This window comes from Sebastes umbrosus, chromosome 6, assembly GCF_015220745.1.
Source record: "Sebastes umbrosus isolate fSebUmb1 chromosome 6, fSebUmb1.pri, whole genome shotgun sequence".
Classification (NCBI taxonomy): Eukaryota; Metazoa; Chordata; class Actinopteri; order Perciformes; family Sebastidae; genus Sebastes; species Sebastes umbrosus.
The window spans coordinates 6,147,683-6,254,409 of NC_051274.1; the positions used below are offsets into that span (position 1 = coordinate 6,147,683).

The 106,727-nt window shown below is 42.0% G+C and overlaps 2 protein-coding genes and 2 long non-coding RNA genes across 6 annotated transcripts; 3 read left to right on the plus strand and 1 right to left on the minus strand.

Moving 5' to 3' along the window:
• Positions 1-641: 641 nt before the first annotated feature.
• On the plus strand, positions 642-10,475 carry tmem106c (transmembrane protein 106C). Its single transcript, XM_037773953.1, has 8 exons — positions 642-803; positions 1,065-1,354; positions 2,920-2,983; positions 3,204-3,363; positions 5,074-5,214; positions 6,381-6,430; positions 6,565-6,618; positions 8,535-10,475. Exons 2-8 carry the CDS (start codon positions 1,138-1,140, stop codon positions 8,701-8,703), a joined length of 855 nt encoding a protein of 284 aa, XP_037629881.1. The 5' UTR covers positions 642-803; positions 1,065-1,137; the 3' UTR covers positions 8,704-10,475.
• A 2,439-nt stretch (positions 10,476-12,914) lies between these two features.
• tns2a (tensin 2a) lies at positions 12,915-79,398 on the minus strand. 3 transcript variants are annotated; one of them, XM_037773950.1, is made up of 28 exons: positions 78,677-79,398; positions 56,477-56,582; positions 55,867-55,904; positions 35,431-35,469; positions 34,986-35,024; positions 33,824-33,873; positions 33,137-33,320; positions 32,924-32,974; positions 32,674-32,796; positions 30,612-30,676; positions 30,043-30,126; positions 28,397-28,509; positions 27,597-27,657; positions 26,531-26,606; positions 26,059-26,188; positions 23,647-23,712; positions 22,796-22,912; positions 21,012-22,589; positions 20,557-20,722; positions 18,277-19,508; positions 18,034-18,165; positions 17,782-17,877; positions 16,578-16,655; positions 16,195-16,272; positions 15,916-16,084; positions 15,015-15,083; positions 14,669-14,698; positions 12,915-13,647 (listed from the first exon to the last, which is right to left on the minus strand). In XM_037773950.1, the coding sequence occupies exons 1-28, from the start codon at positions 78,803-78,805 to the stop codon at positions 13,509-13,511; spliced, it is 5,238 nt and encodes a 1,745-aa protein (XP_037629878.1). In that variant the 5' UTR covers positions 78,806-79,398; the 3' UTR covers positions 12,915-13,508. The 3 variants fall into 3 exon arrangements, with proteins under 3 accessions (XP_037629878.1, XP_037629880.1, XP_037629879.1); XM_037773952.1 differs by lacking the exon at positions 78,677-79,398 and adding an exon at positions 66,910-67,056; XM_037773951.1 differs by lacking the exon at positions 14,669-14,698.
• LOC119490508 lies at positions 57,105-58,157 on the plus strand. The gene is made up of 2 exons (XR_005207421.1): positions 57,105-57,617; positions 57,793-58,157. It is a non-coding gene; the product is annotated as an uncharacterized LOC119490508 (long non-coding RNA).
• Positions 66,268-67,437, plus strand: LOC119490509. Its single transcript, XR_005207422.1, has 2 exons — positions 66,268-66,886; positions 67,040-67,437. It is a non-coding gene; the product is annotated as an uncharacterized LOC119490509 (long non-coding RNA).
• Positions 79,399-106,727: the final 27,329 nt, after the last annotated feature.

Here is a 106,727-nt window from a genome sequence, read left to right on the forward strand (position 1 = left end):
ATTGGGGAACACTGTGGTGTTTTTATGGGTCCCAGCTCATGTAGGAGTACAGGGGAATGAGGAGGCTGACGAGGCAGCAAAAAGAGCAGTCAACAGAAGGACAGTAGATGTGGAAGTTCTGTGTGGAAGGGCAGAGTGTAAGAGTTTATTACAGCAAGGAATAGCTAAACTATGGCAAAAGGAATGGAGAGAGGGAAACAAAGGTAGGTTTTACTTCTCAATACAGCCAACACTGAGGAGCACATTATTTACAAGAATGGGCAGAAGGGATAGCACAGTAATAACCAGGTTGAGGCTGGGTCACTACGGACTAAATCATGGGCTGGCACTGGTTGGTAATCACCCAGATGGAAAGTGCATCTGTGGAGAGGCAGAGACTGTGAGTCATGTTCTGATGGACTGTACCAGATATCATGATACCAGATATCATGATACCAGATATCCTGCAGAAAGAAGCCTCATGCAGGCAGAGCTGTCAGAAACTGGCGTCACAGACCACTCGTTAAAATCAATACTCAGCACAGAGAACAGCTGTAATCGACTATCTTCGTCGCACAGGACTCTACATGAGGATTTAATCCAACCAATGACGATCTACAAATGACCTGTGGAGGGCAGCAATGCGCCTCTGATGCGTCTAGTCTGCCGCATATTACAAAAGAAGAAGAAGGAGGAGGCGGAGGCGGTACGCAGGACATAAAGGCAACACAATATGAAACGTTGGTGTGACAGGAGGCAGAGAGAGCGTGCGCTGATGTAAGTCCGACTTTGGGATGGAAACGCTGAGTTGTTCGGTCTAAACGGTAAGTCCAGTGTGTGTCATTAAGCTAACTAATGTTATAGATGGCTTCAGTCACTGGAAGCTCACAGCTAACCTGCAGAGCACCTCTGTTAGATAACTAGCTAGCTTAGCGACGCCGCTAACCTTACATTGTGACTGTCAGCAGATTGAATAGAGATTATTACCGGCGGACACACAACAGGGACATTCTCTGTAAATCACAGCTGACCTGTCGCTTCTGAGTCAGCTCAGTGGCTGAATGGCTCCTTGTATCCACCTGCAGACCCGGCCGGGCGGTAGTCGGTAGTCGGTGTGAAACTCTGGCGTTAGACCGTCATTAGTTGAGCTGAGCCGGCATGGGGACACGGTGGTCCCGTAGCGGCAGCAGTCTGTCGCTCCTCCCGGAGGGACAGAGCTCTGGACAGCGGGGGACAGAGGACAGGGACTCTGATAACGACTCTCTGGACGGGCTCGTCCGACGCGAGGACATCGCTCAGTTCCCCTACGTGGAGTTCACCGGCAGGGACAGCATAACGTGTCCGACCTGCCAAGGCACTGGACGGATCCCCTCAGGTGAGGAGAGACCACGTGCAGACATATACAAGTTACACAACAGCGTGAATACATAACCTCACTGCAGATCACTCACACTCTTGCCTGGGGAAAAAAAGTTTAGTAAATACACTTTAGACCAAGGCCTAAAATGTGAGTGACTGTTAACGTTATCACAGTTACCTTTTAAATATACAAAATATGTAGTTTTTACAGTCCATGCAGTTATTGTGCAAACGGCTCATAGAGCAGCTCAGGTTTACAGTCCTCTGCATGTTCTGTTCATGTTTCCTGTAACGTTAAACCTGCAGTAGGCAGCACATTTTTGGCATAATTGGACAAAAATTCCATAATAACCTTTCAGCATATTGTAATTCAAGTGCTCTGAGAGATAACTAGACTTCTGCACCTCCTCATGGCTCTGTTTACAGGCTTTATAAAATCTAGCCCATGACGGGAGACTTTGGCCAATCACAGGTCATTTCAGAGAGAGAGAGCGTTCCTATTGGCTGGTGGACGGTGCTTGGAATATCTTCCAACAGATCTCAGCTGGACGGCAGACTCCAGATCAGCTCTGACTGCTTGTTTTCCTCCGGTCTGTGAAATCTTGCAGATGCTGTTAGGAGCAACGGAGGACACAAAGGCACTGAAGCTTTAGTGCTCTTTCATTCAAACTGGTTTTAAAGAGCCTTAAGCAAATGTAACTTGATCCAACAGACACTTTGATAAGCAGGCGAGAACTTTTCTAATAACATTGCATGTGTTGTGTTTCTAATTGAATGCAATTCTATTTTAAAGCTGCAGTAGGCGAGATTGGCGCAAAATTTGATTTAAGAAAAAGTACTTTTTATAAAACGGTCACTATATCCTGACAGTAGTGCATGAGACAAGTAATCTGAAAAAAATTCATGTGCCTCTGTGTCCTCCGGTGCTCCTAACGGCATCTGCAAGATTTCACAGACCGGAGGAAAACAACCAATCAGAGCTGATCTGGAGCCTTGCCGTCTCTGAGCAGCTGTCAATCACTCGCAATCTCCTATCAAACGGTCAAACTAGGCAGCAACTGTTTAGCTGTAAAATGAGAAACTTTGTTACCTGGCTGCCATGTTGAGATCAGTTGAGGAAATAACAAGCACCGCCCACCAGCAGGAGCAAACTTTCTCATTTTACAGTTTAACAGTACACTACAAGATGTTTCTGAAAACATTTTACGCGAGAAATAGGCATTACAGTATCAGAATATTAATTCATATTTGATCAGAGCGGCCTAGTTTGACCGTTTGATTGGAGTTCTCGAGTGATTGCCTCCGTTGTATGAACAGCCAATAGGAACGCTCTCTCTTTCTCTGAAATGACCTGTGATTGGTCAAAGTCTCCCGTCACGGGGTAGATTTTTTTAAAGCCTGAAAACAGAGCCATGAGGAGGTGCAGAAGTCTAGTTTTCTCTCAGAAAACTTGAATTACAATATGCTGAAAGGTTATTATGGAATTTTTGCCCAATGATGCCAAAAACAGTCTGCCTACCCCCGCTTTAAGGGGAGACTCTAATCAATATGTTGCATGACCTGTTATCTCTCGCCTGATAGAACAAGTGAATGAACTGGTTGCATTGATCCCGTACAGCGACCAAAGGCTGCGGCCCCAAAGAACGTAAGTAACCAAAACTCACTTATGCGTTACCTGGCTTTCTTGGTGCTGAATAAGATTTTATTATTCCTGTGCCCACTGTACATTTTATTTCTGTAGTGCTCAAAGTCAAATGGTATTTATATGTCATTCAAAAAAATGTTATCCAGGTGTGTAAAAGCTTTGATCTATTTGTATGGTGCACGAGTTGGAGAGAGAACCTACAATTTCTTTCGTGTCGTAGGAAGCTGTATGTGGTCCTGTCGGTCGTGTTGTGCCTCCTGGCTTCTTCGCTCGTGGCCTTCTTCCTCTTCCCTCGATCCGTGGTCGTGGTGGATGATGGGATACACTCAGTGGCCGTGCGCTTTGACCACACCAACATGAAGGTCATAATGAACATGACGGTAGGTTTTCTCTCATACTTGCAGCTTATCAGAACTTCAGTTGCCAGTTTATTAGGTACGCAATAGCTACAACTAATGCAGTCTTAGTTCAACAGGCCTGCAATAAATTCTACATTCATGAAAGTTGTAATGTTTATGTTGGAAGAGTTAGAGGTGTTGATTCAACTGTTGAACTATATTGCATAGAGAGGTGCTTTTTTAGCCTTCCCTCATTGATATAAATGCATTGGACATAATTTTAGAAACACCTGTCAGCTAGGTGTACCTAATAAACTGGCAACTAAGTTGATCTATATCCTGAAACACTCACTGAAATTTAGATTTCTGTGGTATGTATAATAAATGTTATTTGATTGCATCCTCACTTTTGACAGACGTGGCAAGTAAGTCATCCAGTTTAACGGGGTTCTCGTTTTATTTTATGCATCCAAATTAGACCTGGCGTGACAACTCGATGAATTGTTTGATTAGATGATTGGCAGAAAATTAATCAACAATTATATTGATAAGCGATGACAGTCGTTTTTCAAGCTAAAATGCTAAACGTGTGCAAATGGGTTCTCTTTCAACGTGCAGATTGGATACTTTTCTTTGTCATAATGACAGTAAACTGAATATCTTTGGGATGCCATTTTCACAATTTATTTGACAGAACAATAAACCCATTAATCTAGAAAATACTTAAACCTGCAGTAGGCAGAATGCTTTTGGCATCATTGGGCACAAATTCCATAATAACCTTTCAGCATATTGTAATTCAAGTGCTTCTGCACCTCCTCATGGCTCTGTTTTCAGGCTTTAATAAATCTAGCCCGTGACAGGAGACTTTGACCAATCACAGGTCATTTCAGAGAGAGCGTTTCTATTGAGCGTTCCTATTGGCTGTGCTCCGGCTGGTGGGCGGTGCTTAGCATTTCCTCAGCAGATCTCAACATGGCTGCCGGTTCTCATTTTACAGCTAAACAGTACACTACAAGATGTTTCTGAAAACATTTGAGGCGAGACATAGGCATCACAGTAACAGAATATTGATTCATATTTGATCAGCGCTGCCTAGTTTGACGTTTCACAGGAGTTCGCGAGTGATTGACAGCTGCTCAGAGATGGCAGCTGGACGGCAGACTCCAGATCAGCTCTTACTGCTTGTTTTCCTCCGGTCTGGGAAATCTTGCAGATGCCATTAGGAGTACCGGAGGGCACAGAGGCACATGTTGTTTTTTTTCAGATTACCTGTCTCATGCACTACTGTCTGATTTTATAAAAATAACTTTTTAAAATCATATTTGCTCCATTTCTATCCACTGCAGCTTTAATAGTGGTGAAAATGATTGTTAGTTGCAGCTGTAATGCAGAGAAAATCTTCCTGTTATTATTAATTATTATTTTCATTGTCTTATATTTTCTGCACTGTCACCACTTTGCTCCGTGTTGATGATGTGCAAGTCAAGTCTTTCAGCAAGGGCTACTACTTAATACATGATTGAGACTGAAAAATGTCTGTTTCGGAGATGCAGAACAATCTCAAAGTGTGAACCTGAAGTGTCTCATTGGAGCTGTTCTCTGTGCCTCTGTTATTGTACATTAGTCTAATTTTTAACCTGTTATCCAATACAGTATCGCTGCAAGACATGTCTCCTTTCGTGAAGCTACTCTCTGTTTTATTTAGCTGTGTATTTTTGTTGTAAATACTTATTTCTTTATTTTTCTCAGAGCACTCTGAACCTCAGCAACCCAAACTTCTTCTCGGTGCTGGTGCAGAGTCTGAGCAGCCAGGTCCTTTACATGAAGACGGTGATCGGAACTCGGCAGCTAGACAATGTCACCACCATCCTGCCGCTCAGTCAGAGTCAGGTAAAGTAGACATTCAAAATGTCGTTTATATAACAGGTTTTGTTACATATTTTAAAACAAGACATTTATTACATTTCTTAGTAAATATTGTTATTTGTACATAGTAAACATCGTCACCGGTTGGTTCAGACATGCCTTCCCAGTACAAAGTTCATCGCTGTAGGTGTGCCTGCTACAGGATGCAGTCTCTGTTCGATAGACTGTTTTTGAACACTAGCTCCTGTAACTCAGCCGGGCCTACCGTGCTCGTGATGTCACAGGCTAGAGTACTGCAACGTGGTGGCGCTCTTGCCACGAAAGCTGCAGGAAAGATGAAACGGAGCTGCTTTTTTTTCTTCTTTTAAATGCTTACATTTGTCATGTTTGTTATATAATCGTTCATTAGAGTGGAAATCCGTTTAGTAAACCAGCTTAAAACTTGGTTGAACGCTTCACTTCCACTTTAAAATAAGACATTTATTACATTTCTTGTGTTCATAATAAACATCATCACGGGTTTGGTTCAGACACACCTTCTCAGTGCAAAGTACAGTATGCAAACAAACCTGTCATCATCACTGTAAAGCGTGCTGTAGGCGTGTTCCTGCTACAGGATGTGGTCTCTCTCTGTGTTTTGAACAAAAGCTCCATGCTCCACTGCTCAAACTCTTCTGCTAAAGGGTTAAATGCTTGAAGACATTAATGCAAGAACAACACACACTGTCACTGACTTTAAACAGAAGGAATAAGGCTGATGTTATTCTACATTACTCTCACGGTCAACAACACCAACACTGAATTTGATCCTACTAACAAGTATTTTCTGTGTAGCCAAAGCCTGATATATACAGTATATCTTGTTCCTCCACACTGTTGACTACCATAAAGATGGGCACTGTAGTTTATTTTTAATTGATCCAACAGACACCATCCTGCTGCCACAAATACTCACTAGTATTAGTATAAGTTTCCCCCAGCTGCTCCATACTTTGCACTTCAGCAGTGTTACTTTGGGTACATTACCGTGCAAGCTCAATTAAATATCTTGAGGTTGAGCAAAGAGTTAGCTTCTCCATTGTCTCACTGCTGATATCTGTACATCTGCCATTAAGTTATGTCCTCATAAGCTCTAGATAACAACACATTGGGCTTTATGTTGTTGTGTAACGTGTTTGTCTTCTGCGCAGGTGAACTACACCGTCAGGGTGGAGATTGGTAGCAGTGCACCCTACGTCTAGTAAGTGTGTCTGCTTAAAGGTCCCATAATATTTGAGGTTTATTTTTTTCTCCTTCAGAGCCACAGAGGACGTAACAACAAACAGTATTCCAGTTTAACAATCTAAAGCTTTTGTGTTTTGTTTCTTTTTTCAGTACCTTCTGCACCATGCCCAGCATTAAGGTCCACAACATTGTCGTATATATGCAGTGAGTATCTCTTTACCTTCATCACCATCACCTTCACCTCATCATCACTGACCCAATCGAAAAAAAACCCAGCCCAGTGTTTTGCCGACTCTTTTCCAATGAAAGTAGCTAGCAGCACTAGCTGCTCCTAGCCTCCCTCCAAAGCCACCCCCCCCAAAATTATCATTATGAACGTAAACATATATCATAATGAACATCAACAACGAACATGGCTATTGTTAGTACTCACAGCTGTCAAGCTAGCAGCTTGTGGAAAACTCCGGTGACGCACAATGAGTGCATTGGCAGACTGCACACAGGCAGGCAGGTAGGTAGCACGTCCAATCATTTCATTCTTATTACAATCCTGTGACAGCCACAAGTTTTCTTTGTCAGCACATTTGATTATTGATTGCAGTCAGAATCTAATGAGAATTTCAACAAATATTACAAAGCATGTTTTTGAAGAAGACTACCAACTCTAGCTCTAAGTAAAAGTGCTGATACAACTGTGTAAAAATCCTAACACTTACAAATAAAAGTCATGTCTTCAAATTGTTAGTCGCGTAAAAGTACAGAAGTAAGAACACAGTACTTGTTGCATGTATAATATGCAGGAATTGTCTAAAAACGATGTATAAACTGATACAAAAATAGTCCCTCTCAATCATCACTTATGACCCACTAGAAGTGTGAGGTGGTGTCTGTATCTACAGAGACACAAGGGGCCCTCTGCTTTTATTTCCTCTTTTCTTCTTATTTTGCTGTGTTCGTGTTTCTGGTCTTCAGCAGTAATGTTTTATTTCTCCGATTCACTGCTTTGTTCTCACTAACGCCGCTCCCTCTCTTCATTCACTCTATATCTCACTTGACCATCGCTGCGCTCTCTCTCTCTCTCTCTCTCTCTCTGTTCCTCGCTTGTTGAGCTGAGGAGGAGGGCCCAACTTAAACCTGTTTTTAATTTAAATGAACTTATTTAAAAATGTTCTAGACAAGAGTATTTATCTCTAAACTTGAAACCTGAAAGGACGTGGCAGGTTGCAGCACCAGAATGATGGTCTGATGAAAAGTTGTCTTTTAGACAATTATTGAAACAAGTTGATTTTCTATCAACTAAACTTTTTTTTTACTTTTTATAAGAAAATAAAACTCGAAGGACTCAATTCCAGACTAAAATATATATATTTTTTATAATTATTAAAGAAAACTAATTTGCAAAACCTGCAAAGTAACTAGCTGTTAGATAAATGTAGTGGAGTAAAAAGTACAATATTTCCCTCTGAGATGAAGTAGAGTAGAGGTATAAAGTAGCATACAATAGAAATACTCAAGTAAAGTACAAGTACTTCAAAACTGTGTTTAAGTACAATACTTGAGTATTGTAACTTACCACTGCGGCACCATCATAACCTGGGCTTATCAGCATACAGTCAAGATAGCTGTGCACTTGTTGGTGTCATCTTAAGTAACACTAAGAGACAATGTTACCATATGAGACACTTCCTCAAATTTATTGCTTGTATGAAGTTGTGGTGAACCATTACTCGCTCTATAATTGTTGCTTTGTAGTTTAGACAACCGGAAATGACTGGAACCATTCTTTCTGCAGGTGCAATTTGTCCTTACTAGTTGTTATTAAATATCATAGCTGGGGCTGTCATTCAATTAAAATATTGAATCGCATGATTTTCCATAGTTAATCGCAATTAATCACACTTTTTTTATCTGTTCAAAATGTACCTTAAAGGGAGATTCATCAAGCATTTATTTGTGTTAACGTTGACATCACTAATTCTAGCATATAGAGGGGCTGTGAGAAAGCGTCCATTGAGGTAATTTCTGTGGCCACATCATGTATTTTGTCTGTAGTTAATCTATTGTGTTACATATAAATATATATTGGTCTTGATCTCTGTTATCGTCTTGCTTGTTTTAAGAACCTCGGTGAAAACCTCATACATGGTGCGAACATCCCAGAACAGCCTGGAGGCCTATCGCTACATAGACTGTGGTTCCAACACCACACGCTTCCTGACGACCAAGCAGCACAGGCACCTCTCCTCTGTCCGCTCACCATCCACATCCTTCAGCCCCCCTCTGCTGTGAGCTGATCAGTCCTGGAAACGGATGGATCCCTGTCCCATGTCAGCCATCGCACACTCCAAGATTGGTTTTGCAGACATAACCACCACCACCAGCAAAATACCAAAGGCCAAACTCACTCAGAAATGGGTAACATTAAGCAGCTGCTAACTTGTGCCATTGAATGATGAGGCTGGAAAACAGGGCTGTGGCAAGTGAATGTTGTAAAAGGCTATTTCTTTTTTTTTATCGGTTTTCATTGGACAGCCCAGAAGGCGACAGGATTAGTTGCAGTTGTTGTTAGGCATGGATATTTCTTATATTTTCCTAGTAGCCCCTTTTGGTTTTAACTTATTAGTGGGGCTTGATAATTGCCTGAACTCATCATGTCTAAAAATACAGGTTGAAACTGGCAGTTTTGCTATTTCAACAGACCGGATGAGTCACATGTTCTACTGGTGGAAAGGAGTCATCGCCAACAAGTGCTCTGTGTCCCTGTTTTGGAAGCAGGGCAAACGGCACAGAAAGCTCTTTTTTTCTTTTTTTTTTTTTAAGTGGAATGGCCTGACATTCCGAGCCGACAATGGCGTGCCAGTGGATGGCATTGTTTGCTATTAGCTTTAATTAACGCTGCAGTGCTCTGTCTGTGTCTGCTGCTGTCAGGAGGAGGAGAGCATTCTTCAGCGTAACTTGAATGATGTCTTGGTATCGTAACACTGTGTTGGACTGAAGGCTTGTGACTTTTCTTTTTTTTTTTTTTTTTTTTTTTTTTTTTAAGAAAAGGGAGAAGTGAAGGAGCTGGCCTGCTGTTTTCTAGTTTTGATTTGATGCGATCACGGGAGGGATAATTTAATGACTGTTTTTTTTGCACCTTGAAACTGGGACGTGTTGTTGAACATAATTGCTTTTGCTGTGTTATTTAACTGTTTCTGAAGCTGAAGATGACGGCATTTACACATTTAACATATCACAGATGTTTTTAAATGAATTGATAAGTTATTTTTTTGGGACCTCATCACAGCAAGTCTAAGCACACTGATTTTTTTTTTTAGATTCAGGGTATGCGTCCATATAAGTGTCACAGAGAGGAATACTGCACTCAAGACTAGATTTTCTTTAAGGGATCAGTGAAGCTCATGTTTATATTAATTAGGGTGAATTACAGGGTCAGCAAGGTCTTAAGTTCTTTATCTTTTACACTCCCGGCTAAGCTACTGAAAGAGGAATATAATATGTGCTGTTGAACATCTGTATAAAGTATCTTCTTCTCCACTGTGGCCTTAAAAATCCAGATGTGCAACAGCAAAACAGCATTTAAACATCATGGCCGAAAGTGTGTTTGTATAATTAAGTATACTAACAGTGGGTTGTTACCTGCCTTATCCTTCATCAGTGTGTTTTAATCACCTCCTCTGTGTTTTGTATCTTATCTCTCATCTCTGCGGAGCATTTCAAACCAGAAAGTACATTTATCGCAGTTTGACACGGAGGTTGACTGAAACTTCATCAACTACAAACTACACCTACAGCTAGTGTCATCAAACTACATCACACAATATTTTCAAATGACTTCTGCTACAGTATAGTAGCTCTAGACGCGTCTGTCATAAAGTCAACTTCACTATGGAAACAAAGTGACTGAAGGCAATTGTAATAGGACTTTTTTTTTTTTTTTTTTTTTAAAGGGATCGTAAATTTGTGAATGAAAGATTTTACCAGGGTTTTTTAAAAAATAGTCATGCTAAAAAAGCTATTAAAGGGACGTGTGAATAAATAAAATTAATAATGAACCCCAATACTTTCTTGTTTCAGAATCATTTTTTCTTTGCCGACCATTTAGCAGTAAGCAACAATTCGTTGATTAATCGATGCACAGGAAATTAATCGGCAACTATATAGTAGATAATGGATGAATCGTTTTGAGTCATTTTTTTTCAAGCAAAAATGCCAAACCTGTCCTGCATCCAGCTTCTGAATTGTGAGCATTTGCTGCTTTTCTAAAGAGAAAACAATTGCCTTGTGGGAAAATTAGCCACCTTTTAATGTGGATGTCCGATCAGTGTTGATGGTAAATGAGGTCAACTGAAGCAATAAATTCCTCCGTGCATATTGCTGTATTGACTGAGAAAGCGGAGTTCTCCTGCTCATGGAGTCGGGACAGCAGGCCTGCTTGTACCAAGCTTCTGATGTCCTCTTGCACGGCTGATGTAGCCTCGGCCTCTCTCTGCTAGGGCTGTGTAAAGCGAATGCAATACCGCACCCCGCTGCTCCGATTCTCACGTTCCATCGTCCCCTAACTCGCGAAACAAGACCCCGAGGTACTTGAACTCCTTCACTTGGGGTAAGGACTCATTCCCTACACACCTCCACAGAAAAGGTGTCAAATGTTTGTGAAGCGCCTTGGTAGCCGAATGGTTACAGTCATATAACAGCAATGTGCCGGTTCGTTCTCTCTCTCTCTCTCTCTCTCTCTCTCTCTCTCTCTCTCTCTCTCTCTCTCTCCCTCCCCCACACCCCCATTTCTATACTGTCCTCTGTCAAATGAAGGCAAAAATACAAAAAAAAAATCATCTTTAAAAAAAAATACAAAAAGTGGCAAATGTTCCCTTTAACCCCAAATAACAACAGACTCAAAAGCACTTCAGGTACCACATCATTTCAGTTTAATTCTATTCTTCATTTTTTTTTTTTTTGCATACAAATAGCATAATGTCCTTTTCAAAACAAACACATTTCCTTTTTTTATGTCTCATAAGCTGTCCTATAGCTGCATGTGAAAATATATTACTACATAATATAGAGATCAATAAGAAAACAGACCACAATATATTATTGCTGTAATACAAGTAGTGTTTTTCTAGGTTTTTTTTACCAAACAAGGCAACATAGTAAATAAATGCATAGTAGAAAAACACAAGAAGCAATAAGTACAAAAATATAGCTGGATAAAAAGCTTATTAATACAAGAGTGCTTCGTCTTTGGTTAAGTACGTCTGTCTTTAGGCTGCTGCCTTGCTCGTGTGTGTGTGTTTATCTGCCTTCTCTTTGTCAACTTCATATATGTGTGTTTTATAATGAATTTGGTCATGTGAAGCAGTGAATGATCACCAAACATTTCACGGCAAAAGGTGTGGTTGAACACTGCGTGTCTTTCCCCGTCTAGCTTTGTCCCCATTTCACATACATCTCTTTAAAAATGGACGTTAACAACAACCTTACCCAACGCATTTACCGAAAATACCCTCGACAATACCGAAAAACCCTCAACACACACACATACACACACGCCACTAGAAAAAAAGTTAAAAACCTCACATTCATGTTTACTTTCATCAGAGAGTTATGTCTCTCGCTCGCTCCGATTATTAAGTGTACGTGAGTGAAAAAACAACAACAACATGATTGTCGATTATGATTAAATGTGTCACACATATAAAGGTGCTGTCGTAGGGTTGAAGGCAAGTAAATATGCTGAATACCTAAAACACCTCTAGATACAGGAACTAAATTACAACCTCAGGGCTTTGGCCACTTCTTTAAACAAAGAAAAATAAGGGATCTTTTTGTAACAAAATATAAACACCTAAAGGCAGTTATGTGGAAGTGTTGAACATTATAGGGCTTTGTTGCCCCCAAAACAGTGCAAGGAAAAGGTCCTCTTTTGGGATCGTCGCTCCACACTGTCTGCTTTGTGTGTCCTTAAGCTGCTTTTAGCACTTCTATCGTTGTTACACTGAACACCAGTCGTCTGACCCAGATGATAAAAGAAGAAGTATTTAACCAGGGGCCTGTCTCACCAAGTGGTTTCAACTTAGTCTGACACTCTAGATAACCGGCATCATGAAGCTGTAACATCATCAGAACCGTGAGTGGAGTACTCAAAGCACACAGGAACTTGGCTTCAATTCACGAGTATTTTCTGTGTAACTTTAAAGTAGGATCTTTAGTAGCGGCAAATTTGTTTTAACGCCGCTAATATCTTTCATAACACGTGTAGCGGGCTCAGTTTTAAAGCTAGAGTGAAGATACTGATATCATATGAAACTATAAAACCTAAGGAATCCGTTGTTACCAACCACCACACTAGCTTAATGATGCTCTTAAGTTACGTAAAATATTGGCGAGGAAAAACTAGAATGGTCATTTTCAAAGGGGTCCCTTGACCTCTGACCTCAAGATATGTGAATGAAAATGGGTTCTATGGGTACCCACAAGTCTCCCCTTTACAGACATGCCCACTTTATGATAATCACATGCAGTTTCGGGCAAATCATAGTCAAGCTAGGATCCCGTGGGAATGATGACTCCATGTTTTGATCTGATTCTGGTTCAGCTCTGTTCAGTTAAAAGTGAGCCAGCTTCATGACCCCAGTGAGTTATGCCCAAAGATGGCTGGAAAACCCTCTAATCTTCCTTCATGGTACAGTACAGGCCCCTGGTAGATGTTTGTGGATTGTGGAAGTTTCACTCTGAAGCCTCCCTGTCCTCGGAGGGGTTGTAACACTATACATCATGGCTTTGCTTGAACACTGTTTTGTTTTCTTTTATCCAACAATACTTTACAATATTAGAAAAAATGAAATATAGTGTTTGAGTGGGAAATGACCAAATGAAAACCATCATTAGGGATCATGGACTAAGATTTTCAATTGCCTTCATAATGTCCTTTACACTAACTGATGGACAAAGATAGCGTTAAGTGTCACGGCCCAAACTCAGAAAACACAAGCGCTGGCACTCATTACTGTACAATATAAGCCTTGTCAGTTCTATATGCTGCATGCCACTGTTTGTCTGCTCTGAGTCTGGTCTCCTCTCTTTTTCTCCCTCTATCGGCGCTGTGACAACATGACCTTGTTGATAAAGTTGACGATGGCAGAGGCCGGTTGTTCGGGGTCCAACTCGGCAAACAGGTGGCAAACGTTCTCCGCCAAGCTGCCCGGCTTCTTGGCCACGAAACCAAACACCCTGAGAGGGGAAAGGGTTGAGGAGGAGAAAGAGGATTTGAGGAAACAAGTTATTGAGTATGAGAGGAGGCGAGACAGGAAGGTAATTACACAGACATTTAGAGTTTGTCTAGTAAGTCTCTTTGTAACAGCCTACAGGGTTATACGGAAGCCCTGAGAAGCAAGTGAAAAAGAAAAAAATCTGGTGATCCAGTTTCTACGTCTGATCTAAATTGTTTTCTCTCCTGTGTGTATGACTTAAAGCCCCCCCTCCAGCCAGTTTTACTTCCTGTTTTTTGGTTCTTTCTCAAACAGAGAATGGGGGTGTGGTTAATAGTCAGACGTAATTCATTACCATGGCATATTAAACATGCTCAATATTTACGATTTGAGATCGGTGCGGCAAGGATGGACTTATGAGCCGATCGGGGGATGTAAAAACCACTCTTAACATACCTCACACCAACAGGAATATCTGCAAAGATAACCTTTAGAACCATCAAAAAATTGTCGGGAGGGGGGGAATCGGGCCCAAAATCGGCTTGATTCTTGTGTAGTGTGTGAGAAAAATGATCTTGGCAAAACCTTTTCTTTCACTTTGCAAAACTTTTTTCCCACCTGTTTCACAGATGAAAAAAAAAAATGAAGGAACTTGGAAAGATTATCCTGGCAAAACCTTTTTTTCCACCTGTTCTTAAGTCATAAACGCAGGAGAGAAAACTATTTAGATCAGACTTAGAAAAATGGATCACCAGATTATTTTTTCTCACTTACCTCTCAAGGCCTCCGTAGGGTTAACTACAATGAAAGAATTAGTATTATGTAATATGGGGTCCCGTGAGACTTGATTTTCATTGTTAAATCATGTTTGCTGGAATGATTTTGCCGAGGCTCACGTGCAATCTGATGCCATGCAGAGGCTCTAATATCGCTGACTTCTCAGCCACGTGGGTGAACCTACACACCCTTTTTAAAAATACCCACAACGCACATGCACTCACTCTTACTTTCTCTCCGTCATCAGACACAAACAGAGCACTTACTTAACAACGGCGTTGTCTGAGTTAGTCCACCTAAAGCCAAGAGAGAAGAGAGAAACCAGGCTCAGACATACGCAGACAGGCGGAGCTGCCTGACAAGCCGATGCAGCTGCAGCCTGACCCGCAGTCGGCAAGCTCGCAAACATACAACGGCTCCGCTCTCATGCACACTAAAAAAATGCACTCACTAAACAGACTTACAGATCCATGCAAGGGCTCACAGCAACAAATGCAGTGAATGATCATGGGTGCAACGAATGATTGATTGTGGGTGATTTTAGGTTAGTTATGGTTCAAACTACAGCTTCAAGAATCAAACGAAGATCCTTATTGTCTTTTAATTGCCTACCTCCTGTCCTTAGGGTCGATGCTGCTGAAGGTCACGCTGTTCACTGGGTAATGTCTCCTGAAGAAAACCCTGGAAGAAGAAAGATACAAATAGAGCGAGACAGGAGAGAAGAGTTTAAGTTGCATCACTAAAATGTAATGAAAGCACAGTGCATTAGCCGTAGAGTTGCAGCTACAGTGTTGTCCATCATTGTTTATTAGGTAATAATGACTAGTGTATGAAGGGTGGAAGTAACACAAATGAATTCATAAAAATGGAGGTGATGAAAATGCGCATGGATTAATAATGGTAGTGATGAAAATGTATGTGAAAAAAATAGAGTTCGATAATTCGATAAACTTGATTGACATTTTATTTGGAACAGCGTTGCTCTGATAATCAACAGTAGACCGTTCATCATCACAACACCCAACTGACATTTATCGTTTACAGCAAGCAATTTTTGTTAACTTCCACCCTATCAAAAAAATAAATTAAAAAAGAACACGTCCACTCAGCGTACCGCTCTACTCTCGACTTTTTCTGTCAGTGGGCGTGTTTTTTGACCGACATTTTGGGCATAAGCAATAAAAATTGCGTGCTATAAACGATAAATATCAGTTGGGTGTTGTGAATGATGAATTGTCAGGATATAGTGACCGTTTCATAACGATCACTTTTTTTAATCATATTTGCTCCAATTCTACCTACTTCAGCTTTAAGTGTCTGAGTGTCTGTATTTTGGGTACCACAGTTTATTATGGACTCATTTTAGGAGCTGAGGTTGTAATTCCAGAAAAAAAAAAAATGTATGCCATATGCATTAACACAGCAAATATGATAAAAAATTTCAAATTCAAATGCCAAAAATGTCCCTAGTGATAGATAAGGGTTAAGTACTAATCCATTGGGAATCTCTTACCTGCGCTGGCTGTCGGTCAGTGTGATGCCCTGCGATGTCACCTTGAACTGGACCACAGTGGCAGCGGGACGAGGGTTACGACCCATGGAAGCATCTGTTGCCTTGGCGATGGCCTGGGGGCCGGTTAGAGACTCTGTTTCCACGGAGTTCAGGTAAAGGACGTTGCAGGCTGTGGAGGGAGAAGGACAGACAGAGAGAGAGAGAGAGAGAGAGGTGAGCATAACGACCACACCTCAGAGGTTTCTCTGTGTTTTAGGGAAGAGAGGATGGAGACGTCACCTGCTCCTTGTTTCAGCAGGTCAGCAGCCGTGCTGATGTTATTCTCTGGTTGAACCTCCGGCACCTCTCCTATCAGATCTGAGATCAATAAAATCGTAATCAGATATATCAGACAAAAGTGCATTCCCTGTAAAATACTTCAAAGTTCATCTCATAACACGTATAGCTAATCACTGAGAGGTTTAAAGGAGCATTCCTTGCCTTGTTCGATCTGTTGAAAATGGATTACTCTCAAACAATTAGTAGATAAACAGAAAAAGAATCACCTACTATTTTGACATTCCACTAATTGGTTTTTAAGCAAAAACATATATATTTATAGACAAAAACGATTTGAGAAAATAATCGACCCTCTAAGCCCCTAAAAACTAAAGAGTACCAACCTTTTTCGGGGATCTTAAGAGCGCAGGGCAAAGAGATGGGCGTGATGGAGTGTTGGTAGACCAATGCAGACAGACTCCCTGTTGATAACAGATTACAGTAAAAAATCTAACAAGATGTATATACAATTAATGATCTTCCCTTAAGGTGCCCCATTCGTTGTACTAAAAATATTTTCTTGGAACACAGTAGGGGTAGAAAAAAAATCGATTCACCTTAGTATCGTGATTTTTTAAAAACGATTTTGAAATAGATTTTTTTATTGCCAGAATCGATATATTTGCTTCATTTGAGTCTATGCCGCGGAAAAAGGAAGTTACCGCTTTTATTGTTGTAGCCTGAGTAACGTGATGTCATATCCGCTCCGTATCCTTCAACCAAAACAAACCGTAGCCGGCCACCGCGAGCCGAAACCAAAAAGTAGAAATCGGCGGAGGATCCACATGGATACGACCTGCAGCCTCACATTTTAAATCCAACACCACACATCCAGTAAAGGATGGAAACACTTTGGGTTTCACACATTGCAACGAAAAGCAGAGCTAGACATCAGGGCTAAAGCTGCATGCTAACTCTGTCATGGACAGGAAACATTATTGTACGTTATTGTAAAGTGCGGTCAAGCCATACGCCATTCTCATCTCCGTGGTCAAATGGGCCGACGCTACAACTGTAGAGCACCCATATACTGACATTTATGTTAAATGCATTCAAACGGCCCCCGATGGAGCTGACCATGCATGTATACCAGAAGTATAAAACATTACATGTCCCTTATAAATTCAAAATAAAATACCAAAAATTTGTGAGGGAAATGTCTTTATTCTTTGATTTTTGGGTTGCTGGGAAAATGTTTTTAATAAATAATGCCTGACAATGACTGATATATTTGACTTTGATTTGACATCTCTGACTACGTACATGCTAAAAATCAAGTATTCTTATTGTATTAATTTAGATATTTTCCAAAGTAAAAGTCCCCAGAAGTTTATGATTCAACTTTTTCCCATGGTCTAGTGTTAAAAAAGTTAACAAAAATTGCAATAAATCGCAACACTTGTAGAATCGCAATACTTAGAAATTTCAATACATATGGATTCGGCACCCAAGTATCATGATAGTATCGAATCGGTAGATAGGTGAATCGTCCCAGCCCTAGAACACATGACATGAAAAGCATCCAAAAGCTGGAGAAGGAACATTTACCAAAGTAAGGCTCATTCTGACATCCTTTAATCTTGACTCCTCGAGGGCCTGTTTCTATTAGGAAGTGTCTGACCAGCTGTTCCAGAGGGTCGCTCACTGTAACAGCAAAGATTTACTTTTCATTATTAGATTTTAAACAAGCATCATCGGCTACCAAGGACAAAGCAAACTGCTGAATACGTAAAAGGTTACATAAAATAGCCTGAATGGATGGATTGTGCTGCTGGAACAACAATCTAAAATGTTTTTTACCCTTGCTGCTGTGGTTGCTGACATTGGGAGGAGGTGTAGCCACCTTCAGGGCCAGGCCATAGGCCCCCTGGAAAGAGTTACTGTCCCTGAACAGGAAGGTTCCTGGCTCTCTCTCCTTCAGAGCTGCGATTGCTACGGCCAAACACAACCAAAATGTTAGGAATTGTATTTATTGAAATGTGTTTGGTCATAGCCAACAAGATTTTTCGTAGAAATTAGGAAAAAGAACATCAGTGGATTTACCTTGCTCTCTGGAGATGCCGGGCTTGTACCAGAACCTTGAACTGTCCTGGACAAACTTCACACTGACCCGATTATCAATCTCCACAGAGGCCACTCCATCGTTTTTGCCTGCAGGGGGCGCAATCTCCCCCACGGTGGGAGAGAACGTGACATGGAGCTGATGCTGGGCGGTGCCGGTGGTGGAGGGAGGCACGTGGCCCGCGGTCGGCCTCAGAGTTCCCATCCCATCGTTGGGTGAACCTGACTGGACGGGCGGGTGGCGCTTCTCTGGCAGAGGCGGCTGGGGGTGAGGAAGGGGGATGGAGATGGTGGAATAGTTGGAGTAGGAGGATGGATAGAGCTGAGGAGTGTGAGCGGAGTAACAGGGCCTCTTGTTAGTGTCCAGAGCAGAGGCATGCCCGGCGGCGCTGTGCTCCATGCCTGGGTAGTGGTGGTGTGGGGGTCCGTGATGCTGGATGTGGCTCGGATGGTGGGGGTCAGACCCGCTCAACATCAACCTCCTACCCAGAGTGGCAAAGCCAGGAACTGGGGTGTCCGACACCGGGGAGCCCTCCATACTACTGGAGGACGGCTGGGGGGGTAATGATGACGCTGTAGTGGGAGATGCAGGGGCAGATGTGGCGTTGGGGGTAGCGGTGGGGGTGATCATGGGTTTTGCAGTTTCTGGGTGAGGTTCCCTGTTTGGAGAAGATCCACTGACCTGTGCTGGGTTTGGTCTCGTCATTCCAGCGGTTTGGCTCTGGCTCTGAGGCTGGGGCTCCGCCTGTGCCACATTGGAAGGCAGAGCAGCAGCCTCTGAGGGATGGGGGGTCTGGAGGGTGAGAGAGCCAGGTTGGGAGTGTGTATCTGGTGCGGACGATGCACGGGTAGGGGATGAAGGAGACTGGCAGAGTCCCTGGTTTGATGCGGTTGGTATTGCAGAATCAAAAGGATGAGCGTTCTGCGTTGTCGAAGCTGACGGTGTATTTGGGCAACAGTGCTGCTGTTGGGGAGCAGCAGGAGACGGGTCTGTCGGTGCAGTGCAGTGGTTGTGGGGTTCTGTTTGTAGGTGTGGTGTGACCGTGTGTGCTTGGGGCAGGGATGGCGGCTCTGTGCCGCGGCTTTGGCTTTCCAGGGATTCCTGGGCGATAATATCAGCACGATAGTGTTCGTCCTGGGGCAGGGAAGCCTCGTAGTCACTGCTGAGGATGTCCGTGGTCCGGATCTCATACTCTCTCCCTCCTGGACTGGGGCTTGAATGGACAGAGAGGAGTATTACTTTCACAGACCTGCTTGTGATCTAGTGAAATGTTTCTAAATGTTCTACTCTGACCTCCTTATTGAATCTCTATTATCACCAATACCCCATTTTCACCTCGCTGTAACATGCAAGCTGTTTCTGGATCTGGATAAGGAACATGCGATGATGCAAGGTGTAAATGCAGAATGCCATGTGACTGGATTGTGATCACATCTGGAAGCCTTTGTGGTGAAAATGTGGCCCAAGTCACCACGAATTCTATGCTATTCTATGTTGTCGACATAGAAATCTATGTTGTCAACATTGAATAGCTAACTCTATTAAATAACTAGCGCTGTGTATTGGCAAGAATCTGGCGGAGTTGGAGATATATTGCAATTAAATTAAATTTAAATCTAAGTTTAGGAAAACTGTCACAGTATAAAGAACACCAGAAATACACCATTTTAGAATAGGCAAAAATAACATGTATACTGCATGCAAAATGTTTTTTGCTGCATGTGATTATCATAAAGTGGGCATGTGTCTGTAAAGGGGAGATTCGTGGGTACCCATAGAACCCATTTACATTCAAATATCTGGAGGTCAAAGGTCAAAGGTCAAGGGACCCCTTTGAAAATGGCCATATCAGTGTTTCCTCGACACAATTTAGCGCAAGTTTGGAGCGTTATTTAGCCTCCTGCAGGACAAGCTAGTATGACATGGTTGGTACCGATGGATTCCTCAGGTTTACTAGTTTCATATGATGCCAGTTACTAACTTTAAAATGGATCCCACTACAACCTCCGAAATACAGAACAGCAGCCGGGACCGCCGGCGGGGTCGTCTTTAAGAGGTTAATTAAAAACTGATACAGTATTTTTGAGAATCGATACAGTATCACATGACATAATATCGTGATACTCATGTGTATCACTATTTTCTTACACCCCTATAAATAACCGTAATTTATGTTGGCTTCAGCTGGAATGTTAAGTTTCACATTATTTCATGTTTCTTTCCGCAACACTCCTGTCCTTCATAGTGAAAGCGTGGAATACCTTTCCTGTGTGCGTAGTGGGCTGCTGGTGTGGACAGGAGTTGGCGGTCCAGACATGTCAGATGGCGTGGAGCATGCAGCGTGGACGTCTCTGTGGACCCTCTTAAAGGAACCGTGGGTAATGTGATCCCTCCAGCCCACACTTTCACCAGAGCTCCGAAGGCCATCTGGAAAGGAAGTGGAACAATGGTTTACATTTACCAAAACGTTCAGCTCAGTCGAGACATCATCAGCTGGGGTTGTATTATTTTGTTGCCAATGTTTATTTAAAATTCGATGCTTTTTGGGTGTTATGTCATGTAAACATCAAGAAAAGGTGGTGAGACAATTTGTGAGTAATGTGTAAGACGTCTGTCTAGTTAAGCGTTAATGATTCAGTGCATGCTGTTTTTGATTATGGATAAGTTATACGCGTTGTTAGGGGAAAACACATGTCTCTGTTTTAACGTGACTCACCAGTGTGAGAGTCAGAGCTGTATGACTGCTGTGAGTCTGGATGGTGATGGTTATGGTTGTGCTCTGCCTGCCCGTTGCTATGGCTGCAGGGCCCCGTCATGGAGGAAGGCGGGGGCAGCGGGGACGTGGACTCGGACTGGTAGCCCGAGGCGTAGCCCCTGCTTTCAGACGGCGAGGGCTGGTAAGGCGAGCAGGGGCAAACCTGGCGGGGCGTTTGGTAACCGCTGCTGCTGCTGCTGTACTTCAGGTCCATGTGGGAATGAGCGTGGGACCTCGACGCCTCTGGATAAGCCGGGTGACCCGACGGCAAGGGGTCAAACGTGAAGGCCGGGAGATTGTGACCCTGTGGGCCGTAGGAGGCTACGGTGGCCCTCCTGTGCCAATATTCAGCCTCTCTGTCCCTCTCCCACTGCAGCTCGACCTCCCTGTCTCTCTCCCACTGGAGGGACAACTCTCGGCCTCGTCTCAGCCCTGGATCCCTCTCCCAGTGCAGCTCTGACCCTCTGGGTAACTCTGCCTCCCTGGCTCTCCTGAGCCCCACCTCCCTCTGCTGGAGCTCCGCCTCTCTGTCCCAGTGGAAGCCGTCTCCTTGGTCCAGCCTCAGGCTGTGATAGGCCGCCGAGTCTTCTCTCCTGATGCTGCAGTCTCTGCAGGGGCAGCCAGGGGGTGGAAGACCATCCATTAGTATTACATCATGGTAGGTAGGGCTGGTGGAGGGTTTGGGGTGGTGTGGGTGGGGATGGTGGTGGCTGTGAGGAGGAGGAGGAGGGTGGTGATAGGGACCGTAGTCATCTTCTCGACAGCAGAGGCGACCCGGGGCAGACAGAGGGTGGTGATGCGGGTGGTTGTGTGAGTGAGGGGTGAGGTCTGGCGACGGGTACGGGCAGATGTGTCGAGATGAGGGAGCCTCCGAGCAGGAGCGGTGCAGGTAGTGCGGCGGGCCACTCTGGCGGTCCCACACTAGATCCGGAGGTGGGAGGGACTGGTGGGAGTGGGGGCTGTAGTGCTGGCACAGATCCATGTGTGATGGAGGAGCAGCTGGGTTGGGGCTGGCAGAAGGGGTCGCCCCGTGGTGCCCGTTGGTGCCGGGAGCCCGGTCGAGGCAGTAACCGTTAGGCATGAGGAGCGTGCGGTCACAGCCGGGCTCGGCACAGCGCTGGGACCGATAACCGTCCCGGCAGGAACAGGACCGACTGAGCCTCAGCGTCCCGGTTCTCTCAGAGGGCAACGAATCTCCATCGTCCAAGATGGCGGTCTCTCGCTCTCCGTCCCGGTTTCCCTCTATGCCTCCGAGGAGACGGTCGAGCTCCTCTCTCTCCTGTCTGGTTGGAGGCAGCGGGCGAACAGACTCCTCCTGGCACTCAGGATGGACAGATGATTGGTTTAGGTGGACGGAATGTGCTGAGAGGGCGGAGTCAGAACCGTGAGCGATGAGATGGTCCGGCCTATCTTCTGCGAGGCCTGCCACCGGGCTGCTGCCATTGGTTGAGGTGAGAGAACCAGAGCCGGGACCTCGGCGCTTCTTTATCTGAGCGTAGAGACTGCCGTCTACGGGACCTCTGGTGTGGGCTATATCTACTACAGGAGGAAAAAGACAAGTACGATCAGCTCTCAAACCGACAGCACTCATTGGGTATGCATATAGATGAGCCAGTCTAAACTTTAATCAACAGCTGTTGTGTTTTGAAATCTAGTTGCTGTTTTTACTAACTTTTGGTAATTATCACTCAGTAATTACTTAAAATCACTCTGAGACTGGATTCAAAGAGAACAGTTAGTGTTACCCTCAAGGCTGTCCTGGTATCGCTGGTTAAAGTTCTCATAGGAATCCCAGCGAACCACCGGGTCAGCAGTGTTGTAGTCGACGGTGACAGCCGGGTCGTTCTTCTGGTACTCACGGCCTGAGGACAGACACATCCAATTTACATACATTTGCATTTGTTTGAGTATCTTTGATATTTGAACAAGCCTTATTAACCCTAAAACTACCATAGACTCATTTTTTGCTTTTGCCAAATTTAACAAATCTTAACTCGAGAATTGATAAAAATGATCAATAATCCCTCCAAAATACCACATCAAGACACCAAGACCTTGAAGAACACTGTAGAAAAAGCTATGCTGTGATTTGTTATCAAAACTTTTGACATTTAGAGATTTCAGCAAGAATTGCATTTTCCAGTGATCGGATGGCGAGCACTTCTGTTCTGGAAACTTTTCAAAACCCCCTTATTGCTAATATACCTAGGACAGCTATCCATCCTCTGAATGCTCTAGGTCTCTAGATTGTGGCTGTAAAGTTTCATGAGGCTGTGATTATCCTAGAGGTCACCACAGGTCATTTTATACAGTGAGGTCATGTTTCAAAATATGGTCTCACTATGTGAAATGGCTACTTTGGGGACTAACATCATCACACGTGAATACAGTTGGGCTCATTGGATCCACAAGAGCTTTTTATTTAAGCAAGGCTGTTTAGGGACCTCAGTATGCAGAAATATTCAAACACAGAGCTATCCCACGGGTCTCAGGGGGTTAGTCCAGTTGAGCATTTACATCCATTTATCTTTTACCCATTTGACAAATACGAACTAAACTTTTGAAGTAGAACAGATCCAAAGAAGAGTGAACCAACCTTTGATTTTCTCAGGCCCAGAGGAGAAGACAAACTCCACTGTGGCATCAGACGGAAAGCGCTCATCTGGGGAGAAGAAAAAACAAAACACAGATGAAACAAGGCAAACATAACCCCGCTCACTGCTCTACCCCTACTAAAGTAGGACCAACGGTTTTGCCCTTTAGGAACTGAAGGAACGAGTTTGGAACAAAATTGAAGTCGAAAATAATCTAAGTTTTTGGCCGAAAATTTCAAGAATTTTGGGCACCCTGGACTTCTACCCCCCAAAAGGCACAACTAGACCATACTGTCAACCATCATACCAAATTTGAAGTTCCTAAGTGAAATAGTTTCCGAGTTCTGCTCTGGAAACAAAATTGAAGTCGAAAAAGTCGAAGTTTTTGGCCAAAATTTCAACATTTTTGGGCACCCTGGACTTCTAGCCCCCAAAAGGCACAACTAAACCACACTGTCAACCATCATTCCAAATTTGAAGTTGTCAAGGGGGTATTATAATATGTTAGAATTCTCATCAAATCATGGGAAATAGCTATTTTTCGAACATATAAATATACTTTTTAAATTCTCTCTACATCACAGTCTTCTCTCCTCATGAGACTGAGATTTATGAGAGGATGCCAGAGCTTCACTGATGATGTGGGGAACCCCCCTGAAAGGACTCAAACAGTGTTTCTGCTCCAATATATCAAATACACTAATACCTTCCACAGATGTGTTCTGAGCTGCATGAACCCACAGTGGTGTTTATTTACAATTACAAATGAATAGTGTGATGGATTGAGGGCCACATACACAACAGACATGTTTTTCAGCTACACATATTCTTTCATTTCCAGAAAGTGAAACCGAGGAGGAAATGAGGTAATGAGCATATTCAAACAGACCAGTGCTCACTAAGCCTCCTTTACTCTCTCTGAGGGATAGCTGGAGACACTCCCTCCCTACAGTACAACTCATTCTCCGTATATACTCACCTCCAGGGAGCTGTTATTATGTCAAGGATGGGGGATTAAGCTGCTACTATTAAAGGATTTATTCAACCACAGTATTATGAGGACATTCTAGGTAGCAAACCACTGTGGACACATTCCCACAATAGTAATTTCCAAATATTATGTCAATTAGTTGTATGTGATGATTACCCTTGTCATTCAGGATGCAAAATCAGGCAAAATCCACTCTGGCACTATATTCTGGTACATTTGAAGGGAGACTGCGTAACATTTGAAAGAAGATATAACACAATCTTAATTGTATAAATCAAAAGTTGAACTCATAAGCAACTAGAATTACTGCCGTGCCGTTGTATGCCTCCGCCAACCAGTGAAGTTTAGTTTACATCCATGTCTGTCCAAATTATCATCTCTTCATCATTTTTATCCTGTTAGACATTTTGTGTAAAATTGTAATATGTAGCATATGAGTTCTTTGAGTTATGTGCCAAAACTGTGTTTTGTGAGGTCACATTGACCTTGGCCTTTTGACCACCAAAATCGAATCTGTTCATGGACGTTTTATGCCAAAGTTGAAGAAATTCGCTCAAGGCGTTCCTGCAATATCTCTTTCACAACAATGGGACGGACGTAAGGTCTTGACCTTTGACCACCAAAATCTAATCAGCTCATCCTTGAGTCCACGTTAACGTTTGTGCTAAATTTGAAATAATTTGCTCAAGACGTTTCCGAGATATCACGAGAATGGAGTATGGGAGAGAAGTAAGGTCACAATGACCTTGACCTTTGACCACCAAAATCTAATCAGTTCATCCTTGAGTCCAAGGCTGTATTCGAAACCGTTAAAGTGATGTATTTTGCAATATGCTGACCAGGCTTTAGCCTTTAAACCAGCTCTTAAAGCACTGGACAAAAAAACAAACTCAAACCACTATTTCAATATTATCAAAAAATACAACTTAATTTTTTTGTTTATGTTCTGTTTGTTTACTTTATAAGATACTGCAGGTTTAAACTATTTATTCTAACAGCTCATAGTGAAATAAGACAAACAGGATCATCAACGAGGGGAGACGGGAAATATAAAAAATTGCTCAACAAAATTTACTTAAACTGCTTTTTCAGTTACAGCAACTAAACGGTGGACTGATCTCCCTACAAAGAGTAATGTTAAAATGGTCATGTTGTCTCAGCAGGTATCTCCCTTGACCCGTCAGAGGCAGCTCTTTCCCTCTTCTCTATAGTGACCGTTTTATAAAATAACTTTTTTCTACCCACTGCTGCTTTAAGGGGATGCTGATACTAATGTAGCCATTGTACATGTCCCATACTACCCAGGATATCTGTACACCTTGACTGCCCATAAAAGGAAATGTTAATCAAATACTGCAGTACCAATGTGGAATAGCTACAGGATTAAAAAAAGAAATACTCTATACCACCTAAATAAACTTACCAGTACAAGCTTCGTCCAACTCCCCTTTGCCAAACCAGAGCTGGGATCCGTGGATGGTGCAGGTGTGGAACTGCAACCTGAACACAGTGTCTCTGTCAGCACTCTGGGCTCGCCTGTGGTAGCATTTGACCTGCAGAGGGCGGCAGAGAGGGCAGAAGAGACGCAGCTCAAAATGAATGTGTGATAATGAGGGGTTTGAGCAGTAAATTTAAGGCTTTGTATTCCAAACCGAGTGACAGCTACACTTTCGAAATGACTGACTGCACAAAACGGACAAATTGTGATTCCTTGTTAACAAAGTGACAAAACCTTCTTCCAGACCAAAGTGTATATTTCAGAGACGAGATATGGCAATTGTCAGCATATGTACTGTTTGTTTGTAAAGTATTTCTTCTTTTTAAGTCAGGATGATTACGACCTCACCCATATCAAGTGTCCTCTGTTTGTCATTTTCCTTCCCATGTGAACTCACCATGATGTCACCTTTCAGCAGCAGTGCTGGTTCGATGGTGACACACAGCCGCCTGCCTCCGGTGCCCTGAAGGTCACTGTAGACAACACAGCACACACAAACAAGCCTATTAAATAACTACAAGGAATGCAAGTAGATACAGTATGTGACCAAACATGGACAATGTGACACACTGTGAAAGATTGATTGGATGTTTAGATCATGTCCCAGACTACTATTTAAATGATTGATTTTAGCACCATTTTGATCATGTTGTCATTATACAATGACTATATTCACATTTATTAACCTGGAAAGGCCTCGAGGTGTAAACAATAAAGTTACAAGATATGAGTTAAAGGACCAGTGTGTAACAATTAGGGGTCTCATTCCCATGAACGGAGGAAGAGATATAACCCTGGATTCAAGCTATTAGTGCCTATTTCAACTTTTCAGGATCTAACGATATTCTATATTGATATAGTGTTCATACTGGGAAGTTGATTTGCCTCAAAAGAAATTGTCTGCTGATTTACAGACGTCTCTTTCCCAATGTAAGTCTATGGGAAAAAGTATTTTAGGTTCCAATGACATCACGTATCGGACACGGACGTTGTAGTACCGCTGTTTGGGCACTATGAAAATTTGCTTCAAAGCCCGGCGCTCATCCTGGGGCTTTGGCGGATCCCCTCTCCACGAAGTCCGCCATGTCGCATCGCCATGTTTCAACAGTAGCCCAGAACGAACAATCCTAACACTGTTATCTTCCCTGCTTGGACCAGTCTAGAACGTTACTCGCTCCCGTAGCTGCCGCCGCCGCAGTCCTACACGCTGGCACATGGGAGAAGTTGTAATCTGCAACCTCACCGCTAGATACCGCCAGATCCTACACACTGTTCCTTTAAAAGCTGGATTGAGAAGAAAGATGCCCTGGCTTTGTGTAATTTCCCACACTCCTATCTCTTTAATTACTCTGTGACGGTTTTGAAACCGATCAGCTCACGAGCGAAAACACCCCAGAGCCAACAAATATGCCCCAGTTTATCTGTGCTACCAAGTCGGCCATATGACAGCAAGACAGACTCACTATATGCCTGAAGTGTAGACCAACTGCATGGACTGGTAGATCTTCAAGAAGGGGTAGTAACCTAGGAGGAGAAGGAGGAGGAGGAGGAAGAAAAGTCAGACATAGCGAGCATTATCAGCATGAAGATAGAGGAATGTGTTGTCTGCCACCCTCTCCTTCTGGACTTGATCAGCAGATTAAAGATAAACAGAGTAGTTTGTGTGGGTGGAGGGTGAATGTGACCACTTATGAGAGCGCTGCAGTCTGCAACATTGCTGTGATTCAGTAGGGAAAGCTTGTCAGCTGCCAGAGCTGCCAGCACCACGCTAAAACAAACATCCCATCACATATAGGCTATAGGCTATGCATTTTATCTGCTAGTCGGATCAGACAGGAGAACAGAGATAGAGGGTACATCTCAGTTCACTTAATTGTGTTCATGTTTCCCACCATCATATCTTATTCTTTTTCACCGAGAGAGAGAGAGAGAGATGTGGGAAAAGATGCAAAGAAAAAGGAATAGATGGAACACAAGACGTCTTTCCTGCTTAGGTGTCATCTGACGGTGGCACAGCTGGATCAGCTGCCAGTCAGCTTCAGTAGCTCTGTGTTTCCATGCCTTACAGTTTGTATTTGCAGATAATGTGATGTAAAGTCCAAATAATAACTCTCTGCCCACAAAATATGTCATCATGATGGCTAACAGAAAAGGGGTCTATAAGGGAATAGAGATGCTCCCATAACGACACATATACATTAGGAACTGGTAGATGTCTGTTCTGTGCTTTGATGATTTGGCTAAAAAGACTAAATAAACACACCTCCATCACCCTGGAAGTTGGGGAGTGACGGGATGAGAACTTGATGGAGGAAGAGAGGGCTGCTATTCATCTTGATCGCCCCGGACAGAAGGCCCCCAAAGTAATAGATATACCTGAAAGAGAGAGGGAGTGAGAGAAATCGTTGTGATATAGGCTAAGTGAGATAAAGATGGAGAATAACAATAACAGATGGAGACTTGAGATAAAATGAACAAGTATCTTTAAAAGAGAGAAGAAAAAATGCAAACAGCCCCGGAGCAGACGATGCTGTTGACAGATAGCCAGCCAACAGTGGTTTCTTCAAAGGAGATAGTGAGGCAGGTCAAAAGACAAGAAAACACATCCTCTAAGCCTAAATATTTCACATTTCCTAAAACAATTTGCCCATTGGTTGAGAAAATATTTCTTTTGTCTGTCACAGCTGAACTTGAGTCAATCACTTGTCCTTTTCTTGACACAAGTTTTATGCCTTTAATATGAGTATGCAGACCAGTCACCAGGAAAAAATGTTGGCATTGTACATTTCTGCAAACCACGGATACATTGAACAGAGAACAAGTGATGTAATGGGGCGGACGTTTTTAAGTGGTGTAATAACGAGAATAAAGAAAGTCCACAGAGGGCGGTGGATGGGTCAAAGAAACAGGACTTTCACCCAGGAGGCTGCTGTTTGTGTCCCATGTGAAACCAAAAGTAAACATTGTGTTTACGCTTATTACGTAACGTTATTACGCTTGATGCTACGTTGTCACGCTACGTTGTCACGCTACGTTGTCACGCTACGTTGTCACGCTACGTTGTCACGCTACGTTGTCACGTTACGTTGTTACGTCACGTTGTTACGTCACGTTGTTACGTCACGTTGTTACATCACGTTGTTACGTTTTATTTTAACACAAACTATGATAATTTTCTAACCTTAACCAAGTAATTCTGTTGCCTAAACTTAAACAATTGTTTTACAACGTTAATCACGTGGCATTGTGGGTTGCTGCAAGCGTGATACGAGGCTGATACGAAGCGTATTTGTGAAAGATATATTTGGTTCAGGAATGTCAACATTCAACGTATCCCGTGGTTTACAGAAACGTACGATGCCAACATTTTTTCTGGCGACTGGGTTGGAGTATATGAGATTACTGTAAATGTATGAGTGTGTCTGAAATGTCAGACAGCTAGAGCCAGGCTGGCTGTTTCCTTCTGCTTCCTGTATAAGCATATTCCCCAAAAGGTCAAATCTATTCCCTTAACTATAAACTGTGAGGATGTAAATGTACTGTCGTGATTCATTCTCCCTAGTCTACGTCAACTTGACATTTTTTAAAGTCAATGAAACAATGATGGGAAAGCAGAAAGGAGCAGCCAGTGAGCTGTGACAGTGATAGTGAGGCAGCTTCAGCCATCTTATTATTTACACCTACATGTCAAAAATGTCTGATGTGAAAAAGGCCTAAACCTGAGGTTCAAGATGAATCAAATCCAGCAGTACACATGAAAAGCTTGAGGCTAAAAGCTGTTTTAAATAGGATGCTAAAAGAGGATGCATATAAGCTCTGCTGTGATGTGGGATACCCTCAACCACCGCCCCCCCCAACCTTCATCACCCCATTGCCAATTTCCCCCTCATTCCATCCCGTGGCCTCTACCTGTTTTGGGACGGCTGGAGGGAAGAGGACACCTTATCTTCACAGAACTTCCTCATGGCGAGAGTACTGAGAGCCTGGTCCGCCCTGCACAGAAATGCACGCAAACAGACACAGACACAGACACAGACACACACACACACACACACACACACACACACACATGCTTTAGCCAATCATTTCTATCATGGGACTTGCACCAGACCCTCTAGATGCCAGAAAGTACATGGAGAGGATACAGCTGGCAGTGGCCACAGGATAAACCAGTTTCCACTGATTCCTGCACAAAAATCCGCTGGGCTTAATTTATCAAATGACTTATCAACAGAGTCTGAATGGAAATCATTGTGCTGCGTACACTTGAATTAGAAGACACTATATATACTGTTGCGATACATTTTTAAACATATTTGGCATGCACATGTGAACAGTTGAATTTAAATCCAATATGTTTTTTGCACGTCAGTACAAAGATCGTTAATATGTTCCATGTGTGGATATTCTGATGAACAAGAAAATGTCAAAATGTGGTTTTGGATGTCTCCAACACACACACACACACACACACTCACCCTGCGGAGATCTTGCTGTAGTGCATGTAGGCTGCAATAATCACACCTGTTTTACCTTTGTTGCCCTGTAGGAAGAGAGAGGGGCAAAGTCATGATAAGTACAGACAGCTGATCTTCACAGCTTGTAATGTGTGACATTTTGTTTTTTACTGCAGGGTTGATTTTTGATAGACACAGTTAGGCAGAGAGAAGGGACGACAGGGACAAGCAAGGGACATAGAAAAATGTGGACAAGCAGTTTGAATTCAAATTAAAAAGTTCCCTGCTGTGTTTTTTTTTTTTTACACCGGGTGCCCCGTACTTCCTGACACATTCCAAAGACATTCCAGCCTCAAATTCCTAATGCGACCCCTCCAGATACCAATAAGAAGGCTGCACCTCCACACTGAGCACAAATTAAAGCTTGTTTTGCTTCCTTGAGCCTCTCACTGGAGGAGTCTTCATTGACAAAAATGCTGTTTATTCCAGTCCCCCTGGCGTGATCTGCAGCTGGGAAAGAGTTGCCTATAAGCTGGAATGTTCTGGAAAAGTCAGCAGACCACAGAAGTAGTCTGGTTTTAGTATTTAAATTCTCCTAACCAAAACCAATAAAGAAAACATCCAGACAAGCCGTGGGAGCTCGGTCGCCCTCTGTGTTAGCTGGTCGCTGTTTGGTAACGGTGGAAAAGTTCAAGTCACCACTACTTTCATGAAATGAGGACGTAAAACGAATCGCCGAATGATGTGGAGGTCGAGTTTGACAGAGTCTGATGCAGATTGTAGGGTTAATTTTCTGGCTCACTGAATTATAAGGTGCACTCTGCAATTTTGGTTTTAGTCAAGTTATATTTTAACTGCAATATCGAACTTAATTTATTGCACTTTACATCAGAAGCAGTGAATGAAGAGATTAAGGCTGATTAGAAGTACAAGCAAGTGAAAGAAATTGTCGTACATGTTCATATCCATGATGGCAGTTGCAGCGTGTAATCATAAAGAAGCATTCCGGTGGTTAGTTGTTTATTTCTGTAACATTCCTCCATACTATGTTACTAACCTCTCCAGGTGGTGGAATGCAACTTTACATTTAGTGTATTTAAATATAATTATATTAATATTTAATTATAATTAATAATAATAAAAGTATTTCCATTTTATGCTACTTTATACTTCTAGCCCACTCCATTTCAAAGGGAAATGTTATATTCCATTACATTCATCTGGCAGTTATTTAGTTGCTAGTCACTTTACAGATTAAGATTTTACATGCATGACATAATTTATCTATAAACATGATGCATTGTTCGTAGGGCTGTCAAAGTTATCGCGATAATAATAACGCATTAACGCAAATTTGTTTTAACGCCCGTAATTTCTTTAATGCATTAACGCAATTGATCTTTCGGAGGTTGTAGCGGGCTCAGTTTTAAAGCTAGAGTGAAGATACTGGCATCTTATGAAATTAGAAAAACCTAAGGAATCCGTTGGTGCCAACCATGTCATACTAGCTTGTTGTGAAGGAGGTTAAATAATGCTAACGCAAACTTGCGCAAAAGTTTGGGAAGGAAAAACTGGCATGGCCATTTTCAAAGGGGTCCCTTGACCTCTGACCTCAAGTTATGCGAATGAAAATGGGTTCTATGGGTACCCACGAGTCTCCCCTTAACAGACATGCCCACTTAATGGTAATCACATGCAGTTTGGGGAAAGTCATAGTCAAGTCAGCACACTGACACACTGACAGCTGTTGTTGCCTGTTGGGCTGCAGTTTGCCATGTTATGATTTGAGCATATTTTTTATGCTAAATGCAGTACCTGTGAGGGTTTCTGGACAACATTTGTCGTTGTTTTGTGTTGGTAATTGATTTATATTAATAAATATATACAAACATTAGCATAAAGCAAGCATATTTGCCCCCTATCGCCAGTAAAAACTAGCAAATCATCACTATTTACAATTCAATATATGTTGCTACAAAACTTTACTCAATGCATTTCGATACATCTGCCCGTTTCAGAGCCCGGGAAACAGCTGGACGTCCGTCTAGAAAAAAAAAACACGGCGGCCCCCCTGAACTCTGACCTTGCAGTGCAGGACCACCACGTGCTGGGGGTCGGAGGTCAGCCACGTCTCCATGGCCTTACATATGGCACAGATCTTATCCAGCGGTGGGGCGTGGAGGTCGGGCCAGCCGAAGTCTTGGACCTGGTGGTTGAGATGGAGAGAGAGAGAGAGAGAGAGGGAGATCGTGTGGTTGGAGGTAATTAAACTAAAGGTTGTGAACTGAATTCTCAACATAGAGTTACGAGAAATACAAGAATAAAATCTCCACTTTTGTATTTAGTCGGGTGATATCGTGGCGCCTCTCGGAGAGGTTCAGGAGCTGAAACAGAAGAGATGTTTGTAGCCAGTTATCATTTTATCATGGTTGTGGCAGACAAAAAAAACAATAGACTGCCAATTTGCGGGTTGCTCGGTGTATTTTGCAGCTTCCTGTGGCTATGTGTCAAAACATATTGTCTCTATTGTGCAACAAGTCCCTCACCAGAAACTTGTCCTGGTGTTTGGACTTGAGCATGGCAGCCACCTCCTTCAGGTTAACACGGTATCTCTGCTCCTCCAGCTTCGGGGGGAAGAACACGGAGATGATCCTCTCGGTGATGTAGGTCAGGTCGAAGTCGTAGTGGCGCTCCATCACTCTCTCCATCACGCGGTCCACGCTGAAGCTCCTGGAGGAACAGAGAAGGGAAAATGGAGAGGGAAGGGGAAAGAGGAGGAAGGAGAGAGAGCATGGGGTCGGGTGCAGAGAGACACAGAGAGAAAGGTGGACATGGGTCAGAAAATGTGAGCGTAACAACAGGTTGTCTGTGGCGGCTCAACACGAATGTGCTCCATCACACACAGTTTGACGAAACTCGTGGCTGAATGAATGGAGAGAAAGAGAAAATAGGGGATTTTTGTGACATATAGGTCAGATCAAGAGCCAACTTGTTTCACCACATGATTGACGCTAAATCTTCCTGAAAGAATAAAGGATGTGGCCATTAGTCTGAGGAGCAAGTGAAGGACAGCGGAAACAAAAAAGACACTGATTAGAGCACAGTGGTGCAGATGTGGAAACCCATAGACATGGTTTGCATTGAATGGTTTCTGTAGAAAATCCCTCTGTGGATGCAGAGCAACAGGCACTTCAACAGCATGTATTATACGAAATGCATGAGATGACCTTTACCTTGGCAGGGTGCTTCTCTGTTTGGTATAGGTCAGAGACTTGGTGGAACCCTGTGGAAAAAAACACAAAGATACGGTTGGTTAATGAGGCCATCCCACAACCCACATACATGGTTCAGTCAAGCTCAGATGCCTGGTTGGTTTTATTCTTTTATCAGACTCAATAAGAAGAATTGATTTTTTTTTTATTTTAAACCTTCAGTAGGCAGAAATAATAACCTTACAGCATGTTATAATTCAAGTGTTCTGAGAGAAAACTAGACTTCTGCACCTCCTCATGGCTCTGTTCTAAGGCTTTAGAAAATCTAGCCTGTGACGGGAGACTTTGGCCAATCACAGGTCATTTCAGAGAGAGAGCGTTCCTATTGGCTGTTCATTTAACAGAGGCAGCTGTCAATCACTCCAGAACTCCGATCAAATGGTCAAACTAGGCGGCGCTGATCGAATACGAATCAATATTCTGTTACTTTAATGTCTATTTCTCACCTTAAATGTTTTCGGAAACATCTTGTAGTGTACTGTTTAGCTGTAAAATGAGAAAATTTGTGACCCGGCAGCCATGTCCATGAGATCAGTTGAGGAAATACCAAGCACCGCCCACCAGCCGGAGCAGGTGCCTCCGTTGAATGACCAGCCAATAGGAACGCTCTCTCTCTGAAATTACCTGTGATTGGCCAAAGTCTCCCGTCACGGTCTAGATTTTTTAAAGCCTGAAAACAGAGCCATGAGGAGGTGCAGAAGTCTAGTTTTCTCTCAGAACACTTGAATTATAATATGCTGAAAGGTTATTAGGGAATTTTTGCCCAATGATGCCAAAAATATTCTGCCTACTGCTGCTTTAAACAATGATGTCAATATTCATGTCCCCAGGTAGTGAATTCTAACACAATTCTCACACAAAACATCAGATCTGATGGGCTGATTGCTATGAAATTCACTGAACCCGTTCATGCTCCCCTAATGATGCAACATTTCCTTTTGGCTAAGATATGAGCTCTGAGATATCTCATCATCTAGTAGACAAACGTGTTTTCCTTGACAGGTTTGGACATTTCCAAGATAGAGAGCATGACAACTGGGGACATGAGGAAAGACAGGAAAAGGGAAGATGTAGAGAAAAAGTATGAGGGTATGAGGAGGACGGGAGGTTAAAGTGCGCTCACCAGGTGCTGGATGTGTCGAGAAGGAGCGGTCCCTCTTCGCTGAAAGGAGAAGAGAGGAGAAGGATGGTGAGAAGGAAGTAGGGCAAAGGGAGGAGGTCGGAAGGAGGTGAGTGAGAGGAAGAAAGAGGGGAGGAGGGAGAGAGGAGGAGGGGGACACAGAGGAAATAGGAGAGAGTTAATTAAACAAACAGACTCTCTAATGGATAAACATTACTACTTCCTGTAGCAACATCGACTACTTTTTTCTTGCAGACTGGAATCCTGCAGTGCTCCAGGAATGAACCGGTTTCAAACTGGGTTGAGGGCTCGGCTTCCCAAAAGGAATTCAGCAGGAGGAAACCATACAGTGGTTTTGGGAAACCATACCTTGTAACTAAGGCCAGACAAAGAGGGAAAACTCTTCTAGACAGAACGTTATTGAGGAAAAGAAATGAAGGGGACTTACCAAATCATTGGTGGGAGCTGGGATGCATGCCGAGGTCACCTGGAACATACAAAGAGAGACACATGTGAATACAACATTCACACATAGACTATGGGACAAAGACTTTGTATTGTCTCTCTTAAATGTGCTGCAGTAGCATATCACACAACATTGTAAAGCTATGAAGAAAAAATGGCACGAAATGTTATAAATGAAGTTGCGATAACAGTTTTTTCCACTTATATCTTAATGATTGATTGAAAGACAACTCATAATGAAGCAAATAAAGTAATAGTAAATGGTATAACATTTATTCAGTATATATTATACATGTTATACATGGTGAAGAGGTATTAGCATGACACACAGTACAAGGTTGAAAGTATTTCAAAGCTGAATCTCAACAGTCAACCAAGTTAAGCTGGTTCACTAAATGGATTTCCACTCCATTATACAACAAACATGACAAATGAAAGTATTTAAAAGAAAAAAAGAAGCTTCGTTTCATCTTTCGTGGCAAGAACGTTGCATGTTGCTAATTCAGACCGTTCAAAGACAGGGTCACAGATCAAATAAACACCCAAAGCACTACTTTATTCTGAATCCCACGTTATAGCATTTGTTAACTTGCTGGTAGCTTCTGCTAGCTAGCTAGCTACTGGCTCAACATTAGCATACCAAAATGTAAAACTTATCACCAAAGCAAACACTAGAGACATTATCTGCCTAACCTGTGTTCTCCTTTAACTAACTAACCACGGTGCGACAACTGAGTCGATCCGTGTGTGCATCGGTTTGGGAGTAGGTAGGCCTATAACCGAGTTAGATAGTTAGTTATTTAGTTAGTTAGTTGAAGGAGAACACAGGCAACATTAGGCCAATAAAGTCTCTAGTGTTTGCTTTGGAGATAAGTTTTACTTTGTGATGGTAGTTTTTGGTATGCTAATGTTGAGCCGGTAGCTAGCTGGCAGAAGCTATCAGAAAGTTATGTATAACAACCGCTATAACGTGGGCTTCAGAATAACGTAGTGTTTTCGGATTTTATTTTATAAGCGACCATGTCTTTGAACGGTCAGAGGAGGAGACACAGGTGGTCAGAGAGGGGAGAGGACGGGAGATGGTGAGACAGCCAGCTGGACTCAGTGCCTGTCGGAGGGCTCTTTCTGTGCCATTAGCCAGCGTTGCAGTAACGTTACTGTTCTCCGTTTCAGCGGCAGTTTATGAAATGGACTGTGTTGTCCTTGGTTTTAACATTGTAAAACTCAAATTTACATCCAGGAACAATACAATAGTGCCCCTATTTTGTTTTCTTTTTATCCTGTGTCTCCTCAGTCTCCGTCTTTCACGGTCTCTACCGTTATATCTGTGTAACTCAGCCGAGCCAACCAACCTCGTGATGTCACAGGCTAGAGTATACTGTAACATGGCGGCGCTCTTGCCACAATCAATTTTTTTTTAAATGCTGACATTTGTCATGTTTGGTATATAATTGTTCATTGGAATGGAAATCCATTTAGTAAACCAGCTTTTAAAACTCGGTTGACTGTTTCACTTCAACTTTAAGAGCTACATGATGATGAATAGAGCACAAACACTGTCTGTGAAACTACTTAGATGCACTCATGTGCCACGTAAATACAAGTACAGCTGATGTTTGAGAGCATGTTTATAAGATGTAAAGTATGTGCAAATGTGAAGCCAAGAACACAGCTGGAGGAGCACTGGGACAGAAACACACACACATACAGAGTAACACATCCAACTCCCATGTTTGTTATGGGCCTACAGGTCAATGAACTGTGACCAAAGGAAGCCGGAGCAGAACAGCAGTCCTAATGAAGGGGGGGGGCTGAGAGCCACAGTCATGCTTACGTAACACACGCAACACATGGACACACACACACACACACACACACACACACACATAAAGCAGTGTTCCCGCTACACAGCCCTTTTTTGACTGTTTATTTGGATACAGGAAAAGGGCAAGGGCTGTGTATTTCTCATTGTGCACAAAAGGGAAGTTACACAGGCCCTGAACCTGTGGGTGTGTCACCACTGTGTGAGTGTGTGCGTGTTGTACAGTTTGTGTTAATCTTCCTTTCTCCCCTTCTTTCTTAAGCATCAAGCTCAGTCTCTTGCTGTTGCTTAACTACGGACATCAACAGGAAGCCAGAGGAACAGATAATGAGCTAAATTGAGACTTGACAGAAGTCGAAGGAAACAGGTTTATGTCGGCTATCAAATGACAAACTGGACAATGTTCCTGTGTGACTCACTCTGAGAATTAATGTTTTTTTTCTCTATCTCCGCAGGGAAATGAATCTCAAATCTTATCCTGTGTTGTGGTTCTTTTTTTATATCTTTTTTTTATACCCAGCCTGAACCCAATTCATGACTAGATAGGTTTGAGCTTGGTCGGGGGCTCTAATTTCTCTCAGTTCCTTCTGGCTGACGCAGATCCGTTTCATTCTATTTTTCTGTTTTCAGTTTTTTTTTTTCTTAAATCAGAGCATGACAGTGTGAAACAATGCATTGTATTTAGACAGAACATCTAAAAGTCCCTGTTTAAAAAGACAGCCAGTTTGACTCTGCAGCAACATATGAAACTCATCTGTCATGATTCAGATGTGGCTTTCAATCAGCTCCATCCTCTTTACATATTGCAGGGCTGGGCTTGATTTTTTGGGCCCTTTACATGCTCTACCATCATTCTTCTAAACTCAATTTCAACTACCATGGCAAGCAAGCAATTACCTTCTTCCTGTCCCGGTCAAATATCTCTTTCCCTCTATTTACTCGTTGACTCTTATTAAAAGGAAAGACGCCTCTCTCTCTGTCCTCTACTGTCCAAATCTTGTGGGCAGAGCAGCTTGCAATAGTGAGCAGATAGGTGTTTAGTGTCTTAGTGAAGGACCCTGTTATTTTACATAATGTTGCACATCTACTGTACAGTAGGGGTGTAAGACAGTATTGAAAATATCGAGGATCGCGATATTATGTTTTGTGATACTGTATAGATTCTAAAAAACACTGCATTTAATTAATAGTTTGCGTGTAAAGATGAGCTCAAAAGTAAACTGTTTTACTCAGATTTTATGCATATGGTGGTGTGTTCTTTATACTAAGACAGTTTTCCTAAAATTAGATTTAAAAAATCGCAATATATTGAATCGTAACTCCTGTATCATGCATGATACGTATCGTATCGCCAGATTCTTGCCAATACACAGCCTAAATCTACAGTTGGGCGTAGGGTTGAACACAGGCATTTCAGACGTGGTATCTCCCAAAATCTGCTCCCCTTTCCTGGCATAAATACCTGTGGGATCTTGGGATTTTACAATGTATGTGCTTGTTTGTTCGCGTCTGCCTGCATTCACATACTGAAAATTATTGTACGTACTGAAACACAGGCGCCTTCTCCAACCTCAATGATGCTTTCATGCAACTGTGATACATTAAGTGTGACCTTAAAATGCAGATATTTCCGTAATAAACCTGGATCAACTTTTCAGCTGCAGCTTCCTGTTATTTTTAGTACAGCTGTGTAGCAAAATATTTTTAGATGAAGTGAAGGAAGTGGAATGCATGTCTGTATTTATCAGCCTACATTTCTCTGTCTCTCAGAACTTTACTTTCACTTTATCCATCAGAATGGGTAAAGCTGCATGTGTACTTTCAACACGTTCTCCCAACTCCTAGCTAGTCTAATATGGCCGCTTGGTCAGAAGCCCTACGCTTCAGCTTTTGGACCCAACCATCTGCCCCGACCTCCTCTATACGTGAACTTTATCGTCTTCCATGGCCACGTAGAGCCATAGTCATACTGTAGTTTGATGCATACACACCCACTGACCAAGCTGTCGTATTTGACGAGTTGGAAATGACTCCCGGGACTGACTGGGCACGTTAGCAGCGCATGGTGGCTGCCTCGCTGAACTATCGCGTACGGTGTCCACATTGACAGCGTTTCTGCTGCCAGCCTTTTCTTTCTACATTGAGTTTGCCTTTCATAATGGCCATTTCATTTCATTATAAATGTGATCTATATTTATTTTAGACAGAAAAAGGTTAAGAAGCGTGTGCTCATTTGTAAATAATAATAATAATCATCTACAATTAAAACCCTGTACTTTATTCATTCATGGAGCCCTGCAAGTCACTGCATTTTCTACAACACTGTCCTGTAAATATTTCAGAATAAAAGCCTCTTGTTAAGAAATTAAGGAATACAGTCCACAGAAAAAAAAAACATGACATATTCTACAGATGTCTAGACATTGAAACTGTAGTAATGTTGCTGGTATGATGTCAATATACGGTCAAAAGAACATTTTCACTGCTTGTTTTTACGGACGCCTGAGCTGCGCTGCTCACACGGGCAGTGTGGCTGCTCTAACCTGTTAACATGGGTGCCGAAATAAAAAAAACAACAGCTGCTGATGTTCCCTGTGTGGCCCGGCCGTGAGAACGAGCTGGTACCTTGGGGCATTATGAAACTGATGATGGTGAAATATATTTTGAGAGAATCATCTATCCCAGGAGGATACCAAGAGAGAACAAAGTCAATTGGGAAAACTGGGAGGTTTGGCAAGTACTGTATGTCACCGGTTCTCCTCATTCTTGCTTTGTGGGGCTTGATGTGCCGAACATTCAGTGACAGCCATGCCACAAAACTTGTAATGAAATCTGGTGGAAAATTGAAGCAATTCAACTAACCGCTAACAAGACAAATGAAAACCTTCAAGAAGCATCCACTGGTTCCAGTTACTCTTTAACCCTGGAAGTAGTCCATATTGTTTCAAATTTCCAGTTTTTATGACTTTACAGTTACCCAGTTTTTATTTTTTTATTTATGAATGCATCGTGAATCAGGCTTTACCTGGGCTGACACTTTCACACTGCTCATTGAGCCATTCCTTCTTCTTCTTCTTTCTAATCGTTCCCTCTTCTCCTCCATTTATTCCTCTACATCCCTCTCTCCCAGTGCCCAGTGAAGGGGCCTGCTCAGGGTGGCCGCTAAGCCAGAACAAACACACCACACCAGATTCCATCTCCCCAGGCCAACACTTACGCATAAACTTCCGGCTAATGGACCTCCACCCATCTCCTCTCCCTCCAATTTTTCATCCCTGTCCACATCCCTCTTTACTTTTACTTTTGCTATTTTGTGTTTCTGCTACTTTTCTCTTCAGTTATGTCATATTTCTTCCAAATGTTTTACTTTGATTTTGTGTCTCTTCCTCTATGCTTTTTCTGCCGTTTTTTTTTTTTTTTTTACCTCTTTCTTTTCTTATCATCTTTTTTTCTTGCTCAAGTCTCTCACTCCAGTTTCTCCTCTCTCTTCCTTTGTTTATCCTCTCCCCCTCCTCTTCTCTCGACCTCAATACTTCCTTCCTCTTTCTTCCCTTTCTTTTCTTTTCTTATCGATTTCTAACAAACACCTTCCTGTTTGTCTTCGTCTCACCTTTCGACTTCCTACCTAGATTTCTTGAAATCTTTTCATTCACTGCACCTTCCTTTTGAGCCTCCACTGTTGTTCTTGTGTCTTTATAGTCCCCGGTCTTAAAGCGTTTTAAAACTAGAAGGTCACAGCATGTTTGATCCCCAGTAACCAAATATCCTTGAAAAGGACAAAGACCCAAGTCTAGCTTGTCCGAACTAGCTCCGGATTCAAGTGCCGGTTACATGCCTGAAATGTTTCTTAGTAAATTGAAAAGTAAACACTGAAGTAGCTCAAGAAAGAGTAACGTGACTTGCAGACATGACATGACATGACATGCATATTACTAGGGATGCACCGATACCGATACCGGATCAGATATCAGGCCGATACTGACTCAAGACTTTTTACCAAGTTGCTGGTGTGAAATGTATTATTTTAATAATGAATAAAAGTCAGTTAATTTTGAATATTGTTTTTACCAAGTTATTGGTATACAATTTATTATTTAAATAATAAATAAAAACTAAATTTGTATAAATAAAATAAAAAATTGAGTTTATTTGTTCCATTTTGTTTTACAAAGTTACTAAAGCAACGTTTAAGTCAAGCCTGTATCGGTTTCGGGACTTAAAAAGTTGGATCGGTGCACCTCTACATATTACTTACTTTATTATTGTTATAGTATTATCATCTTTCTGTAAGTAAAACACTGCTCTCAGCTGCCTCCTCTCAGGTGGGTCCAGCTGGCGACGCTCAGAGAGCCCTGACCCCCATAACCCTCCCCTTCCTCCATCCCTTTCCCTGCCCTCTTCACTCCATCTCCATCTGCCAGCCCTCTTTCTCTCTTTCTCTCTGTCCGTTTTGTTTTGCAGCAGTGGCCCTGGCTCTTCCAGCTCTTTACATGCTCTTTGATCCATCAAAGCCAGAAGAAGCATAGCTAATGGATAATGCACAGCTTTCTACTCTCAACGCATGGCTTAAGAGCTGTGGGCTCCAAGAGGGATAACTAGGGGGTGAGGTAGCAGCCTTGGTATGTTATTAGTGTGAGAAAAAAGGGTGTGTTTGTGAGAGCCTGCGACAGTGAGATTCATAGTGATTCAGTGTGTGTGTGTGTGAATACAGTATATGATAAAAAAATAACATATATTTATTATGTTATTTATGATATATTTATTGTAGAAGTTGCAGTTTGAATATATTCACTCCCCAGATTAGAACATGTCCAGCGACTAGAGCTGTCACTACCATACAAAGAAATGTTCAATCTGTTATGATTTCGAAATTCACATAGCGCAAGCAGGTCGTGCCTTGTGCTCCAGCATGGAGTGTTCCTAAAATACACTGTCCACATGACCCGTTGCATCTTTAAAGTCCGGGTAAAGCAAAAATAAATATGCGTTTGTCACACCACAGCCTCAGACAAATTTGAATGATAAAAAAATCGCTAAGTATACAAAATTAGGTTTCAAAATCATGAAAAAATAAGCAGTATTGTCTGCTCTGAAACGCTTGGGGCTTGTCCGCTGATGGCTCTGAAACCATGGCCAATCGCAGGTGAGGGTTGATTACATATGTACAGTGTACATCAAAGTGGCAATATGTCATCCAGAGTAGGCTCGCATGACCACGCCCCCTCTTGGGGGAAAACAATCCCATGTCCCTCATAGACGGTAACAGAGTAAAGAGAGGAAGTTGAAACATGTCTCCAAACTTTAAACAAACCGGTAATAGTAACAACGCTATGCCCAAGAACCACCAACAATAATTTCAAAAACGCTGATATCCGATTTGTTCCCCTGCCGTGTCCTAAAAACGATATAATAGAGTGGTTTTATGGCTCCGAATCACAGTGTAACATAAGGAGTGCTGTGGTTATCAATTGGGCTAACCCACTGCATGCCCTGTTGCCATGACCACTGGCCAAAACATCAGTAATGTGAGATTCGACATCATGGATGTAAAAAGCACAAATAAAGGTAAGGCTAATTGCTGACTTTAAAACACCACTGCCTTATAGGAATATTTGTTTATCACTAAGAGAGGCAGCCAAGGTACCATGAATGGACAAAACATTAATTCCACAAAGTATTTTAGGATAAATCTAGTGTGTGTTTTTTAAAGTGGCAGCTACACGTATCTAGGCTACTTCTTCTGTGGTTCTGTCAAATGAGTAGTATGTGTGAGTAAGTACAAAGCAGTGGGTCCCTTTTTACCTACTTAACAAAGAGGTTGTGCAATGAGCAAAATGGGGGGAAAAACAGCAAAAACACAATCAAACACAGTCCAGTCGCAAGAATTCATAGCTCACCGAGCAGTAAGATGTGACAGTCACTACATCTGTGACCAAAGTAAACTGTTGCAACTAGTCTAGATCCTGATCAAACCATATCTGCTCCTTAGTAGTTACATGTGAATGCAGAACTCATGCAGCATTTCCTTTGATGGTTAGCCTTAGGCTTAATAGTGTCCCCATTCCTTAAGCTCTCTTGGGAGAGCCAATCAGAGAGCACTGATGAAAGCCTCAACGAATCAGCGGTGAAATACGATGCTGGTCACGACCTTGTGTGCTTTCGTCGTCACCATCATCAGTGAGTGAGCTACAAGAATGAGTCCTAAAACACAGAAATTAGTTTTAGCACTTCCATCTCCCTCGTCTGGAAGTCGATAGGTTTTTTTTTAACGGGTTTTTAGTTAGATGCCTGAAATAAGGTCTGTGGTCAACACAAGCTGTAGAGAGTTTAACGTTTTTTTTCTACAACATAATAAATACATCAATAAATACCCCACTCGTGAATTAATACTCACTTTTTACTTCTGGCGATTGCATTCACGCTTCAAAAATCCTTTTGGTGTTCATTTGTGAAGATTATCTCGCTGAACAAAACGTGTAGGTATCATAAACGTTTGTTTGCCACAGAGCTTATTTTATGCAATAATCCAAATCCCAATGGAAAAATCCCATTGGTGATGCTAACTTGCTGGTTGTCCTACCAAAATACGTCGTCCCTGGAGCACTCTACTGTATATTACTCAAGCTTGTCAAGAGTTTGAGCGATATGGTATACCTATATGTCTTACATCTGTTTTCTGTCATAGTTCAAATTCCAAACAGATGAAAGGAATGCATGTTCGTGTCCCGTGTGAAACCAGAAGTCAACTTTGATTTATTTGTCACGTAACTTACATACTTAAGTGAAGCCACTTGCGGTGTTATTTTAAGCCACGCCACAATCTTTTCCTAAAACTAACTAAGTCGTTTTCTTGCCTAAACCTAAGGAAGTTGTTTCCTGTGAAAACGGAAGTTTATTTTTAAAAAGACCGGATAAATGTAACAAGCGGAAATTGACACGTGTTGTTGGAAAATGAACGAAAAACGAGGAATAACTTTTTCGTAAGATATCATACAAACTGTTGTATGAGAATATGTGTGTGTGTGTGTGTGTGTTGTGACTGGGCTGGGGGTTGGCAATTACATGCTCTATTTTTGGACAATTTCACATGTATCCACCTATTAACTAAAGCCTTATGGTTAACATGGGTGGAAAATATTACCTTTGCTCTTGCCTACTCTGTATAACAATCTGTGTTGCAAAGCTTTGAGGGGTTAGGGAAGCAATTTGGTTCTCATAAGATGATAGAAATCACACTTACACACTGACTTACTGCAGTTGTACTGGGATGTCACCCAAAGGGAAATGGTTTGGAAAGTTGTTTGTCACGTGGGTTACATGCATTCTTGGGGAAGACTGCACATGGTCTCTGTTCTGCACAAACCTGCAGGAGTCATTTTATGGCAGGGTTGAGAGTTACCTGGCTTAGCTTTATGACGATCCTTCAAACGCACCCCACATGTCTAATGCCTCTTAATCATGACAAGGTGGACATCACGAGAAAAGCAGAAAGCACCCGGCCTAACACGAGGGGACTTCAAGGCCACGGCTAAGCAAAAACAACACCTATAGGTGAAACACTTCTATCCTCCGGACTCAAGTGTCCCGTATCACACTTTTAGTGCTTTTTCTGTATGTGAGGCCAGCTAACAAAGCGTTTATCTGTGTTTTCTTTCTTTCTTTTTTTTTAAATTTTTCTCCCTGTTCAGCATGTTTTCCCTCTCTCACTCTTTGTCTCTTGTTCCCACACTTTCTTTTTGACCCCAAAAGGGAAAGAAAGGGGTCTCTGTCTCTATACTGTAGCTGTTTCATTTTCGCTCCGAGCAGCTGAGAGGAAGGCCGAAGATATCGCAGGTCACATGGGTCCCTGTGGTGGAGCTTTAATGACCAAGTGGGATGCAATTCCCTGGTATGGAGCTGGGGGGTCAACACTTTGGACTAACACGGACTGCACACACGTGCACAGATATACTCATAGAGCTACGCAGATGGAAAGCAAAAACAGGAGAACACACATGTTGCTTGTACGGAGAGTTTTTAGGTACATTTAGAAGGCCAAAGCACATACACACCACAGCTGTGTTTTGTGGAGATTATGTGACGTAACAAAACGTGTAAGTATCATAAACATTTGTTCGCCACAGAGCTTATTTTTTTCAATAATCCAAACCCCAATGGAAAAATCTCGTTGGCTTTTGTTGAGGGAACCCGTCCAATTCTACCTTCCGGGTTGGAAAAACACGTCTTTTTTATCAAAATCACTATTTTAAAATCACAAGAGCGACAAAATAACTTAGAATTTACATAAATAACAGAGTTGTAAAGCGAGGTTAGATGAAAGATTTTGCCATCATTGGGCAAAAATTCCATAATAACATTTCAACATATTGTTGAGAAACTTAGACTTCCTAAGCACATACATACCACAGCGGTGTTCTCATCCACCCATCTTTAACCTCCTCCCCGGCCAAACATGGGCTGAAAGCTCTCAGCTGGACAAAAATAAACACGGGTAAATAAACAACGTGGGAAGACATTGGTCGGGATGAGACTGGGAGAGGTCAACAATTGAAAAATGAAAATCAACTTCATCCCTGTCATTCATCCTGTTGATACGTAGGCACAGATACAATTCCCCAAAAAAAGCAACAACTTCACCTCCTCTTCAGCCTCGACAGTGTTTACTATCTGCACAAAAACGCATTCTCATCATTCAGACAGACATCGTGTATTGTCAACAGTTGCTTCCGGGGTCATCACCCTCTGCAGAGCACCACCACAGCTCACAAACAAGACGTCTCTGTGGTGAAAGTCTCAGGGTGTTTTCATACTTTGTCCCTCCGAAAGAACTCAGAGCGATTAGTTAGCATTTTTTGCGTACATGGGAACTGTACTCAGATCTCCTCAGGAGGTGGTCTGAGTATGGTTCGATTCAAGTCCACGTTAATCTGTGTATTGTGGACACAAAGCGCTCCAGGTTCGCTTTGCCTTTTGCCATTGTATTTTAGCCCTCTAGAGTTGCCGCCGTAGACCGAGGACCGAGGAGCGAGGAGCGAGGAGCGAGGAGCGAGGAGGGATCTATGAGGAGCGACGAACGAGGATACACGAGAGAAGACTTCACAGAAGTCTTTAACCGACCGACACTCCCTTTTAGTGTTACTGATTGGACGCTGCTGCCGACCGGACTGATCTGATAACGCTACGTGTCAACATCACTGGAGATTCATACCGGAGTAAAGACATATCACAGATTTAAAGGACTCAGTCCACAGTATAAATACAGACTGCAGCTGTTATTCATGTGCAAGTATTTGTCAGGTCTGCCAGTGATAACTGTCTGTCTTTATTAGTATTATTAGTACAGTTCAGACACAAAAGTCAAAAGTCTTGAGCTGTTAAAATCGACTGACAGCTGATCCAGCGGTGATCAGCTGCTGCTGTCATCAGAAACGAACGTCACTTCACGTGACGCTTCAGAGGAAAGGACATTTCATGTTTCCTTGGAAAAAATGCAAGTGAGGGAAACGTGGATGCAATTAAGAGACTTGGGATGTACCCACGGAGCCATGGCCGCTAGTGGACGAGGAGTAGTTTGGACCGTAGAAGAAACTACTGCACTTCTCCAGATGTGGAACGAAGAACAAATCCAACGGCAGCTGTCTATAACGCACAGAAACGTTGAGGTTTTCCTCCAGTTTTCCATTCATATGAAAACGATGGGCTTCATTAGGACCACACTGCAGTGCTGTGTCAAAGTAAAAAAACTACGTCAAAAGTACCCGCAATAAAATGAGAAAAAGCGGGAAATCCGCTGACTTTAAAAGACACATGCCCCTTTTACGACGAACTGGACAGTATTCTGTCCCTAAAAATGTCATTGAAGGGGGAAAGCATTGACCAGCAGTGATGAAGGAAGGAACTATAGTGTGAACAGAGAGAAGATTGAGGCCCCATCAGAGCTGAAGTGGACCAGAAACAAAACTGAGTCCCTTTTCTGTTGGTTCACTTTTTGGTCCACTTTAAAAGGACTGAGATTGGTTCGTTTGAAAAGGACTAGATGTGAAAACACCCTCATTACGTCCCTCTGATTTTTTTTTTCTTTCATCATCTGAGGAGGTAAATTTAGACAGTACGGGACACGAGACAAGAAGACAGGAATTTAAAAGCCGGCACAAATCGTTACAGTGGATATCACTAACATCTGTGACTCATGTCCTGCACCAGTGTGGGTGTCAATATTTAAGATCCCTGGTAACAGAGATATCCAAACGGTCTCTTCCTGTTAGATTCAAGACTGGCCAAACCCACTGGCCAATTAGTGCGGCTTACGCCCCTGCTGGTACACACACACACACACACACACACACACACACACACACGCACGCACTGTGGACTGGCGGGGTCCCAACTTGGCTAACTTAGCTGTCATGCTTATGGTTTTAACTCTCATCAACATCGCTCCCTCACTTGTTCATTCCCTTGCCCCCCAACACACACACACACACACACACAGCTTTAACTCAAAACACGCCAGCCTATCTCGGCAATTACCAGAGCTGTCTGTGATAAAGCGGTGACTCCTTTAGTCCGGGGAGACAGTCCCCGTCTCTGTAATGTTAAAGTGTTGGATCGTGTTATCCTGAATGACTCACACTGATGAGTATTTGGTGAAGTGCAGAGCCTGCAGGGGGGGATCCAGAGGTCCGGGCTCAAGGCCACAAAACTTTAACCACAGATTACTCACTTATTGATGTTACTCAGATTCCCCCCGAACTACAATTCTGTGATTAGTTCCAGCACCTATTGAAATGATTCAGAAGGCTGTTTACAGTAAACTGTTTGAATGAATATTTCAATGTTTTTTTTTTTGCCTTGTTGTAAATATTTCAGCCATGGCCCACAAAATCGTTAAACACTATATGCTGTGGCTGACATGTTTTGACAGCAATGAGTGACATCTTCCTATAGTAACATCACTGTAACAACCAGGAAGAGATTTGACCATTTGACAGGAAGTCTGTAGGGTGAGGGGGATGTTGGGTCAGCTGTGATGTGTGAGCTGCATGTTGGGAAAACATGGACTATACGGTGCACTTTTTCTAACCATTATTCCATCATTCCATCTCCTCATCACTTCCTTTGTTCCGTGTCTGTTAGCCGGACCAAAATATAAGTGACATGGACCATGGAGGAAAATGTGATTCTAGCAAAGAGAGAACAGGGCTTAAAGTGGCAGTAGGCAGAATATTTTTGGCATCATTGGGGCAAATATTCTATAATAACCTTTCAGCATATTGTAATTCAAGTGTTCTGAGAGAAACTTCTGCACCTCCTCATGGCTCTGTTTTCAGGCTTTAGATAATCTAGCCCGTGACGGGAGACTTTGACCAATCACAGGTCATTTCAGAGAGAGAGAGTGTTCCTATTGGCTGTACTCTGGCTGGTGGGTGGTGCTTGGTATTTCTTCGACAGAACTCAACATGGCTGCTAAACAGTACAAGATGATTCTAAAAACATTTGAAAAATAGGCATTATAGTAACAGAATATTGATTCATATTTGATCAGCGCTGCCTAGTTTGACCGTTTGCTCAAAGTTCACAAGTGATTGATTCGTGGCTCTCATAGACGGCAGCTGGATGGCAGACTCCAGATCAGCTCTGACTGCTTGTTTTCCTCCAGTCTGTGAAACCTTGCAGATGCCGTTAGGAGCACCGGAGGACACAGAGACACATGATTTTTTTGCAGATTAGTCAGGATATAGGGACTTTTTTAACTTTCTTAAATCATATTTGCTCCATTTCTACCCACTGCAGCTTTAAACAGGATCACAGACAGAAAAAAGTAGTTTGCAGACTGTTTCCTCTGCTGTCGCCCTTTCATCTAGAATGCATTTTCTTTACTCAAAATAAAGAGGGGATGGGGAGCAGGACTCTAACCACAACTGTCCTGATGAAAGGCTTTTAGGTCTGAGAAACATCAGCCCCCCCCCGGCCCCCCACACTTCCGCTCTATCTATCTGTACTTTGATTGTACATCCTCTTCTTGTAAAGAGGAGCAGGCAGTGCAAACAGTTCACAGCTTGGTCTCGTGTAAAACGTATTTTGACATGTGCGGCGGATAAGGACCAGAGACGAGGGCAAACCCTGATACACAGAGGGGAAGCAGGGATTGTAATTACTGTGATACACAGCTCTGCTCTGCCAACATACACCATCTGTAGGATGGCTTATCACTCAACCGTTTTTCCAGTCAGGACTATTAGAGTTTATGTTATAGTGTGCTCATCAGACAAACAGACAGTGAGGAAATGATAAATTCAAGCAAATGGTAAGCCAACAAAAAGAAGGAACATAGTTAGAACATAGTTGGGCGGCTATGGCTGAGAGGGTAGAGCAGGTTGTCCACCAATCGGAAGGTCGGTGGTTCGATCCTCGGCTGCTCCGGGTCACATGTCGATGTGTCCTTGAGCAAGACACTTAACCCCAAATTGCTCCCGAAGGCATAGCCATCGGTGTGTGAATGAGTATTTAGATTAGATCCTGATGGGCAAAGTTGGCACCTTAGCAGCCTCTGCCATCAGTGTATGAATGTGTGTGTGAATGGGTGAATACTGACATGTAGTGTAAAGTGCTTTGAGTGGTCGGAAGACTACCTCCAAATAGTTGTAATTTGTTTATGGATTTGGGCTCTGTACAGTATAGATATTAGTGTGGTGCAGGAATGAGCCCTAAAACCTTAAATTGTTGTTTTTTTTAATGGGATTTTGGTTGAAATAAGGTCTGTCTAAGATAATAAGTTTAAGAGATTATAACGTTTTGTTCTACAAATACGTCAGTACATAACCCATTTGTGAATTTTGAAGCCTTTAAGTGTTTTAAAAAAGGCGGTTGGGTTGCTAACAAGTGGTTAAATAAGACTACTAAACGTCATTGCGTCGACTCGTCTGCCTTTACAGCCTCGTTGTGTAAACTCGTGTTCATGCGTCTGCAGTGTAGTTTGTTTACAGCCTAATATTAGCTCTTAAGCTACATTAGCTAATGGCATTGCCAATTACGTTTCGAGGGAGCGCATTGTCTCCCGGATTACGTTTGTTTTTGACGTATTACACGCGTAAGTCTGCCTAGAGAGAAGGTCAGGGTGGATGGATGAAACCAAAAGTAACATACTTATTTGAACCCAAACCACGCTCTTTTACTAAACCTAAACAAGTAGTTTTTTTTGCCTAAACCTTAACAAAATTGAGAAAACGGCAAAAGCGCCACTATAACGGTGATATACGCGTATGTAGAAATGTTGATATGAAATGTATTTTTCAGTTCAGGAACGTTGTGATTCAACATATCCGTGGATTGCAGAAACGTACAATGTCAACACTTTAATCTGGCGACTGGGTTGCACACTTGGTCTGGTGGTAACAGTCAGCCAATCACCACATAACATTGAGTCAGTCCACTCCATGTCCATCTCTAGTCTAATCTACTTGTCAGCCAGACAATAATAGTCAAAGGGTTTCAGCCATACAGTCATTGAGTGAACCATTTCTCCTGTATCAGTCATGGAGTGTTTTTCCCTGACCAGCGGAAATGCCTCTTCTTGCCTAATTAGACAGACGGGCCAGTTAACTCGTCACAGGCTGTATTTCACTAATTTTAATCCTTCCTCCTCCCACTGTTCCCCTCCTCCCTCCCCTCCCCATCTCTGTGTCTTTCCCCAACTTTCCCTCCATCTCTTTGCCCCCGGGCCCCAGTCTCTCTCTCTCTCTCCCCACAATTCCCTGTGGACTACATTTTCCACTTGGGATCAAAGATAAGGAACTGTTCTCTGAGAGAACATGCTGAAATAAACTTGTTTATGGCCAACACATTCTCACGGCAGTTCGTGAAATAGTCACGAAATTTAATCTATTTGATTTGTGTACATATACGACTTTCAACAACACGTGACGCACGTTTCAATTACCGCTCCAGTATTTTCAAAATAAAACTACGTAGTTAGGTTTAGGAATAGATCGACTTGGATAGGCTTAGGCAACAAACTACTTAATTAGGCTTAGGAAAAGGTCGGCTTGGTTAGGATTAGGCAACAAAACTACTTAGTTAGGTTTAGGAAAAGAACGCGGTTGGAGGTTTAAATCATTCTGGAAGTGCTGTAACTTAAATACGGAAGTTACGCAACAAATAAATCAACTTTGACTTCTGGTTTCACACGGGACACAAACACCGGTCTCCTGGGTGAAAGTTCTGTGTTTTTTGACCCATCCATCCACCACGACCTCCTCCTTACGTGGCGTTCACCACTCTTTATACTTCCCGGTTCACAAATACATGGATTACATACGAATTGATTTCGTGCTGACCATCACAAAATTTGTTTTTAATTCGTGTCTATGTAGAGGAATCAATACATTCGATTTTGTGACTATTTCAACAACTGCTGTGCGACTGGGCTGTTATGGCCTTCTGTTTGTGCGTGTGTGTTTGTGTCTCAGTGTGTTTTTAATAGAATAGAGATGGGTCAGCTGGAGGCAAAGAGTAGAGAACAGGAAAACATACTGTACTTTACAAGACTACTTATCATCACCAATCATTCTCTCTTTAGGAGGGGAGTTTGAGAACGAGGGTTTTTCCAGAGAACTGGAGCAAAAGCACTGACGGGATCCTGGACGGTGTGGTAATGAGTTGATTTGTCACAGAGCTTACGGCAACACCAGACGGGTGGAGATGCAAATAGAAGCCTTGGGGGAGAACAGGATGGCTTATAGATGACAAAGGGCAGATCTCCAGATGTGTGAGTGCACATAAACACGGTAAATATGCTCACGGAGGAGGGTGAAGGTGGTCGATTCATGCACAAGGTTCTAGGTAATAACTGCCAAATGTGAATGAGGTGCAAGTGAGGAAACACCTTGAACTAATACGACTTGTAACACCAGTAAGAACAGCTGTTTAGCACAAGTCACTCCCTATAAGGCTAAAGCTCATCAGCTATAGGCGGGCAGACAGCTGGGATCTGCTATTTAGATCTTTACGTCTCTATCGTCACAAAATAATTATTACAGATTGATGCCATCCCAGCTCCATCCCGACTTAGATTTCCCCCTACATGCATGGTTAGATAACAGCTGAGATGAACACAGCAGCCAGTTCATCCCCCCCCACCCCTTATCTGACCTCTCCCTTCCTGGGCAACAGCGATGGATATCGCTCTCAAACAACCAGTCAACAACCACACATCAGGCAGTCACAGTAAGGCTAATAAACAACATCCTGCTTCTTTCTGTAATCAATCCTAACAATTAAGTTTACCCAGAATTTATGTAGAACAAAGATAAATCAATTTTTTTGCAATGATTTGCTGTTTTATCTGCTCTCTTGCAACATTTCTAGATTTACTTTCCAAAAGGAGATAACAGTATGAAAAATTAGATATTCTAATATCATGATTGTAGCCTTTTAGTGACCCAACATTGCTCGTGCCATTTAAAATAAATAACATTGATAGAGTTTCTCTTCAGCCCCCTTTTTCTCCTCCAGAAATAGTTAGGGAAACAGCTAGCCTGACTCTGTCCAAAGCAAAGGTGTAGTAATGTCAACTTGTGAATTGAGTAACATGCAAGAAACCATTCCACCTTAAAATTTGCCGGAGGCTGCCGGCAGCCTTTGAGCAGCAGTGCCGCATAATATTCTCAACATGATGAAACTATTCATAAAGTCTGTCTAACATTTGATCGTGTTGTCAGTTATAGTTGACTGATGTATGTAAACTTGCCACTAAGGCTGTCAAAGTTAATGGGATAATGACGCAGCAAAGCAAATATGTTTTAACGCCAATAATTTCCTTAAGGCAATTCTTCGGAAGTTGTAACGGACGCAGTTTTAAAGCTAGAGTGAAGATACTGGTATCATATGAAAAAAAAAAATGTAAGGAATCCATTGGTACCAACCATGTCATACTAGCTTGTCGCGAAGGAGGTTAAATAACGCTCCAAACGTGCGCTAAATGTTGGCAAAGAAAAAGTGTCATGGTCAAGGGATTCCATTGACCTCTGACCTCAAGATATTTGAATGAAAATGGGTTCTATGGGTACCCACGAGACATGCCCACTTTATGATAATCACATGCAGTTTATGGCAAGTCATAGTCAAGTCAGCACACTGACACACTGACAGCTGTTGTTGCCTGTTGGGCTGCTACACCTTCTACGTTGTAAAAGTGAAAGTGAAACTTAAAAGCAACACATTCTAACATGTTGTAAAACTGAATGAAACGTCACGTTTTGAACACAAACAAAAAGGGTTTTTTAGGCAACGAAACTACAACTTCTTTAGGTTTAGACAACAAAACTACAACTTCTTACTTCTTTAGGTTTAGGCAACAAAACTACAACTTCTTTAGGTTTAGGCAACAAAAAACAAACATTGTGTTTTGGGTTAAATAACTCCAAACAAGGAAGGCAAACTCCAGTCTCCTTGGTGAAAACCCTGTGTTCTGACTTCCACTTCTGCTCCTGTCTTAATTACTACAGTCGCTGTCGTGTTCTTTTATACCTTCTATCGGTGATCTACCATGTGAATAGATGATAAAACCTACTAGTGGGTGTAGTAGGCCCCTATTGACCCACATGTATGGGGCTTATAGTGATTGATAACGCCTATTTAACAGCCTGACAACAGTCTAATCGATTGTTATATCAAACACAAGATTAACATACCCAGAGGCAAACCAACTTGTAAACTCCAAGCAAAGATCAAAGCCTACATCACAAGTTGTAGTGAAAAGTCAGATTTTATTTTTTTTTATTGCATGTGCTGTTTCAAAGCCATCCTTTCATCTCTGGTCTCATCCTCAGGGCTCTCCTCTCCTCAGATAAAAGACAAGAGGAAGGGGCGACGCTGGAGGAATGAGGCTCGTCTTTGCCACATGCCTTCGCCCTTGGCTTTCTCTCTTTCGCCTGCTGCTGCCTGCCAAGGCTCCCTGCTTCAGCCTCTACCCCCTCTTCATCACTTTGGCCATGGCTTGCATTCTCCCCCTCTGCATCCCTCTGTCTATTCATTGCACCATCCCCTCCATCAATGATCCTTTCACAGAGGCAGCAGTGTGGGGTTTGAGCAAGGTTTGCAGCTCTTTCTGAGGAATGCAACTGAGCTGCCTTCATATTAGCAGAGATCTTGAGACTTCTGCCCGGATAGAGCCACTGTCATGTGTCTTTTCACACCTCACTGGCATTACAATCTATTAAACAGCTCAGATAAGAATTAACATGTTGTTCCTACAGTTCAGTGCAGTCACATGAATCTCTACGAACAAGGATGGCTATCTCCCAGAGGCCTGTCCCATTAAGATTAGTGGGTCAGCATCTGGGCTTAACCTTGAATTAGTGGGGTCATGGTGATGGCTGGCGATGACTGCACAACAACAAAAAGATATTAATAAGATAAGACAACAATGCTTTAAACAATGCAACAAAGCATTATCTTTCACTGTTATATTTTTCTCATATTCATCCAGTTCCTCTGAAGATAAAACCATGAATGTCTCCTGCCCATATTTACCACAGTCTACTTAATATGTTGCATATTTGGCATCGTTAACAGTTTCCTTTATTACATTTATTTGTTTATTGAATGTTTTGACCTGTCATGAGACCTCAGGTCACTGACTTGATGAGTCCATGTGACTGCAATTCATTTGGTGGAGCTTGACAGTAGTTTCCGTCCAAATGTTGCGCAATTTGAACCAAATTTACAGAAAGAAGGCAAAAGAAAATGTGAAAGTTTCCGGTTTTCATTGCACTTTGTCACATTTTGTTCATAAACTTTTTTCACTTCAGCTAAGCCTAAAAACTATTTTGCAATATTTCAACGAGAAGAAGTGGATGTAGTCACTGTGATGTCACCCATTGATTTGTCGACTACGGTTCTGAAGCCTTGAGTTTGTAATTTTGGCCGCCGCCATCTTGTTTTTTTGCAACCAGAAGTGGTTGCACTACTTTTGTTCCCTACCTGTTCCTGGCACTGTACAGTGTGCCATAAGCTCTACTGTTTCCACCCGGTCGGCAATATACTGTAGTTACACCAAATATCCGGCGGAGGAGAGCTGCTCGCAGCACCGTGGCTCAGTTTAAGATGCGCTCGCCGCACATCTCACCATCACAGCAAAGCCGTCGTGCCGTGGCGCAAGCCATTGGAAATAACGCGTTTCAGAGCGCAGCGGTGCCGTTGTCGCATTGTATCTGAAAGGGCCTTCAGTGAGTGAGAGAAGGAGAGAGAAATGGACAGTACTACAAAAAAGAAATACTCAAGCAGGTGCAAAAATGACTGAATGAATGAAAACTGATGAATATTAGCCTAAGTTCACCCCTGAGGGGCAAATTATTCACTTTACTTTCCTGAGAATTAAAAGCAAATTAAAAGTAGGCCTATTTGACAAAAATGTTGTTGCAGTGTCTTTATTATTTTGTTATTTTCATTCTTTAAAAGTCACTAGAATAAAGCAAACAAAGTCTCTCAAACTCCTACAGACCCCCCCCCCCCTCTTTGTTTTTGAAATCCTCCCTATTTTTTAGGTCTCAAGGTTGGTGGCAAGTATGAGTGGGGGGGTGTGAGGTGGATTCTTACCTTGGCCTCACACTTCCTGTGGGTGGCTGTCTTGCATACTATAAAGAATGACAGAAGGGAAGGAGAGAGGACAGAAAAAAAACACAACAAAAATGAGTATATGAGTTTAGTAATGTGTTCAACCTGCTTTCTATCGGTCTACGCAACTCTAATTCCCATTTGATTTGATTTCATGTCAATCAGTAAAAATCTTGATATCATCCTGCTATATTACTGTACAAGTGATCTCTGCATCCTATGACTTACAATGTGAAGGGAAACACACACCGAGGTTATGACACGTATCACAACACCAGTACCTTCTTTTGCATATGGGCTGACAATCTGAATATGCAACTGTGCTACTTTGCGTCGACGTTTGATGTGACTCAGTTGTTTTGTCACATTCGTTCCCCAGATTTGTCAGAATGCCGCGTCCGGTGTGTGCTACAGAGATCAAATGACGCTACGCTACGTGACGCAGCTTGAGTGTGCTGCCGTTGATTCATTTATATGTGACACATCCTACGTGACATTCCTTAGCATGTTCGCGTTGGTCCTTTAGAGTTACTTAGTCGTGAGTGACCAAACTGTGACACCAACAACGACAACACGTAACGGAAACGTTTACCTCTGCAGAAGGAGCCGACGGCGTCGACGTTCTGACGGCACACGCTGCACTGCCGCTTCTTCTTAAAGGTCTTTTCCTTGAAGACGTGGGGCTCTCCTTTCCCCCCCTGCAGACACACAAACACACACACACAAGGGAAAATGAGATTCACACTTTAGAAACCCGATACAGGACCAGACGTGGCAACACAGCAGTCTGCGAGGGCAGCCTACTCTCAGAAACAATGCGAGAATCCTCGTTTGACCTTCGTCCAAGAAGTTTAACCCTCCCTCCGCTTCCATCTGACAGGATGAAAACAAGACGCACAAAGAAATTGGACTTCCCCAACTCTTTTCATGAAAGGAAAGAAAGAAGAAAACAAAGTAATGGCTTGTGAGTTTGTGGACTTTAGTAATGAAAGGAGTTCAGAACTGTCAGCTTTAACCTTTGTGTATGACAGAGCAGGGAGCATATATATGTGCACAACTACAACTCCATTCTCTACTCCCTTTGCCTCTTGAACTTCTGTTCTGGTTGTGTAACTGTCTTCCAGTAATAATCCTTGTGGTTCCCGCCCATACCACACTATAATCCTTAGTGTGTGTGTGTGCATTTGTGAGTGTGTGAGAAGGTTTGGGAAAGAGGAAAAGACGAGCAAATGTGTTAGTTTAATTCTTAAAAAAGAGAGCGATGAAAAGCGAAAGTAAAATAAATCAACCCCTTTTTCTTTCTCATGTTCACATTTGTCACAACATGTGTTAACGTCTGTGTTAGGGTGTGTACATCAGTGTGTGTGTGTGTGTGTGTGTGGTAGGGAGCCAATCCCGCCCAGTGCCTCTTTGTTGCCCAACATGGGATCACATCCACAGATGACTGGGCCTGACGTGACTCTGTGGAGGCTTTGAACATGAGAACACTAACAACCCAGGGCTAAGTATGGGGATTGCTTAGCATGTTTTCTTCCATGGATACATAACGGGAGGAGGGAAATGAGTGTGGGTAGGGGTGGGCATGTGAAAAAACAGTTTGTGCAATGTCATGCTGAACGGCAGCACACGTAGTCTGGAAACTAGCAGGTATCCAGTCAAAAGTGTGTAGGATTTGTCGACAAATAGTGTTTCTACTCTGTCCATCAACATCATCACCACGAGAAAACAGCGATGTAAGAAGGCTACTCGGTATCCATGTTTCCATATAGCTTTGGATAATTAACGTGATACAACACATAAAGGGTTTTTTGTTTCCTCTGTGTGTGCTTTTCCTCCTTGGTAACAAAGAAAGGGTGCTGTTTACACACTTTTTTCCATCATCCTGCCGCTCTGACTCTTTCTTTCTAGGGACCGGACAGTGTTTGGACAGCTGCCTGCCTGGCATCACCCTCTGCCAGCCGTGTTAAGCGGCCGCTGGCCTGCTTCAGTTGCAAGTGTACTACGACCGCAGCACCCTGGATTGGTGGAGGTGGACCGACCGGGTGGGTGGCTCAGCGGCTGCTGGCGGTGGTGGTGGTGGTGGGCTGTTATGTAACATGGTGCGGTCAGAGGATTGACGTCCCTCTTTAAAAGTCATGAATTTTGGAAATTTCTTCTGTTTTGGTTAATCTCTAGACTCAGCATGACTTGGCCCGTTCTCGTTTGCGCTTTTCTCGCAGTAACAAACCAAAGTCCACACAGACTTCATTAAAGTTTCATGTTTTTTCATCTTATCTTGATCCTGTTTTGATGAATCTTTGATTTGGCTCTCCTCCTTTACTACTCCAAGTCCAGCCTTGCCTGAACCCCGAACATAATAAATGCCGCTTCGCCTCATGACCAAGTTAACAACCTCATGTATGCCTTGCTCATTAGCTCTGCCTTGACATTTATGCCTAATGACCACATATGTTAGATATATACTGTACTTTGACACACACAGTCACAAAAGAACACCAAACTTCTTCTCGTGTTTTTGTAGATTATAGTAGTATGCCCTCATTCTCTTCTGTGCAATACTCTTGTGAAGTATGTATGTGTGTGTATGTGTAGGCATGCACGAGTATACACATGGGGCCCATGGTGAGTTTAAAAAAGCAGCCAGTTACTGTCAGCTAGAACCGCAGCGGTGATGTGGGCTGAGAGATAAACACATAGATGAGAGGTTGGCAGCATTCTTCCTGTTTCAGACACAATCAAGACCACTATATAGTCCAACCACATGGCAATCATGGTCAGATGGTGATACACCACTCTGCTACTGAATGCTGTATAAGGTCTTAGATGGATTGACAGCAATAATATAAGCTGCTATACTCTGGTTCATGTGAGAGGACATGATGGTGAGTCTTCACTGATGAAAACCACTTTATATTTCATGCAACCGACATGCAACAGTTGCCTATTGGGGTTAAGGCCCTGACAGTGAACGTTCCCGGTTGGCGTCCGGCTGGGGATCTTTGGCCTTGCTCAGACCTGGCATTAACATGCATCCTGAGTGATCCTAACACAAGTGGACAGCTTTAAGTACGTCTGTTCACATCTGGCATTAGAATTCCGTCTCCACATGCGTCTCCAGTGACCACTTGTGATCCGACGCCACTTCCCAGCTGTATATGCGAATAAACACGTAGTAAACACATGGCTGATACAGCAGATGTTGTGATGTAATATTACATGAATGTTGGTAGTAATATCCTACATATTTGTGAATTCGGGTAAATTTTATTAACATGAACTATGTAGTCTATAGATAAGATATATTTTAATATAATACAGTTGTACTGACAGAATACAGTAGAGCACAGAGGCCGTTTCCATGCTGCGTGGCAGACTAGCCTATGTCGTAACCTTTGTTTTGTTTGTTGAAAAATAGTTAAATTTTAAAATTCACATTAGCTAGAGCACAATTGAGTATTTAAAGGTGCTCAATACGGAATTCAGAGCATATCTATTGCCTCCAAACGGCTCTTAACATGGAAGCGGCTGAAACGGTGGCTAGCAGCTAGCGGTGCTAACAACAGCAACAGCGCTGACCAGTGCTACAGCGCTACACTTCAACTACAAGCCATGGGTTGGGACAGCGTTATCAGCTGTAACCGCCGTATGAGCGTAGTGCAAAGCGGCGGCCATAAGCTAGCCAGAGAGGCACAACAGATAGACTCACATACACCAAATGGCATGCGCAGCCGGCCCGGCTACGTAAGCAAAGCACAGAGAAGCTCGGATCATAACACACACAGGGAGAGCGACTTCATTCTCTGCTCAGGTAGCCATTAGTCCACTATATCTTTACATTACAAATAGTTGCTTGCTCCTATATTCATGCTGTGAATTTCGAATTTAGCACCTTTAACATTAACATATGTAATTATCGTAAGAAAGAAAAAGGGATCAAATATTATGATATCAATATTATGTTACGTTAATGCCTATTTCTCTCCTCAAATATTTTCAGAATCATCTTGTAGTGTACTGTTTAGCTGTAAAATGAGAACGTTTGTGACACGGCAGCCATTGTGAAATCTCCGGGAAATCTCTTGAAGGAACGCCAAGTTCCGGTCAGATGACCGGAGCATAGCCAATAGGAACGCTCTCTCTCTGAAATGACCTGTGATTGGTCAAAGTCTCCCGTCACGGGCTAGATTTTTTTAAAGCCTGAAAACAGAGCCATGATGAGGAGAAGAAGTCTCTCAGAACACTTGAATTACAATATGCTGAAAGGTTATTATGGAATTTTTGCCCAATGATGCCAAAAATATACTGCCTACTGCCACTCTAATTAAGGAAAGCAAACTTGGTTAACTACCAAAATCTATCGAAATAACTCTGTTCAGCTTGGGAGTCCAGCAAAAGGAAACCTCAGTGAAGGAGGTTTACAACTTTGAGAGGAGGATTAGAACAGAGGAAGCAGAAAACAGCTGGAAGAGCCTGAGTGTATATAAGCACTAAAAACAACCTGTGATGCTGAGCCCGGTCCCCAGGATAGTAATTACTGTCACCACTGTAATGGATAAAAAACATCGTCCCTTGGTAAAACATGTGTTATTCGGTATTTAGTGAGCTAATAAAGATACCGGTTAGATCATCTCTGTTGCCTGAGAGAAAACAAGAAGGGAAACATTCAAAAAGAGAAAACAAATCGACATATTCACTCATACTGTAAAAAACAACAACATCTGGATCCATCTGCCATCTCTGACAGACCCTCACAAGCACACAGTACATGTGACCATCTGAGCTACAAAGCGTCCACCAGCTGGGACCTGCCTACATTTCCACAGAAGTGACACAAGTTGTAAACAGCTACCTGAGACCTCAGGAAGAAAAACCTCTACACACACAAACACTGACTCACGTACAGACGTGTGTCCCTGCAGACCGTCGGTGGAAACAGACAGCCTTACCCTTTCCTCTTCCCGTCCCCGTCCCCGTCCCCGTGTCCACCCCACCCCACCCCACCCTTATGCAAGGACAGACCCCACCTCCCCCCTACAACATCAGCTACGCACAATAAGGTCTTTTTCTAATATTTTTAGCTTTCTGGCAGAAAAATGAACTTGGGGTTTCTAGAGTCAAAGAAACGCTTTCTAACCCGAAACCCCTCACCTTCCTCGCCGCACGTCTGCCAGCTGTCACTGAACAGTAGCTGGATTGAACGAGGGAGGGATACAAGAGATGCACACACACAGGCAGAGATTTATGCATACAAATGTCAAAACAAATACACACACACACACACACACACACACACACATCACTGGAAACTCTCTTGCTCCTTCCTTCTTCTTTCTCTCTCCAAAAATAGTCTTGATATTTAGACAAAGATGGGCATTGTGTGGGAGTGGTACATTACTGACTACAGGCCTGGATACCGTGACCTCAGCTTCAGCTGCAGATGGTCAGCGAGGGCACATGTCGAACGAAGCCTTGAGGGGGAAACTCTCGTACTGATTTTGTCCGTAGAAGAACTCTGTGATTGTCACTCATAATGGAACTTCTTTTTCTTTTTCTTTTTTTTTTTCAGGCCAAGCACTTTGCACTTTGCTTTGTGTCAGTTCTGCACAGCCAAACGTCTGATCATTTGATCATGCTGACCTATTTCCTATGTGATTCATCTTCTATTGCTTGAATTTGTCTCTGATAACCACCAAGCTAAACTGCATGAAATGAAAACATTTTAAAATTTTTTTCTCAAGTCACTGACATGGCTTGTTCTCTCACTGATAAATAGGGCTGTGTATTGGCGAGAATCTGGCGATACGATACGTATCATGATACAGGGGTTACGATTCAATATGTTGTGATATATTGAGATTTTTTAATCTAATTTTAGGAATACTGTCATAGTATAAAGAACACACCACCATATGCATAAAATATGAGTAAAAAAAGTTTACTTTTTTATTTAGATATTTTCCTAAAAGTCCCCAGAAGTGTATGATTCAACTTTTTCCCATGGTCTAGTGTTAAAAAAGTTGCAATAAACAGCAATATCGAATTACAATACTCGTAGAATCGCAATACTTAAAAATCGCAATTCATATCGAATCAGCACCCAAGTATCGTGATAGTATCGAATAGGGATATACAGTAGGTGTATCGTCCCAGCCCTGATATGCAGTTGTACTCTGCAACACCTGTAAACAGACTTCAATTTGTAAAAATCAGTTGAGTTCCCCTTTAATCATTTGGTCAACAAATACAGAAAATAGTGGAAAACTCCCATCATAATTTACTCCATAATTTTACAGTACTATAAATATGTTGTTCTAGAGGCTTGGTGACGTCGGGACAACCGGGAACATGCTAGCAGTAGTCAGCCACAAAAGCTCTCTAGGTTTCTTTCTCTTTTCGCTGTACTGGGCCGTTTATTCCCTCCCTGGTATTTGTTCTCAGGCCATCATTTCATTCATCAAAGAGTTATTAAATGAGAAAAAGCTCTCCTTCTCCTCACTGATATTTAGCAAACTTGTTAGCTCAGTTTCTAATGGGACAATGATTTCATACAGTTTATTCAAAAGATGTGTTTGTAACGGTCCAAAACCTAAATATATCTAGTTTACATGAATCCCCTGACCAAAATATATTATATTTAGCAAAGCAGCTTTTCTCATTGACAATCACATACTTAGTCTCCTGCAATAACAGGAAACATTCTTCGGTCCTTGACTCTCAGTTTCAATGGAAATGCCCCGAGTCTCCTTTTTGTGACAGGAATGTTTAATATCAATCAGAAATGGACAACAAGCCAACAGTTTGCAATGTCTGATTACTCCCCTGTGTTTTATGCACTACAACACACACACAGTGGTGTGTTTGAGACTTCTTGTGTACTTAAATCCCACCCTCCGCCCTCCATTGAGAGTGTCTCACAAGGGTCTGGGTATCCGGGTTCCTGCATCATTTGTTGGCATCACATTCAGCGTGTGTGTTAATACATGAGTCAATTCATTTGTATATGTGTGTGTGTGTTCGAAGGGTGGGACAAGCAGTGGAAGGAACAGGGACGGCCTGTTCCCGAGGTGAGGTCAGAGTGCCGCCATGATACACTTCCGTTCCGTAGGCCTCCTGCTGCTAACACACACACACACATAGAGAATGGTCTCATTGCTCCAGCAGCACCACCAACACCCCCTGCTGCAGTTGTTGATATTTACTGGCAAAATGCACCTCACATCTGTTTTGCCTCAAAATGTAACCCCTGTACTGTGAAGTGGCCTCAGAAATTGGATGACATCATCAAGGGATGATGTTTAAGTGATGGTGAAGTGTTAGTTTGGACCAGATCTGATCTGATTGCAGCCTCAGACTATAGACTGTACTGTATGTAAGAAGTGGACGTAGCGGACTTGAGTCTCAGCATTTTGGCCATCGCCATCTTGGTTTTTGCCCGTCGCCATCTTGGTTTTTGCAACCAGAAGTGACACGAGAGGGTGGAGCTGCGTACAACCGAACGCTGAATAAGACATTTACAGGCGACCAAAATGTCACACTTAACTTTCAGGAACTGTAAACACACTGTGAAAGGGTTAAAGACTTTACGTCACAAAAAACATCCAAACCAGACAACGCTGTGGTAGCGACCTGTCAATCACAAGGTAGCCCCGCCCCAAAGCATGCTTTATCAGACGATAAAATAGGCATTTTACTTTCAATGGGAACATAATTTACTAAATGAACATCATGCTGTATTTAAGAAGACTTGAAACTAGTGATTGAGACCATAAACTCATGTTTACAGTGTTTACTGAGGTAATAAATCAAGTGAGAAATAGGATCATTTTCTCATAGACTTCTATTCAATCAGACTTCTTTTTGCAACCAGAGGAGTCGCCCCCTGCTGGCTATTGGAAAGAACGCAGGTTTGAGGCACTTCTGCATTGGCTTCACTTTTCAGAACCAGGAGGTTGCCCCTTGACTCACAGAAGAAATTCCGTTCCAAGGAAACTTGTCGCTGCTCTTGCTGGACTATAATGCGAATCATTTACATCCATTCTGTTTTATTGCTGCAGGGTTTTCCAGGTGAGAGTGAATGGCTGCTACTGTAGATTTGAACTCAGTGTAACTGCATCTGGCACATGGGAATGTGAACCAGACTCTGTTTCAGCCTCTCGGCCCGGCGGCGAACAGGGAGCATCCCAAGTAAACACATCAAACTCAGTTACACCCAATACTTTCAAATATAGAATACCTACTGTACACTGAGTATAACAACATCTGATCAAAATCTACATTACATATGGTTCACATAGGAGACGTAATGCTAACGACCACACTGTTATCAGGAGAGGAAAGGTTGGAGAGGTTGGACAATGTTATCTTGTTTTTATTGCGTAGCTGTTTTCCTCGTGTCGCAAAGCAGGATAGGAGTTCTGACAAGGGATCATGATACGGAGCCAACACTAATTGTCGGATGTACGAGCCACACAACAGCCATTAATCAGTGTAGGCATGCATACTTACAGTATGGTTACTACACCGAGTTTGATCATGCACACATTATGACAGATTTTTGTTGACAGCATTCTTTTAGTCGACTCGTTCTCATGATGTGCCCTTGGGAAAACTGTACATTGCACACGCTCAACCATAGCTTGTCATCACAATCTGACAAGGCTGGAAGCAACAAATCAATTGTGTAAGTCAAGCCTACTTTTCTTTAACAAGCACGCACAGTTTTTGACCAAATTGCAACTCAACTATTTGGGAACATTTTTGTCAGGGCTGTCGAAGTTAACGCGATAACGCATTAACAAATTTGTTTTATCTAGAGTGAAGATACTGGCATCATATGAAACAAGAAAACCTAAAGAATCCATTGGTACCAACCATGTCATACTAGCTTGTCATGAAGGAGGTTTAATAACGCTCCAAACTTACACAAATTTTTGGCGAGGAAAATCTGGCATGGTCATTTTGTAAGGGGTCTCTTGACCTCTGATCTCAAGATATGTGAATGAAAATGGTTTCTATGGGTACCCACGAGTCTCCACTTTGCAGACATGCCCACTTTATGATAATCACATGCAGTTTGGGGCAAGTCATAGTCAAGTCAGCACACTGACACACTGACAGCTGTTGTTGCCTGTTGGGCTGCAGTTTGCCATGTTATGATTTGACCATATTTTTTATGCTACATGCAGTACCTGTGAGGATTTCTGGACAATATCTGTCATTGTTTTGTGTTATTAATTTGATTTCCAATAATAAATATATACATACATTTGCATGAAGCATATTCGCCCACTCCCGTGTTGATAAGAGTATTAAATACTTGAAAAGTCTATTAAAAGACATAAAAATATTTTTATTATTATTATTATTATTATTATTATTATTTTTTTTAATTTATTTTATTTTTCATTATTTTATTTTATTTTATGCTTGTTTTTTGTATCTGGGGTTGATATGTTTCAGTCTGTCGGTAGATGTTACCTTTTTATTTGTGATGAAAATTTTAAAAAGTAACTAAAAAAGCAGTCAAGGCTAAATGTGCAATCCCCTGTTAAGTCATTTTACCATTTACAATGTTATTGTTGTTACAAAACCTGGGATTATATGTGTGGATTTTACATTATAAACCAAACAACATCAAACAAACAGACAAAAAGACCATAAATAAATAAATAATAATGAATATATTAGTTTTGAAACATGTAGGCATATTAGAAAGACATTAAATATCAATATAAAGAGCTACACCCACTGGGGCTTATAGGTGTCCCACTTTAAGGCAACTCACCCTAAAATTATTCCAAATACTTTAAGATTGTCTTTTAAAGCTGAAGTAGACGAGATTAGAGCAAATATGATTAAAAAAAGTTATTTTAATAAAATGGTTGCTATATCGTGACAGTAGTGCATGAAACAGGTAACCTGAAAAAAAACATGTGCCTCTGTGTCCTCCGGTGCTCCTAACAACATCTGCAAGATTTCACAGACCGGGGTAAAACAAGCAGTAAGAGCTGATCTGAGGTCTGCTGTCCAGCTGCCGTCTATGAGAGCCGGCTGTCAATCACTCGCGAACTCTGAGCAACCGGTCAAACTAGGCAGCGCTGATCAAATATGAATCAATATTCTGTTACGTTAATGCCTATTTTAATGTTATCTAGCTGTAAAATGAGAAAGTTTGTGATGCGGCAGTCATTGTAAAATCTGTTGAAGAAACGCCAAGTTCCGTTCACATGATCGGAGCACAGCCAATAAGAACGCTCTCTCTCTTAAATGACCTGTGATTGGATTTTTTAAGATTTTCTAAAGCCTGAAAACAGAGCCATGAGGAGGTGCAGAAGTCTAGTTTTCTCTCAGAACACTTGAATTACAAGATGCTGAAAGGTTATTATGGGATTTTTGCCCAATTATGCCAAAAGCATATTCTGCCTACTGAAGCTTTAATGAAACTATTGATATTATTATGTGAAAGATATCAGAGAAACATATGACTCCATAAAAGAATACCCATAAATAAAAAAATGTTGGTTTTACTCTGATGTTTATTCTGATGCACATGCGCTCATGAGAAACACACTAACATGACTTTGCGACATTAACAATAACTGACTGGTGCTGACGCAGTAGGGGGGGGGGGGGCTTATTAATGCATCATATGACTCTATTCAGAAGACTTTATGTCACTTTAATGAAGTGTGACGCATCGAGCAAATTCTCTGAGAACCAGTTTAGTCTCCATGTTTGTGATAATAGTGAAATAACAACAACATGTAATCTGTGTATAACTGTGAATAAGCAGCAGGCCTATAATAAGCAGACAGCTCATACAACATGATTTCTCTCCAGAAGACAGATTGACTCAGTGCGCAACTGCACAGCCAACACATGAAAACTCAGCATCACACATCCAACATCCAAAACTCCTTCAAACTCTCTGTTAGTTAACTTTAAATGACCGATCACTGAAATCTAAGACAAACACAATCAGACACCAACTTTTTCTCTCCAGGTTTACAGACTTTGTGATCTTACCTTGTTCATTTTCCCGCTAATCATATTCCCTGGTTTAAGAGCTGCCCCTCATTCTGAGAGCAGACCATCAGTAACATGGCCTGCCTCTGAGATCACTTGTTTTCTTTACTCTGGTCCACCCTCCTCACAGAGACTAGCTGGGTGGAGCTACACGCAGCTAAAGAGCATGGTGGAGTACTATTACTGGAATCTCACCCTGTGATTGGTCGGTTTCTGGATGGGAGCGTAAGGATACTCGATCAGGATTGGCTGAAATAAACACTATAATATTCCTTAGAAAAACCTCTGGTGTGATTGAGGTGATTCATCCCTCTTCATAGGCTATAGTATTAGTTTCATCACATAGATCACAAACCTTTACAGTATCCCTAAATACATTAAATGATGTTGCTGTTCAATATTATGGTCATAAGTAATTTAAAAATAAAAAAATGTAAATCACTGTAATTAAATAACCACAGAATCAGCCCTTTCCTTCATAACAAGGTCAAAATGATGGTGGGTCTGGGTGTGACTTGGTCCAAAAAACAAAAAAATCTAAGAGGCATTAAACCTTAGCATGTAAACAAACAAACATGTGGCTCACACGCACATACTGAGGCGTTTTAATTATGGGTTTCATGTGCGCGAGGTGGCTCTGGGCCTCCTCCTCTCCTCCTACAGTATACACCACCATTATTACATGTGTAACAGACATGTTTATGTCAACAAATAGCACATGAACTTAATGCAGTCTGAACAAAATGTATGTATTATATATATATATATATATATATATATATTATTATTATTATTATTATTATTAGGGCTGTCAAATATTTAATCATGGTTAATCACAAATTAACACATTTTTTATCAATTCAAAATGTACCTTAAAGGGAGATTTGTCAAGTATTTAACACTCTTATCAACATGGGAGTGGGTAAATATGCTGCTTTATGCAAATGTATTTATACATTTATTACTGGAAATCAATTAACAACACCAAACAATGACACATATTGTCCAGAAACCCTCACAGGTACTGCATTTAGCATAACAAATATGCTCAAATCATAACATGGCAAACTGCAGCCCAACAGGCAACAACAGCTGTCAGTGTGTCAGTGTGCTGACTTGACTATGACTTGCCCCAAACTGCATGTGATTATCATAAAGTGGGCATGTCTGTAAAGGGGAGACTCGTGGGTACCCATAGGACCCATTTTCATTCACATATCTGGAGGTCAGAGGTCAAGGGACCCCTTTGACAGTTTTTCCTCGCCAAAATGTTACACAAGTTTTGGGCGTTATTTAATCTGCTTCGCGACAAGCTAGTATGACGTGTTTGGTACCAATGGATTCTTTATGTTTTCTAGTTTCATATATGCCAGTATCTTAAGTCTAGCTTTAAAATAACCTGAATATCGCAAGTTGAGTTAGTGCATCCAAGACGTTAGTGGCGTTAAAACACATTTGCGTTCATGCTTTATTATCACGTTAACTTTGACAGCCCTAGTCCAGTGGTCCCCAACCCTTTTTGTTTGGATGTATCCCCACTGCCGAAGGAGCTCCTCATCATCACCACCCACTATCCTATTCCACATGTTCATTTGTATTGTTTTTAAACTTGGTGTTATATAATATCATTAAAGCTAGGGTTGGTAATCTTAAGAAACTAGCAAGAGTACGCTTGATTTTTAGAAATAATCATACCAAAAAAAAAAACAGCCTAGTTTCCAAGTGTGCAGCTACGCAGGCAGACAGGTAGCCCGTCCAATCTGTCCATTCAGGCCAAATTAAATGATTGGACTGGCTCATTACAGTCCTGTGGCAGCCAAATATACCTGACTTTTTTTCTTTTCTTTTTTGTCAGTGCATTTGATTTGTTTATTGCTGTCGGGATGTAAAGAGAATTTCAAATATATAAAAAAAGTTTTGAAGAATATTACTTCTCTGATCACTTGCTGACTATCGGAGCCAGAAGGTAATGCTCTCTCTCTCTGAAATGACCTGTGATTGGTCAATGTCTCTCGTCACGGGCTAGATTTTTTAAAGCCTGAAAACAGAGCCATGAGGAGGAGCAGAAGTCTAGTTTTCTCTCAGAACACTTGAATTACAATATGCTGAAAGGTTATTATGGAATTTTTTCCCAATGATGCCAAAAATATACTGCCTACTGAGGCTTTAACACAAATATATAGATTTTCTGATAAGTTTTATGTTCATTTTTTTTTTAAATAAACCTGACCTGATCTACCCCACGATCTGTCCACGTACCCTCTGGTAACTGGTGGTGGGAATCACTGTTCAAAAGGCCCCCTCCTCATTTTGGGCTCTGTGCAGTCAGCACCCTTAATCTCTCACAATATACCCTCCCAACACACACAAACAGAGATGTGCCTTGATGAACATCTGCACTGAGACAGCTGTGGAGTAGTGAGCTAGTGAGTTAGTAGCAGCATCTAGTGGTGAAATAAGAGAATTGCACCAGGTGAGGTGTCTCTTGATATGAATCACCTTTGTAATGTTTCTTTAAACGTAACTTCTGTAGCTGATGAGTCTCAGGAAAAATGTTCATACCCTTCCTCACCTAACAAACATTATCATCATTAATACATAGACCACCTAGCTCTGTGATACTGTGAATGGAGATGCAGTGTTTGAAATTAGACTGAAAACATGAATAAGACAAAACCAGTTTGAGCTGGTTAACTATAATCCAAACAAGTAAAACATTCTTGCATCAAACATGGTGATATACATCTTTAATTCCTTGCCAAACTCTCTGTACATGCTTATGGTTGCAATTATACTCTATATGTGCCCATGTGTGCATAGAGGTTCATTCTTTTTGATTCGCCTGTCTTAAATTGTTAGCCCATAATATTCCACAGCCTCAGACTCCTCCTGCACACAGCATTATTTCTCTCTGCTGTCTCCTCAGTCCCTTAGTCATTTCCATATGTGTTAGATTGATTTGCAGGTACAGCATATCCCCACCAACCAATCAATCAATCAATCAATCAATCAATCAAACTTTATGTATATAGCACCTTTCAAACAAGTCAAATGCAGTTCAAAGTGCTGGACAGACGATTGTGTTAAAAATGGATTTAGAGACTAATGCACACCAAAACAATTAATATAAAAGTTAATTGAATAAGAAAACAATAAAAGATGGGTATCTAAGATAATAAAAGATAAATAAAATACAAGGAAATAAAAATAACAATAAAAATAAATGATGAAACTACACAAAATAAGCAGATTGAATTAAAATAATGACATTTTTAATAAAATAAAATAGAATAAAAGAGATAATAATGATCAGCAATAAAATGATGATTAAACAAAATAGAGTAAAATAAACACTATAATGATGATGATAAATAAAATAAGTATAAACAATAAAAAACATAAAATTATAAAACACTACATAAAAGCCAGACTAAATAGATGGGTTTTTAGTTTACGTTTAAAAATATCAATATTTTCAGCTCCTCTCAGTTCCTCTGGGAGGTTGTTCCAGCGGCTGAAAGCAGCATCACCACATGTTTTTGTTCTGCTTTGTGGAACAACTAAAAGAGAAGAACTGGATGATCTGAGGGGGCCTTCCTTGTTCATATACCAAAAGCATTTCTGCAAGGTAGTCTGGTGCAAGGCCATGTAGTGTAAACTAATAAAATAATTTTAAAAACTAACAGGTAACCAGTGCAAAGACTTTAAAATCGAGCGTAATGTGTGCTCTCCTTTTAGCTTTAGTCAGCACTTGTGCAGCAGAATCTTGAATTAATTGTAGCTGATTTATTGTATTCTTTGGTAGACCAGAAAGGAGTGTGTTACAATAGTCAAGCCTGCTAGTTCTAAAAGCATGCATCAGTTTCTCTGTGTTGCTCAGAGAGAGAAAATCTGTGAATCAGTGAATCAATCAGTGAGAACGTGACTGTGAGTCAGAACGTATATAAATGCAATGCCCCCCAAAACAACACGTGCAGTAATGCAGTCCACTCCTTATGCTCATAGCCCAAGAATTTCCGGTTCATGACAGAAAAAAAGGAGGACTGATAGATTTGGGGGGGTTTAATTGTTGGTGGAATTTTCAGCTCCCTTTCTTTTGGATCATGGCAGGGTGAGGGGAGGGAAAGAGGTGATGAAGAGGGGGGGAGAGATGGATTAAGAGAAGCAGAGAACAAAGGTGAAAAAGGTAATAGGGACGGAAGGTGGGGTGTATGGGGAGGCCACATGCAACACTACAAAAATACAGAGGGACCATGTGAGACAGGAAGCTGGTGCTTCGGATTGGAATGAGGGGGTGAGTCAGTGAGTAAAGTGGGGGAGGGTCGTGTTAGAGGAAAGATGGGGATGAGGAAAGAGGGGGACGCTTTTGCAGAAACATTGAATATAATCCAGATTCAAGCTTTCTCTGCACTAAATGACCATAGTCGACAACATAATGCAAGGTGTTTTTTTTCTAGTCCATCTATTTAGACTTTAGAGTGTTGAGGAAGTGGAAGGACTTGGATCACGCTTGTAGGTAAATGAGAAAGAGGGGGACGAAACACGGGCCAAGAGGAAACGAGGGGAGGAGGAGGCTAGAAAAGGGGGCCGTGTAGCTTTGACGGAGGATTGTGTAGGACAGCACTAAGCCAAAGACTGATAAGGTGCAGCTGTTGAAGGAGCGAAAGCGCGAGAAAGCAGTGGGTGAGATGCTGATGACACAGTCGAGCACATGTTCACATTTATTGTGCCAATGAGTTCAATAAAATCCTTTCAGTCAGCTCGGGTGCTCGGTCCCAACGACATTTTTTCGAAACTTGGGGAAACATAAAGTTGGACATTTCTGACTAGAAAAGAAAATATTCCGTACATAGTTCACTGTGAGGTGTTTCTTTTAAGGGTGGTGCTGGGACTGCACATGCAGGAAATGGTTTATGTCTTTCCCTTTTCCCCTCGATCGGCTTTCATGTTGCGTGCCCGCTACACGCAACAACAAGCATTCCTCAAATCCTGCTCGGAGTTTGGGACAGATCATTGTTTTCAAGCCGCAGGAATCTAGTGAGCCACCCCCCGAGTCTGGGGTTTAAGTAGGAATTCATCTTTTTTCTGACGTGCAGGAGTGTGAGAATCACTTCTATTCTACTACTCTGTTTTCTTCTGGACGTTGTGGGGGGGGGGGGGGGTCTATATTTAACCCTAACTGGTCAGTGTTCCTTCCTGTGTTGGGTGTGTGTTTGTAGTGAATGCCTGTGGCTCGAGGCCTCTGTATCGGTCATGGCCAATCTAAACTTTGTTGCTCATAAGAAATTACAGGGACGCTAGACAAATACATATAAAACCGCTGTCACAGTGCCAGGTCTCTTTGTATTTCTAGAGTCAACAACACTCACAAAAAAGAGCAGAACTAGTGGGTTTACAAATTTGACTTTGTATCCTCAGTGGTGACGAACAGCGGGTTCAAAGAGTAGAATGAACTTCAATTTCTCGATCACTAGCATTATAAACAGCTACCAGTGAGCTTGGCAAGCTTAGAAGCCAGAACACTTCCTGTAGAGTTAGGGACAAAGCACTACTACCAAAGAACGTATATTGCTAAGAAGTGGAAGTCAATTGTTTGTTCCATTGCAACGTCAGCGCCCAGCAGCAGAGCTACGCCTCCGCCATTTTGGACTGAAAGCGCCAGTTAAACGTCCGCCTACAAAGTACCGTACAAAAGTAAAACAAAATGATTTCTATTCTATTGTCATCATGTTAATGTCTCTACCGAAATGGCCTGTGTTGAACACTAAAAATATTATAAACATGCATACTATTATAACTGTTTACTTACTTACTTATTTATTTATTAGACTTTTTGTCCGCTAGCTTCCCAGAGGAGCATAACATGAGCGATGAACATAAATAAAAGTTAGAAAAATCCAGCACACAGATTTTGAGAGCAATCTCAAAACCTTTCATGTCAAGGATCCAAAGTGGATGTCCAATAGACCACAGACCATGGATGTATAAGAGGTTGTGTCCTGTGCTTTTGCCCTGCATGTTAGTAAATAACCTACAACTCCATTAAATTCTGTTGACGTTAAAATTTTGATTAATTGTGCAGCCCTACACCAAAATCATTAAGATTCATCCTCTGTGCACCATGGATATTATGTACTGAATCTCATGGCAATCCACTCTGTAGTCGATATTTCAGTCTGGACCAAAATGGTGAACTGACTGACAATACTATTTCTAGAGCCTTGCTGCTAAAAAGATCCTGTCATTCCACGGCAAGGAAGGCTGTGTGAGAGTCTGGTCTGTTTGGGATCATAACACACAATAGAACAGATCAGAAAAATCATTTTAGTGGTAGTTTCATAACCTCTGTCCGAGGCTTGTTTAATTGGTCCCTCATGAATTCTGCATCATTCACCAGGGCTCTGTGCTTTATTTTTTAAAGAGAACCATATGAACTATTGTGTCTCTCTGCCAAAAACAGTTTATCTCGAGGATCCATTTTTAGAAGGTTGTTTATTGATGCTCAGCTACTCTCCATCATCAAGAACCATTGGACAGTGAAGCATTGAGGGGTATTCTGAGAGCACAAAATGAGAATATGAAATGATAAAAAGCTTTGGGTAATCCAATAATTAGCTACAAGTGAATAATGAAAGATCCATCATTTGTGATATGACACCAATATTCGCACAAAGCATTAATGACACTGAAGGATGTGTTTCAGCCTGCAAATGGCAAACCTGTACAGCTCTTCAGTAGCCTATAGGGTGATCCCAACAAACCAAATGTGTGACAAAGAGTATGTTTGTGTGGGACAATGTGGGTTCAATGTGGGACACGTTACCAAGGCTGAGAGGTAGTCTACAATTTTGATATAATGTCTATCTAACTTAAAGATAGGGTCGACGATGTTGGAAAGCTAGCATCATTTGAAAGTAGCATCGCCTCAGGAGCTCCGTCTAAACCGCTACCTCATGACGAGTAACCATGGCAGTGCTACTTTTTGCTGAGTTTTCTCTTCCATTCTCCAGTAAACGTGCGGCGGTGACGTGCTTTGAGTTCAGGCTGGTACACACCAAGGGTAGAGTACAAGCAGGGAGGCAGAGAGGCATCTGATTGGTTCTTTCCAAGCGGACCGCGAGGCAGTGATTGGTAGACGTTTTTACAGGATTACAGCAGCTACAGATGACGGCTCTTTTCCGGTCCTTTTTCAGAGCTCATAAGAAATGGATCGCTGTCGGGGTGTAAAGACCATTTCAACCAATATAACAAATAGTGCATACTAGATAACATCGCCAACCCTGCCTTTAAATAATAAATATTTCTATTCTGCCCCTTATCTTGTAACATCTCTACGCTTTGCCGGAATGCATCCTCAGATCGGCACGTCTCTTTCTGAGCCGCGCGTTTCTTGTGAGACTCGCTTCATGTCGTATTCCCCCCTGTGTGTGAAACTGAAAAATAACTGGCAAATTTCACAAACAAATCTGAGAATCGCCTTCCACTAGCTTATAAATACTTAATAAATAGTTTCACAGTCTTTAGTTTCCATCATATTCCGCCTAAATCTGCATAGCTTGTGACTTTGCGGTGATAGCATATGGCGTAGCGTAGCAAAGACAGTGAAAGGTTAACCTGTGCTTGACCCACGTGTGCGCAGTTTGACAGCAAACACAGCGCCGTGATGACAACCTTCCCTGTTTTCTTCACAGCCATTGGATAAAAGCCAGATTTTAAAAAAAAAGCGTCTGTCCTGCAGCGGTTTGACTTTCGAAAACTAGAGCCGATAAAAATGTGGGACATCGTCTCAATATGTGGGACGTGGGACAAGGGATAAAAATGCTGTGCAGTCCCTCGTAAAGTGGGACACCTGGTCACCCTACTTCAGCGCAGTAGTTGAAGAAACAGTTAATATACTGCATGATATTTTTGAAAAAAATGTCTCAGAATGATACAATCTCTCATAAGTGAATGAAAAAAGTCAAACGTGGTCCTGACATTACAGCAGCAAATTATGTAATCACACTGAGAGCAGCATGTGGAACATCATTTTTCTGTTTCCAGGAAGTACTTGGCATGAGTCTGATGTTTGTGTATAGATATGTAATTAAAGCCAAGTCACAGTCTGGTCAGGATCGCACTAACAGTTGCATCGTCTCACACTTGCGACTGTCAACAGATCCGTGGAAAACAACCATGAAATGATTAAAAAAAGACACGCACAGTTCATGAAAACAATGACCATAAATAGATGAGACAACATCTCCTCCTGTAGGATGATCAGTGGGATCTAACTGGTTCCCACACCCCTGTAGTGGGGTCAGTCACTGCAGGATGACGTCGTCCAGAGGGCTCCACATTCCCACGATGCTCAACATGTGATATGGAGCCACTGGGACTGTGGTGCAACCAAGCATGCACGCACACACAGAAAACAAGCCCAGATGGAAGACATGCACATTTAGAAAAGGCAAACACACTTCGATAATTCACACATCTGAATACGAAAGCCACAGAGACTCAAGTCTGTATGTAATTCCATGTGATGTAAACTTGTGGACAGAGGTCAGGGTTCTCAATGTTCTCTTGATATTAAGACGGCCAGCTAGCCTGCCTCTGTTTACATGATGGTAATTTCCCAGCAGTGCTGAGGGCCATCACAACAGTGCCATTGTATCTGCACAGATGTGACCTCAGCTCGGAGATGCCATCGTCATCCACATTATCTTGTCAAATAAGACAAACACACACACACACACACACTCACACACACACTCCTTGTAAAAATATAAACAATCACTTCTTCAAACTTCAGATCTCCTGCACATGTCCACGAGACTGTGAGACATAACACTAATATCACATTGAAATTTGCTCAAATTAAAGAAGAATGGGAGGTATAGTTATTTCCTGGCATTTTTCTGTCCCCCATAGATCTGATAGTGATTGACTACATGCTCTTTAGCTGACCTTTGACCTCCCTTCAGAGCAGGGCAGCAGAGAAGAGAAGTTCCCATCGGGTATCAAAAGTATAACATGACTAACAGACTTCATTACTGACTCCTAATTAATGTTGGTCTCGTGAAAATGCATGGCATCCTTTTGTTTCAAGCAAATATAAAGACAATTCAGAACACTCAACCATATATATGATTACTGTCTGCCACTACTTGTATTCCTGCCTCAGTCAGAAGCAACTTTCACGGCTACAACTGATTCAGAACTCTGCTGCCAGGCTTCTCTAATGGGCATTAATAAAAGGGAGCACATTACACCAGTCCTAGCATCATCGCACTGGCTTCCCCTATAATTTAGAATCAATTTTAAAATTTTAATATACCCCGCGATAACGTAGTTGGTATATAACGTCTATAGTGCTCCGTGTGTCCGTCCGTTAGAAGTCCAGGGTGCCCAAATGTTTTGAAATGTACTTCTATTTCGTTTCCGGAGCAGAACTCAGAAACTATGTAACTTAGGAACTTCAAATTTGGTATGATGGTTGACAGTTTGGTCTAGTTGTGCCTTTTGGGGGTTAGAAGTCCAGGGTGCCCAACATTTGAAAAATGTTGGGCACCCTGGACTTGAGGAAGGTGAGCTAATAACAAGCTACATTGTGCTCAATAACCTAATTCCATTAGTTCCAAAAGGGCAAAACCTGTGGCCCTACTTTAGTAGGAGGCAAGAGGTGAGCGGGGGTATGTGAGTCATGCTCACTTTTGCCTTGTTGCTCACTTTTAAAGCACAACTTGGACTAGCCTCAGATTGCATAATGGATCTTAACACCCCATGCGCATCTGATCAGCTACATCTTGCTGTTCCCAGGTCCAATTTTGTGACTAGAGGGGGATCAAGCTTTTGCTGTTAGGGCTCCCAAACTCTGGAATGCACTGTAGAGATTCAATCACCTAATTCTGTATCCACTTTTAAAAAACTTTTGAAAACACATTTTTTAAGGATAGCATTCTTATAAGGTCCCAATGTTATATGTCTGTATATGCATATGCATTTCTATGTGCTTGTGTATGGTGAAGCATGTATACAGAGCATGTGTGTATGGATATGTATGTACTATATATATATATATAGACACACAGCTGTTTGCGTATGCATGTGTATATTTATACACCTTTATGTATATTTATTTATCACCTTGTTCTACCATTTTACTACTTTATTACTATTGATATGTTCTGTGATGTACTGTTTTAACAGTTACCATATTTTTACTTAATCTGCTTTTATTGTCTTGTGAAGCAGTTTGTAACATCTGTTTTGAAAAGTGCTATATAAATAAATGTATTCTTCTTCTTCTTCTTCTTCTTCTTCTTAATATTATTATATGCCTGCTCATCTGTTTACAAAGTGTACGATGTCCACAACATGGTGCTGCTGAAGCATCATTACTACACCTTCTGTTGGAACGCAACAAAATTAAATATCTATAGCTGGGAAATATACATAATTGGAATTATTCCAATACACCAACTTGCAAAATTGGATAAAAAGAGCACTGATTCAGCGTTGCACTTCTATAACATTGTTGGAATCACAATAGACAGTAATCAATGTAGAGACATGGTCTTTTTTTATTTCACGTATTCTTTTTCCTTTTCAAAATTACCCACAATTCACCTGCCGACAGTTCGGTTCGGATTCAGGTGTGTTATGCTAGTAGTGGCTAATGTAGCCACGAGCCTCTAGCCTCAAGGCGAACTCACCTCTACTTTCTTTTTTTTGTCTTATTCAGTGTTCAGTGTTCAGTGTTCAGTGTTAGCTCCACCCACTCATGTCCCTTCTGGTTGCAAAAAAACAAGATGGCGACGGGCAAAAACCAGGATGCCCATGGCCAAAATACCAACCTCTAGGCTTCAAAATCGTAGTCCACAAACCAATGGCTGACGTCGCTGTGACAACGTCCACTTCTTATATACAGCCTATACTTCAGACCCAGCCAACACTGACTCGAGTGACAACACTCGAGGCAATTCATCAGATTTCACACAGCTACCTCTTTGAGCCACAAAGAGCTTTAAACAACTTTATGCAACACCCCCCAACACCAAACTCTGACCAAACGGTCAAACTAGGCAGCGCTGATCAAATATAAATCAATATTATGTTGCTTTAATGCCTATTTCTCTCCTTAAGTGTTTTCAGAAACATCACTGTTTGGCTGTAAAATGAAAAGGTTGGGACCCAGCAGCCATGTTGAGATCTGCTGAGGAAATACCAAGCACCGCCCACCAGACGGAGCACAGTCAATAGGAATGCTCTCTCTCTCTCTCTGAAATGACCTGTGATTGGCCAAAGTCTCCTAGATTTTTTAAAGCCTGAAAACAGAGCCATGAGGAGGTGCAGAAGTCTAGTTTTCTCTCAGAACACTTGAATTACAATATGCTGAAAGGTTATTATGGAATTTTTGCCCAATGATGCCAAAAGCATTCTGCCTATACTGAAGCTTCAATGAAACTGATGATATTATCATGTGAAAGACATCAGAGAAACATATGACTCCATAAAAGAATACATCATGCCCATAAATAAAAAAACAATTTTGTTTTTATTCTGATGTTATAGTCATTATACATTAATGTGGACAAAATAATCCTACATTTATGTCCCCTATAATGTATCTTTGATCAGTAAATAACTCACTCAGCCTAGAAATTGAATCATGTGACAAGTGACTTCCAGTACCCAGACTACAAACACTCCTCATGCATGCCCAATTATAGCGAATATCTAAAATGTCATCACACAATCACGTGAACGCTGCATGCACACTGACCTTTGTCAGCCTCATCCTGCCGCTCTCGCTCCTCTCCAGACTCCTTCTCTTCATAGACGAGCTTCTGACCACTGGCACCGGTTGCACCTCTTGCTCCCCACACCAGTCCGAACTCAGGACGCAACCCATATAGAAGGACGGGTCCTGGAGCTTTTCCTCCCCCTCTCTTCTCTCCTTCTGTCCTCTGTCTCCCTCTCTGTCCTCTAAACACTGGCTCCAGCCCGGGCTCCTGGGCAGCTGTTTTTGTCAGCTGGAGAGAGGACAGGGAGGCCCTTCCCCTTTTCCTGGCTCTCGTTCAGCCCTGCTGCAGGGACAGAAGGGAAGGATACACTCCGCACGCTCTCGCTGCCCCCCCACCCCCTTCTTTCTACACACACTTTAAAAACACCTCTCTCTCCAACTCAGTCCTGCTGCAGTCACATGTGGACTCCCCATTTTTCTGCCTCCAACCCCCCTCTCACTACTCTCCTTTGTTTCACACACTATTATAAACTTTCTTAGGCACACTTAAGCTCCCTACTTTACTTTTTCTCTCTCGATCACACTCACTACATACCCGTTCCCTGGACTCACACACATGACCCCCCGACTCAAAAGTTCAACGCTCAAGGATCCTGTGAAGCTCTCCTTTATTTCTTCACCCTTCTTTTCTCTCCTCTTGTTGCTCCTCTTCATCTCTCTCCCAGTCCTCCCATCCCTAAGAGCATGTCTCTATCCCTTCCTCCTCTCTCCCCTTTCCTCCTGCGTCTACCTCTCTACCAGGGTTGCCTCACTCTTACATATACAATTACCACTCTGTTCTCACCCCCACCCATCCACCCACCTCTCTCCTCCGCAGCGGTTTCCTGCTCCCAGATACAGGCAGTCTCTCCTTAGCTCAGGCAACACATTGTTGGTATTGTTGTCTTAAAAAAAACAGCCAAGAAAACCAAACAGTGAGGGCAGCTGTTGGGATGCTGGGGCAAACCAGTGATTCAGAGTGGACCGAGCCTTCGCCGGACTGAGCCTCCCCTTGTTTACCATGCAATAGCTTGTTTGTTGCAACCGTGAAACAAAGTCTCTTTCACCACACAATCCATAACATATAACAAAGGATCTGAGAAGTTGTATGAAGGAATGTCAGATGCATACTTGTGATTGTTTTGATGATTTTTTTCCTGGATAATGCAAGCTTAACGAGGCCCATTTTTTGATATTGCTAAATAGTGAGAAACATTAGCATTGCTCATGTTTCTGTTCCTCAAGGTCTCTTTACTCTTGTTTATTTCCTCTCCCTTGAGTGTTTTGGCTGCTACGCAAGAGCTCTCCAGGCTTGGAAGAGTAAGACTGTACCCCTTAAAAGGCAAATTCTTGATGCGCCTCCAAAAGCCCCACCCCCCCTTCTTTATATTTACTGTCTACATTCCCCCTTTCTTCTCATGGGTTTTCTTCTTCTTTCTCACTGTCTCCCTCGTCTTTCTTTTCTGTCTTCAGACAGAAAGCAGCGGTGAGGCACTCTAGTTGTTGCAGGCATTTCGACCCAGACAAGCCTTCCAGGTGTCCTTCCTTACTCCCTATACTCTACCATCCATCCATCCATCCATCCATCCCTCCCTCCTCCCACTCACCCTCTCCCCCAGTTGACCCCCAGCCCCTCCTTTTCCTTTGCCTCTCCCCTTCTATGTTTATGTCTTTCAGGCAAGGTCTCTCAGACATGAGCTCAGGCTGCAGACGGCGTTTACAACAAGCGCCCCCCCCCCCCCCCCCCCCCCCCCCCCCCCCCCCCCTCCTCCCTACTGGTTTTACATGCCATGAAATTAACTCCTTCTAATCAACTCAGGTCCTGCCAAAAATCCTGCTGCAGGAAAATATGGAGAATGACAGGAGGTAGTTTGCAGACTGAGCACTGAGACTGAACTTATTTCAAAGCCAAAAGAAAAATCCAAATTTAATCTGATTCGAAAATATGGAGGCTGCACGGTGCTCAGGAGAATCGCAGGTTCAAACCCAGCCTGGTGCCCTTTTGTGTAGAGTTTGCATGTTCTCCCTGTGTTAGCGTGGGTTTTCTCCAGGTTCTCCGGCTTCCTCCCGCAGTCCAAAGACATGCAGGTTAGGTTAACTGTTGACTATAAATTGCCCGTAGGTGTGAATGTGAGCCTGGATGGTTGTCTGTCTCTATGTGTCAGCCCTGTGATACTCTGGAGACCTGTCCAGGGTGTACCACGCCTTCGCCCAATGTCAACTGGGATCGGCTACAGCCCCCCCTGCGACCTTGAATATGATAAGCGGTTACAGATATTGGATAGATTGATATGGATAGAAAATACGGCACTAATATCTGGTACTAAGATATGGCTACCTTCCGTTGCAGCATACTTGGCACATGTGAGGAGAGATGGCAGAAATCAGTTTCAGTTTGGATCAGTGAAGATTACCGACATATTTCTACAAATTTCCGAGAAGGAGGAGAAGAGGGAGAGAGATGATAATATCTTAGAGAAGAGTTTAAAGAGACAATATAAAGCAAGTCCAAATATGGAGACCCAGAGAGAAAGAGAAGGGATTGTAATCCGAAGGAACAAAAGCTGAAAAAACAAAAGGAGTACAGAAATAGACACAGTCGTGTGATGATGTCACGGGGTGACGCTAACCCGAGCCTTTATCCGTATCAGAGCATCTTTAACTGAAGATTTATTTTCACATCTTGAGTTGATGACTTCATTCGTCATCTCCAATGGCACTTTCCCGAAGTCATAAAAAACAACCCTCTCTCACCCTCTATTTGGCTCCTTTGTTGTGTCCAGTCATTTGTTTTTGTGGGTCAGTCTTGAACAACACCATAACTTCAAGTTTTGTGTTAAATGTGCACAATAACAACATAGTTGTTAGGCCACAGACCAAGGACCTCCATGCCAAGGGTGTGTGCGCTGGTTAAGCTCACATCTCCCACAGGATCAACACGACAGGACGACTGTTGCAATGTCATACAGACACTTGTTAGACTGATAATACTCTGTGATTTTCTGGGTGTGTTTTGGAGTTTGTATTCCCCCTAGTGGGCAAAAATAACAAATGCAGATTTAACAGGTAAAGGATAAGGTTGGTGATATTCTTCTTATTGACAACAAATCCCACGAAAAGACCAAAACCACTGACTACAAAGCCTGATATATCTTATTCCTCTGTTCCATAGAGCTCTACTGTTGTCCAAAAACTATTTAAAACAACATCAATGAGCCACACTGTTACACACTCACTGTGGTTTACTTTAAATCAGTCCCACATACACCGTCCTGTCAGTCATTCTGATAGCACCAGGTCGATGCTCCAAGCCATTGGCGGCCCAGCCCTTGACCATTCCCCAGCTGTAGTGGGCGCTGTACCAGGAGGCGAGGGTAATAATTTCCAGGCTTGGCTCCAGAGACGGACCGGCTGAGGAGGGCTGGACTGTCTGTACAGGTTGTGCAGACTATCCAGGTGGCAAGAGCACGATCCACCGCTGCCTGTTACAAGGCAAAGTGGTTAGGGTTCTAACGCTGGTGCGAGGACAGGAGGCTAGATCCCCTATTCTCTCCTTTTTTTTACAGTGTTTGATGGATAGAGGGCTGTCTCGTGCCACAGTTAAAGTGTATGCAGCAGCCATTTCTTCCTGCCATGAGGGTTTTGGCGACAGACCAGTCTTTCTTTTCTTTCGTTCCAGAGCGTTCCTCTTTAAAGGTGTTGCATTGACCTCAGCTAAGAGAGTATGTGAACTGTATATCACTATATCCTAACAGTAGTGCATGAGACAGGTAATCTGAAATAAATCGTGTTTCTCTGCGTCATCCGGTGCTCCTCATGACATCTTTGAAAGTCCAAGTAAAGTAACCAGTAAACACATGCTTATATTCCTGACTATAGAATTATTTTGTATGGAAAGAGCACCACCTTGTGGTATAAAGTTTTCTACACAGCTGTTTTCTCTACACTTAACAGTTTTTCTCTACACTTACACAGTGTAATGAGTAGAAGAGACACCAGGCTATATGGTGGAGTTTGGTTGCAGTACTAAATGTACATTAACTCAGTTTATCTTGTTAGCTTTGAGAGACAACTGTGATGTTGTAAAAAAAAATACTCTGGTGATGGAAACACGCTTTCTTCTGTAACAGGCTATACCAATATAAATGACGAAGTAGCTTGTTACCTAGACTGCACAGCTAGTAATCCGCCTGATGACATACAGTTATGCAAAGTTGTTGAACGAACATACAACTAATCTTTTAGTGCACATTTTAATTGGTGACGACAGTTTGTCTGTCCTCTGAGCCAAATCGTTCATTTCATAACAAATGAAAACACTACAGTGAGATACAATGGTCATGGTTACCATTTAATCCCAATCATTTTTCCAGTTTTTGTAATCTATCCACGCCACCCCTATTTTAAAGCAGCAGTAGATAGGATTGGAGCAAATATTATTAGAAAAAAGGTTATTTTTCTAAAATGGTCACTATATCCTGATAGTATAGTGCATAAAACAGGTAATCTGAAAAAAATCATGTGCCTCTCTGTCCTCCGGATCGCGAACTCCGATCAAACTAGTCAGCGCTGATCAATATTATGTTACAGTAATGGCTATTTCTTGCATAAAATGTTTTCAGAAACATCTTGTAGTGTACTGTTTAGCTGTAAAATGAGAAAGTTTGTGACCCAGCCACCATGAGCAAACTTTCTCATTTTACAGCTAAACAGTACACTACAAGATGTTTCTGAAAACATTTTACACGAGAAATAGGCATTACAGTGACAAAATATGAAATCATATTTGATCAGCGCTGCCTAGTTTGACTGTTTGATTGGAGTTCGCGAGTGCCTCAGTTGAATGAAGAGCCAATAGGAATGCTCTCTCTCTGAAATGACCCTTGATTGACCAAAACAGAGCCATGAGGAGGTGCAGAAGTCTAGTTTTATTTCAGAAACACCTGAATTACAATATGCTGAAAGATTATTATGGAATTTTTGCCCAGAGATGCCAAAAACATTCTGCCTAATGCCACTTTAAGGAAATATGTCTATAATGTAGTGATTTCCCAAGGATACCGTGAATAGAAATCTGTTATTTGCTATACTTACCATGCTCCACTAAATAAATTGCACTTAATTTCTACACGGCTGATTATTAAACCTCTTCTAAGTTTATTTTTATTCTATTGTATTTTCCTTTTAAAACAACATTTTCCAGTGGACAATGTGCTTTTGTTTCTACCTTAGTCACATTTATAATTTGAGAAGATAAACATCTGATACAGTATACTTTATATCTAAAGTATTGACATTGATATAAAGTTTTTTTTGTCCATTTAGCAGCCGTTCTGTAGCTTTTGATCATATCACGTGATCCTCCTCATCAGATGGAGTTTGCCTGGTTGCCATGAAATTGTTCAAATGTTCCAATTTAGTTTGGAGCACTTTCCCGTCGATGTTGGCTTAAAAGTGGAGATTGAAGGTTCATTCTTTACCCTGGAAACAATCTCCATTTACACTTTCAATTAGAGCTGTTAAAGATAAGTTGATTTATTGATTCGTTGATTGACAGAAAATTAACTGGCTACTATTTTGATCATCATTATTAAAAGAAATTTATAAAGCAAAAGCTCTAGATGTTCCAGCTTGTCATATGTGAGGATTTGCTGATTTTTGTAAATTCTTTATCTCTGGGTTTTGGACTGTTTGTTGGAACAAATCATCGCCTTGTGTTATGGTACACCATGATGGCTATTTTACATTGTTTTCTGGTACTTTATAGACTCAATAATTAATAGAGAAAGTAAGTAAATTGACCTTGTTGTGGGATTGTTTTGTCAGCTGTTGTTTTCAAGATTCAAGATGAATTTTAGTGAATCTTATTTAATTTAACGCATGACCGAACTACAGGTCAGGACATTTTGTTCTTACCTACCTACATTATGTTATATATGCTGAGACCATACGAGCATGTGTGTAACAGTGGCATCTTGTGGTTGAACTCAACAAAACATCCCTCCACAGTCTGTGATGTCAAACATGTTTTACTCAGACATCACTAGGGAGCAGTACAAGCAAAGAAATCAGAAGAGTTACTCTTCTCCTGCTTCCAATTCAGTTAGATTTCTATGTCTGAATCCACTAATTATTATTGTCCAGGGATTTTTGCATCTAAAATGTATCTGAACAATCCAATGTGCTTGTTTTTTTTAAGTTACCTTGACCTATTACATTTAAGGGGCACAAACCACACATATATTCTATTGTAATAATTAATTGTCTATTATATTATGCTCTGATTCTTATTTCTATTGTTATAGGAAATAATGAAATTGGGAAGTTTTGTGGCTCTAATGAACCCTGTGACTGACGTGATACTGGACTGATCAGCTGCTGAGTCAATGTGTCACAGGGTTGTCAGGTCATTTATGGCCACATGATGGTTATGTTTCTGTCAGCAGGCATGCATGTGCATTTATAGTTCCATCACACCACTATTTCATGTGCCACTGCCACACATCCATTGATACATCCAACTGATTCATGCTCTGTTTTGCCCCAAAGCCTAACCATTATGTCTTTGGCAAAAGCTAAATTGTTCCAACAAATGTCCTGCGACACGAGGGATCAGTGCGCCTGCACAAGCTCCTTATATTGTTTAGGCAACAAAACTACTAGGTATTGGATTGGAGATTGTAGCAAACATGATTAAAAAAGTTATTTTTATAAAAAGGTCACTATATCCTGAGAGTAGTGCATGAGACAGGTAATAAGAAAAAATGTGCATCTGTGTTCTCCGGTGCTCCTAATGGCATCTGCAAGATTTCATAGACCGGAGGAAAACAACCAATCAGAGCTGATCTGGAGTCTGCTGTCCAGCTGCCATCTATGAGTGCCGGCTGTCAATCATTCGCAAACTCCAACCAAACGGTCAAACTAGGCAGCGCTGATCAAATATGAATCAATACTCTGTTACTGTAATGCCTATTTCTCGCCTCAAATGTTTTCAGAAACATCTTGTAGTGTACTGTTTAGCTGTAAATGAGAAAATTTGTGATCCGACAGCCATGTTGAGATCAGTTGAGGAAATACCAACCACCGCCCACCAGCCGGTTGTTGCCTACTGAAGCTTTAATACAGGTGTGTGTGGTAGAGAAAACAGTTTTTAATTGCAGTGAAACTGTTGTTTTTAAGAGGCTCGATACAGCCTCGTCATATTTTCTTTTGATCACCATCAGGTGAGCATGTCGTCTTGTCGTTTCTGAAGCATCGTCTGTAAATATACAGCCGCACCCACATTTTGAGAACCATTGTGTTAATTGTTGAAGATGATACCAAAAATATACTGCCTACTGCCGCATTAAGTACGGAAGATACGTGACAAATACTCTAAGTCAACATTTGGAAGTGGCGTCACTTAAGTTATGAAGTTATGTAACAAATAAGTCAATGAGGACTTTTGTCAGACAGGACATGAACAGTCATTTCCTGGCTGAAAGTCTGGTGTTTTTTGACCCACCCATCCACTCCGACCCTCCTCCCTGCACAGACTTTGTCACTCTTTATATCCTACGTCAGCTGTGCTGTCCGATTACTTGGACTGTATACAAATTGATTATACGTGGGTTACATACGAATTATAGTTACTTTTTTTAGGAATAGCTACAGTGTATGAGAACAGCTGTTTATAGGGGCCAGAATCAGTGTGAACATGAGGGTAAACCTGAGAGAGGAGGCCCAGGGAGAGAAGAAAAGAACACCAACTCAAGACGATTTTCTTATCCCGCACAGATTATTTTCTGCTGATCATCCTGAAACCGAAGCCTGAGAGTCTTAGTAACTCCCAAACAGTTCAATCATTGTTTTGACAACAGTGACTCCCCCACACATTCCAGCAGTAGCTACTGGACCTGTGTACTGTAGACAGTTTAATATGGTTTTCATTAATGTACCACCAAGGAAACATTTTTTTTTTTTTGACATGACCTAACTTTGTTTAGGGTTCACTCCTGACAGTTTCTGTCTGGCTAATCATACACTGGGCACCGGCAGTGAAAAAAGGGGAAGTTTCATTACATATAAAAAAAAATGCTAGTGTACTGAAAAAGAAATCCATTATTCGCCCTGTTGCCAACTGACGTGCTTTTGCAACTGTAGTCAGGACAGTCACATGGACAGTACTTCCCATTCATTTTTCATTGTCATGACAACACGTGAAAGCATAAATGAAGAATCTGAGTAACTCGTCTGTCTGCGCCAGACAGGAAATAAACTCTTTATTAGCTGTGTGAATGAGACATACAGGGAGAGAGAGAGAGAGAGAGAGAGAGAGAGAGAGAGAGAGAGAGAGAGAGAGAGAGAGATAGCGTTGACACTAATACAGATGAATGTGTATTACTAGATCAAAACAATCTCATTACTTAGCCTGACAATGTTGTGATTTATACTGCACAGAAGGTAACTTCGGGACTGAGTGCTCTTTAAACACCCGACTTTGGTCCGATTTCTATACTGGATCACTGTGTGTAAAGCTATAATAAAAAAACACTTTCTCCAATGCTGTGATGACTAAGAAGGCAGTCAGCCATTGACATTTGTTACTCTGTACACTGTTCTGTTTGTGAAAGTGAGCCATACATACATACATACATACATACATACATACATAACTGTGCTGATGTGGGTGGTATGGTTGATTCTGAATCTGGCCAATCTCAATCTCAAGTTTTTAATTAATTACAGGGATGATCCTTTTGGTGTCTCATCTGCTAGTAAGATGTCTAACCAAAGAAATACAGCTTGGAAAGACATAAATGAATGTACTATGAATAGACCGTGTGTGTGTGTGTGTGTGTGTGTGTGTGTGTGTGTGTATGGAGGCGATGTGTCTACTTTTTTTGTGGAAAATTTCCCAGAGTGGTTTTGACTCTGTAATTTTTTCCTCTTTGCTCTTTTTCCAGAATTGAATTTCAGCAGATGCCTGTCATGTAGTAAGCCTTATCCAGATGAACCCAGACTAAACTAAATACTAAAGGCTTCTGTAAGGGAGCAGGCTAATACTCTACTCTTTACAGTCACTGTATTGTCAGGGTTAATGAACAAAAGGAATCAGTTTTTAAAACTCTATACTACATACATGCAACAGACATAGTGTGTATGGTATCACTGTAAACGCTGGCCAATCAAAACATAAGGGTAGACATCACCTTTTCTGTGCTCAAGTCAAGTCAATTTTATTTGTATAGCCCAAAATCACAAATCACAAATTTCCCTCGGGGGGCTTTACAATCTGTACAGGATACGACCCCCTCTGACCTTTACAGTACAACCCTCTCATCGGATAAGGAAAAACTTAACAAAAAAAAAAACTTTTAATAGGGAAAAAAATTGAAGAAACCTCAGGAAGAGCAACAGAGGAGGGATCCCCCTTCCAGGATTGGACAGACGTGCAATAGATGTCATGTGTACAGAGTAACAACATAGACAATCCATATGACAAAAACTAATACATATAATGTGAACATATGTGAGAAGGTGGATCCAGGAGGATGTCAAGCAGCTTCCCGGCATCACCAAACAGATAGAGCCAGAGCAACACAACCTCCTCTCCATGCCAACCAGATAGAGCCAGAGCAACACGACCTCCTCTCCACGCCAACCAGATAGAGCCAGAGCAACACAACCTCCTCTCGACGCCAAACCGGTAGAGCCAGAGCAACACAACCTCCTCTCCACGCCAACCAGATAGAGCCTTAGCAACACAACCTCCTCTCCACGCCAAATAGGTGGAGCCAGGGCAACATGACTTCCTCTCCACGTCAGATAGATAGAGCCAGAGCAACACGACCTCCTCTCCACGCAAGATAGATAGAGCCCTAGCAACACGACCTCCTCTCCACACCAGTTAGATAGAGCCCAAGCAACATGACCTCCTCTCCACGCCGAATAGATAGAGCCAGAGCCCGAGCAACATGACCTCCTTTCCACCATGAACCTAGAGAGAGGACCATATTTTAGTTTTTAATTTCCTGTTGCTTAGTAATGTAAACGTATGTTACTCATGCCAATAAGCCCCCTTGGACTGAGGTAGGTTGTTTGGTTCAGGAAATATGATGCAAAATACATAATTTGGTTTTGATGGAAAATAAAATGGCCGCCAAGAGGCGTTTTTGCAATGGCTTCATATCTGAAGATGTTCAGGGCCCCAAACTGTACAAGTGTTCCAAGTTTAATGCCTTCATGAAAAAGTGAACATCATTTTCAAATATCACCTGGAATATAAACCATTACTACTGAATAGGGGCCTCATCAGTTGTAACATGTTTACATTGACAATGGGGTTAGAGTGGGAAAATATGAAATATTGGATAAACCTGGTAGAGAATTACTTTCTTAGGAAAGTTTTTTGAGTTTATGTATTATTTTGTGTTTCTGCTTCTTAGAAAGTTACAAACTGCCCCAATAACAGAATCCAATGCAAAGTTCTGAACATTCTATCAGATACAAACTGCACAAAGTTACGTTTATTCTGATAAGAAATGTTGTTATTGTCGTTATTCATGTAATGTATAATGTTAAAGCTCATTTTGTGCCCTTTATGTTGGAACTATCCACGGGCACATCAGATCAATATGAAGTTAGTTATAAGGGCATTTGCTGTGGCATTCAGAATTTGCCCCATTGCAGCATTAGAGGTCAAAGGTCGAAATCTCTTGACCTCAGTGTCAAGACAATGTGACCGATGGATAGATTATAGTTTAAGCTTTAAAATGATATATGACTTCACGATATTGTGTGTTGGTCACCCTCTTTTATACTGGATCTATGTGTAAAATGGATGAAAAATAGGACATAGAAATAGAAAGCAACACATAAAGCTACCATTGCTGCGATGCTATCATGCATTTTCCAACACTAGGGACAAAGACCTTTATAACAAGCACCATGAGACATGAACCCTCCAACGTGGAACAACCAACCCCCTGGCTCATGGACTATAATAGAGATTTAAAAATGCAGCCATGCTGTGTTAGTGGCAAGCTCCAGTCATCGCTTCCTAATTCAATTTTAATCTGACACTTTCAACAACAGCTCATAATCAGGCTCATATCAAACCACATCTGCTCGTCTGTATTTAGACCTTCACACAAAAGCTACACAATAACTGACAGTGTATTAAAGCTGGTGTGATGATGATGATGGGAATGGAAAAATAATGACGTGCTGAGGTGTGTTAGAAGTTACAGTGGCAGAAGGTTCAACAACCGTCCTCCCACAATGTCAGCTCTAGTCTATGTACTCCTAGTAAACACGCTTTTTAATAAATTTTTTTAAAGCTGCACTTATCATTTTTATTGGATCAAATTATTATATTTAACGTGAGAAGATTCGCTCCTAGTGCAACTTCACTCTCATCAACCTTGTTTCCAGATGCAGCAGGCAGCTGTTTTACTACCATGCTACCTCAAAACAGTTACACAGTGTATATGTGTAGGGCTTTTATTGTGAAAGGTAAGAATGGAAGGAGCGGATCTGGTATACGCTGCCTTTGTCAAGGTTGAAAGGAGTGATAAAGTTTGCCGAACTACGGAGCCTCCGTGTTGTTGTACACACACACTTTGAATATGTTCGTTCCGCACAGCGTGATTGGTTGATGCCTTTATTCACGGTGCGAAAGTTCAGAAAAATCGACCTTGTTTCAAAAAACAATTGCATTGCTTTTTCACCGCGTAATACTCACGTTCTGACAAACATGGTGATATTGACCAAAGTTTATATACAATGACAATTTTCTTTTGCGTCCAAATGCCAACATGTTTACGGTATAAATAAGGTTAGAAAGAAATGAGGCAATGGCAAATAAACTATGGTTAATGTATGGTTACGGGCAGGCAACTAAAATACTTGGTTAAGGGTAAGGAAAAATTGTGGTTAATAAAACAACGAACTTTAAGTGCAGGTTTGTAACGGGACACGAACTCCAGTAACCTGCACACCCATTCTCACTCCCAACTCGTCAAATACCGCCGTTTGGTCAGTGCCCCTTGGGATTGGAAGCCGACAGACTGAGGCACCCTTTAGCCACAGTATGTGACGAACAATGACTAACTAACTAATAAACTAACTCCAATGTAAACCCACTCGGGGCGTTATTCGTCAGTCGGAGCAAGTGAGGTGGTTTTCCACTCAGGGTGGTGATGGATGTGTCAAACAAACACAAGACTTTCAACCAGGAAACCGCTGTTCGTGTCCCGTTTGAAACTAAAAGTAACTTTAACTTGTTTTGTCACGCCAGTCTTTAGTCACGTGACTCGTCAGTGTTGGCAGTCACGTGAGTTGCTAGTCAGTGAAGTTAACGTCAACCACGACCGTTTCCTAACCCTACCTAAGTGGTTGTGTTCCTTCCTGTGAAAATGGAAGTTTATTTTGAAAGGACACTATGCATGTAACGAGCGTATATTGACACGCCGTCCCTGGTCCGTCCAAAAGTAAAGCAAGGGGGGTACCCCGTGCGTCGGTCTCCGATGCCGAGGGGCACTGACCAAGCGGCTGTATTTGATGAGTTGGGAGTGAGAATGTGTTGGCACACTAAGGACACACTACTTCCTGCATTGGCACAGAATGCCGGCATCCAGTACAGACAGCAGATGCCAGTGTGATTATCCCTCTGGAGCGAAACATGCTTGATTTGAGTAAGATCTCTGTGTGGTTCCTGGCAGAATCATCTCTTAGATTCCTCAGCGTGAAGACGCTCAGAAAGACTATTTGCTGAACTTGAACTGAAGGGCTTTCAGAAATTCAGATTCACCCAACCACATTACCCCCCTTTGGGCAAACCAGGCTGCGCTCTGGCCAAGCAGTGAAAGAACTACATTGTCAAGAGAAGACAAGAACAAATGAATCAGCTAAATTGTTCTAAAGGTTTTAGTGAATGTCTTGGTATTAGAGTTTGGTTATAAGAATACAGTATGGTCTTTGTATTATTCGATTTATGGAGTCAACCACTATTAATTTTTCCCCCTGGCTCTTAATGTCATGCTTGTAATCAAGCTAACTATGTGTGAATGTGGGAATTCATGTGTGTGTAAGACTTTTAAACCTGCAGGTGTCCTACGTTGCTCACAGATGAGGTTACTTGCAGTAGCATCAACATATGAAACCTCACAGGAGGCAGCATTACATGAGTCAAGCAGTACGGAGCATGTATTTTATTTTTTGGTAATTTCTTTTTTTCATCACAAACAAAAAGGGAACATCTACAGACATACTCAAACATACCAACCCCACATACAAAAACAAGCATAAAATAATAATAATAATAATAATAATAATAATAATAATAATAATAATAATAATAATAATAAAAATAAAATAATATATATGAAATAAAAAAATAATAAAAATAATGAAAAATAAAAATAAAATAAATAAAAAATAAAAAATAAAAATAACAATAAAAAAGACAGACACCACAACAAATCCAGACTAGACAGATAAAGATACAATCACATTTCTGCCTATGTCATATCGGGGGAAAAAACAGAAAATAATAGCCAAACTGGATGTCACACAGTAGGGACTTCAACGAACAGTCTATGGTGCAAGGTGTCTATGGTGCTAGGTGTCTAGCATGTTTGAGAGAAGATTTGTCCTCTTGCACAGAACTAGGCAAGCAAACCCAGCTGATTTAGCACCACATAAAAATGACAGAAAGAAGCACTCAGTAGTGTTGCAGTCATAAAATATGAGTTACTGCGAGTTCTGACAGGATCACAGACAAAGTGGGAGGGAGATGATCCCGTATTTGACCTGTAACACGTTGTAACATTGGGTTAAATAAGGACACAATGCCGAGGACAGCTGCTTGAAATAATGTCATTGTGCTTATTTCTTGTTAAAAGGAATAGTTTGACTTTTGGGGATGCTTTCTTGTCGAGAGTTAGATGAGAAGATTTATACCACTGTCCAGTCTGTTGTGTAACTATGGAGCTGGATGGATGGCTAAAAATGAGCATTACGTTCTCATCCTAACTCTTCGTCTACTCACGTTTTGTCACACCCCTTGGCGTAACTTTTCGGTCGCAGTAAACACAGTCTTAACGTTGTCAGTTAAACAAAAACAGAAGGAGGAGACCAGGAGGACCTGGATGTTGGTGTCGCATGTGAAACCAAAAGTCACTATTGACTTATTTCCATTTTACGTACATAACTTAAATAACGTAGCTTATTTTAAGCCAAACCATGATGTTTTACTAAACATTACCAAGTAGTTTTGTTGCCTAAACATAACCTAATAGTTTTGTTGCATTGTTGTTTTTTTTCAATTTACATCATTAACGACATGTTTAAAACTGCGACTGTAAGCTGGGAGGAAATACGTTTCCCTCGAAATGTGAATGTGGAACTGATCTCAGCTGACATTGGGCGAAGGCGGGGTACACCCTGGACAGGTCACTAGACTATCACAGGACTGACACATAGAGACAGACAACCATTCACGCTCACATTCACACCTACGGGCAATTTAGAGTCCACAATGAACCTAACCTGTATGTCTTTGGACTGTGGAAGGAAACAGGAGCACCCGGAGAAAACCCACGCCAACACGGGGAGAACATGCAAATTCCACAGAGAGGGGCCCCAAGCCGGATTCAAACCTGCGACCCTCTTGCTGTGAGACGATAGTGCTAAACACTGCACCGCCGTGCCGCCCCCATACGTTTGCAGAGCACACCACGCGCTACTCTCACTGGCTGCAAGGCCAGTCCACTTCGCAAAGGGGAAAATAACATGCCCTACATGCCCTGATGATGTCATTCTTTATATAGCCTTCCTAACAATTGTTTTTAAGCTCCATAAACACAGATAATATTTGACTGGAATTTCTGCCATTTTCCGGGACATTGAAATCTTCCAGGACACGCGACCACACAGCGATGGGAACGTCATTTTTTTGGGGTTGACAGATATGAGAGTGGTCTCGACCTTGTCATCTAACTCTCAGCAAAAAAAACAAACAAGCATATTCACAAGTATGTGAACGTCCACATGCTCTGACAACATTGCCGTATTGCTGATTGGCTTTACGGTGATTCCCCGCAGAGATACAACTTGTTTGCCTGTTCATTATGCATCATCTGAAGCGGTTCAAGTGAAAGGCTTACCATGGCACTAAGTCATTTTAATTAACCGCTACCATAATTATATGTTCCCTTGTCTCAACACTTTCTCAAACTCTCTCCCCTCGTCCTTCCCACTTCTGTCTTCACTCTCAACCTCTTTCTCTGCTTTTTCTTTTTTTTTCCTAAACTTGGCATGCGAACCGGTCTCATGAGGTTTTCCAGAGGTCTGGCTGCACGGAAATGTCAGTTTGGTTCATATTCTGCTTGAAGTGAAGAAAGACATGAATCAGAGAAAGGAGGAATTAAATGTCCCATTTATAGCCTTGCATTTATTTATCCCGATTTGGGTCTAACGCTGACTGTTCCTGAACCCTGGCCATAACAAATTACAAATTCCTAAACCAGATAACACATTCTATTATCCCCAGCAAGTTCAAGTTAAAAGTAGGAAGTTTAAATATTTTTACAGCTGATGAGATCATTGCCGTGTTTATGGGTTACATCACCTGTGGACATAGACGTACCATGTGAACTCCTCCGCTCAAGGAAAGCCTGTGGGATTATAGTATCACACAGTGATGTCATCGGGAGGAAGGTGCTGGGTTAAACAAACTGACTTCATCATTTTGGAAGGATTTCCCAAACACTCTTGTTATTGTTTCATTAAATCGGCAGTACCCAGTATATTTTTGGTATCATTGGGCAAAAATTCTATAATAACCTTTCAGCATGTTGTAATTCAAGTGTTCTGAGAGATAACTAGACTTCTGCACCTCATCATGGCTCTGTTTTCAGGCTTTTAGAAAATCGAACCCGTGACGAGAGACTTTGACCAATCACAGGTCATTTCAGAGAGAGAGCATTTCTATTGGCTGTGCTCCGATCATGTGACTGGTACTTGGTGTTCCTTCAAGCCATCTCAACATGATCTCAACATGGCTGCTGGGTCACAAACTTTCTTATTTTACAGCTAAACCGTGCACTACAAGATATTTCTGAAAACATTTGAGGCGAGAAATAGCGTTTAAATTTGGTGCACTTTGAGAGCAAAATTAAGAGATTAGGAGCCCTATTTAAACAATATATAGCGAATGGTCTAAAGTGCATGACGCAAGTGCATTTAGGGCGTGTCCAACTCCAATTTTGCTTGTTAAATGGTGAATAATCTGGGCGCAAAGTAAGGCGCAAGGGGCAAAGGGGTTGTATTTAGTCTCTTAATTAATCATAGGTGTGTTTTGGGTGTAACAGGAATTAAACCAATCAGAGTGTCATCCTCCGCAGCTGCATTACGCATGAGTTTGCAGCCGGGCGCTGCCGGAGGGGCAGAGCGTGACGCGCGGACCCATCAGCCTCAAAATGCCGCCGTTTAGGGCAAGACGTCTACACTCGCACACACAGAGGGATGAGGAGAGGAGATGTGACCTCTCTGGTCACGGCAGTCACAGAACAGAACGCCTGAGAGCCTCAATATTCCATTATATTTTGAATTGTCACCTGCCTGAGTTACCTGTGTGTTTTCCTTAACATGCTGATGTAAAGAAGGTAATGTTTACCATGGTCACCATCTTAGTTTAGCATGTTAGCATGCTCACATTTGCTAATTAGTACTAAACACAATTCATGTAGCTGTTGAGATACTGCATTTCACTTAAAACAAAAAAAATGTTAACCTCATGGTGGCGCTAGATAAAAACTCAGGGGATCAACAACATAATCAGGATTCATTCTCTGGGGACCAGGATTGTCCACAGAGAATTTCAAATTTCAAATTTCAAGTCAATAGTTATTGAGATATTTCAGTCTGAAAAGTGGTAGACCAACAGACTGAGCAAAAACAGAGACATCCTTACTATAATGTGTGGCTAGGTGTCTTATTTGTCTGCTTTTCATCACACATCTGGCTCTGTTTTTAGGACATGATCGTCTGCTGCTGTGCTTCGAAGCAGAAAGTTCAAAAGTCAATGCTGTCCCATCTAAATCACAGCTGGAGTCACATGTTGCATCAGTAGCTAACCAAATACGAGGTTATACCTTTCACACTCTCCCAGTGGGAAGCACCACCGAGCTAGACTCTCCTCTCTGCTCTTATAAGGAAGACTTGTTGTCAACTTAGGCATCCGGAAACTGAGCACGGAGGAGGATATGATGATCTGTGGGTATGCAGAGGATGAGCCAAATCTCCAGAGGATCACCAGATTAGGTGAAGTCAGGATAAAACATTAAAGGGTCAATTTAATGAGCTCATATGACAAAAAAAAGAAGAAGAGAAAAGATGCCTTTAAAATGAGATCACTGCAGGAATCCCCCTTACACAGCCTCGGTGTTCAGAAGCACCAAGTTGGTGGCCTCTGAAATCCTCTTTAAGAGACTGTGATCAAGCCGTCTACTGCAATTTGAATTAATTTCCTCTCACTCTGTCTCAGTCTCTCACACTCTTTTGAAGTTGTTCCTCATTATTTTAAGGACTTGTTTGCACTGTGTGATCAGAGAGGGCATTGACCTGGTTTTGGTGTGACATCAGTAAAGCCCATAACTGTCACGGTTACTCTGCAGTATAGCTGTCATCAAGGTAATCTCCAGGGCTGTAAATGTTTGCCAGGACAGATAAAATAAGTTGTTCTACAGTGTTTTTTTTGTGTTCCTGCATACCTGCCCTGTATCGGCTGGATTAGTCAATAATTATCCAACCTGTGTTTAAAGGGACCATCGCTTACCTACCTGCTTTCAAAGGTCACATGCTCACATGTACGTGCACTTATATGCCACCGCCGTTACCTTCCGTCCCACCCATCCCGTTTCCCCTCATTTGTCAGGGTACTTTCCAAAGCTGCCGTGTTGACCTTCAGCAGCATTTTGCAACAGTCCAGCTCTATGCGAGTGAGAGATAAAGGCCGGATTCCCAGTAGCAGCGAGCAGTGAAAGGCCTTTTTTGGTCATATCACAGCAATCTGAGGCCAAATAAGCCAGCTGCTGCTGGGAAGAACTCTGTAGACTCAGCACTGAGCTGCATTATTACTGCTCGACCTGCCACTGGCAAAATTCATCGGCATGCACTGGCTGACTGCGAAGGGGCTGTTTTGGAGATTTGGATCAAGGAAATACTTTAGATTCTGATGGTGAAATTAAGATTTTTAAAACAGTGGATTTGTTCCCACAGGGCATGAGGTCTTAAGAATTTTATTTGCTTTCTTGTGTCTTGTGTAATGCTGTCCAAATACTGTGAAATAGATATGACAGGACTTTTGTGGTTCTCCACAGACACAAGGGGGAGTGAAGTGCTAATATTTGCAAATGATAAAGAACTGTGTAAACTGTTTTTTGGCTACATGGACATATTAACTGTCCATCATCTGTCTCAGAAATGAAAGTCATGTCAGAGAAGAGTGTGTCGCCCTGTAGCACTTGTTGAAATCCAGCAGCACATCCTGTATAGCACTTAGAAAAGAAAGGAACAGACTTCCTGTCTGTTAGTCATTGCTAAAAGTGGCTCCCTTGGGGACAGCAACTTCCACTGGGGAGGATAGTGCTAAAGAATATAAGGGAAAAGGCTGGACAGTTACCGCAAGATGTTGATGGATATTTATATTTGACCCAGCTGAGGTAGTCCCACGCGAATCACACAAACCTAAAGTACAATCCCACATCAAGCTTTCACATAATAACTAGAAGCTCTAGATAAACTGGGACCTGATAACAGGAGTTAAAGGGCAGAATCCATCGGTGTTTTTGTCTACTTCAAGAGTTAAGAAGCTCTCCTGCATGACTGGTCTGCAGAGGACTGTGACGGTTCTGTCATGCCCATGCACTTTGTGAGGTTATGGGTAGGGGGCGATTTGATGACAGACACTGGCTGGCCGCTGTTAACACTGTGAATGGAGCGTCATGCGCAATTGGATTACAAATGTAGACACAAAAAGACAAGATAGGACACACACATGCACTTCATTCGATTCAGTGACATGTCCATCTATCAAGGATGCATTTGGAGGAGACATATAACAACAATATTGCATAATTCTAAAAGCATCATTGTCCACTATTCACTTCTCCATATGTTGTCCAGCTGGTAGGCACATGATTTTTCTTCTCTTTGCAAACCCCAAAAAGTCATCTGCTGCAGCATACAATCCGACAGTGTTCTCTCGTCACTGTGTTACCGTGGCAACCGTGTAAACACAGTTCAACAGGATCCCTGAATGAACTTAACCTTTGACCAGCAACTGTACAACCAGCAGCCAGTCAGATTAATTGCTGGGTTTCTCTCTGTGTCTTTGAGCTTGTTCCCACTCAGTGGACACCCAAATACCCCCCAAAACATCCTGGGTAAACAATGATGTAAGGCCTTTTCTTATCTGAGAATATATGAGCAAGTAAAAGGTTTGAAAGAGGTACCTCTTTGTGAGAGGAATGTGAAGGAGACAAAGGACTTTTACAAAGAACAACAAAGTGTTTTAATGCTGAGGATAAGACGCCAAACCTACTCTCTAATATCTCTCGAGCACCAACTTCTCATAATGTTGCTCAGGCCTACTGTGTGCTTTGTCATGCTGACATGGGAATTGACTTATTTTTCTGTTGGTATCACTACTTATATTTATTAAATGGCTTTGTTGAATAGTAGGATCAATCACGGCATTCTACGGTCTGTTATTTCTTTATAGCAGACCTCTGCTAGGCATAGCAGACCGTTTTTGTGTCAAATTGTTGATTTCTTAAGTAAGTAGCTGTGTAATAAGCGGGATAATGTACAGCGAGCCGGTCAGTGTTGTGAAAGAGACCCCGACAGGGCCGCAACCCGTTGGTGGACTTGATCTTACACCGCCCTGACAGCAGGGTTTAGGTGGAGGGTGCTGTATAAGCTCCCTCTTCCTAAGAGGTCATGGTGTTACATGGAGCCCTGGCAACAAATCTGTTTTTGTCAAAGATAGATCCTAATGCAGGGGGAGGGCTGTGTGTTCTGTAACATGCCATGAGTCTGTACATCATGTGTTCGTTGAATGTCATTGTGTGTTACCTTTGTTGTCTTTACTCTCTGCTGTCTGTGGGAAGATGGGAGTGGTCTTCTCTGAGGGGCTCCATATACTGGGGCCCAGGTACTCTGGGTGGACAAAGGATAAAAGTGTTTTGATGAATGTTTTGTTTGGTCAGGCTAAGCTGGCTACGTGGCTCACAAGGCGTAACGCCGTGCAGGTTGCAGGGCTGGTGGACCCTGAGTTATTGTTTAGGGGGCTGGTCTCTGTACGTCTTAGGGCTGAGTATGAATACTATGGTTTTGTAACCAACCTTGATCCTTGATATGTTTCAGACGATGTGGTGTGTATAGGAGGCTGTAGCTTGCGGGGAAATGGTTATTGGGCTATGACACGGTTTGTTCATGTAATGTTTTTTGTAATTTTTGTATTTTCTTTCTGTAATGCTTGTGTGTGTGTGAGAGGTTATAAACTGTATAAAACGTATAATGTGTTGATTCCACCCTGTTCTCTTTCCCATGGCGGGGAATACCAAGGCTTTGTCATGGCCATCGGCATTCGATACCGCCGCACAAGGCACCCTTTAGCGCCGGTATGAAACACACCGAGCGTTCCATTAACTACCATGTAAACCCATCCAAGAAAGTGCGCCCAGGAGTGTGGCGACGTAGTTTAAAGGGCAAAAAGACACATGCTGGGCGGGCGGGAGGTGAGGTGGATGGGTCCAACCAACACAAGGCTTTCATCCATAAGACCTCTGTTCGTGTCTCATGCGTCACGTTACAATCACCTGTTCGTTCATTTGTTTGTTCGTCCGGTGTTCACATTGTTCAGTGTCATTTTCACTGTACAAACAAAGTAATTCGAGCGAAAATACGTTTCCCTTGAAATTTCATCGACAATGCAGCTTCGTTGTATGGGAACGTAATTTTTTGGAGACCAGGCTGAACACAAATATATTCCTATCCAGCCTGTGGGAATGTAACAAACTAACAAAATAAATATTATTATGTGGGAAACCACTAGATTCCCCTCATTCCCCTCTTAAATCCTCCTGGTTTTACTACTAACCATTAGAGAGAAGCCTCAGTCAGTGGTTTAGTTCACACCCCTTGTGTTCCTCATTCTCACTCTAGATTCAAGATTCAAGTTTCAATAATTTATTGCCATATTAACTGCAGTTGATTAGTATTTTCTTGTTTTGGGGCGCTCAACAACAAAACATATAATCACATAACAAACAAAACAAAACACACTGCCACAATTATAATACAGTAACCATACAACAAATACAAAAGTGCAACCACATGGTTCATGCCCTTAAAGAGACAAGTTAAAGTGCATGTGCTCTATTATACAGCCGGTGAAGCATTTAGGATGCTTCAGGATAAGTGCTATTGTGGAAGCGAGATCTTCTAGTCTTAATACTGTGTAATCTTTTACCCGAAGGTAGAAGACTGAATAGAGTGTTTGCAGGGTGTGAGAAGTCCTTCAAAATGTTCAACCCTTTCCGCTAGATGCAGATGTGGTACACAGCCAATCATTTTTCAGGGCTGTAGAATTACCATACCATACAGTTATTGAGGTGTGCACACTTTCTATTACCGTTCTGTAGAACTAAAACTTTGCGTCCTTTGACACACCAATTTCATAATATGTCTTAAAAAGAATAGTCTTTGGTGAGCTTTCTTCTGGATGATGGTGGAGTTGTTTTCCCATTTCAGGGGGGAGGAGATTGTAGTGCCCAGGTGTGATGGAATTTTGAAATTCCACAACACCAGGAATTTGAAATGGTGCACTCTCTCTAACACCTGGTTGTTGATGACCAGTGGTAGCCCTCCCTGGTTTTTACAGAAGTCAACCACGAGTTCCTTAGTTTTGTTGATGTTCAGTTCCAGATAGTTATTGCTGCACCAGTCGATCCTGTTCCTGTAAGCTGTCTCATCATTACAGGAAATCAGTCCCACCAGAGTTGTATCATCAGCAAACTTGGTAATCTTTACAGTGTCAGAGTGTGAAATACAGTCATTGGAGTATAATGAGTAGAGCAGTGGTGACAGGACACACCCCTGAGGAGCGCCTGTGCTGATGGTCAATGAGTTTGAAAATGTATTGTTGATTTTGACAACCTGTGTTCTACCCAGTAAGAAGCCAAAGACTCAGAGACATACAGACTGGTGGAAACTCAGCTGTAAAAGTGTGTTGTAATGAACAGTACACGAGTGAAGGTGGCAGGTTCCTCTAGATGCTGCAAGATGGAGTGGAGACAGAGAGATACAGCATCATCCACTGATATTGACCCTGTACGTAAACTGATGGAATCTAGCACAGCACTGGAGAGAGGTTTACATAATATACGCTCAAACACTTTCATTACAACAGATGTTAAGGCAACAGACGTGTAGTCATTTAAACAGATAACAGAAAAATTCCATAATAACCTTTCAGCATATTGTAATTCAAGTGTTCCGAGAGAAAACTAGACTTCTGCACCTCCTCTCGGCTCTGTTTTCAGGCTTTAAAAAATCTAGGCGTTCCTTCAACAGATTTTACAATGGGGGCCGCGTCACAATCGTTCTTATTTTACAGCTAAACCGTGCACTACAAGATGATTCTAGTTTGACTGTTTGGTCGGAGTTCGCAAATGATTGACAGCCGGCTCTCATAGACAGCAGCTTGACGGCAGACTCCAGATCAGCTCTTACTGCTTGTTTTCTTCTGGTCTGTGAAATCTTGCAGATGCCGTTAGGAGCGCCGGAGGACACAGAGGCACATGATTTTTCTCAGGTTACCTGTTTCATGCACTACTGTCAAGATATAGCGACTGTTTTATAAAAATAACTTTTTTAAATGATATTTGCTCCAATCTCGCCTACTTCAGCTTTAAAGATACCAGTCAAGACAGAAGTCAGTTCAGCAGCACACCATATTAAAGTTGCTGAGGACACAAGATCAGGCTTTTCTGCTGTTCTGATTGCACAGCAGATACCTGACCTCATGCTCATCAATCACAAAGGTGGACACAGAAGGGGCTTCCACTATAGGCAGACTTTGTCTCTGCATCATTTACTTAGATTTCACATGGAAGCCAAAGCTTTGTCAAGATTATGTTACATAGGCCTTTTGTATCCTAGCAAAGGACAAGAAAATGAAGCCTGCAGGCGTGCCTGTGTAGGTGTCTTTGAACTGTGTATATGTGTGTGTATTTGCATTTATGTTTCATCTCTCATAGGCGTGCCGGTTTGACAGAGGGTCATTCCAACCTTCAGCTCTTTAAATGCGGCCTCTCCCTTCCTGCGATGGAATTCCTCCCATCAAAAAATTCTCCAAAACAATCTCTATAATTGGAGCTCCCTCTCGAACAGCATCCTCCAGTAAGTGGATTAACTGGGGTTAGATAAAGGGAATTAATAAGGAAACAAAGAGGTCTCTGTACAAAGTGCCATGGTTGTCATGAAAAAAAAGAAAAAAGATTGATAGCTGTTTTAATTTATTTTCTTCAACTGAACTTTCATGTCCTGAATTGGCATCGGGAGGATATTAAAAACCACAGTACGACTTCCTATCACATTAAAAAAAGATTTTTTTAAATGATCATTTATGTCATTTGCTACCGATTTATTCTCAAACTTAGGAACCTTAGAAACAGCTGTAAAACCTGATTTATATTTAGACTGCTTTTCTCCCATCGACCTCCACAAATTGACGTCAATGATCTCTTCATCTAAACCATCTACCTGTCTCTTAGACCCCACCTTTCCCACTTTCTACATAACAACAACTTATTTGAGGATTGTCAGTCAGGATTTAGAGTGCATCATAGCACAGAGACAGCACTAGTGAATATTACAAATGACCTTCTAATTGCATCAGACAAATGATCTGTCTCTGTACTCGTCCTGTTAGATCTCAGTGCTGAATTCACACCACTGACCAACTCATCGTATTACAGAGACTGGGATATTTAATTGGCTTTAAAGGAACCGCATTAAGCTGGTTTAAGTCCTATTTATCAGATCGATCCAAGTTTTCACATGTAAACGATGAATCCTCTATGCACGCTAAAGTTAGTCACGGAGTTCCACAAGGCTCTGTGCTTGGACCAGTTTCATTCACCTTATGCTTCCTTGTGAATGCAATGTCATTAGAAAACACTCCATAAACATTCACTGTTATGCAGATGATACCCAATTATATCTATAGATCAAGCCAGATGAAACCAACAGGTTAGCTAAACTTTAATTATGCCTTAAGGACATGAAAGCCTGGATGATCGGCAATTTCCTGATATTATACTCAGACAAAACTGAAGTTATTGTACTTGGCCACGAACACCCCCAAAACAAATGACCTAATGATATAGTTACTCTAGATGGCCTGGCCTCCAGCTCCACTGCAAAGAATCTCTTAGTTAATCATATGTCCTTTAACATCAATGATTCCTCGAGATTTAAATTAAGGTTGAATGAATGAATGAGTGAATTATACTGTATCCTCTCTACTTTATCATTCACCTCCAAACAGAGCAGCACAGTCCTACTTTCAGTTTTAATCATTTACCCTTTGCTCTGGAATGTGAGTTGGTTACTCATTGAAAAAATGTCAAAGTTAATGAAACTGCTTCGGATAACGCATATCAAAAAGGCCACTTGTTTGAAAGGGAAGGAAGAACCAACTTTCATGGATATAAAGTGTTTTAACTCGTTGAACTCAGCTTTGGAAAAAAATTTTTTTTCCTGCAAGAGTTGTTTCAGGCCGGATTCATCCACACCAGAGAGCTGCACCACTGTATTTTTAGCAGAGCATAGGCGGTAATCATCTTACTCCTTTGGGTGTACGGCTTGCGACTTTCTGGTCACCAAGTTCTTTGTGGTTAGTTTCCACGGAAACCAGACGAATGAGTCATTCAACAAGTTCAGCCAATTCGGCTCTTCAGTTTGGGAATGGATTTCCATCTCTCTCTCTCTTTCTTTCTCTCTCTTTCCACATGCTACAGGACTGGAAAATGGAAATAGACAGAGAAAACGGTGGCTGGATGGTGGCACACTGCCCAGTTCTGTTCTTACTAAATCTGCCCTCTGTTCCTCCTCCTTCTCTGCCACCTACACATCTCCGTTCTCCCACACTCCTGTTTTCCCTCTTTTCATCTATCACTCTCTTTCAATTTCTTCCATTCTCCCTCACATTCACTTTTTTTCACCACATTTTTTGTTCTGTCACCTCTCCGCTGCCCTCGACCTCCGCAGCTCTAAGCTCATTGGCAGCTCACATCAGTGGCAAGACTTCCAGTAACTTATAAAAAAAAAAGAGATTTTCTGTTCCCAGAAGTCATTTAAGGTGACATTAGTTTGTTTACTAGTCCTTCATGTTCTGTGATGTTGTGAGAGGCCAAAGATCTTGTTTTTGGTGACTCAAGCCGTCAGTCAGCAGAGCATTTACTCGCCACTGTTTGGATTTTGATTGCAGCCTTTGATTGTGAACACTTCCTGTGGGCAGCCTGTTATGTGCATCTAGGGTAGAATGTTTATTCTGACAATTACAGTGAATCTACTGCAGCTTTAATCAGTTATTTGTTTTTCCACCAGCGTACTTCATTTCTCCTGTCACGGCTTCCATTTCTCTCCGTTTACTTTACCGTTACTTTATCCCGCCCTTCACTTGCTGTCCTTATGTCTCCCAACTTGTCCTGCACACAGACACACACCACACCCTTCTCCTTCCACCACTGGTCCCTCACTTCTCCCCTCCCTTCGCTCCCACTGGGAGGAGGCCCAGCAAGTTGGGAGCACTGGACTGACTCACACCCGGCACACCCACCAGATGTGTGGGGCAGAGGGAAACATCAAGAATGTGTGTTTATGTGTGACAGAGAGCGTGAGAGATGATTCATGGTCTATCTATGTTGAGCCTGTTAAATGTTTTACTGGGGAAAGGGAGAAAGAGATGAAACAGTGGCTTTCTGGCCTGACTCAGTTCTGAATAAACTCCTACGCTCCAGCGCAAACTGTTTATCTTAATTCATGATAGCTGCTGATGATAACCCTTTACAGGCCTTGAATAAAAGGATCTGAGTTTCTGTCAAACGAAAAAGGAGGCGGTTCACGGATTACTAAACTCCGGGTGACGCAATGTCCCTGCAACATTTGGTATCAGGAGTTCAAGTTTAACACATCAAATGCAGTCACATTTTTCTGGGATTGCAACATTTCTCTGAGATTTGGCTGCAGACGCTCAGGGATGACCACATGGGCGGCACATTAAGAATCACATGTCACCGCCCTGACAGATCATATGGTTACAACTCCTTCTCATCCCAACTCGTCACACTATGCCGCTTTGTCACACCCCTTGGCGTCACTTTATTTTCGCCATTAAAACCACTATAGTTACACTTGGCATCACTTTAGGATTAGGCAACAAAACAACTATAGCTAGGTTTAGGGAAGAAATACATGGTTGGACTTAAAGCCCCCCACCAGCCAGGTTTACTTCCTATTTTTTTGGTTAACGTTCTTTTTCAAACAGAGAATGGGGGTGTGGTTAATAGTCAGACGTAATTCATTACCATGGCAACCAGATTGCATCGTTTTTCATCCCAGTTCAGATGAAACAAGTTTAGATGAAACAGGAGAGACTTCAGAGAGCAGGTCCAAAGCACCCTGGAGCACACGGATTTAAAGCAGTAAACTTTATTAAAGATTAACGTTTCGATGCCAACTGCGTCTTCATCAGAAACACACCGACTCTCTCTCACTCGCTCTCTTCTTCACTGCCTCCTCCGCACGCCGGCCACATCGCACCGGAGGACGGATAGACATGTTGCAAAGGTCCGCTGTTTGAAATGCAGTTTTGGGACGTTTTGGAGGTGCACCGTGAACCAGCACCGGCTGCTCTGGCCTCAGCTCCCAGCATTCCAATTATTATTAAACTTACAGAAACATTAGCCGACCTTCCACCTTCTCTTTCCTCCTCTCGCTCAAACACATACAGAGCGAAGCAACGCAGCGCGTCCGTTTCTGTAACTGCCTGCCCTCAGTCCAAAAGCCAAACTTTATTGAAAAAAGAGAAATTGTTTTATTTCCAAAAATTCACTTCATGTTTTTATCTAACGAAATATTCTGTTTCTGTCCATATTTTTCATCGTTCAGCCACTCAAAAACAACAGTTTCACCGCAATTAAAAACTGTTTTCTCTCCTGCACACACCTGTATTAAAGCTTCAGTAGGCAACAATTTTTTGGCATCATTGGGCAAAAGTTCCATAATAACCTTTCAGCATATTGTAATTCAAGTGTTCTGAGAGATAACTAGACTCCTGCACCTCCTCATGGCTCTGTTTTCAGGCTATAGAAAATCTAACCTGTGATGGGAGACTTTGGCCAATCACAGGTCATTTCAGAGAGAGAGCGTTCCTATTTGCTGGTGGGTGGTGCTTGGTATTTCTTCAGCTGCTCTCAACATGGCTGCCGGGTCACAAACTTTCTCATTTTACAGTTGGAGTTCACAAGTGATTGACAGCTGGCTCTCATAGACGGCATCTGGACGGCAGACTCCAGATCAGCTCTGACTGGTTGCTTTCCTCTGTGAAATCTTGCAGATGCCATTAGGAGCACCGGAGGACACCGGAGGACACCGGAGGACACCGGAGGACACAGAGGCACATCATTTTTTTTCAGATTACCTGTCTCATGCACTACTGTCAGGATATATTGAATTTAAAAAGTTATAAAAACAACTTTTTTTAATCATATTAGCTCCATTTCTACCTACTGCTGTTTAAACGGGATGGTCTAGCAGCAATCCAACAGCACCATAAATCATATTTATATAAATATAAATAATAATGAAAGAGGCGAGAGATGAGGAGAGACCAGGGTGTGTTTCTTTTGTCTGAAAATTCTGGTAGCTGACACTATGAGACCCGACAAATTAAGAAGACATTTAGAAACATTGAAACATATAAGGGGGAGAACGA

Coding starts and splice junctions, on each gene's coding strand:
- tmem106c (XM_037773953.1), top strand. CDS start 1,138: ATGGGGACACGGTGGTCCCGTAGCGGCAGCAGTCTGTCGCTCCTCCCG. Junction 6,431..6,564: donor AGCAGTGCACCCTACGTCTA/GTAAGTGTGTCT, acceptor TTCTTTTTTCAG/TACCTTCTGCACCATGCCCA. Junction 6,619..8,534: donor AACATTGTCGTATATATGCA/GTGAGTATCTCT, acceptor GCTTGTTTTAAG/AACCTCGGTGAAAACCTCAT.
- tns2a (XM_037773950.1), bottom strand. CDS start 78,805: ATGGGTTGCGTCCTGAGTTCGGACTGGTGTGGGGAGCAAGAGGTGCAA. Junction 28,510..30,042: donor CTCCAGCCGTCCCAAAACAG/GTAGAGGCCACG, acceptor TCTCTCTTTCAG/GTATATCTATTACTTTGGGG. Junction 22,913..23,646: donor TGGGCCTGAGAAAATCAAAG/GTTGGTTCACTC, acceptor GTCTGTCCTCAG/GCCGTGAGTACCAGAAGAAC.